Consider the following 144,179-nt stretch of genomic DNA (forward strand, 5'->3'; position numbering starts at 1 on the left):
TTACAGAAGACTAGAGAGCTCTAAATATAGGTTTTAAATGGAACACTGTTTATATCACAGCCCAGGATTTCCTGTCAGATTACTTGCTTTAGGGGCTTAACCCTAATCCCGTGGAACTGAAGAATTTGTGTGAAATCTGGAGTGAAAAGATTTTATTTTGGATTAAATATAGAATACTGAAATAGCCAAATCAAGATTCAGAAATCTGCTGTTTGGTCTAGCTATCCCAGCTTTACAAAGTGCTTCAGTTAATGGTGTAACTAAAGATTTTGTTTGTGTAATGCATGATTAATACAATAAAGTATTTTTTCTAGTCTTCCACAGAGCGATTTCTGATGAGTTTGCGAGTTCTGATGAGTTTTGTAAGGTTTTTGTTTTACAATACATGATTAAGTAAATTTTTAAGATTGTACCACATAGCTAAAATACAGCTGTTTAAAAGTAATGTATATAAAATGCATATAATAAATATTAAATGGTGTACCTGTAAATTAGTGTTTGTTACATTACTTGAGTTGTATAGCTTCAAAAATGCTTTCTTAGTATTTTGTGGAATCCAAAGCATCCTTAATTGTCCTAATTATGTAAAATAAGATTTATGTTGAAATTATGTCCCTTCTTTTATCATTTATCTATTTAGAAAGGGGATTTGGAAATAAAAATATATCTTCTGGGTGTAACTGCATTTTCTTTTATGACCTTTGGTAAATACTGCATTTTTCTATATAATTGTTGGAGGTAAAAGTATAGCTTTCATTTAACCTGAACATAAAATATGCACATAGTTTAAACCAAAGCATTTTGAAATAGTCATCTAAAACTCTTCTACAAATTTCCAAAACCCTTCTAGAAGGTGTTTATAAAAAAAAATCTATCAATAAGTATCTATCTTTTCAGTGTATGTAAATGATCTGGACTTGGGCATGAGGGCACTATCAAAATTTAAGGAGTGTGATTCACTGTGAAGAGAACTGTGAATAACTTCAGGAGGACCTAGACCGGTTAATAGACTTGGCAGGTAAATGTCAGATGAAATTTAATGCGGAGAAGTGAGAGATGATACATTTTGAGAGGAAGAATAAGGAGAGAACGTGTATACTAAATGATAAAACTTTAAAAAGAGCACAGAAATGTAAGGGTTCAGATACACAAGTCCTTAAAAATGGGAGGACAAGTTGATAAAGCTGTTCTTAAAAAAAAGTTTATGCAATTCTAGGCTTTATAAATAGGAGTACAAAAGTAAAGAGGAAACGCTAAGCCTGTGTAAATCATTGTTTCGGTTCCAGTTCAAATATTCATTCCAGTTTTGGGTGCCTTACTTTAGAAAGGATGTTAAGACTGTGGAGAGAGTGGAGAAGAGATTCACAAAGATTATACCAGGGAGGAGAGGCTAGAGACAGTGTGGCCACCTTAGATTAGAATTTAAAAGATGAGAGATGCTCAAAATTATATGGGGTTGTGATAAAGTAAATAGGAAAAACTATTTCAGTAGTTGACGAGTCAGTAAGTAGAGGGCATAAATAGGCAAAAGAAAAAAGAGGTTAGAAGAAATTATTTTATGCAGAGGAATGCCCTAACAGAAATAGTAGTGGAAACAGAATACTTAATATCTTTTGAAAGGAAATTGGATAATAATTTGAAAAAGAAAAAATTAAAAGGTACAAGGAAAAGGCAGGGAATGGAACTTTTCAGAGAGCTGGCACAGGGGTGATGGGCAGAATGGCCTACTTCAGTGCTCTAATATTCTGCGATTCAGTACTTAGCTATAAAAAAATTAATCTTTTATTAAATTAATTCAAGGGATGTAGGCGTCGCTGGCAATGCCAGCATTTGTTGGCAATCTCTAATTGCCCTTGATGATGTGTTGGTGAGCCGCTGATCAAGTGGGCTGCTTTCGCCTGGATGGTGTCGAGCTTCTTGAGTGTTGTTGGAGCTGCACTCATCCAGGCAAGTGGAGAGTATTTCATCACATGCCTAACTTGTGCCTTGTAGGTGGTGGAAAGGCTTTAGGATGTCAGGAGATGAGTCACTTACTGCAGAATAACCAACGTCTGACCTGCTGCTCTTGTCACAGTATTTATGTGGCTGGTCCAGTTAAGTTTCTGGTCAGTGCTGATCCCCCAGGATGTTGATGGGGGATTTGGCGATGGTAATGCCAATGAATGTCAAAGGGAGGTGGTTAGACTCTCTTGCTGGAGGTGGTTAGACTCTCTTGCTGGAGATGGTGTGGCACGAATGTTACTTACCACTTATCAGCCCAAGCCTGAATGTTGTCCAGGTCTTGCTGCATGCGGGCACGACTGTTTCAGTATCTGAGGAATTGTGAATGGAACTGAACACTGCAATCATCAGCGAACATCCCCACTTCTGACCTTATGATGGAGGGAAGTTCACTGATGAAGCAGCTGAAGACTTCAATTTTACTAGGACTCCTTGGTGTCACATTCGGTCAACTGCTGCTTTGATCTCAAGGGCAGTCACTCTCGCCTCACCTCTGGAATTTAGCTCTTGTCCATGTTTGGACCAAGGCTGTAATGAGGTCTAGAGCCAAATGGTCCTGGCGGAACCCAAACTGAACATCAGTGAGCAGGTTATTGGTAAGTGCCACTTGATAGCACTGTTGACGACACCTTCCATCACTTTGCTGATGATTGAGAGTAGGCTGATGGGGCAGTAATTGGCCAGATTAGATTTGTCCTGCTTTTTGTCAACAGGACATACTTAGGCAGTTTTCCACGTTGTCGGGTAGATGTCCGTGTTGTAGCTGTACTGGAACAGCTTGGCTAGAGGCGCAGCTAGTTCTGGAGCACAAGTCTTCAGCACTACAGCCGGAATGTTGTCGGGGCCCATAGCCTGTGTTGTATCCAGTGCGCTCGGCCGTTTCTTGATATCATGTGGAGTGAATCGAATTAGCTGAAGACTGGCTTCTGTAATGGTGGGAACCTCGGGAAGGCCGAGATGGATCATCCACTCGACCCTTCTGGCTGAAGATGTTTGCACTCGTGCTGGGCTCCGCCATCATTTAGGATGGGGATATTCATGGACCCACCTCCTCCTGTTAGTTGTTTAATTGTCCACTACCATTCACAACTGAATGCGGCAGGACTGTAAAACTTTGATCTGATCTGTTGGTTGTAGGATTGCTCAGCTCTGTCTATAGCATGCTGCTTCTGCTGTTTAGCATGGATGTGGTCCTGTGTTGTAGCTTCACCAGGTTGGTACCTCATTTTTAGGTACACTTGGTGCTGCTCCTTGCATGCTCTTTTGCACTCCTCATTGAACCAGGGTTGGTCCTTTGGCTTGATGGTAATGGTAGAGTGAGGGATATGCCAGGCCATGAGGTTACAGATTGTGGTGGAATACAATTCTGCTGCTGATGGCCCACAGTACCTGATGAATGCCCAGTTTTGAGCTGTTCTGAATCTATCCCATTTAGCACAGTAGCAGTGTCACACAACACGATGAAGGGTGTCCTCAGTGTGAAGGCGGGACTTCATCTCCACAAGGACCGTGCAGTGGTCACTCCTACCAATACTGTCATGGACAGATGCATCTGTGACAGGTAGATTAGCGAGGACAAGGTCAAGCAGGGTTTTCCCTTGTGTTGGTGTTCTCACCACCTGCTGCAAGCCTAGTCTGGCAGCTATGTTCTTCAGGACTCTGCCAGCTCGGTAGTGGTGCTACCGAGCCACTCTTGGTGATGGACATTGAAGTCCCCCACCCAGAGTACATTTGGTGCACTTGCACAGTACTACTTCCAAGTGGTGGGCAAAATGGAGGAGTACTGATTCATCAGCTGAGGGAGGGCGGTAGGTGATAATCAGCAGGAGGTTTCCTTGCCCATGTTTGACCTGAAGCCATGAGACTTCATGGGGTCCCGAGTCAATGTTGAGGACTCCCAGGGCCACTCCTTCCTGACTGTATACCACTGTGCCACCACCTCTTGTGGGTCTGTCCTGCCGGTGTGAAAGGCTTGACTAGTCCGTGGGACAGCTCTCCCAATTTTGGCACAACACAAGTTCCCAGATGTTAGTGAGGAGGACTTTGCAGGGTCGACTGGGCTGGATGACTTACCGGCATATCCGATGTGGGGTGATCCGTCCAGTTTTATTCTTTTTTGTAGCGGTTTGATGAAAATGAGTGGCTTGCTAGGTCATTTCCAAGGGCAGTTAAAAGTCAACCACATTGCTGTGGGTCTGGAGTCATGTATAGGCCACTTCCTTGCCCTTATCTTCCATCCGGGCACGACTTGGCTAGCGGAAGCAAGCATTCCCAGTGGATGTGGCTAATGGTGTCTCCCACTGCGTTCAGTTCTGGGCACCACACCTCAGGAAGGATATATTGGCCTTGAAGGGGGTGCAGTGCAGATTCACCAGAACGATATTAGAGTTAAAAGGGTTATATTATGAGGACAGGTGTATTCCCTTGAGTATTGAAGATTAAGGGGTGATTTAATTGAGGTGTTTAAGATGATTAAAGGATTTGATAAGGTAGGTAAATGATTTCCTCTAGTGGGGGAGTCCAGAACACGGGGGCATAACCTTAATATTAGAGTGAGGCCATTCGGGGGTGATGTCAAGAAGCATTTATTCACACAAGGAAATCTGGAACTCTTTGCCCTAAAAAGCTGTTGAGGCTAGGTCAATTGATAGATGAGCTACAGATCATCCATGATTTAATTGAATGGCGGAACAGGCTCAAGGGGCTGAATGGCCTACTCCTGTTTCTAGTATCACCTGTATGGTTTTAAAATATGTCAGCTAGCTACTGACGCACAAAATTAGACCAATGAAAACTCTGTTATCCCATAATAGGAAAGCTCAGTACCCCAGGTCAAAGAAAGATTAGTAATCTTTACAAACCCTTTCAGCAATAATGAAGGAGGACACATACATTTTTGGTAAATTCAAATTGTAACCACTTAGAACTAAGAATTGGTTACTTCCTCCTTATGTTAATTTTGAATCTTTCATCATGTGACAAAATAGTGATATATCTTTCTATAGTAAGTACCTCCATAATATGTGTACCACATTACCCCATATATTTATCTTTATTCATTACTCCTGCTCTTTGCAGTCTAGCTTGGGATCAAATTGGGTTGGTGTAGAATTTTAAAGTGAATGCATTTTAATTTATCATTTAACTGTGTTATGAACTGTGAACCATATCAATTTCTAAGTCAGCATTTCTGTATCGCACCCAAGGGCTTTGGTGCACTTATATCTGTAATGGGTGCACTAGAGTTATAGAGGGATGTGATCAATCCTTCTTAGTCACCAATCTGATTTATCACTGCTCTCTGCATTATTGTGTTGTGCAGCATTCTCTTGCCAGTTTTAATCATAAATTTGCCACAGAGGATTGTTTGGGAGGCTTTTAATTTGTCATTAGTGTATGTTCTATTAACAGACTGAACTGTGTTAGGGACCATCCATAATTTTCATTTTTTGTTTTACAAGGGTATAAGGTGTACTTTTTTGTATTCATCACATGAATCTCATGGTAGTAGCATCTGACTACCCAAGAAATAAATGTTGTGGAAATAAAATGAAAAACCATGAATGCTGGAAATCTGAAAATGCTGAAAATATACAGAAGATCATACAGCATCTGTGACCCTTCCATCAGAACCAGCCAATTCGGTTCACGCCCAAAATGTTAGTCTACCTTCTGTTTTATATGTTAATTGACCCGGTATGCATATCCAGCATTTATTTAGAAAAGTAATGAAAGGGTACAGCCAATCTACCTTTGGTCATCCCAGTTTTCGTGCCATGAATTTGGGACTTCAAGCTCCACTTGTTTAATCTTTGTGGGTAAATACAGTTCTCATATATAACTAGCTATTCTTTACTTTTATCTTCATTATGATTTACTCCGTTCTATAGTACAGGGTGTCTAGTCAAGTAAGGATTGGTATAAAATTAAATAATAGGTGGCCTGTGATATTTAGTACAGTACTTTACGAGCCGAGCCTCAAATTTGAACCAGATTAGGTCGCATCAGAGATCAATGCAGATCAAGTGTCAGCTTGGCTCATTGGTAGCACTCTTACCTCTGATTCAGATCATTGTGAGTTCAAGCCCCACTTCAGGGCCTTGAGCCTGATAGTGTGTTAATAGAGGTGTCATCTTTCGGATAAGTCGTCTTGTCTGACTTCAGGTGAACACAAAAGATCTGACGGCATTAATTGAGGGAAAGCAGGGGAGTTCTCCCGGTATAACGAGACAATGCTGGAAAACTCAGCAGGCCAGGCAACATCCGTGGAGAGAGAAATAGAGTCAACATTTCAGGTCGAAACCCTTCGTCGGTTCTCCCAGTGTGTTTGCAAATTGGCTAACATGTTTGTCTTTGTAACAGTTGACTACGCTTCAAAACAAAGTATTACAAAATGCTTTCGGATATCCTGAGTAAATGGAAGGTACTAAAGTAATATAGTTCTTCAATGAATCATGCAGGTTGATTTTATGGCAAATGTAGGTTGGAAGTTACTGTGAATATATGGTATATTATACCTGTATGAACAGATTTTATGCTTTGTACTACTACCACCACACGGCCAAAGTGTTTTGTTAACTAACTGTGATAATAGTTTAATAGTTATAGAGAGTAGCAATAGCAGAAGTTCCTGGAATAAGAGGTCTACCATTGTGAGATTGTCATACAAGGCCAAAAATGAAACCCTCCCCTCAATTGCAAATGGATCAGATTATCAAATAAATCCATCCCAAATTATTTTTAATCAAAAAAATCTTGCCTATGTCATGAAGGTGGCACTGCCTGGTGATTTGGCAATGATGCTTGTGTTATATTCAACAGCCTTTGGAAACTTTATTTTTGAAGACTATATTCTAATAACAGCACTAAGTACTCAATTAAATCACACTGTCAAGATTTTGGCTCAAATCTGACAATTTACACAATGAGAAATATGGGCAAATAACTTTCAGTTTTTGTGCTCTTTGCCTGGCTACACTAACATAGATACAAAAAGAAAATACTGCAGATGCTGGAAATCTGAAATAAAAACAGAAAATGCTAGAAATAGCAGGCCAGGCAGCACCTGTGAAGAGAGAAACAGAGTTAACGTTTCAGGTCGATGACCTTATTTCACTAACATAGAGTCTGATTTAGAGTTACTGAAAGCTCCTCTTTCTGGTTGGCCTCACTAAGTTTGTCAGCAGCCAGAAATATTACTTCTCAAAAAATTCTATGGAAACTCTTCCCTTCTGGAGGATTACCCAATAACACAGATTTTATCCCCTTTTAAACTACTGGTACAGGTCTATCAGTTATCTTGCCCTGCTTGAAAACATTGCCAAGTAGTCAAAGAGTTTGTGATAGTTAATGTTCTGAGCAGATACTGTCATTTTTCATAAATGTACTGGTTCATTTGTGTCGACGTTCAATGAAAGCAATTAAGCTGACTGCTTTTTAAATCAAGCTAATATATTTTGTGACTATGCATAAAAGTTATTACATTTGTGAGAAGAGTATTACTTGCTTGAGGTCTATTATTCTGAAATGTTTTATCTGATGCTTTAGACTAACTATTTTTACATGACTAATTTAAAAGGCAGAGCCTTTCTTTTATTATAGAAACATAATAGACTATTCATACTGACTGATTTGAGTTCCATTATTTTGCTCAATGTAGTTTGGAGGTAATTCATTTATATCCATATCTAATAATGATTTTCAGTTCCAATACTAAACCTTTGGAGATCAGGAAGTAGTTGGCCTTTGAACTTGTATTGTGTGCATTGATGTGGAACATGTAATATCTCTCTGGAGAATTCAGAATTCAACATACATTTGTCAGGCTCATATTCTTTCTAGATTTCTGAAATGCCAGCAAATGGCTTAATATCGTATAGTTCAATGTTCAACATTTGATTCATAGCTGTAGCAGGCCAAAAATGGAGACGTCAGACTGGGAGTTGGATGGGAAATTGAAATGGCACGTGACCGGGAGCTTGGGTTGCAAGTTCAATGCATGAGGAACAGCTCCTTATGTTTCCATTAGGCAATTTGCAGCCCTCTAGCCTGAATATTGACTTTCATAACATCAGACCATAACTTTAGTTCCCACTTTCTCTACAGCAGTAAATCCTGGCAACGTGGGATGGGAGTATTAGCCTTATGGGGGTAGTGATGGGTTAGCACCTCGGGTGGGGGGTCCCCATCAGAACACTGTGCTGGTGGGGTAGTCTACACCCTTGGTGTTGGCTTGCTTTTTACTTCTCCAAGGGCATTGGGCTGCAGGAGCCTGTTTCACACTGCCAGCTTTTCCTGTCTCCATTTCTATCTGCCATTTCTAGCTATTCCCATGTTCTTTGTGTCTCTTAAATATCTTTATTCTCTCTTTATGCTTCATGTTAATATCACTTCAACCATTTAACCATCTATTTTCTTTTTGAACACTTTATTCTATTTCCTCTCTTGGGTGTGTTTTGTTTTTTCCCTCCCCTTCCATTTTTAAATGCTGTTCAACTGCATTTTTTTCCATTTCTTACCAAGGGTCTAAACCTGAATTGTTATCTCGTCTTTCTCCCCACAAATGCTGCTGAACTGAATGTTTCCAGCGTGTTCTGTTTTAGTTTCAGATTTCCAACATTGCAGTTTTTGCTTTTTATCAAAATCAATATAATTGTGTTCACCATCTGTCATTCAGTCTACATTAACATTTTATTTGCAGGAACGAAGGTTTACAATTGCTTGTCCTTCTGCAGAGGTTTCCACCATCTTTATCTCAAAGATGTGTTTCCTGTACTAAGTTTTCAGAGATCCTCATCTGTTTATGTTTAATGGGTTTATCTCAAAATACAATGCTGAGTCAGAATTTTATGTTGCTATTGTTATTTGTACTAGTGATTTTATTTGTGTTGCCCGGATAGCCATAAATTTGATGTAAAATCGATACTGATAATTTCCTTTCCATCTGTACATTTTTTGTTCTCTCCTCTTGGACCAGCTAGAGCTAAAAAAAAAAGTCTAGTAGAGCACACTAACCACAATACCGAGCACAACCATTACTACTGCATGCATCACAAACAGGATTGTGTTACCTACAGTACACATGAACAAATAAGCAAGCTGACAGCGACGGAGGTGCCATGATCATGTTGATGCAAGAATTAAATCCTTGCTGGTGCATCATAGGGGCAGTACTGAAAATGAATCTGACTGAGGCAGTGTCTAACATGGGCGAGGGTGGGTCTCAGACAAGATGAGCTTGGCAAGAGTATGAGCCGAGATGGGAGAGAAACTAGAGAATGTCGAGGGCTAGGGCAGGGGAGAGCTTGAGGGGAGGTTTTCTTGGTGGGCAAGGGAAAGGGGGAAAGCAGTGATGGTAGCTGAACAGTTATCGCCCACCAGCATACTCCAATGTACTTTCACTCATTAGTGAAAATTTTGCCCGCCCTAAAGTTAGGTAGTAACATTAAATTATCAGCAGTATTGTGCCATTTAATCAACTGAAATCTAACAAAATAATATTATTGCCCTGATGCTTCCTCACATAGAGATCAGATATTGGCTCTAGGATACTACTAAATACATCTGGGAATTGTCCTTTCTGGCTCAAAAAAGGGCAGGATTGGGTACTAAATATTCCTGGTTATAAGGTGTTCAGGAAAGATAGGGAAGAGAAAGAAAGGAGGTGGTGGGGGCATTATTGATTAAGGAGAATATTACAGTGTTGGAGCGAGAGGATGTCTGGAGGGGTCAAGGATACAATCTATTTGGTTAGAGTTAAGCAACAATAGAGGTGTCATTACACTACTAGGTGTATTCTATAGGCCACCAACTAGTGGGAAGGATATAGAGGAGCAAATTTGCAGGGAAATTACAGAAAGGTGCAAGAACTATAGAGTACTGATAATGGGGGACTTCAATTATCCTAATATAGACTGAGATAGTAATAGTGTAAAGAGCAGGGGGGGGGAGAATTTCTGAGATAAAATCAAAATGCTGGAAATACTCAGCAGGTCAGGCAGCATCTGTCGAGAGAGAAACAAAGTTAACGTTTCAAGTCGACGACCCTTCGTCAGACTTTCTGAAGTGTGTTCAGGAGAACTTTCTTGATCAGTACGTTTCCAGCCTAATGAAGGAGGCATTGCTGCATCTGGTTCTGGGGAATGAGGTGGAACAAGTGTCATTAGGGTAACATTTAGGGAACAGTGATCATAGTATCAAGATTTAGATTAGCTATGGAAAAGGACAGTGAGCAATCTAAAGTAAAAATACTTAATTGGAAGAAGGCCAATTTCAGTGGGTTGAGAATGGATCTGGCGCAGGTAAATTGGAATCAAAAGATTGGCAGGCAAAACTGTAATCGAACAATGGGCTGCCTTTAAAGAGGAGATGGTTCGGGTAGTGTCGAGGTACATTCCCACGACAGGGAAAGGTAGGGCAACCACAGTCAGAGCTCCCTAGATGAGGTAAGAGATAGAAAGTAAGATGAAACAGAAAAGTATGACAGATGTAAGGTTGAGAATACAAGTGAAAACCAGGCTGAATATAGAAAGTTCAGAGGGAAAGTGAAAAAGCAAATAAGTGGGGCAGAGTATGAGAATAGATTGGCAGCTAACATAAAAGGGAATCCTAAAGTCTTCTATAGGCATATAAATAGTAAACAGGTAGTAATCCGATTAGGGACCAAAATGGAGACCTACGCATGGAGGCAGAGGGCATGGCTGAGGCACTAAATGAGTACTTTGCATCTGTCTTCACCAAGGAAGAAGATGCTGCCAAAGTCATAGTGAAGGAGGAGGTAGAGGAGATACTGGATGGGCTAAAAATTGATAAAGAGGAGGTACTAGAAAGACTGGCTGTACTTAAAGTAGATAAGTCACCAGGACCGGATGGGATGCATCCTAGGATGCTGAGGGAAGTAAAGGTGGAAATTGCGGAGGTACTGGCCATAATCTTCCAATTCGCCTTGGATACGGGGGCAGTGCCAGAGGACTGGAGAATTGCAAATGTTACACCCTTGTTCATAAAGGGGTGTAAGGATAAACCCAGCAAATACAGACAGTCAGTTTAACCTTGGTAGTGAGGAAGCTTTTAGAAATGATAATCCGGGACAAAATTAATAGTCACTTGGATAAGTGTGGATTAATAAAGGAAAACCAGCACAGATTTGTTAAAGGCAAATCGTGTTTAACTAACTTGATTGAGTTTTTTTGAAAAGGTAACTGATGAGGGCAATGCAGTTGATGTGGTGTACATGGCCTTTGACAAAGCGTTTGATAAAGTACCACATAATAGGCTTGCCAGCGAAGTTGAAATCCATGGAATAAAAGGGAGAGCGGCAGCATAGCTATGAAATTGGTTAAGTGACAGGAAACAGAGTAGTGCTGAACAGTTGTTTATCAGACTGGAGGAAGTTATACAATGGTGTTCCCCAGGGGTCAGTATTAGGACCACTGCTTTTCTTGATATATAGTAATGACTTGGACTTGAGTGTACAGGGCACAATTTCAAAATTTGCAAAAGACACAAAACTTGGAAGTATAGTGAACAGTGAGGGGGATAGTGATAGACTTCAGGAAGACATAGACAGGATGGCGGAATGGGCCGACACGTGGCAGATGAAATTTAATGCAGAAAAGTGCGAAGTGATACATTTTGGTAGGAAGAACGAGGAGAGGCAATAAAAACTAAAGGATTACAAGGGGGTGCATGTGCACATATCATTGAAGGTGGCAGGGCAGGTTGAGAAAGCAGTTAAAAAAGCATACGGGATCCTGGGCTTCATAAGCAGAGGCATAGAGTACAAAATCAAGGAAATTATGATGAACCTCTATAAAACACTGGTCCGACCTCAACTGGAGTAGTGTGTCCAATTCTGGGCACTGTACTTTAGGAAAGAAGGCCCAGGACACAGCGGACCTGAGCGGGAGCAGCGTCAGCAACATAAAGAGAAGGCCCAGGACACAGCGGACCTGAGCGGGAGCAGCGTCAGCAACATAAAGAGAAGGCTCAGGACACAGCGGACCTGAGCGGGAGCAGCGTCAGCAACAAAAAGAGCAGGCGAAGAGAAGGCCCAGGGCACAGTGGACCTGAGTGGTGATTTTAAAAATAAAACGAGTGATGTCACAGGACAGCAGGTAGGTGATTAGTTGGTGAGTATTACAGGTTTTTTCTTTAAACTAAGAGCTGGGAAACTATAACTATTACGTTATTAAATAGTAACAACTAGATAAACTAATTAATATAACTAAAAATAATCATTTGATTAAAAACTTTAAATAAATAAGCAAATACATTTTTTAAAAAGTCGAGATGGCAGGGCAGGCTATGTGTCGGGACTGTAGTATGTGGGAGTTTGTGGACAGTGAGACTGTCTGGATTCCCACATCTGCAGGAAATGTCTCTGCCTTCAGTCACTCCAGCTCAGAGTCATTGAGCTTGAGTGCAAGTTAGAGACACTCCAAAGCATAAGGAACGGAGAGGAATTTCTGGATAGTTTTATCCAGAATATAGTCACACCCTAGAGGAAAGCACAGGTTCAGGAAAGGGAGGGTGTGACTTGGGGGGCTGGGTAGCAGGGACTTAGGAGAGGTTGAGAAGGAGGTCCTGCAGACACTGGTCCTGTCCAATAAGTACGACGTACTCATTACCTGTGTGGACAAGGAGAAAGATTACGGGGAGGACAACCACAATGCAGACCAAGGCACCATGGCTCAGAAGGCTATCCAAGGGGGGAAGAGCAGAATAGAAATGTGGTAATGATGGGGGATTCTATAATTAGGGGGGATAGATAGCATCCTCTGCAGCCAAGAATGAGAATCCCGAAGGGTGTGTTGCCAGGGTAAGGGATATCTCGTGGCGGCTGGAAAGGAATTTGGAAAGGGAGGGGGTAAATCCAGTTGTCATGGTCCATGTCGGAACAAACGACTTATGTAGGAACAGAGAGGAAGTCCTGCTGAGTACCAGGAGTTAGGAGCTAAATTAAAAAGCAGGACCTTGAGGGTAATAATCTCTGAATTATTGCCTGAGCCACGTGCAAATTGGCACTGAAACAGTCAGATCAGGAGAATTAACACGTGGCTAAAGGGATGGTGTGGGAAAGCGGGGTTCCTTTTCATGGGACACTGGTACCAGTACTGGGACAGAAAGGAGCTGTACCGATGGGATGGGCTCCACCCGAACCCAGATGGGACCTGTGCCCTAGCGGAAAGGGTAAAAAGGGAGGTTGCAAAGGCTTTAAACTAGTAAGACGGCGAGAGGGATCTGCAAGAAATAAAACCAGCCTAAATATAAACAAAACTGGAAAGGAGAGCATAGGAAAGAGTAAAGTAAGGGAGGACATTGATGGCCAGGGCATAAATAGTTATAGAACAGGAGTTTAAAAAGATGGTTAAAAATAAAGTAGAGGAACTGCTATTAAAAATGTGTTAATCTGTCTGTACAGCAATGCACACAGTGTCCATAATAAAACAGGGGAGCTGAAGGCAATCATGCATTGTGAGGAACCAGACACAGTAGGGATTACTGAGACATGGCTACAGAAAAATCAGGACTGGGATTTAAACATTGCAGGGTATAACATATTTAGAAAAGATAGAGGGGGGGAAAAGGGGAGGTGGAGTAGCTGTACGTATTAGGGATAACATAATGGCAGTAGCAAAAAGTGATGCAGCTATCAGCAAGACAGAAATAGAATCCATGTGGATAGAGATAAAAGATAAAGGATCAATCACACTAATAGGGGTATTCTACAGACCACCTAATAGTGGGAGGTGGAGGAAGAAATATGCAAATTAGGGAAATAAGTAAAAAAACATAGAATAATAATCATGAGGGATTTCAACTACCTAGATATTAATTGGACAGAAGAAGTAGGTAAAGGGGATAAGGGAATGGACTTCCTACAATGTGTACAGGACTCCTTTTGAACCCAATATGTAAAAAGCCCAACAAGGGAGGATTCGCAATTGGATCTAGTAATGGGGAATGAACCAGAGCAGATAAGAGAAGTAAAAGTAGGGGAACATCTAGTCAATAGTGACAATATAATACACTTTAAAATAATAATTGAGAAAGACATAAGCATGACAAAGACCAGGGTAATAGATTGGAGAAAAGCTGATTTTGAGGGGCTGTGAATAGAACTTGGGAAAATAAAATGGACAACAATGTTGGCAAACAGTGACGTAGAACAGCAATGGGAAACATTTAAAATGGTGTTCAACAGACTCCAGGAAAAATATATTCCACTAAAAAACAAGAACAAGCTAAACACAAATGAGACACCACAAATGGATGAATAAAGCCATAAGGGAAAAATTGAAGATAAGGAAAGAGGCATACATTAAGTATATGGACAGCAGATTCAACACTGATAAATGTGAGGTATTACATCTTGGTAAGAAAAATAGGGAGGTCACTTATTACTTGGAAAATAAGAATCTAAATGTGCTAGAGGAACAAAGATATCGCGGAGTACAAATACACAAATCACTAAAAGTATCGACACAGGTTAACAAGGCCATAAAAAAAGCAAACCAAGCACTAGGATTTAATTCTAGAGGGATAGAATTGAAAAGTAGGGAAGTCATGCTAAACTTGTATCGAACCTTGGTTAGACCACACTTGGACTACTGTGTACAATTCTGATCGCCATATTATAAAAAGGATATAGAAGCACTGGAGAGGGTGCAGAGAAGATTTACAAGCATGATACCAGAAATGCGAATTCCTATCAGGAAAGGATGAACAGGCTGGGTCTCTTTTTTTCTCTTGAAAAGAGACGGCTGAGGGGTGACCTAATAGAAGTCTTTAAAATCATGAAAGGTTTTGATAGAGTAAATACAGAGAGAGTGTTTCTACTTGTGGGGAAGAGCAAAATTAGAGGCCATCAATATAAGATAGTCACCAAGACATCAAATAGGGAATTCAGAAGAAACTTCTTTACCCAGAGAGTGGTGAGAATGTGGGACTCGCTACCACAGGTAATGGTTGAAGCGAATATTATAGATGCATTTAAGGGGAGGCTAGACAAGCATATGAGGGAGAAGGGAATAGAGGGTTATGCTGATAGAGTTAGATGAGGAAAGATGGGAGGAGGCTCGAGTGGAGCATAAATGCCAGCATGGACTGGTTGGGCTGAATGACCTGTTTCTGTGCCATATATCCTATGTAATCCTAGGTAAGGATGTGAAGGCTTTAGAGAAGGTGCAGAAAAGATTTACAAGAATGGTTCCAGGGATGAGGGACTTCAGTTACGTGGATAGACTGGAGAAGCTGGGGTTGTTCTCCTTAGGGTTGAGAGGAGATTTGATAGAGGTGTTTAAAATCATGAGGGGTCTGGACAGAGTAGATAGAGAGAAACTGTACCCATTGGCAGAAGGGTCAAGAATCAAAGGACACAGATTTAAGGTGATTGGCAGAAGAACCAAAGGCGACATGAGGAAAAGCTTTTTTACGCAGCGAGTGATTATGATCTGGAATGCACTGCCTGAAAGATTCAATCGTGAGTTTCAAAAGGGAATTGGATAAATACCTGAAGGAAAAAAATTTGCAGGGCTTCGGGGAAAAGGCGGGGGATTGGGACTAGCTGAAGTGCTCTTGCAGAGAGCCGGTACAGGCTCGACGGGCCAAATGGCCTCCTTCTGTACTCTAACCATTCTATGATTTTATTCATCCTAATATGCTCAGTAAAGAAACAATCATTAACAGTGTCAGCAAAAAGAGTTCTGCATTACTCTACACTTGGCTGTACAACATTGGAATTTAATGGATGGATATCCCCATAACAGTAACACTGCACTGATCTGCTGCTTTTGTAATTTGTTCACTGAATTTCCTGTCTTACTATATCCGCTGTCCAAAAAGCCAATAACTTGACAAGGATCGACTTAAAACTCTATGCTCCAGCTGTGCCCAAATATTTTCAACTCCTTCCTGCTGAACAGTATCCTCCTTCACAAATAAAGCTCCCCCTCCTTCGTGACCTAAACTATCTTTAGGAATACTGTGTAACCTTTCAACTGCATTTCCGATCTATCACTATTATCATATTCCAGAGATATATGTTGCATCTAAATTCACTATGGAAGCATATGGACCTTTTAATTCCAGCATTTTATTTCTAATACTACTTCTAGCATTAGCATAAAAACATTTCAAGGAATTTCATGTATGCTTCACTTATTCACCCTAAGAACCCTTCAAGCACCATTGAAGATTTTAAGTTCACTGGGATCTCCTTTCTTGGGAAGAGAAATCATAACTATGCTATGAAACATCGAGGATCTGCATACCTCAAATAGAATCCTATTCCCCAGTCCCAGGAGAGCTGGTGGTTCCTGGCACTGCTCTCCAAAACTATTGCCATTCCTCCCCACCACCACCAATCTAGATTAGATTTTAGAAACTCGGTATGAATACCATCCACTCCTGCTGCCCTACCATTAGTTTGGCATATCCATTTTACCCTCATTGAACTAGTTGACTTAAGGCCTTTGATTATGCCATGCCTTGAAAGCACAATATTTTTGCTCTTTGTCCACTTGTATTTCTGCACTTTCAGAGAAATGAATGAAGCTGCTAGTCCTCCACAAGACTGCATCTGTTGCCTCCCGAATGCAAGCTGTCTTGACCAATATCACTTGATTCTCTCCTGGTACCTCGACAGGTGCTGTGGCAACTTTTACAACCATAGTCAGCGTGATTGTAGTCACTGGCACACCTTTCAAGTTAGGAGCCTGTATTTCTCACACCGCTGTTAATACTTCTAATTAGCGTCGGTCATGTATAAACTTTCATTTGGTTTTCATTTGCTCTTCTGTTTGAACCTCCTTGTTCTCAGAGTGCAGAACAGCTGCTGCAACAGCAAAGTAAGATATTTGGTGAAAGGAACACATTTTTCAGCCAATCAGATAGCACCAATAAGAAACTGGCTTGGATTTGACTATCAGTGTCTGTTCTGGCTTGGTTTCCTCTGGAAATTATTGTAAAAAAGACATAGATAATATATTTTTCCCTCTCCAATTTTCTTCCATCATCTCCCGAAGATGCCGGTTCTTGCGAGGTACAGTTGCATAGGTGCAGCTAACCTTCCTGCACTTCATCTAACTGGCCATTTTTAATATGTGAACGTTAACGGTGATCAAAGGCTATTCAACCACAAAAGGCATCACAAATGAACCCAATTCCATTCTTACCCATCATCCACACATGCACACTTTCCAGCAACAATCATTAGATTACAATCAAGAATGGGAACCCAGGCCCATTTTTTTGCTCCCTATTCCAGGGGAACTGAATCAGTTAGCACAATGCAGACTGGGAATTGAAACTTCTGCTCTCTATAGCCTGATGCTATAAACTTTACCAGAGTTCAAATAAAGTTTATATCTCGTGATTTCTCAGCCTTTGCTCTAAATATTTCTGTACTCTATGAAGTCAGTATCTAAGGAAGCTGCTTCACCTCAGCAATTCACTTTGCTACAGCCTGGCAGTAGAAGAAGTTTTAAGTACTAGGCAATAGTCAGTTAAAGTGCATGGGATTACCACCTCTTCCCCAAATAAATGGTATTCTTAATTCACTGGCAAGCATCAATAATTACTTTGTTAAATCCAAACTAAAAATGCAGAGTGGAAGTAACCCATACTGTCGAAAGTGCAATTTTCCAGTTTATGGTAATTTGGCAGCAAAGTTATCAACAGGCCAAATATAGTGTTAATGTTTTATATGCAATAAAGAAGTGAAGAACTGTACCTTAATCTACCAAAATTATTTTATTTGTGACCATATTTAGCAATCAATTCAGTTAGATAGATTATTGTGAATGGTTTGTTGCATATGCAGTTTGTAATTACTATTAAATACTATTAAAAAATACTTAGGAATAGTAGAAAGTTTCAGTGCTAAGAAATATAATGAACCATGCCACCTTAAATTTCTTTTCGAGGACATTTTGTTTTACACAGTAAGAATATAGTATGTTCTGAAAATGTAAAACAATGTCCAGTTTCAGGGAGACTTTCAGTGCTTGGGATTGGTTCCATTTTGAGGGTGATTGCTTTTTTTCTGCACTTGAATTTTTGCTGTTCAAGTTTATTTTCATGTTAATGAAAACCAACATTTAGGGAAAGTTGCTAAATTACCCAGGACTAGATCCATAATAAACGTAATACCCACTTGCTTACTCAATCAAATGTAATAATAGGCTGGGATTTATTTCAAACTGCAAATTAGCTTACACAACATTCAGACAAAAAGGACATGTTTAATACATTTTAAACCAGTCATTTTACATCTAGAGTCTTTAACTGATGTTACTTGTCACTGAAATCAAATGGCCAACACAATGATGTTTGTTTTTCAAACACTCTCTTACTGAACCAATAACTTTTCTCAAACATGCAATACATTGTCTCTTACACAATCCGGTTATAAAGGCATCTTCTTACATAATGTCATGTAAACTAAGCCTTCCCATTCCTGATTTCATTTTGGATAATTTGTAAAGTAGGAGAAATAGCACATGCAGTACTTTATGTTAATATTCAGGCCTAGATTTCTACAAAATATTGCACTAGCATGTATGTTAGTATTGTCCTAAGAGGTCTAATATGTTGTTGGCAAGAGGCAGTGAATTTCCTTTGAATATCAAGGTACATGGTTGCTGCTGGATCACTTTGCTACTGCCAAATAATCTTTGCAAATGCCTTTATGGATATCAGGCACAACCTTGTTGACAATCGGGAAATCTCTCACAAAGAAATTATGCGAATCTTTGGGTTCTGAAGCCATTGCTTTGAGTTCATCTTGCATTGCCCATGAAATTCCAACTGAATATACTATGGTACCTAAAAAAAAAATGTAAAAAATCATAAACTCTTAAAACAGACATTTCAGTGTTAAAAAACAACCCAATATTACATTAGATTGTGGGCATAAACTTCCGAGGGAGATAATGCTCATGTCCAAGTTGGTGTCACTTTCAATGACTTTCTCAATTTTTGATTCTAACATTTTACCTAAAGAAAATATGCTTTACTGTAGCTGACTGATTAGTTCGTGTATATCCTTTTAAAGTATAGCTTCTGAAAGCCACTCTTCTCAGCAGTTTTTATTTAATTTTATTTCATTCTGTTAACATTTAGCAATGACCAAGGCCACTGACGGTCATCACACTCTAAACAGAATTCTTTAAGACACTATATAAATGCAAGTTTTTCTTTTACTGTGCTTTTTTTTTCCAATGCCAACACCTGATCACTAGAAATGTTAATCTGTCTTATTTATTCAACACTAAATCATTAAAATGTCATTTTGGGGTGCATATTTCTGTTGTATAAGATAGCTGTTCTTATTTGTGGTATATTTTAGAATACACTGTCTTTTGTAAAATCAACTGTAGAGGTGCACCAGAGCAGTGATTTTTATCACTAATTGTTCAACTTAAATATTTTACAATATTTGGGAGTGCAAAGTAGTAATAGTAGTATGTATGATTGTGGTCATAATTGCATTCACAGGAAGTGCCCAAATTTATCCTTGCCATCAGAGGCATGAACAGAAGTCACTTCTAGTAACAAGGGACAGAAACTTGAAGATAATTAAACCAAGTGTCCCTTCCTACTGACTGGTTACAGACTAGCATGGGTAGACCTCTGGGAGTGGCTTGGCTGCCTAGTCCTTCAGCTGGAGAATGACATGTGGCACAAGGGGTCCAAAGAGTGTGATGTTTAAAGTGGAGAACATTTTTAAGGTTGTAACACTTTGATGAACATACGATAGCCCGATATTTATACTTATTGTAAGAAATGCACTATTTATTGCCATATTCTAGTTATCTTTGCTGTGATATGTTTTTATTAGCCAGACAGATTAGTTACCTGATTGATGTGCCACAGTTGCTGGAGCCTTAACATCATCATAAGATTGGCCATCAGTAATGACGATCAGCACGTTCATGTTGTTGTTGTTCAGTTTCCCAAACAGGTTCTTTGTGGCATAAGTAATTGCTTCCCCAGTGGCTGTGCCACCACTCCAGTAATAGATGTTACTGATGGCATTTAGCACTTCATCCTTCGTTAAATATTCATCAAAATCAAATTCAGTTCTCTGATCATATGTGAACTGTACAGCGCCAACTCTTGAACCGATCTGATAAATGTCAAAGGGTTTCACAATTTCAGCGATGAAGTCCAAAACGAGGCGGAAATTGACGTCACCAACACTGCTGGACCCATCGATGAGGAAGCCAAGGTTCACTGAATTGTAACATGTTCTACTGCATGTCATCTGGCTATAGGAGCACAACCTTTGTGCTAAAGGTTTTATAAACTTGTACATCCCAAACCAGTTTGGGATAGCGTAGGAAAATAATCCATTGTTTTTGCAAACAATCTGGGAATGGAGAAAAACGATCAGAAATCAAATATTGAGCGTTACTGTGGCGACAGTATGAAATTTCTGACACACTTGCTCTTGGTATTGGAAACGTTCACTGTTGAGTAATTAATGATGCTATTATATTGCATATTTGACACCAGTGACACTGGAGTTGGTGGTTCTGAATTACATGGCTAGCTCTCTGCTTACAAACGTCCAAACGGTAGTTAAGTTTTTAATAATAAAGAAACCAATGTTGGTTCTTGCTAATATTAAAATGCTTAAAAATGAAGTGTAAAATATTCCCATATGACTGAACCTTTTAAAGTTTGCAGTGATGGTGAAGCAGTGTGAGATTACCACCCTGAGATGCGCTCTCACAACACAGAATTCAGCCCAGCGACTTCACTCCCAAATTGTTCTGCACATTTTGCATCAATGTGAAGCTCAAACCTTATAAATTGGTAAATGTATCTGGCTTATAATGCAATCTCAGCTAAAGAAAAAAAAGTGGAACAGTTGTAATATAGAAGAGCTGAGCTGAACTTCACTTTAATGTGGTGGATCCATGACAATTTATGCAAATTATGAACTGATTGTATCCTGTCATAGAAACATAGAAGATGGGAGCAGGAGTAGGCCATTTGGCCCCTCGAGCCTGCTCCGCCATTCAATGCGATCATGGCTGATCATCCAAATTCAGTACCCGGTCCCTGCTTTCTCCCCATACCCCTTGATCCCTTTATCCTTAAGAAATATATCCAACTCCTTCTTGAATATATTTAATGTATTGGCCTCTACTGCCTTCTGTGGTAGAGAATTTCACAGGTTCACCACTCTCTGGGTGAAGAAATTCCTCCTCATTTCTGTCCTAAATGGCCTACCCCTTAGCCTTAGACTGTGACCCCTGGTTCTGGACTCCCTGACCATCGGGAACATCCTTCCTGCATCTAGTCTGTCCAGTCCTGTCAGAATTTTATAAGTTTTCAATAAGATCCCCTCTCATTCTTCTAAACTCCAGCGAGTACAAGCCCAATCGACCCAATCTCTCCTCATACGTCATTCCTGCCATCCCAGGTATCAGCCTGGTGAATCTTCGCTGAACTCCTTCCATGGCAAGAACATCCTTCCTCAGATAAGGCGACCAAAACTGCACACAATACTCAAGATGTGGTCTCACCAAGGCCCTGTACAACTGCAGCAAGACATCCTTGTTCCTGTACTCAAACCCTCTCGCTACGAAGGCCAACAAGCCATTTGCCTTCTGAACCGCCTGCTGCACCTGCATGCTTACCTTCAGCTACTGGTGCACAAGGACACCCAGGTCTCGTTGCACTTCCCCTTCTCCCAATCTATTGCCATTCAGATAATAATCTGCCTTCCTGTTTTTGCCACCAAAGTGGATAACCTCGCATTTATCCACGTTATATTGCATCTGCCATGCTTTTGCCCAATCACCCAACCTGTCCAAATCATCCTGGAGTTTTTCGGCATCCTCCTCACAGCACACACGCCCACCCAGCTTTGTGTCGTCTGCAAATTTGGAGATATTACATCTAGTTCCCTTGTCTAGATCATTAATATATATTGTGAATAGCTGGGGCCCAAGGACTGATCCCTGCGGTACCCCACTAGTCACTGCTTGCCACTCGGAAAAAAAACCATTTATTCCAACTCTTTGCTTTCTGTCTGCCAACCAGTTCTCTATACCTTGCCCCCAATCCCATGTGCCTTAACTTTACACGCTAATCTCTTATGCGGGACCTTATCAAAAGCCTTCTGAAAGTCCAGATACACCACATCCACTGGTTCTCCCTTATCTATTTTACCAGTTACATCCTCAAAAAATTCCAGTAGATTAGTCAAGCATGATTTACCTTTTGTGAATCCATGTTGACTTTGTCCAATCCTGTCATTGTTTTCCAAGTGCTCTGCTATTACATCTTTTATAATGGACTCTAGCATTTTCCCCACTACCGATGTCAGGCTTACCGGTCTGTAATACCCCGTTTTCTCTCTACCACCTTTTTTGAATAGTGGGGTAACATTAGCTACCCTCCAATCCATGGGTACTGTTCCAGATTCCATTGAATGCTGGAAGATGATCAGCAAAGCATCAACTATTTCTAGGGCCACTTCCTTAAGTACCCTAGGATGTAGATTATCAGGCCCTGGGGCTTTATCGGCCTTCAATCCCATCAATTTCCCTAACACCATTTCCCTACAAATACTGATTTCTTTCAGTTCCTCCCTTTCATCAGACCCTATGTTCCCCGACATCTCTGGGAGGTTATTTGTGTCCTCCTTTGTGAAGACAGAACCGAAATATGCATTTAATTGGTCTGCCATTTCTTTGTTCCCCATTATAAATTCCCCTGATTCTGACTGCAAGGGACCTACACTTGACTTCACCAATCTTTTTCTCTTGACATATCTATAAAAGCTTTTACAGTCAGTTTTTATGTTCCCTGAAAGCTTACTCTCATATTCTATTTTCCCTTTCTTAATTAATCCCTTTGTCCTCCTTTGTTGAATCCTAAACTGCTCCCAATCCTCAGGTTTACTACTTTTTCTGGCCAATTTATATGTCCTCTCCTTGGATCTTATGCTATCCCTAATTTCCCTTGTTAGCCACGGTTGAGTCACCTTTTTTCTGTCCTGAGTTTGGTTTTCTTGGAGTGTGCATCTAGTAGAGAAGTGTGTTTCAGTGAATCTGTGCCTTATTTATTCTCTAAAATGCCTAAAATTTAGCATATTTGTTAATTCTTAAAGATTTCTCAGCAGATGTTATTAACAAATGCATCAAATTAGATTGTACACTATTAGTTACAGAATTATTAAAAGGAGTAAAAAAACAAAAAATATAACAAGCTAATGAGGGCACAAGGAAAAACAATTTCACGGCTTACAGGCAACACATTCACAAGTAACAAAGTGCTGAGGGGAGCTGTCAAAACACCAGCAGGTGCAGTGGATTGGAAATGATCAAAATCTTTAATGTACTTGTTTACTGCTATAAATACAGAACACAAATGGTTGCATTATTTAACATGTCTCAATAGAAAAGCTGTAGGTTATAGTCAATTATAATAGTTTGTGCAGTGGTCTTACCTTTTCCATGTAATTGGGGTCTAGGACCATCTTTTGCTCTTCCGGAAGAGCTTTTGCAACTGAGACAATAAAAACATTAACGCCAAATTCTTTGGCCAGATTTGCAGCTCTCTCAATTTCATCTGAGGGCCATCCGTCCACCAGAACAACTACGACTTTTGGATACCCGGTCCGTGTACCCTTATCGGGAGTGAAAAAGTTTTCTGTTGTGTGGATTAGTGCTTTACCTGGTGTATAAAATTAACATTACGAATAAACTTGAGAGAAAGTTTACAGAAATTCTGTGCAATTTAAATTCAAGATGCTCAGGATGGCATCTGTGACAAAAATTGATTGTTGCATGACATTTTTAATCAGTGCTGGAACCTTTTTTGAAATTTATCCACATATCTTTTTGTGTCTTCCAGGACCGTGTGGATATCACAAGAAGATCGGTGGGCAGGAGGGAAAGGCTAACCTCTGTTCTTGGCCCCTTTGGTGTCTGCTAAGAGATATGAAGCACCATCCAGGCAGATCTCCAGCCCCCCTCCAAGCGAGATACTGCATCGCTCAATTTGAGAACAGAGTAGTTTGTTAGAATTAAACTTGTGATCAACTCATTTCAAGGCAGCATATGTGTGGGGCTCAATGTGCTGTGCCAACACATTGCCCTCAAATATTCTTGTTGTTCGGTGAGTAGATTCCTTTTAATTTCATCTACAAGAACTTTTACTTGAACATTAACCAGGAAACAAAATTAATTAGAATAGAGGAAAATATCCACCATTTAAGGAGTGAACCAGTGGGGTATGAGAGTTCCTGAACAGATCATAAAGGATCAGATTCATTAAAATAAAAGGTAGGAAAAAAAAACAATTAGGGGTTGGAGATGGAGAAGAAATACTGTTTTGTTTTTAGATCACTAGACCTGGAATTAAACTCACTCCAGCCCAACTGACAAGTAGAATTATCCAGACCTAGTTTTAATTATTGTAAAAACAATCACTGATTTCATAATTTGTAAAAGTGAAGAGAGTGAGGTGGTATTGTTTACTGAACTGCAAACTCTGCTTTATATCATGGGGATGTTGCCTGACTCCACCACAGGGAAATCCAGTCAGAAAAGGCAACTAGAAGAACAAAAGAGAAAGTTTGTGCAGTGTCGGCCAACATTACACGGGACATATAACACTAGCCCCAACTGTGAAGCTTTAGTTTTGAAAGGCTTATATTTCAAGAATAGAGAATGGAGATGCTATTGGATGCTAGCAAAAGCAGTCTATACTATTTTACATCAAATACTTCTAGTTCAGCTTTAGTTGATTGTTCATTCTCTAACTTTTTCGATCAGTGGTTCCCCAGAGCTCTCTTCTCTTTCTCACTATATTTCTTCCCACATCAATGCCCTTGTTGGCTCATTATCCAATCTTCCCATGCTTTTCTGATGAATCCACTCTGCATTCATCAACTTCCTTCAGAATGTACAGTTTCAGTACACATATCTTCATTCATTTCTCATTGCAATGGTTGAATCACTACAATCTAATCTTTGATGGGATAATCAAGATCTTTCACTTGTTTGAAGACAGTTTCTGTAATAGCGATCACTTCTTATCTAGGTGGTTAACTAGGTCTTAGCCTAATGGTTATGCTGCTGGACCAGCAACCCAGGGATTAAGAGTTCATAATCCCACCATAGCAAGATGTGAAATTGAATTCAATCAATATGGTCATTTAGCTAGCACCAGAAAATGGCCATGAAAGCTGCTGGATTGCTGAAGAAACCCCAGTGGTTCACTAATGTCCTTCAGGGAAGGAAACCTGCCACCCCTACATAGGACTCCAGTCCATGATCTCATTGAATGTCTGAACAGGCTCGAGGGGCTGAATGGCCTACTCCTGTTCCTATGTACACTACATGGTTGATTCTTAATGCCCTCAGGAGAACTAGGGATGCAAAATTATTGTGGGCTTCTCAGTGTGACCCACATCTTTGATGGCTTCACCCTTAGTTTGACATCTATGGGCTCAACATCTCCATTGATCTCAAACAGAATCTCCATATATCCTCCATTGTTAAAGATTCATTGCACCTCTTCCAGGTTCCCAGAACTTTGAAACTTTTTAAAACTCAAACTTGATTTAATTAATTTTCTCAAATTTCATGGTTAAGTTTCTCAATATAATTAATACAAAGATATATAAAAACTGTCAATCTATCACAAAAATATCATTGCATCAGTTACAAATGAAGTAAAATTACATGCAACTATTCATAGCCACCTCGCTTTCCAAAGTGTGATGCACCACTTTAAATAATCTTTGTGACAATTTCAAAACTGGAAGAATTGGTTAGTTTTGTAAAAAAAAAGTAAACCAGTTTTATATAGAAGTTTAACAGCACAGAAGGAGGCCATTCGACCCATCTGAACAGGTCCCAAGTTAGAGTAATCAAAAACTAATCCCACCCTCCTGTTCGCTCTCTATGGCCTTGTGTCTTCCTCTGCTTCAAATATCTAGCCAATTTTCCCTTGAAAGATACAATGATCTTTGCCTCAACATCTTCCTGTGGTAAGAACCCATGCTCCTCTGTAAATACATTTCTCCTAATCTCTCACTTCACTCTCTTAGTGAAAATGATAACCCCCCTCATCGCTGATTCCCCAACTAGAGGAAATAATCTTTCCCTATTCGCTAAAACCCTTCATATTAAATTCTATTAAATCTACCTTTTGCCTTCACTGCTCCAGTCCTAGTACCACAAGTCTGCTCAAAACTATAGTTTCCCATCCCTGGCATCATCCTGATGAGCCTATGCTATAAGGCTTAATGTCCTTTCCATAATGGGGTGCTCAAAACTGTACTTTTAACACTACGCTAACCAATGTTTTGTACATTGACACATTATAAAAATGTTTTTCTCGGAAACATTTGTAAAGGCTTGTGAGGTCGATAGAAATGGGCTGGCAACCAAATTTGAAATTTAGAGCACAGACAAAACACATTAAAACCACCATGTCAATCCTCTAGCCATTAAAGAATGGGTGACTTTGTTAACAATAAGAAGCAGTAATTTGAGACTTCTCTCTTGCTTTGATGCATTCCTTAATTCTACTTTATTATATTTACCTTGAAAAACGGTAGACTTGCAAAATATTTTTGCTGCAAATGTCCTATTATGAAATGTGTTACTCAGTCCCTCTTGAATAATAAAATCAGCATGCATAGTGTAAAAGGACATTTAATTTGTTAACTATAATGGACCAATAAAATATTACGGGTCTCTGTCAAAAATTGTTTTGCATTTGGGATTTTCATGGGGAATTCCTGTCTTGGTCACACTGTCAGAGAAAGTGTCGAGTGGAGACAAAGCACTTATTGAGAAAGCAGGGAGGAGAATTGGTTGATTTGCCCCCTTTCCCAGGCTGCTCTCACTCATCTCATAGTTCCCAACTCAAGACTGGAAACAGCGAACAAAAATCAGTAAAAAAATAATACGATGGATACATTTTAAACTGGTTGAAAATTAATTACAGACATACCATTAATTTTAGAACTGAACTTCAATATGAAATTAAAAAGAGGGCTCTTGAAAAGTTTAGTTCTGAGTCTGTTACATTTTATTTAGTGTATAAATTTCCTTGTTTGTAATGGAAGGGTTTCAGACCAACTCGTATAAAGTCCTTTGGAACAGCACCAACTGGTTCCCATTGGGATGAATCTGAAAGCAAACCTTTCTACTTTCCAATGAGGGAATTTTGGAGATTCTCCAGTTGCTCGTTACTGTGCTCTTCAGTAACGCCAGCAATGTCAATAGTCTAGAAATAGTGACTACGATTATGCCTATGACTAAATGCGTGTTATAATATCCAAAGGGGAGGACATCATTGCCTTGCACAAAGTCACTAAGGGTGGTCAATGGTTTACCACTATAGCCCTCAATTGCAGTCATTAATTACTAAAGAGAATGGTAATTGGTCACTGGAGAATCTTCCAGATTGCTGTCAATATTTGTCTTAAAGTGTTTTTTTAAATGCAGTGTTAAGGTTGCTTAGTGATAGAATAAGTTGGTGTTTCAATCCACCAAGACCCATAGACAGTGCATGTTCACACCTGCAATTGTCCACATCACATGACAATTCCAATATTCAGTTGAGCAACTGTGAGTGAAGGAAAGTTCACAGGACATCATCTGAAGGTGTTCTCTCTCCTGTCCCAGCAGCTAGTTTCAGAGCGGCAGAAGCTTAACTGCCTACTCTGACAGTAGGAATTATCTCAGCAGAACAGAACCCGACAAGGGCAGGGAGGCTCTTTATAAGTTACTAGCTGGGGGAGCCCGGCAGTGCCGAGGCTTTCTCGAGGGCATGTTGTTGTTGGAAGAGAGAGAGGGAGCGACTGGGGGGAAGACTGGGAAGGAGAGAGAGAGAGAGGGAAGGAGAGAGAGAGAGAGAGGGGGAAGGAGAGAGAGAGATGGAAGGAAAGAGAGAGAGACGGAAGGAGAGACAGAGAGAAGGAGAGAGAGAGAGGGAAGGAGAGAGAGAGAGAGAGATTGGGAGTGAGAGAGAGAGAGATTGGGAGTGAGAGAGTGATTGGGAGTGTGAGAGAGATTGGGAGTGTGAGAGAGAGAGAGAGACTGGGCGTGTGAGAGAGAGAGATTGGGAGTGAGATTGGGAGTGTGTGAGAGAGAGAGAGATTGGGAGTGTGAGAGAGAGAGATTGGGAGTGTGAGAGAGAGAGAGATTGGGAGTGTGTGAGAGAGAGAGATTGGGAGTGTGAGAGAGAGAGAGATTGGGAGTGTGAGAGAGAGAGAGATTGGGAGTGTGAGAGAGAGAGAGATTGGGAGTGTGAGAGAGAGAGATTGGGAGTGTGAGAGAGAGAGAGATTGGGAGTGTGAGAGAGAGAGAGATTGGGAGTGAGAGAGAGAGAGACTGGGGAGAGAGACTTTTTCGAGGGCATGTTGTTGTTGGAAGAGAGAGAGCGAGTGGGGGGGGGAAGAGAGAGAGAGCGAGTGGGGGGGGCGGTGCAGAGGCTTTTTTGAGGGCATGTTGTTGGAAGAGAGAGAGGGAGCGACTGGGGGGAGAAGAGAGAGAACGACGGGGGGGGGGAAGCGAGAGAGCGACTGGGGGGGAAGAGAGAGAGCGACTGGGGGGGAAGAGAGAGAGCGACGGGGGGGAAGAGAGAGAGCGACGGGGGGAAGAGAGAGAGCGCGACGGGGGGAAGAGAGAGAGAGCGCGACGGGGGGAAGAGAGAGCGCGACGGGGGGGAAGAGAAGAGCGCGACGGGGGGGAAGAGAGAGCGCGACGGGGGGGAAGAGAGAGCGCGACGGGGGGGAAGAGAGAGCGCGACGGGGGGGAAGAGAGAGAGCGCGCGACGGGGGGGAAGAGAGAGAGCGCGACGGGGGGAAGAGAGAGAGAGCGCGACGGGGGGGAAGAGGAGAGCGCGCGACGGGGGGGAAGAGGGAGAGCGCGACAGGGGGGGGGAAGGTGGCCCGATGGACCCCTGCGAAGGAAGAAGGTAAGCTCTCCCACCCCTTCACTCTTTCCCTCCCTGTCCCACCCCTTCCCTCCCTCACCCTCTCTCTCCCTCCCCCGTCTCTCCCTGCTTTACTCTCCTCACGCTCTCCCTCCCTCTCTCTCCCTCCCAGTCTCTCCCTGCTTTACTCTCTCTCCCTCCCTCCCCCCTCTCCCTGCCCTCCCCCCACCCTCCCTCGCTCCCCCACCCTCTCGCTCCCCCCACCCTCTCTCCCCTCCCCCCACCCTCCCTCGCCCCCCCACCCTCTCGCTCCCCTCCCTCTCTCTCTCCTCCCCCACCCTCTCTCTCTCTTCTCCCCCTCTCTCTCCTCCCCCTCCCCCGCGATTTCCCGAGGCACTCCCCCCACGCGATTTCCCGAGGCTCTTTCCACCCCCCCCCGCGATTTCCCGAGGCTCTTTCCACCCCGCCCCCCGCGATTTCCCGAGGCTCTCCCCCCGCGATTTCCCGAGGCACTCCCCCCCCGCGATTTCCCGAGGCTCTCTCCCCCCCGCGATTTCACGAGGCTCTCCCCCCCACGATTTCCCGAGGCTCTCCCCCCGCGATTTCCCGAGGCTGTGTGCTGGCGTCACGGGGGCCGTGCGCATGCGTGCCGGCGTCAAGGCAGCTGCGCAACGGCTGTGCGCATGCGTGGTTGCCGTTTAAAAAAAAAAGTCAGAGCGGGCTCTCGCGGGCGGGCGGCGCATGCGCGGGCGAGGCGGCCCGCGGGGAGTAGGCAGGGAAACCCCGCGGGCTGGCGGCCGTTAGAGCGGGGAGTAGGCAGGGAAACCCCGCGGGCTGGCGGCCGTTAGAGCGGCTCACTTCAGGCCCCGACACCGTCAAACCTGAGAGGGGGAAGTAGAGAGAGACAGAGAGGGAAGAGGAGAAGGAGAGAGAGGGAAGAGGAGAAGGAGAGAGAGATAGAGAAATTTTTGGAGCTTCAGGCCTGCCTGCAGCGGGCCTGGAGACCAGCACCGAGTCCCCCCTGCGCGAGGGTGAGGAGGGGGGGGTTGCTAAACACAATATAAAACTGAAATAAATTGTTAATTAATTCCCTAACACATAATTCAAATATTTACCTTAGTTCCCTAACACACAGAAAGTGTGGAAATCGTGAAAAATCAAGATGGCGGCCACTCACCTCGGTTCAGAAGGATAAGGCCCGCCCACACACGCACCGATTGGTCGACCGGTCAGGTCACGGAAGCGTAGGATTGGTCAATGGTCGAAGACCTCGACGTCAGACGGTCGCTAATGAGAGCGGAACGCTGAACGTTTTTGGGATACCGCGGGCGGGATTTTTGTCCGGCCGAAACGTAAATAGGCCTATAACCGGTCCGGAATCGCAAGCTTTCTTTTGAGGCGACGCGCGCGTCGGTACGCTCTGTAACTTCCAAACGCATAGAGACCAGGCGGACAGACAGACAGAAGAGCCGCTTTATATATATAGATAGTAGCACTTTCAAAATTATTGTACCCCACATTTTAAATGACAAGGTGATTCATAACTGGGAAAGCAGCTGAATAAATGAGCGTCCATGTGATCAGTATTAGCATTTCACAACATGTATTAAACACTATAGAGAAAAAGTACATCACAGTTAATTATTGATTTATATTTTCCTCAAACTCATCTTTGCACTTTTGCTTTCTGGTCTGTTTTTTTTACAATTTTTAAATATTTAAGTATCTACATTTATCTATCATTTATTAATTTGCTCCTACAGCACTTTTTATATTTCTTCCTCTACCTAATGAAACACTTTTCATTTACTACTATGGCACTTCTTACCCTACTTTTTCAATGAGCAAGTTAATATGTTTTTACTTTTGTGATGGGAGAAACAGTTTGTATTAGGTACAAGTGCAGGTTCTCTGTTAGGTGTAAATGGACTAATCCATTGAAAATAATGACACAGCAGATTAAAAGACGCAAAATTGAGAGAAAAGGAAAGATGGACATAGGCAGCATGTTAAAGGGTCATCAAGCGGTAAAAATAGTGAGCATGGAATAGGAGAGAGGGCACTGAAATGCAGGTTCAGCAGGTCCTGATTTCTCAGCAGTAATGCACCAGTGTGTGGCAGGGAACCACATTAATATACTTGGGGGACCCTTTCTACCTGTTTTATTCAGGTTATAGCCTGTGCTCTGTAATGTTAATTGCCAGAAGTTCTCTGTTCTTTTGCCCCTAGTGCCGAAGAGAAACAGAGGGAACTATTTTCTCACACATGGTAGTTTTTCAGTCGATTACAATGACCATTTCAGTCCAACAGTGTGCTAAAAATATAACTCACCATCCATCACCAATGCTTGTCTTACTGACAATTTTACGGAATGAATTTTCGATTAAAACTAAGTCCTTTTTTTTAACTACAGTGATTTACTGTTTCTAGATTTTGAAAATCGCTGCCAGCGAGTCTGTGTGTAAGTGTCTGGAAAAAGTGCAGATTTAATGACATTAGTGAAAACTTCTCACTCTGTATTGATGACCAGGAAATGAATTATTTGTGCTCTGGAACCAGCCACAGCACAGAATAACTATTTATCTACACCAGAAAATGTGAAAATCAGACAAACTAAGGCTTCCTTAAAAAAAAATCACTTTCCAAACCTCATCATAAATATAAACCAGTGTACAGGTCAAGAAGTGCAGTACAGTGGTTTATCAATGCACTGCATCAAGGAGCGATGGGTTGCGTTTTTTCCCTGGAATCATCCACACGGTGTGTTCCCTTTCAAAGTTGGATTATCCAGAGGAAATGGTGGAGATAAGACTTGCACTTTGTAACTGTTGGTTACAGAAATGGCACAATGAGAATTGTATGCTCTCTTGTTTAGGGAATAATGTGTACAACCTACAGTAAGGGAGAAAAATGGGTAGGGATAAGCAATATTATTTAGTTCCTAGTATTCTTCCCTGTGCTAATTGTTTTTTGGGGGGCACTATGTGGTTCCAAATTGTCAGCTTGATCAAGTGTTAGCAGAGTGAAAGAAGCAGACTTTATAACAGGAGAAGCACAAAATTCACAAAATGAAAAATGCATAAGAAGCGAGAATAACATTAATAAGGTCATTGTTAAGAGAGTGTGTCACTCACCAACATTGGTGCTGCCCCCTCTGTATGTCACATTTTTGATGGCAGTGGCAACATCCTTTGAAGTAGTGAAGTCTTTTAAGATGAACTCAGTTTTAGGATTCTCACTGTATAAATAACACACAAAGCAAAACTGAAAACACCATCATTGTAACTCTTCTTATACCAATGCAGGCACTTGTGTTTTCATTAACAGGGTGCAAATGTTGGTCAAGTCTAACTTACGCAAAGGTTTGGAAAGGAATTTTGCACAATTTTTTGCCACTTCATTTACCTGACTTGTACAATGCCAACAAGTGGTCCTTGTAGTCCGATACCAAGTAAATTGGTGACTCTAATGATAAAATTCTTCTGTAAGTTAAATCTGCGCTTTCCAAGATTCCAGCTTCCATCAAGCAAGAAGGCGATATCAGCTTTGCATTCTGTCGGTTGAAGAAAGAATTGCTTTTCAATCTGTTGGTTAAATACCACTCAAAAAAGCATTGGGTGTGGAGGGAGCCTTACCTTTGTTTACCTGTTTTGAATTCTTTCTCCCAATTTTTGCAGCTTTTTTCTTTATAGTTCGTGCTAAAATATTTCAATAATGGAAAATATTAGTTGAAATACACTTTTTATGCATTATATTTTGATGCATGCATGAGGAGTCAACTGCGGTATCTTGTTGAAATTGAGGGGGGAGAAATGGCCTTTTTAAATGAGATTTTTTTTCAGAAAACCTACTACAGTCTTGCAAAGCATTCACATTTAGTGCTCATTTGCCTGTTACAGTATTTGTCTGCCATATTGTTAAAAAAAATTTTTTACCAGTACTACACAATAAAGATGAGCCATCTGTATATTGCATTCATGTGTATTTTCTAAATCTTTTGCATTTTTATTATATTAAAATTATTCAGAAGTTCTCCACAAAATAACCCACTTCCAAAATCCCTTCCAATCCATTTTGTCTTTCTCTATCTCAGTAATTCAATTTTAACCAACAATTGTGGTATCATACATCCTCAGTTGAACAGAATTGGATGAAGATAATCAGACACTTCAGAATTAAATAAAGACAATTGTGGGACTGCAGTTTCACCATGACTGAAATTCCTTTTGAAAAGCTGTGTGCGCCAATACATTTTGTATGTTAGACACTTGGAAACAGGTTCCAGACTGAAACAATTGTAATAAATTCAGATATCTTGTGAGATTGTCCTGCATTGCTGGGACACAGAAAGCATTGTGTTGGGATAACAATGGGCAACTTATTTCCCATAGCACAATGCATGCTCCAACAACCTTGGCCCCGAAAGCTTTGGAAAAACTTTGTGTTCCACATATAAGGGACAACGTTTCAAATAATGACACTGTGTGGAAGAGAGTTCCAGAGCCAGAAGTGTGAAACTTCACTGCTGGAATGCAAAATAGACTTTTTGAATAGAGACGGAATGTCGAGATGCAGCTGCAACACCTATGGTGATCCTGGAATCAATTAAGAGCTGAAGTGCCAGGAACTGCTGCTCTGGTCACCACTCTTGTCTTTCATATGCCTCATTAAATAGGTTAATACCGAAACTGGTACAGAAATTTCAATTCTTCCTGTAAACTATTAAATTTGTTCCTGCATATGTTTGTTTTGCACTAATGTGAAGATAATAACGTTCTTTGTAAAATTAGCACAAGGTAAAGAGATAGAGAACTATATCAGTTAGTGATGCATTATGAAAATGCTAATCTATTCAGATTGATACAATTAGATTTTTCCCAATTTCTATAGGAATATTGAAAACTGATTTAATAAATTTAGAAACTGCAAACAAGCCCATAATTTCCAGCCATTATTGCATATTTGTGCTCGTGATAATTATTAATCATCTATTTCTGCTGAAGAAAGGCTCTTGCACTTCTGGACAAATACAGCACGATCACACAAGGACAACCATGTACTGTATTTCGCACAGTAATTATTTCTGAATGGCAGCTGACTAAAGCATATCACAGATAACAACAGAAGGGGGCACTCTTATCAATTGTGTCACTTTTCCTTGCATGGATGGCTTCCCTTATTAAATTAATGTGCAGTACAAATTAGCTATTAACTGAAAGGGAGAAGAACGTCTGAGGGAAGCACTTCCTCACGGTATCAGTTGTAAATTCCACAAACTGGCCCATCTGGCTTCAAAACACATCTTAAGTGCCTGCAGCCTATGGTTTTCTTTTTAAACCTGTGTGAATTTGCTTTGTTTTGAAGCACAGCACTTCAACATAACTGAATCCCAAAAACCTTTCCGTAAATAAAAATGGATCAAAAATCCCAAGATGTGACACTTACATACATATCACAAAAATTTGCCGAAAGAAGCTGTAAAAATGACAGATGTGTCCTCTGAAACAGTCAACCTTGCCTATGTCTTTTTGCTTCTTTGTGTATCATTTTTATCTGTAAATAAATCTAGGCAGTAGTTTTGGCCTACATTGTAGCAGTCTGACAGTGTGGTATTTTCCACTGTCTGAGGTGACAGGAGAACATTATAGGCATCCTAGACATTTTCCAATGAACAATTTTGTTTGGAGTTTAAGCAATTTTGATTTGGGGTTAATTGTTAGACCTAGAGTAAGCTATTGCCAAATATGGCAGAGAATAATGACGCAATATTCAGTTCATGGCATTTGCTTATGGAAATTGTTGTCTAAACCTTTACGTGAATAAAACTGTCGGGGAAAGCTCAAACTGTAGCAATCACCATTTAAGAATGTTTAAAACTGCAAAGACTTGGATAAATCATACTGCAGAAAATGTCTCTGGTTTTGTTTCTCTAAATGTTACCAATCATTTCAATGACTCCCTGCAGCCTGGCCTGCTGAGTTTTTCCAGCGTTTTCTGTTGTTATTTCAGATTTCCAGCATCCGCAGTATTTTGCTATCCTATAAAAATGAATATGGCTAGTGAAGTGATCGAGTATCAAAAGAAACCAGGATTTTAGGTGACTTGATATGAAATTTAAACATATATATTTTATGTACTGAAAATAGAAAAAGGAACCTCTGTCATTGCAATATTGGATGAGATCAATTTATATGTAGTAAAGTGGAACTGATATTGTCAGGTTCCGGTGTATTGATTTCTAATCTGATTAGACAACATACTGGGATTTCCAGTTAAACAATACCGACCAGGAGTTGGAACTACTGTTGCTCTTGGCTGTCCAGATACTTCAAGTGCTTTCCTCTCAACTTCTGCAGAAAAAAATTAAAGTTAACACTTCAGACAAGTTGCACAACTATGAGGAACAGTTTTCCATTTGTGGGGAATATGTTTGTCTTATGTATAAGTCTATCTTTATATTTTTGTATTTGAATGCAAGTGGGATTATAGGGCTATTTATTGCCTTTTGATTTTTCCTGCTAACCACATATGGTTATGTGGTAAACTAGAACCAAATAACACTAGTTAGTCATGTGGTTAGCAAGGACCAATCAGATTCTCTACAACCATAGAAAGCAGACATTACATTTTCACACCTACTCAAATTTTTAGTAAGTTGAAACAACTTCAACCATTTAAAAGTTATAACTGAATATTTAAGTAAACAGGCTGAAATAACATTGAAATATTTAAAATCTACACATTTAAAAATTCAACTTCTATCTGAAATGTTGATTCAGTTGCATGCAGGTCGAGGCAGGGTCGAGGCCTCGGCTCCTGGACAAGCCTAGACCTCAATTTATGAATAAGGCCAGTCAGCTGATGATGTCTGCTCAATTCCAATACTTTTTTTTTTCCAAATGGTTTCTGTGAGCATTGCCACAGAAGATCAGCTGGTGATTTATGAAAACAAAGTTCAGTAAAAAAACATTGTTCCAAATAGTTTACAAGCTAGCAAGCCTGACTTGGTGATTAATATCCTCCAGGCTGGTCTTTGTTACCCTGTAAATTAATTGGAACAGTTTTTTAATGCAACTTTTATAAACGCCTACATAAGGCAAACCTATTCCATGATACTTTAATCAAACCTATAGATAGGTATTGCTAAGTAATCAGATACCTTTCACAGGTGATAGCACATTGCTCAACGTGTTGTAAGTGTACCTCTGGAGTTTAAACTTTACCAGACTATATAGGCCCTGGGTAAAGCTCCGTGTTAAAGAAATAATGGCTGCTTTTCTCCACATTTAATGACTTGCTAACAAAATCGCATTCTCAGAAAACTCACATTCAAAAATGTGTGATTTCATTAGTAGGCCATTAATTATGGAGAAAGCAAGCATTCGCTCTTCTCATGTTGTTTTTACTTACAATGGGAATTTCACTCCTATTTGCTTATTTACTATTTGAAATTCTTGAGAAGAATAAAGCACCACTCACTGGAGACGGAAAAGGAGCTTATCCATCGGGGAAGTGGTAAGGATTTTATCCCATTTGCAGAGGAAGCCTGATAATTTTCCTGTCCTGGTAGTTTCTGAACACGAACCATTCCTCCCAAAGTGTTAATCACACCACTGGAATAAACCACAAAAAAAGACAATGTCAGTGGGAAAAATCTTTAGCACTTCAATTTGGAAAAGGGTGTTTCTAATGTGTAAATTGTCATGTTTCCACATTACAATAGTGACTACAAAGTCGTTCGATGACTGGGAAAGCCCTTTGGGACATCCTGAGGTCATTAAAACTGACCTTCCCTCCATCATAAGGTCAAAATTGGGGATGTTCCCGGATGATTGCAGTGTTCAGTTCTATTTGCAACTCCTCAGATATCGAAGCAGTCCATGCCCGCATGCAGCAAGACCTGGACAACATTCAGGCTTGGGCTGATAAGTGGCAAGTAACATTCGGGCCACACAACTGCCAGGCAATGACTAGCTCCAACAAGAGTCTAACCACTGCCCCTTGACATTCAATGGCATTACTATCGCTGAATCCCCCACCAGCAACATCCTGGGGGTCACCATTGACCAGAAGCTTAACTGGACCAGTCACATAAATACTGTAGCCACAAAAGCAGGTCAGAGACTGGGTATTCTGCGACGAGTGTCTCATCTCCTGACTCCCCAAAGCTTTTCCACCATCTACAAGGCACAAGTCATGAGTGTGATGGAATACTCTCCATTTGCCTGGATGAGTGCAGCTGCAACAACACTCAAGAAGCTCGACAACATTGAGGACAAAGCAGCCTGCTTGATTGGCACCCCATCCACCACCTTAACAATTCACTCCCCCCACCACTGGCACACTGTGGCTGCAGTGTGTACCATCAACAAGATGCACTGCAGCAACTCACCAAAGCTTCTTCGGCAACACCTCCCAAATCCGCGACCTCTACCACCCAGAAGGACAAGGGCAGCAGGTGCAAGGGAACACCACCACCTCCAAGTTCCCCTCCAAGGCACACACCATCCTGACTTGGAAATTTATCGCCATTCCTTCATTGTCGCTGGGTCAAAATTCTGGAACTCCCTACCTAACAGCACTGTGGGAGTACCTTCACCACACGGACTGCAGCGGTTCAAGAAGGTGGCTCACCACCACTTTCTCGAGGGCAATTCTGGATGGGCAATAAATGCTGGGCTTGCCAGCGATGCCCACGTCCTAGGACCGAATATATATATAAAAAAGAATGAGTGAAATTGTTCTTGCAAAATACAAGTTTTCACTATTAACCCCAATTATTTGCTGTCAATTATATAATGTTCCATGCCATATAGTCCATTGAACTATCATATTAGCAGTGGGTTTTATTATGCTTTTCTTTCCCCTGCCCAAGGTTAAGTTCCAATACTCAAACCTTAAAGAAACCTATAATGGGACTTATTAATACACTTGCAGGAAACAATGCATTAGAGCAACACCTGGAGGCTACTGCTGTGATAACAGGAACTTCAATACAGATCAAATTCAAATCTTCGGCATCAGTGCCTCATCGTAACATGGAGCCCGCAAGATGCTTTTCCAATAGAAATCCAAGGGCAACTAGACCTTTGTACACGCGCAATGTATTTTATTTTCTTGTCAATAACCATTTTACATTATAAGAAGAATACAAGGTCAATGAAAAGAGTAACAGAGGAACTGATAAACAGATGGGAAGACGCGAGAGGCACCCGGCACTGAGGCTGGCCGTTGCGGTCGAAGTCGCGGGAGCGGGAGAGGCACCCGGCACTGTGGCTGGCCGTTGCGACCGTCGAGGGAGCGGACGGCCGAACTAGGCCAGCGGCCGACGCGTTTAGGTGCGTCACGTGTGACGTCAGCGCGCTAGGGCGCGTCTTAAAGGGGCAACGGCCCAAACAGGTAAGTTAAAGGGGCAACGGCCCAAACAGGTAAGTAATATACAAACAGTTAGGTTAAAGTGAATTATGTACATTATATATGTAAGGGACACCCGGTGGAACCGCCACATGCGCCCCCCCAGAATTCGCTTTAACGAAAGTCCAAAGATGAGATGGTCTGACGAGCTAGTGGTCTCGGCGGGCGTGCTGTCTCGACTTGGCTGGCCAGGTCTTAAAATGCTGGTCGTAAGCGGATCCTTACGTACGTCGTGGCGAATAAAACGTATCCGTCAGGCAAAGGACCGTGGAGACATGCGAAACAGCAGGCCTTGTCAGAGTGACGGGCAGGTTGGGTGGACGCGGGCGATGTCTCCGTTGATGTTGAAACAAGTCCTTGTTCTGACGAACTCTGCAGGAACGCCAAATGAGCGATCCAGAAGGACTTGACAGGCGAGGTCGGTGAACTCGCCGACAGGTGAGCAAAGCCTTCGGGAGGCTGGAACGCACGGAACGGTGCGTGCCATAGTGCTACGATGATAACACAACGGAGGGTGAAAAGTTGCTGCGCTGATCAGTGATCAGTGAGGACAGCAACTTTCACGTGGCTGATCGCGGCCGCGAGATGCCTGTTGGACCCGTCCTTGATGTGTGCAGCGTCAGTAGATGTTTGCGTTTGTTAAGGAGAAAACTGGGGAAAGGGCGGCAACGGTCCGGGTTGTTGTTAATTTCGGTAGGGGTAAACTGTGCCTGGAGGGCGGCAACACTTGTAGTTGTTCTTGCTGTTGGAGAAAACAGCCGGGAGGGCAGCACGCTTCTTGTCTCGCCAAAAAGTGTGGTAGGTAACACAACCAGCAGGCTGACGGGCTGGTGCGTCGTTGGCGGGGCATGAGTCTTCGTGTTTCACGAGGGATGGGTCCTCGTGGTTCGCGAGGGATGGGTCCTCGTGGTTCGGGAGGAGCGAGTCCTCGTGTTTCGAGAGGAGCGAGTCCTTGTGTTTCGAGAGGAGCGGGTCCTCGTGGTTCGCGGGGGTGAGTCCTCGTGGTATCCCCGCAGGGCGCGCTCCGATCTTGTGGGCCCGAACATGCTGTACCCTGCGCTTGGAGAGATTTATACTTGCTGTTGCGTTGGATGTAGAGGCGGACGACCCGCGTGGCGGTAGAAAAGTCGAAAACGGAGACCGTAAGCAAGTGCGTGGTCTGCGCGCATCGGCGAACAGGGCTTCTACCTTTACAAAGCACGAGGGCGGTTGTTTCTCCCTGAATTGCGGTAGCGACAGCGAAACGGCTGGTGCTTCCATGGCGTGCTTCTTTTGTGAAAATTGTTCACAAAAAATCGGGGTCCGGCTGCGTTTTGTCCGTGAAAAATGGGATCACCTCCAGGCTGTGCTTCCTTTGCGAAAACGTTCGCAAAGGCAGTGTCGCCAATGTAGGAATTGGTGTTCGTCGGCTGTTGCTAGTTGGTTGCTGTTCGTCGGTCGTCTTCTGCGAAGACGAGGTTCAGGCTGCGCGTTGCTTCCGTGAAAATCGTTCACGGATACGGGGTCACCAATTGTAGTGTAGGAATTGATGAGCTCCCGTTCTCACGTCGTTGGGTCACCAATTGTAGGTGAGGTTCAGGCTGCGCTTCCTCCGTGAAAACCGTCCACGGAGTTGGGGGTCACCAATTGTAGCAGTTCGTGTTCACCTAGGTAGGTATCGGACGAATGACTACTAAATAATCGAGTTCGACTTCAGGAGAACAATCTAGAAGTTGTTTATTTACAAGAACAGATGAAATACAGCAGGTAAGGCAGCTGGATGCAGGAGCACTGTGAAGTAGGTCTTTCCCCAGCGGGGACGCCACGAGGACTGAGTCTGCAGTCCTGTGGATAGCGTGATGATGTCATCACACTCGGCTGTGTTTTCCCGCGCTTCGGGCGTCACGTGACCGCGTCGTGATGTCAGCGCGTTCGCCCGCGCTTGGGGCGGTCACGTGACCCGCGCTGATACGTTGACGCGTCTACCCGGCACTGAGGCTGGCCGTTGCGGCTGAAGTCGCAAGCGCTAGAGGCACCCGGCACTGAGGCTGGCCGTTGCGGCCGAAGTCGCGGGAGCGGGAGAGGCACCCGGCACTGTGGCTGGCCGTTGCGACCGTCAAGGGAGCGGACGGCCGAACTAGGCCGGCGGCCGATGCGTTTAGGTGCGTCACGTGATACGTGATGTGGCGTCAGCGCGCTAGGGCGCGTCTTAAAGAGGCAACGGCCCAAACAGGTAAGTTAAAGGGGCAACGGCCCAAACAGGTAAGTAATATACATACAGTTAGGTTAAAGTGAATTATGTACATTATATATGTAAGGGACACCCAGTGGAACCGCCACAGTAGCATGGTTTTCGCCTTTAGCTGCTTTATAAGTTCAATATTTAAAATGAAAGATGACACTGCAGCATTTGGGATTTCTATCAGTTCATTTATATAAAAGCAGAGAGCTAGCAATACTTCTGTGATGTTGGTTTTTAAAGGATAAGAACATAAGAAATAGGAGCAGGATTAGGCCATTCAGCCCTTCGAGCCTGCTCCGCCATTCAATAAGATCATGGCTGATCTTCTACCACTTTCCTGCACTATCCCCATATCCCTTGAATCCTTTCATATTCAAAAATCTATCTATCTCGGTCTTGAATATACTCAACGACTGACTCTCCACAGCCCTCTGGGGTAGAGAATTCCAAAGATCCACCACCCTCTGAGTGAAGAAATGTCTCCTCGTCTTAGTCCTAAATGGTCGACCCCTTATTCTGAGACTGTGGCCCCTGGTTCGAGACTCCCCAGCCAGGGGAAACATCCTCCCTGCATCTACCCTGTCAAGCCCTGTAAGAATTTTGTATGTTTCAATGAGATCACCTCTCATTCTTCTAAACTCTAGAGAATATAGGCAGTGTCTACTCAATCTCTCCTCATAGGACAACCCCCTCATCCCAGGAATCAGTCTGGTGAACCTTTGTTGCACTCCCTCTATGGCAAGTATATCCTTCCTTGGGTAAGGAGACCAAAACTGTACACAATACTCCAGGTGTGGTCTCACCAGGGCCCTATATAATTGCAGTAAGACGTTTTTACTCTTATACTCAAATCCTCTTGTAATAAAGGCCAACATACCACTTGCTTTTCTAATTGCTTGCTGTACCTGCATGTTAACTTTCAGTAATTCGTGTACAAGGGCACCCAGGTCCCTCTGAACACCAACATTCCCCAATCTCTCATCATTTAAAAAATACTCTGCTTTTCTATTTCTCCTACCAAAGTGGATAACTTCACATTTCTCCACATTATATTCCATTTGCCATGTTCTTGCCCACTCACTTAGCCTGTCTATATCCCCATGAAGCATCCTTGTATCCTCCTCACAACTTACATTCCCACCCAGCTTTGTATCATCAGCAAACTTGGATATATTACATTTGGTCCCCTCATCCAAATCATTGATGTAGATTGTGAATAGCTGAGGCCCAAGCACTGATCCTTGCACTGTTTCAATGTGGAAAACTGCCCAGGTGTGTCCTGTCCACAAAAAGCAGAACAAATCCAACTTGGTCAATTACCGCCACATCAGTCTACTCTCAATCATCAGCAAAGTGATGGAAGGTGTCATCGACAGTGTTATCAAGCGGCACTTACTCACCAATAACCTGCTCACTGATGATCAGTTTGGGTTCCGCCAAGACCACTCGGCTGCCGACCTCATTACAGCCTTGGTCCAAACATGGACAAAGGAGCTGAATTCCAGAGGTGAGGTGAGAGTGACTGCCCTTGACATCAAAGCAGCATTTGACCGAATGTGGCATGAAGGAGCCCTAGCAAAACTGAAGTCAATGGGAATCGAGGTGAAAACTCTCCATTGGCTGGAGTCATACCTAGCACAAAGGAAGATGGTTGTGGTGATTGAAGGTCAATCATCACAGCCCCAGGTCATCGATGCAGGAGTTCCTCAGGGCAGTGTCCTAGGCCCAGCCATCTTCAGCTGCTTCATCAATGACCTTCCCTCCAACATACGGTCAGAAATGGGGATGTTCGCTGATGACTGCACAGTGTTCAGTGCCATTCACAATTCCTTAGATAATGAAGCAGTCCATGCCCACATGCAACAAGACCTGGACGACGTTCAGGCTTGGGCTGATAAGTGGCAGGTAACATTCGCCCCACAGAAGTGCCAGGCAATGACTATTTCCAACAAGCGAGAGTCTAAACACTGCCCCTTGACATTCAATGGCATTACCATCACCGAAACCCCCACCATCAACATCCTGGGGGTCACCATTGGCCAGAAACTTAACTGCATCAGCCACATAAATACTGTGGCAACAAGAGCAGGTCAGATGCTAGGTATTCTGTGGCGAGTGTCTCACCTCCTGACTTCCCAAAGCCTTTCCACCATCTACAAGGCACATGTAAGGAATGTGATGGAATACTCTCCACTTGCCTGGATGAGTGCAGCTCCAACAACACTCACGAAGCTCGACACCATTCAGGACAAAGCAGCCCGCTTGATTAGTACCCCCTCTACCACCTTAAACATTCACTCCCTCCACCACCAGCCTACCGTAGCTGCAGTGTGTACCATCAACAAGATGCACTGCAGCAATTCGCGAAGGCTTCTTCGGCAGCACCTCCCAAACCCGCGATGCCTTCCACTTAGAAGGACAAGGGCAGCAGACACATGGGAATACCACCACCTCCGAGTCAAACATCATTCTGACTTAGAAGTATATCGCCGATCCTTCATTGTCGCTGGGTCAAAATCCTGGAACTCCCTACCTAACAGTACCTTCACCACATGGACTGCAGCGGTTCAAGAAGGTGCCAGCGACGCCCACATCCCATAAAAATTAATTAAAAAAAACCCCACTAGTTACAGCCTGCCAACCCGAAAATGGCCCATTTATTCTTTCTTTCTGTTTTCTGTCCATTAACCAATCCTTAATCCATGCTAGTATATTATCCCCAATCCCATGAGCCCTAATTTTGTTTAATAACCTCTTGTGTGGCACCTTATTGAATGCCTTCTGAAAATCCAAATACACCACATCCACTGGTTCCCCCTTATCTATTTTGCTGGTTACAACCTCAAAAAACTCCAACAGATTTGTCAAACATGATTTCCTTTTCATAAATCCGTGTTGACTCTGCCCAATCCTATTATTATTTTCTAAGTGCCCTGTTACCACATCCTTAATAATAGATACCAGCATTTTCCCTACTACTGATGTCAGGTGAACTGGTCTGTAGTTCCCCATTTTCTCTCTCCCTCCTTTCTTAAATAATGGGGTTACATTTGTGACCTTTCAATCCGCAGGAACCGTTCTAGAATCTATGGAATTTTGGAAAATGACAACCAATGCATCCACTATCTCTATAGCCAACTCTTTCAAACCTCTAGGATGTAGGCCATCAGGTCCAGGGGATTTATTGGCTTTCAGTCCCATTAATTTCTCTAGTACTACTTTTTTACTAATACTAATATCTTTCAGTTCTTCATTCTCGCTGGACCCTTGTTTGTCCACTATTTCAGGGAAGCTTTTTGCATCTTCTTCCATGAAGACAGACACAAAGGGCTGGATTTTCATTGAGGAGGCGGGTAGGAGGTGGGAATACAACTTTCGGGGTTGTAGTCCTGCCTCCATTGAGTTGTGGCTAACCCACGCGATTTTCACTTAATTGGCCTGCTGAGCCGGCTGGGTGGGCTCAACAAGGTCAATCAAGGGTCACCCGGCAACAGGTGACATCACAGATTGACATTTCATCTGTCAAAAGGCAGTTAATTGGCACTAATCCCCTTCCCGCCTCGGGGAGGCGGGTCCCAGCACAGGTCGGGTATCCACCTCCTTTGAAACTGGCATGGAGGCGGGTTGGGGGCGGGATGGGTTCGTGCCCCACGATTTCAAGATTTTAACCCCCCACCCGCCTCCAATCCTGCCTCCACGGCCCAATGAAAATCCTGCCAAAAGTATTTGCTTAATTTCTCTGCCATTTCCTTATTCCCCATTATAATTTCTCCTGTCTCAGCCTGTACGGGACCCACATTTATTTTTGCTAATCTTTTCCTTTTTACATACCGCTTGCTAGTTTACTCTCATATTCTATTTTCCCTTTCTTTATCAATTTCTTGGTCCTCCTTTGCTGAATTCTAAAATCCTCCCAATCCTCAGGCTTACTACTCTTTTTGGCAGCATTATAAGCCTCTTCCTTTGATCTAATACTATCTTTAACTTCTCTTGTTAGCCATGGTTGGATCACTTTTCCTGTGGGGTTTTTGTGCCTGAAAGGAATGTATATTTGTTGCAAATTAAGTATTAATTCTTTAAATGCTAGCCATTGCTCGTCTACTGTCATACCTTTTAATGTAGTTTCCCAATCTACCTTAGCCAACTCGCCCCTCATACCTTCGTAGATTGCTTTGTTTAGATTTAAGACGCTAGTTTCGGATTTAACTAAGTCAGTTTCAAACTCAATATAAAATTCTATCATATTGTTGTTTCCGTGTATCAATGGAGGCACGGAATGCAGGAGTTGGTTTAACAGGTGTTTACTGAACAAAGTCTGGAGGTGAACTAAAAGATACAAGACGCTATACAGGCTTATATACCCGAGTGGTCACTACCGGTATTACAGTACACAGGGGCTCTTAAAGGTACATACACTACAATTCCTCCCCTTTTAGATAATTAGTACATAACATTTTAAGTAATCATTAATTAACATGTTTACAAGAACAATAATCTACACATTTGCTGCAGTTAATCAATTATAAGTCAGTCTCTCTGGAGGCTTCCTGACTCGGTCCGGATAACGCCTCGGTGGTGCAGTAGTTTTCGGTGGTGTAGTAGGTTCTTTTGGCAAGGTCGATTCGGCTTGAATGCCAGTGTCGGGTTCATCTGGTTCCAGTATCACCGGATCGGAGGTAGATACTATGGGTATCTCTGCTTCATCATTAGGCGTATAGAGTTGTGGTGTAGGTTGTCCCTTTTCGGATGACTCTATGATCTGGTCAGCATGGCACCTTATTATGCTTTCACCAATGTCCACGGTATACATCAGCGGTCCTAGTCGTGTGCAAATAGTTCCAGGCTGCCATTTCTCGGTACGGTAGTCCCGGGCCAAAACTTGTTGACCTATCTGGAAGGTTCTAGTTGGCCTTTCATTCATGCCTTGAAATTGCCGGTTCTCTACGTCCCTTCTGATGTTTGGCTTGATCAAATCCAGCCGGTATCTTAGTCTTCTATTGAAAAACATCATGGCGGGAGTTTGGTTTGTAACCACGTGTTGCATTCCTGTACGCAAACAAGAAGTTATCTACCTTATGTTGTAGATTTATGTCTTCATTACCCATGGCCTTTATGGCCTTCTTGAAGGTCTGGACAAACCTTTCAGCTAATCCATTGGTGGCGGGATGGTATGGGGCGGACGTGTAGTGCTTAACCCCATTGTTTTTTAAGAACTTCCTGAATTCTTCGGACACAAATTGCGGTCCATTATCAGAACAGATCTGTTCAGGCAGCCCATTCCTGGCAAATATGGTCCTTAATACTGTGATGGTTTTTTCCGTGGTGGTGGAGGACATCTTTATTACCTCTGGCCACTTGGAGTGTGCATCAACCGCGATTAAGAACATTGAGTCCATAAATGGACCAGCAAAGTCGATATGTACCCTTTGCCATGGAGATGAGGGCCACTCCCATGGATGTAGAGGGGCTTGTGGTGGGGCGTTTTGGACCTTCTGGCATCCTAGACAGCTCTTGGTCATTTCTTCGATGTCTCCATCGATACCTGGCCACCACACAAACGCTCTGGCTAGGTTCTTCATTTTCACTCCACCCAGATGCCCCTCGTGAAGCTCCTTTAGCACTTTATCCTGGAGTTTGGGTGGATTCACCACTCTGGATCCACACATCAAGGTTCCTCGGCACACTGACAGCTGTTCTCTTCTTTGCGAGAATGCTGGCAACAGTGGTTCGCCATGTGCTGGCCATCCCTTCACCGTTAAATCGTAGACTCGTGAGAGAGTCGGGTCATTTCTCGTTTCCTTTTCAATGGTAGAATTTGTTACTGGTAGACATTCCACTATGGTTGAGTGGAACATCTCCACTGGGTCCACTGTAGGTGCCTCTTCTACCGTTGGCAACGGTAGGCGCGATAAACCATCAGCATTCCCATGCTGTTTTGATCCTTTGCATTCTATGTCATATTGGTGTGCCCCTAGGAAAAGGAACCACCTCTGTAGCCTTTGCGCTGTCATAATGGGAACGCCCTTTTTAGGGTTGAATATGGAGACGAGGGGATGGTCAGTCAACAAGGAAAATTTTTGTCCGTGTAGGTAATGGTTGAATTTCTTCACTCCCCACACCAGGCTGAGTGCTTCCCTGTCGATCTGGGCATAGTTACGCTCAGCTGAGTTCAATGAGCGTGACGCAAAAGCTATCAGCCGCTCCGAGTCATCAGGGAATCTATGCGATAATACCGCTCCTACGCCATAAGGGGATGCATCGCATGCCAGTCTGATTGGCAGTGATGGGTTGTAATGAGCCAACACTTCCTTGGACGTGATCAAGCCTTTGCATTTATGGAAGGCACGTTTACAGTCTTCGCTCCATTTCCAAATTACTCCTGTTTGTAGCAGTGCGTTAAGAGGGTGCAGAACAGTTGACAAGTTCGGTAAAAATTTATGATAGTAATTTATCAATCCCAGGAACGACCTTAATTGTGAGACATTTTCAGGTGCTGGGGCTTTTATGACTGCTTCAATTTTTTCAGGTGACTTATGCAACCCTTCTTCGTTAATCATATGGTCACAATATGATATTTGTTTCTGGAAAAATTCGCACTTGGGGCGATTTGCTCGTAGGCCCCGTTCTCTCAGCCTAGTGAGCACCTGCTCCAAATTGGCAAGGTGCTCGTTGTCGTTTTCTCCTGTTACAAGGATGTCGTCTAGGTAGCATTGAGTCCCCGGAATCCCTTGCAGGACTTGCTCCATAGCTCTTTGCCAGATAGCTGGAGCTGATGCTACTCTGAAAACCAGTCGATTGTACTGGTACAGGCCTTTGTGTGTGTTTATCGTGAGATACTTTTTAGAGGCCTCCTCAACCTCCATCTGTAGATATGCCTGTGCCAAGTCAATTTTGGTGAAACGTTTCCCTCCGGATAGTGAGGTGAAAATATCTTCTATCCTCGGAAGAGGATACTGTATCGTGTGAAGGACCGGGTTTACAGTCACCTTGAAGTCCCCACAGATGCGAATTTTTCTCTGTTCTTCAGATTTATCATTATTCAACGTTTTCTTCATGACCGGGACGATGGGTGTTGCCCACTCGCTCCAAACTACCTTGGATAACACGCCTGCTTTTTCCAAATTCTCCAGCTCTGCCTCGACTGCCGGACGAATTGCGTATGGCACCGGCCTTGCCTTAAAAAACTTGGGAATTGCCGCATCTTCCACTTTTATTGAGGCGGTGACGCCTTTCAAGGTTCCTAGTTCCTGTTGAAACACTTCTTTGGCGTTAGCCAAGATGTCTTTTAATCGTTCAGGTATGACGTCATCATCATTTTTTTTCTTACTGGTCACCGTCAGTGCCTGAATGGAGTGCCAGTCTAAACGTATCTTCCTGATCCATTCACGTCCCAACAACGGTGGACCACCATCTTGCAGAACGTATAAATACAACTTCTGTATTTCCTTTCCGTTGTATACAACAGGCACCCTTATTTTCCCTCTGGGGTATACTTTCTGCCCCGTATATGTCTTCAAGATAATGGATGTGTCTTTCAAAGGTATATGCGGAAATAGCCGCTCGTAATCCCATCGACTTATGACGGTCAGAGCTGATCCTGTATCTAGCTCCATTTTAACTGGGGACCCCGCTATCGTGAGGGTAACCCAAATGGTCTGGTAATCTTCTTTGGCAATTACATTATGTAATTTGAGACAGCTTAGTCTCTTGTTTCCAGAGTCGCTATCGCTCTTCTGGTCTTCGGAGCTACTGTCCGTCATCATTTGTACCTTTCTGTACTTTCCCTTATTGATTTTTTTTCTGTCAGTGGATTGTTTGTTTCCAGATCGGCATACACGTGCAATGTGTCCCATCTTTCCGCATTGCCTGCATGCTTTGTCCTTGAACCAGCAGTCCCTCTGGTCATGGGTGGATCTGCCGCAGCGATAACATCTCTCGAAACCCCGTGTCATTTCATGGGTGCCGAAGTCCTGTGGCTTTTGCTGTATCTCTGCAGCTCCTCTTGCTGCTGCTTTGTATGATACAGCCACACTGAAAGCCTTGTCTAGTGTCAAATCTTTCTCAGAAAGTAGCCTTTTCTGTGTTCCTTCACTTAGGAGACCGCAGACGAATTTGTCTCGTAGAGAATCTGCCAGTCCTGCCCCGAATTGGCAGTGCTTTGACAGCTTTTTTTTAATTCGGTGAGGTAATCAGCGTTACTTTCATTCTTGTGCTGATTCCTCCTGAAGAATTTGAATTGTTCCGCTATCAGCAGCGGAGTTGGGTTTAAGTGCTCCTGTAGGGTATCAACAATCTCCTTAAAATTCTTGTCCATCGGTTTGGCTGGAGTGATTAAGTTTCATAACAGCCCGTATGTCCTTGCGCCCATCAGATTTAGAAGTACCGATGCCTTTTTATCATCCTCTACTTCATTCGCTGTGCAATATACCTCCACTCTTTCCACATATGTGGTCCAATCCTCTATATCACTATCGAAAGCAGTAATATTGCCAGTCTTAGGCATCCTGAAAATCAAAAATGGCGCCTCCCGCGCTTTCCTTTCTTCCCTGCCGAGAAAAAAATGGCGTCTCCCGCGCTTTCCCGCCGCTGCCGACAACGTTGTTCTCCGTGGTTTTTATTTACACAGATATTTTTAATAGTTGGAGACTCGTTCCCGCTGGACTCTCTGGGACTTTTCCCTCCCTCTGCTTGGTCCGAACGCCGACCTGCTTTGCAGCGCCGGCCATCTCCCGAGTGCTCCACCCTCCGTCTCTGTTTGCCTCCGCCTTCTGACTCGCTGCTCGGCCCTGCTGCAGAGCCACCCGATCGAGCCCCAGCCCGCCGCCCAGGAAGGATTAGTGCAGTACCTGCCACCAGCCCGGCTAGCTGGTGAAACCACAGTTTTTTTTTCTCGTTTTTTTTCTTCGACCTTCGTCTGAGGAATCGATCTCCTTGAGGTGCTGCCGAATTGCAGGTAAGTCCGTTTCCAATTCGTCGCCACTGTTGTTTCCGTGTGTTAATGGAGACACGGAATGCAGGAGTTGGTTTAACAGGTGTTTACTGAACAAAGTCTGGAGGTGAACTAAAAGATACAAGACGCTATACAGGCTTATATACCCGAGTGGTCACTACCGGTATTACAGTACACAGGGGCTCTTAAAGGTACATACACTACACATATTATGGTCACTCTTCCCTAAAGGCCTGTTTATTACAAGGTTGTAAATTAAGGATAGGTTTGAACTAGATAATGGCCCGGAAATTCGGGTCTCCACGGGTGAGTACGCATGGGGTACTCACCCGTAAGCCCAATGGAAGTGCTGGTTTCCTGCATGCACTGCACATGCGCGGGAAACCGGCACTTCCGTTCCCCTGAAAGCAGGGGTTCAGAGGTTGAACGCGTGCGCGGGGGAGGCTGCGTGTACGCATCGAACTTCATTTTTTTTTTACAGGTTTTCCCGGGAAGGTAAGCCTGCAGAATTTAGGAATGTAAAAAGCAGGCGTAAGGCCTGCTTTTTACAAGGTAAGTGGTGAATTAATTAAAATTAAAACATTTTTTCCACAGGTTTATTATTTTTAAATACTTTAAAGCCAGGTAAGTTTATTTTTAGCCCTGTTAGAAAATAAAATTATTTTTTTCAAAAATTTAAATTATTGTTTAAAATAGTTATTTCATTTAATTTATAGTTTATTTAAAAAATGTGATGTTTTAAAAAATTTATTTGAAGATTTAGTGATGTTTTGCAAGAAGGGCCCGTAGTATTTCTAAGTTTGACAGCACTTCCTGTCAGACTTATGAATGGAGCATTCGCTGCTCCGATTGGCTCCCCATGGCCCACGTGATCCCAGGGGACGCTTCGAACTAACTGCGCCCCTGGGATACACAAGCACTGCGCGCCAGCAGCTGGACCAGGCCCTGGATCGGAATTCCACGGGGGCCCACAGCTCAACGGCCGGCGCGCTAGGTAAGTGCAGATCGGGGGTTTGCACCTGCGGGAAGCCCCCGACCCGAATTTCTGGGCCAATTACTCCTGAACTTCAAAAACTTGTTCAAATAAAACATCTAAATTAATCGCAGTTGCTGCAGTCATCAATTTTACAAAATCTTGCTAGGAGTTCAGATCAGCCAAACATTTTAAATCTACACGTTGATGTAATTAACACAAAAGCTTTACTCGTATTGTATTACTAACTTCAGTTTAAATTCATTGCAGTAACATCTATTTGAAAGGACCAGTATGCTCTGTTTATTTATTTACTTTTAAAATAATCCTCTGGTGAATACTATTAAACAAGCAAAAATGTTGTTAGAGTTGCTCTACTGACACAGGCACGAAGGACCGAATGGCCTTCTCTGTGCTGTATGAGTCTATGATTCTATAGGTGGCGGGACATATTAAGAGAGTGGTTAGCAAAGCATATGGGATCTTGGGCTTCATAAATAGAGGTATTGAGTACAAAAGTAGAGAAGTTATGCTGAACCTTTATAAAGTGCTGGTTAGGCCACAACTAGAGTATTGCATCCAGTTCTGGTCACCAAACTTTAGGAAGGGTGTGGAGGGTGCAGAGGAGATTTACCAGAATGTTTTCAGGGATGGGGGTTTTTAGCTACAAGGACAGGTTAGAGAAGCTGGATTTGTTTTCATTAGAGCAAAGGAGGTTGAGGGGTGATTTGATAGAGGTGTACAAGATTATGACGGGTTTGGATAGGCTAGATGGGGAAAGGCTGTTCCCACTAGTTGATGGTACAAGGACTAGGGGACACAGATTTAAGGTTTTGGGCAAGAGATACAGGGGGGATGTGAGGGAAAACTTTTTTATGCAGCGAGTGTTGAGGACCTGGAACTCGCTGCCGACGGAAGTGGTGGAAGCGGACACACTCAATGTTTTCAAGGTGAGACTGGATAGGCACTTGAGGGAAATAAACTTGCAGGGCTACGGGGATAGAGCGGGGGAATGGGACTAACTGGATTGCTCTACAGAGAGCTGGCATGGACTCGATGGGCTGAAAGGCCTCCTTCTGTGCTGTATGACTCTATGACTCTATAACTGTTCTTTTGCTTTCATTGATAAATTGTCGATGGCAAAATTGCAATATTGCTGATTTTGTTGAGAATGAATGAAAAAGGCACTTTTCAATTAAATACAATATAAATATTATGAATACACAAAAAAGTATGACCAATGCCTTCTTCACATTTGATTCCTGGATTTTAGATTTTTGTGGCATTTCATTTTTTTTCCTTGCCAATTTTCTGCCTCCCTTTCTCCCCAGGTACTCTCTGATACCTTGACTAAGTGACTATATTTCATGTGTGAGCCTAGAAAGTGAGTTCTGGCAGGCTATTTAATCATGGAAACCATACAGCTAGGCCTCATCCTGTCTTTATCATGTACTTCCTGCAAGGTTTCTGCAATAGTGAGTTGGGGAGCAGAAACCCTGCACAACATTCTCTTCTCTAAACTAGGAAATCTGAGCTAAATTGTAGCGCCACGGCTCTGTCCTGGCTGAGATCAGCCAACTCAGCACTGACTAGGGTTCAAGCCTGGAACCTATCTGGTGTGAATGGCCCAACTACTCGGTGAATCAATGCGCTGAGCCATCAGAGAGCAGGTATAATGCTCTACAATTTAAAGGTGGTACTGCCTTTTCAACAACAACCCTAACCCTAACCCTAATAGCGCCTTTAACGTAATAAAATGTCCCAAGGCACTTCACAGGAGTATTATAAGACAAAAAAAATTTGACACCGAGCCATACAAGGAGAAATTAGGGCAGATGACCAAAAGCTTGGTCAAAGAGGTAGGTTTTAAGGAGGTTTAGGCAGGGGATTCCAGAGCTTAGGGTCTAGGCAACAGAAGGCATGGCCACCAATGGTTGAGCGATTATAATCAGGGATGCTCAGGAGGGCAGAATTAGAGGAGCGCAGATATCTCGGGGGGTTGTGGGGCTGAAGGAGATTACAGAGGTAGGGAGGGGTGAGGCCATGGTGGGATTTGAAAACAAGGAAGATAATTTTGAAATCAAAGCATTGCTTAATCGGGAGGCAATGTAGGTCAACGAGCACAGGGGTGATGGGCGAACAGGACTTGGTGCAAGTTAGGACACGTGCAGCCGAGTTTTGGATGACCTCAAGTTTACATAGGGTAGAATGTGGGAGGCCAGCCAGGAGTGCATTGGAATAGTCAAGTCTAGAGGTAACAAAGGCATGGATGAGGGTTTCAGCAGCGGATGAGCTGAGGCAAGGGCAGAGACGGGCGATGTTACAGAGGTGGAAATAGGCGGTCTTAGTTATGCTGCGGATATGTGGTCGGAAGCTCATTTCACGGTCAAATATGACACCAAGGTTGCAAACAGTGTGGTTCAGCCTCAGACAGATGTTAGGGAGAGGGATGGAGTCAGTGGCTAGGGAACGGAGTTTGTGGCGGGGACTGAAAACAATGACTGGTTTTCCCAGAAGAGAAGCCATTGCAGGTGATTCTCTGGCTACGATTAGATAAATAAGAATGGAACCAGGTGAGTGCAGTTCCATCCAGCTGGACGACGGTGGAGAGGCATTGGAGAAGGATGGAGTGGTCGACCATGTCAAAGGCTGCAGTCAAGTCAAGAAGGACGAGGAGGGATAGTTTACCTTTGTCACAGTCACAAAGGATGTCATTTGTGAAGTTGATGAGAGCCATTTCGGTACTGGGGCGGGGGCGGAAACTTTCACCTGGGAAGAGGAGATGTTGCACAATAATGCAATGCCTTTAGTTAGATCGAGTCAATGGCAGCATCAACAACTACACTACTTGATATGGCAGTTGGCAATTGACTCTTTTGCAGCATAAATGAAATGTTTAAATAGCATACAGAGATTTCTGCGAGAATAGGATTATTTCAAAGATCACTACAAAGCTCTAGTTTGCTGCTGTACTGGGTAATGCTAAACAGGGAGTTTGTTACCATCATTGATGTAAGTTAGGGCTTTCTTATTCAGCAATCAATGTTATCTGCATCAGGTTTATACCTGATACAAAGATTTATTCACTCTTCGGATTAGGGTGGCCTGCAGTCAGCTGATAAAATGCAAGCATCTGCAAGACAGCACGAGCCCTGTATTTCATTATCCTATCTGAAGTGGAGCACTCTGTATCCTTACAGTGCTCCATTCAGTGGCCTGGTTGAGAACTGGCAAGTCTTTCTTGATGAAAGTGTTGAGTGTGAATGCTATTCAAAGGCAGGCACAAACAAACTGCTGGACTTATTTCACACCGAAATCAGGCAGCAACATAATTTGATCAAATTTAAACTGTTACTTTTGTATTAGTTTACTGCTCAATTTGATGATTGTCTCTAAGAAGATACTGCTGTGCATGTATATTTAAGATGATGGTCACTTGTCCAGTGTTTTCATATTTGCTGTGATTTGGAATTCAGTAGCGGGAGGGTGAGCTATGGAAAATCCTTCTTTACAATGACATTGTCAGAAATAATTAGACAATAGTGCTTTTCTGTTTTTTTTTCCTGTGTTTTCATTGTTTTCAAAATTATGCTGGGTTTTTTAGGATAGGATATTAGTTGGGATGTTGGATGCAAGATAGAAAATCTGCGTCACCTCAGTGTTAGAAAAGGTTCAGTGCTGCAACTTAACTAATTCCTACTTTGAATTAAACATTTCAGTTCTCTTCAAATTCAGCTAATCTGGGACATGCCTATTTACACAAAACTGACTCAATGGCAAAATGCACTTATGTCTGTATCAATATTTCAGTGAATTTAGTAGTTTGATGCAAGCATTCTGTGGTTACCAGCAAAAAATAAGCAGCAGCAGATTAGGCACAGATATTGCAGATGACACAAAACTTGAAAGTATAGTGTACAATGAGAAGGACAGTGGTAGACTTCAAGAGGACATAGACAGGCTGGTGGAATGGACGGACACGTGGCAGATGAAATTCAACACAGAAAAGTGCAAAGTGATACATTTTGGTAGGAAGAATGAGGAGAGGCAATATAAACTAAAGGGTACAATTCTAAAGGGGGTGCATGAACAGAGAGACCTGGGAGTGTATGTGTACAAATCGTTGAAGGTGGCAGGGCAGGTTGAGAAAGCGGTTAAAAAAGCATACGGGATCCTGAGCTTCATTAATAGAGGCACGGAGTACAAAAGCAAGGAAGTTATGATGAAACTTTATAAAACACAGGTTTGGCCTCAACTGGAGTATTGTGTCTAATTCTGGGCACTGCACTTTAGGAAGGATGTGAACGCTTTAGAGAGGGTGCAGAAAAGATTTACAAGAATGGTTCCAGGGATGAGAGACTTCAGTTATGTGGATAGACTGGAGAAGCTGGGGTTGTTCTCCTTAGAGCAGAGAAGGTTGAGGAGAGATTTGATAGAGGTGTTCAAAATCATGAGGGGTCTAGAGAGTAGATAAAGAGAAACTGTACCCATTGGCAGAAGGGTCGAGAACCAGAGGACACAGATTTAAGGTGACTGGCAAAAGAACCAAAGGTGACATGAGGAAAACCTTTTTTATGCAGCGAGTGGTTATGATCTGGAATGCACTGCCTGAGAGGATGGTGGAGGCAGATTCAATCGTGGCTTTCAAAAGGGGATTGGATAAGTACCTGAAGAAAGGGCTACGGGGAAAGGGCGGGGGAGTGGGACTAGTTGAAGTGCTCTTGCAGAGAGCCGGCACGGACTCAACGGGCTGAATGGCCTCCTTCTGTGCTGTAACCATTCTATGATTCTATGATTAGTAAATCCTACATTTTCTCTTTAACTCCTTTGTCTTTTAAAACGTATCAACAGAAATTGCTGGAACAGAATGAAGACTGTGATGTTCAGTCTCCTGATCGGCCTAAAAAGCCATGTCTGGAGTCAGTGGTAAGTCACGGTCTGAAGCACATATGGGCGACTCGCAATTCTTAAATGAGAGGATGCAAAAGGCAGATGAAAATAGGTATATAGGTTGCTAGAACTTAAACTAAATTACTCACAAAATGAAGGTTAGATTGGGTACTTTATTCTTAGACTGCTGACAGGCCAAGGGAAACGACTGTCTCACTGGCTATGAAAGTTTTGCAAGTTTTCGGCTGATGCACTGTCACTCTGAACTAAATACAGACGTCCCTTGACAAATTTATTCCACATACAATATTATTTTTGCTTAGCTCCTAAAGTTAAAATCTATTTCAATCTGTGATTGGTGAGGGGACAGCGTGAAGGGGAAATGTGAGCAGCCACAGATCATCTGGTACCTAATCCTATCCTGCAAAGGAAAGGGTAACCAAACCGAGCCGTGTAAACCACTTACAATTATTGAGATTTAATCTGCACAGTCTGCTTTTAAATACTCAGATATTCAGAATATACATCATTCTGTTTTTCTTTTAACTCAACTTTTTAATAAATTTTTTGGGAAGAGTCTGAGAAATGTTGGGACGTCTCTACAGTATGCGAATCATAAACTGGCTTCACACGCAATGCTCTACCCAATACAATGCTGTTTTCTCTTATACTGAGGGACAGTTGTTATAATATTACAGTAATAAAAATACTCCAATGTTAGTTGTTGTTTTATTATTTTAATTTTAACCTTATGGAACAAAAACAAACATTTAAACTTAATTTTAGTTTTTTTTTAAACCAATGAAACACTTTCATTCTGCTCATCATTCTCCCAGCCATTCCATTATTTGTATAACTTTAATTTACTTTGTTTTCTACCTAATCAACCTGCTCTATATTTTATTATCTTTTCCCTAAAAAATCTGGTTTAAAACAATTACTGACATTGCTTCTTTATCCTCCTGTTCCAACCATTCATTTTGGGGGGGACGGAGAGGCAGTTTCGAGAAGCTAGCTTTTATTGGTTAAAAATTAATTGTAAGGCCAGATTTTCAATCAATTGAAAAACCAAAATTAGATGATTGACAAGATTATATCACAGATTCAGCCCAGCCAATGATGTGACCATTCTACTATCAAGTACACTTGGCAGGCTGTGGGGAGCGACAGAACCCAGCTAAGTAAAGTCTTCATGTACAGCAATTAGTTAAATAATAAATACTGTAAGATTTAAAGTTAAATAATACTATAAGACTTAAAGTTATAATAGTAAATATAGAAGAAAGAGTAGAGAGAATGGTGGAGGGAGCAGTAGTTTTTAAAAGCAGTTAATTTAAAAAACATTTTAAAAAGATTTAGTAATGTTAGGTTACATCAGTAATATCTGACACCTAGGACGCGATCTTGCCAGCCTTGGGGAGGCGGTTGTGGAGGCGGGACTGCCGGGAAAATGGCAGAATCTGGGGGCAGGTGCCCATTCCACCCCCAACCCGCCTCCGTGCCACCTTGCCAGGAGGAGGGTAGTCGGCCCGCGCCAGGTCCTGTCTCCTTGGAGGCGGGAAGGGGATCGCAGCCATTTAACTGCCTGTTAACAGGTAGTTAACAGGCAGATAAGAGGATTATCCCCATTTTACCTACACAAGTGCGGGCTTCCCAAAGGCTGCGAACCCCGCCAGGGTCACCGAGGCCAGCAGTGGGTCTGCGGGGGTCTGCGGGGTGCAAAAGTGCGTTGTGAAGGTAAGTGATGGGTGCAAGTGTGGAGAGGTAAGGATGTGAGGTGAGTGGAAAGTGATAGAAAATGTTTACTTACCTTTGTTTCCTCCTGCAGGCTTCAATCGTTGGGGATGCGGAGAGTCTCGCATCTCCACGGCAGACATGACAGATGGCTGCTATATTCTCCAATGCAGCAACCATCTAATTTCTGCTAAAGAAGCTTGATGAGTCTTGAATTCAAGAACTCATCAAACTACAGAGAATGTCAGTGTTAGACAGCTTCACAGAGCTGTCAAACGATTACAATTCATCTGAAACGTCATACGCTGATGTTCTCTGTAACCGGCTTCCCCTTAATTGGCCTGCTAAGCCCGCTGGGCGGCCTTAACAAGGTCAATCAAGGGAAAATAACGTGGGTTGGCCAGAAGTCGATGGAGGTGGGACTAAAACCCGACAAGTGGGAGTCCCACCTCCAAAAGCTCCCCATTGGCAAAATCCAGCCCCTAATATCTAAGTCACACTATTACTTTAACATTAGGGTTTGTTTCAGAATCATATGTGAAAGCTTTACAAAAACATTGCTGTCTCAAAAGAGACTGGAATTTCCCTACCTGCTGGCTCTCTAAGGGGTAATTCTGCCTAAGATGGAGAAGAATCATTAATAAAAAGAATTTTTAAAAAATTTCCTAATTAACAAAATCTTGCATTTATATAGCATGTTTAATATAGAAAAATGGCCCAAGGTGCTTCACAGAGACAATAAGAAAAACGGACACTGACCGAAAGAAGTAGAGTTTGGGCCAGAATTTCCTGGAGCAGGGTATCACACAGCATACGCCGTTAGTTAGACTTTTTCCTGCACCCTTCAGCTCAAACACTTTTTGCACCCTGCCTTGCCGGAAATGCTAGCTAATAATGAGGGCAACAGGGCACCTAGGACATGAGTCAATGGTGGGACCAACACTGTCTCTCCTTGACCAATTTAAGGAAATAAACAGAGGAAGGACTGAGAGTGAAGGTTGAATTAGAGTGTATGAATTAAGAGTCCAATCAGGTAAAAAGAGAAATAAAGAGAGGGACGGAAAGATTGGATTAAGAGAGCCAGAAACGAGACAGAAAGGAAAAGTAAAACATTTTAAAATGTTTTTTTAATTTCACATTTTTAAAATCTCCAACTATAAATCACTACTTGAAGGAATGAGACTCCCACAGATTTAATTGTTCACTTTCTGGGCCAGAGAAGTTGATTGGCAGTCATTAACAATTATCACATTGTTAAAAGGGTACTTACGTTCTTAATTACCAGCCCTAACTTTCTGTGGCAAGTTTAAAGGGCAAGTAATGTGCAAATCCAGCAAGTTCTTAAAAATAACGGGGAAGCTAAGGGCAAGAAGCCATTTGTCCGAAGCAAAGGGCAGAGTGGCATAAATCGAATAGCAAGTTCTGGAGATTCACAACTCACAGCGTATTTCTTAATCCTCTGAACTTGCTGGCCGATTTGCATACTAATAACAGCGTGCGCCGTTCACACACCATTATTTTTACAGCAAATTGCGGCCCAATGAGGATTACAATGCTTGTTCAAAGAAGTATCTTTGAAGGAGAGCCTTAATGGAGGAGAAGGGAGTTGGAGAGGCAGAGGGATTTAGGGAGGGGATTTCAGAGATTTGGACCTAGGTGGCTGAAGATACAGTGGTGGGGGAAAGGAGGTTTACAATGGGCCAGACTCAGAAGAGTGGAGAGTTCAAAGAGGGGTGGGATTCTAGGGCTGGAGGTGGTTACAGTCATGGGGCGGGGGGAGGCCATGGAGGGATTTAAACACAAGGATGGGAATTTTAAATTTGAGGCTTTGTGGGCTTGGAAACCAATGTAAGTCAGCAAGGCTGGGGATGATGGGCATGTGGGAATTGGAAAGAAAAGCAATAAAATTGCTTTTTCTATGGCGATAAGGGAAGAGGGAAAGTGACACTGTGGTGTATGTAACTTGTTCCACCTTAAGAGAACTTAAACCTGTTCCACCTTAAGAGATGTACTACTTTCTCTGGCTGCTGTATACGGTAATACCGGTGGTGACCACACCGGTATATAAGTGCTGTGTAGTAATTTGCTGGGTAGTACAGCCCTAACCTCCGAATAGTAAAGACCTATTGAAAAGTTATTCTTGTAGTCTGTGTCAGTAATTGACCTTAAATATAACTGGAACACACAGACTTAACAGTGGCGACGAGTCCGATCTTACCCTGCGGCAGTTTACATCCACGGCAGCTTCGTCCTCAGAACGGGCGTCAGAAGAGGCATCCACCCTCATCATCCTGCTGAACAGCACGTCGCGCGGGAGGCATCGAGGACCCGGAGTGAAGAAGAGAAATTCTGAACTCGAAGCCCCCATCAGCGGCAGACAGCTATCTTCCTTCTACCACGGTGGTGGGTAAGCCAATCAGCGAAAGTCGGCCGCGTTGGCTGTAGCGAAGGGGAGGGAAGACGGAGGAAAGAGGGCGGTGAAATCGACCGCGGCTGGTGAAAAGGGCCGGGCCGCATTCGGGCCGAAAGGCGCAGCGACTGGGGCAGCTGAAGGCGCGAGAGCCGCAGTGAATTCGAACGCAGCGGGTGCACATAACTGGGCTGCAAGAAGGGCTGCGAGGCGTGACGGCAGGGAAGCGCGAATGCCCACGGGAACCGCGGTGGAGTAGAAGCAACGTCGGGGGAGTTGTTAACCACTGGGGAGGCGAGACCGGCAGCAGCACAGCAATCGCCATTGCAGCCAGCGGGTGAAGAAGACGAGCGCGGGAAAGACCGCCAAGCGCGGGAAGCCGCCATTTTGGAAAAAAAAATATTGCAAAGATGCCTAAACATGGGAACATTAATACTTTTGATAGCGACATCGAAGATTGGACCACGTATGTAGAACGCATAGAAGTTTATTGTAGAGCAAATAAGATACCAGATGGGGAGAAAGCACTAACCTTATTAAACTTAATGGGTGCGAAGACATACGGGCAATTGAAACACCTTCTATCACCAGAGAAACCGGCGGATAAGACTTTCGCGGATATTGTTACCGTCCTGAAAAATCATTTAAGCCCCACGCCGCTGATGCTAGCGGAACAATTTAAATTTTACAGCAGAAAGCGGCTGAAAGATGAAAGCAATGCTGAATTTTTAATTGAATTGCGTAAGCTAGCAAAGTACTGTCAGTTTGGAACAGGACTAACAGATGCGCTAAGAGATAAATTTGTGTGTGGATTGTTAAAAGAGACACAAAAGCGACTGCTTGAGGAGAATGAGCTGACGCTTGATAAAGCTGTTGCTATGGCAGCATCGCACGAAGCCGCAGCGAGAGGCACGGCGGTAATGCAGCTATGGTCACCGGAACTCAGCACAAATCAAATGGTCTTGGGTACAGTAAAATGTTATCGTTGTGGAAAGACAACGCACGATCAGAACCAGTGCTGGTTCAAAAATAAGGAATGCAGAAAATGTGGCAGGCTTGGTCACATAGCTAAAGTATGCCGGTCAGGAGGGAAGACCAGCAACAAAAAGTCACCACAGGGAAAGTACAGAAAGGTACACAAGGTGACAGAGAACAGTTCGAACGAACAGAAGTCAGATTCAGACGCCAGCAGTAATGAACTGGGTAGCTTAAGAGTACACAACGTTGGTAAGGAAGCAGACCTCCAGACAATTTGGGTCACACTTCAGATAGCAGGAGTCCAAGTGAAGATGGAATTGGACACTGGATCGGCATTGACGGTCATGAATAAGAAAGATTACAAAAGGTTATTCCAACATATTCCCCTATGGGATACGGAGATTGTATTGAAAACATACACGGGGCAAAGAGTATACCCCATCAGAAAGATAGAGGTAAAGGTGGTCCACAAGGGCAAAGAAAGCCGAGGAATGGACTTATATGTGCTACCTGAAGGAGGTCCACCACTACTGGGACGGGAGTGGATTAGAAAAATGAATATGGACTGGCATGCCTTAAAAGCACTAACGGTAGATGCCAGGGAAACAGATGTCAAACCTAAACGATTGTCCAGAATATTGGACGATGCTAAAGAGGTGTTCCAGCAGGGACTGGGAACACTGAGAGGAATTACGGCAAACATCAAGATTGAAGAACATGCACAACCAAAATTTTTCAAAGCCAGACCGGTACCCTATGTGATACGACCTGCTGTGGAAGCGGAGCTGGAAGCGCTAGAACGTTCAGGAGTACTGTCTAAGGTAGACTGGAGTGAGTGGGCTACACCCATTGTTCCCGTGATGAAACGTCCTTCGAGCAACAAGCCGGGAGAACCAGGGAAGGTTCGCATCTGTGGAGATTTCAAGATCACTGTTAATCCGGTGCTTCACACGGTGCAGTATCCGCTTCCGCAGATTGAGGATATCTTTGCTTCATTGTCGGGCGGGAAACACTTCACCAAGATAGGCCTGGCGCAGGCGTACTTACAGATGGAAGTTGAGGAAGAGTCACGCCAGTACCTCACGATCAACACGCATAGAGGCTTGTACCGGTATAATAGACTGGTTTTTGGAGTGGCATCGGCTCCAGCAATTTGGCAGAGGGCCATGGAGCAGGTATTACAGGGAATTCCAGGCACACAATGTTACCTGGACGATATTCTGATTACAGGAGATGGTGACGAGGAACACCTCGCAAATTTGGAACTGGTGCTCATCAGATTGAAAGAATATGGACTTCGAGTTAATCGGCAGAAATGTGAGTTCTTTCAGAAGCGGATCTAGTACTGTGGCCATGTCATTGACCAGGAGGTACTTCATAAGTCTCCTGACAAGATCGAAGCGGTTGTGAAGGCTCCCGCTCCGGTTAATGTATCTCAGTTGAGGTCGTTCCTAGGATTAACTATTACCATAAGTTTCTGCCAAATTTATCCACGGTACTGCACCCGCTGAATGCTCTTTTGCAGAAGGGAGTACCATGGGAGTGGAGCGAGGACTGTAAGAAGGCCTTTCGCAAAAGCAAGGAATTGATAACCTCAGAGGAAGTGTTGGCTCACTTCAACCCAACACTGCCTATTCGTTTGGCTTGTGATGCTTCTCCATATGGTATTGGGGCAGTACTCTCACACAAGTTGCCAAATGGCATGGAGAGGCCAGTCGCGTTCGCATCCAGATCATTGACCTCCGCTGAGCGCAACTATGCTCAGATAGATAGGGAGGCTCTCAGCCTTGTGTGGGGAGTAAAGAAGTTTAATCATTACCTGCAGGGCCAAAAGTTTACGCTTCTGACAGACCATCAGCCGTTGGTACCCATTTTTAACCCTAAGAAGGGTGTGTCGGTGATGACAGCACAGAGACTCCAGAGATGGTCCCTTTTCCTAGGGGCACATCAATATCAGATAGAATTCAAAGGTACAAAGCAGCATGGTAATGCTGATGGGCTGTCGCGCCTGCCACTACCTGAAGAAGAGACAACGAAGGTTGACCCTGTTGAGTTATTTCACTCGACCATCATCGAGTGTTTACCAGTCACCAATGCAAGTATTGAAAGAGAAACCAGGACCGACCCGACACTGTCCCAAGTCTATGAGGTGACAGTGAAGGGATGGCCAGCACATGGTGATTCTCTGTTACCGGCATTCTCGGCAAGACGAGACCAGCTGTCCGTCTGTCAAGGAACATTGATGTATGGAACAAGAGTGATTATTCCTCCTAAGTTAAGGGAAAGAGTTCTAAAGGAACTGCATGAAGGTCATCTGGGGGGAGTCAAGATGAAAAGCCTTGCTAGGGCTTATGTGTGGTGGCCGGGTATCGACCAACAGATAGAGGAGCTGACGAAAAGCTGCTCAGGGTGCCAAAAAGTGCAAAATGCACCTCCGATTGCACCGCTGCATCCATGGGAATGGCCTTCAGCCCCATGGCAACGCGTACATATTGACTTTGCTGGTCCATTCATGGACTCCATGTTTCTAATTGCAGTGGACGCACATTCTAAATGGCCAGAAGTGATCAAGATGACTACCACTACTTCAGAAAAGACAATTGCGGTGTTAAGAGCGATATTTGCAAGGAACGGATTGCCAGAACAAATATGTTCCGACAACGGACCACAGTTCGTGTCAGAAGAATTCCAAAAATTCTTAAAGAAGAATGGGGTGAAACATTATACCTCTGCCCCATATCATCCGGCTACAAATGGGTTGGCTGAGAGATTTGTACAAACATTCAAAAAGGCAATAAAGGCCATGAGCGAAGATCAGATTCCACTACAACATAAGGTGGACAAGTTTCTACTGACATATCGAAACGCTGCTCATGCAGTGACAAACCAAAGTCCTGCCATGATGTTTTATAACAGGAGGTTGCGGTCCAGGTTGGACTTGTTAAAACCGAATGTGCGGAGGGAAGTTGAAAACAAACAGTTCCAGCATATAAATAACAAGACCACTCGGAGTTTTGAGGTAGGACAACCAGTGTTGGCCAGGGACTATGGAAACGAGAAATGGCAATCCGGAACAATTCGGGCCAGACAAGGACCCCTGATGTACACGGTAGATGTTGGTAAAAATGTAATACGGCATCATGCTGACCAACTGGTAGAATCGAGAACAAGGGTCGAACCCATGGTTACGACAGAGACAACCGTGGAAGAAGTTAGTGAACCTGAAGCATCTACCTCGGCAGTGAATGTACCTGATGATGATGTCCAAGACATAAGAGACCAACTAGAGGAGTCACCTCAGCAACAAGAATCAGAGACCCCTGAAAGGCGTTATCCAATTCCAATCAGGAGGCCTCCTGAGAGACTGAACCTTTGAACTGTTTCTACATGAAGTTGTATATGTATATATGTTATTATGTTATGTTAAATGGGGATATAACTGTTAAGCTAAAAAGGGAGGATTGTGGTGTATGTAACTTGTTCCACCTTAAGAGAACTTAAACCTGTTCCACCTTAAGAGATGTACTACTTTCTCTGGCTGCTGTATACGGTAATACCGGTGGTGACCACACCGGTATATAAGTGCTGTGTAGTAATTTGCTGGGTAGTACAGCCCTAACCTCCGAATAGTAAAGAACTATTGAAAAGTTATTCTTGTAGTCTGTGTCAGTAATTGACCTTAAATATAACTGGAACACACAGACTTAACAGACACCATCTGAATTTTCCCCACTGAAATCATACTTCCCTGCTGGTTGTTCACAGGGTTGTATTGGCAGTGGCCATGCAGTAGTCTACACCCCTCACTGTCACACTTGCACAGCTTGAGTTTGTTGCATGGAGTCAAGGGCCTGCAATGGGATATGAATCACAAGATCACAGGATACTTGCTGATAAGGAAGGCCATTCGGCCCATTATATTCATTCGTCCAGAACAACCCTACACTCCCCCTGTTGATGAATCTATTTGCTTCTTAAATGATTCCAAGGTTTTCATCTCCACCACTCTGGCTGGAAGTCCACTCCAAGTGTTGACTGCTCTCTACATAAAGAGGAACCTTCTAATATAAAATCTGAATTTACCTTTTAGTAATTTAAATCTGTCTTTCCTTGTCCTACACCCATGTTTAATTAAAAGTAGTATTCTAGATTAACCTTTTCCATACCATTTACTATCTTATATATATCTCCATAAGGCCGCCTCTCAGATGTCTCCCTTCCAGGTTGAAAAGCCCAAGTCTCTCCAGTCATTCCTCATAACTCAGACCCATAACACTAGGGATAAACCTTGTAGCTCTATTTTGCACTTGCTCCAGCACTTGAATGTTTCCCTTTGTTTCCTGGTGACCAGATGTTGATGCAGTGCTCAATGTATGGACTGACCAGAGCACTGTACAATTTGATCACAATTTCTTCTATCTTGTATTCTACTGGTTTGGCTATGCAGTTCTATTTGCTTTGCATTGGTTGCACATGCTGAGTGTTGAATCTACTAATATTCCTGGGTCCCTTTCACCTTCATCCTTAAGCCGAGGTGGATGAGCCCAGACCAGCAGCAGCCCGCTGTATTTTTGTGGAGCCAGGCTGAGCACCTTCTGGCTCCAAAAAATATAACTTTGGAAAGGTTTTGTGACTGTTTTGTGAGCTGCCACCAGCAGTCCCTTTAAGGACTGCCAGTCCAGCCTTCAAGACCTGGTACAACTAGGCGGAGTTTGTGCCACACAAGCTCTGCCCATTTGCACCTGAATCTCAGACACGGAGTTGCATACTTAAGCAGCCTTACACCTGTTTCAGGTGGGTGGGCTGCTCATCCATTTGCAGGCCTGCCTGAATACAGCATCAGGTGGACTTTGGACATCAATAGGGTGGCCAAAGTGCCCAGCCCACGATTTTCAACTCCTGGTTACCCGTTTTTAAAGGTGCAACCGTGAGTTGAATTTCTCCTCCGTCGTCTGCAAATGGTAGGACTTCTTTGGAAAATTAGCTGCTCACATACATGGATTTTTAAGATCGTGTTTCTATAGATGATCAAAAGCATAACAAAAATGAAAAGACAGTCAAGTTCATTATTTCTGTGATACCATCTACACTCTGCCCTATCACGTGTCTTCTTGAGATTTCATATGTATCTGTCAGCCTGCCAAGATGCCAATACCCATAGGTGTCTCCTAACACAATGCTTGTGAATATTCATTTCTGATTTAGATCTCACTCGCGGGGATTAGTTTTGCGATCGCCTTCATGTTTCTTTAAGGTTAAGTTCTGTTTGAAGATCTCACCTGTGAACAGCAGCTGCACAGACACTGGAGACTGAGGCATACACTCCAGATCCCCAGACTGATAGCTGGGAGTGATCACAACGTGGTGGGCACAGCACTTCCACCAGGTCCTCCTTGTAGCGAGCACCTCTGGTGCTACAGTCAATTGAAACCGGCACTTGAAGAATAAAGCATATTCTGTAATATAACTCACAATAAATGTCAAAGGAGCAGAACGATCAAAGATGTCCCTTCAGTTTATCATTAAAAAAAATTCAAATCCAAACATATTGACATAAAAATAATAACAACCTTACAATATAGCAGAAGTTGTCCCTTTTACATTGAATAGGCAATACACAATAAACTTACATTAACATTGTATGACTTCATAGAGGAAAGTACACGGGATCGGTATAAGAACACATTATTGTGCCACAATAAATACATTGATTGCTTGTACAGAATTTTAAAAGTCCTTTAAATGGAGCATATCCAATAAAACAAAGCAAGCATGCAGAGTCCTTACTTTTTACAAAACGTACCTGCTCCGTGGTCTCCCTTTGCTGGTGAGGTAAATGTTAAGACGCCTACAAACATCAAATGAACAACATCAAACGTAAGTGCAAGAATCAGTCACACCAGATAGAGAAACCAGAAATGATAGCTTGTGTAAAACATGATACAAAGTACAGTCCACTCCCAATAAGTCAAAGTCACTTTCCACGGAAAAATGTGAACCAAGCAATCTAAATATGTGAGCAAATTGGGAATTCAGTGCTAAGAACGAATGATAAAGTAATTTGAAATAAGCAACTTTGAATTTAAAGTATATTGTACACAGCCCTAGAACACCGCAGCATTTTATGAAAATCCTGTAAAGTCTAGATTCAAGAGTCAGTGCAGGTGGATTGTTCCTCTGGAGATATTTACACCTCCTGGGTTTCTGGTCCTGTGATGCTGTGTAGGTTCACTTTACCTGCGGATTCACCCCTTCCATATCCCAGTTCTAAATCTGCCCGATATACACAAAGCAGAGCGGCTGGGGCAGGGGATAAGCCGGCGGCTCTCCCTCCTGGGCTGGATTGCACTGTAGTGAAGCAGGAACCCGGGACCGCACACAGCCTAATCTATCCCCTGTCTTATTCTGTGTCGCTCTGGTCTATCAGGTGAGTTCAGCGGCTCCCCTTCTCTGAACTTGTTTGAAGCTCCAACTCCTGGACTGATGGAGTTCACCGTCACAATAATTTGCCGAATTGTTGATGGAAATGAAGCACTTACCGAGAGAGAGGATCGCCGTGGTGAGAATCGACATGGTAACAGCATCCAGAGTCTCCCAGTCCGAGAGCTACAGTAAATTACAAACCGCACAACATGAATAGCAGACAGCCAGGTCAAAACAGCGAACGAGGTGCTCCAGAATCAAGGCAACAAAAGTACAGGATAATGTCTGAACCAGAACACCTCGAAAAAGAAAGTTTATCCTATCATTTTCAAACGGAGTTTGCAATTCTTTGCAAAACGAGTGTCGCAATTGAACGGGGTGAAGTCCCCTCCAACTGTCCCAGCAACAGTCCACACCCAGAATGCAATCTAACGCTTTATTTTGCTCTCTGGCGGCTTCTCTCTGGTTATCGACTGGCATTGTTGTAGCCAATACATCAAATGAAAATCTCAGTCCCCTTGCCGTTTGTTTATTCTTGTGATCTCATTGACAAAACTTCACAGCAACTGTTACAGATTTTCTATTATAATCGACAACATTTGGTGTTGGATCTGTATTATCAATTCTAACTTCCATGCTCCGATATCCTGCAGTTTATTTACGGTCCATTCAGATTAATAAAAAGGATTGAAGTTCACTGTGCAAATCCTGGACTTTGTTAACAATAACATAGATCTACCCTTCCCATTATTCTCCAGTAAAGTCCCCTGTGCAGAAGATTCCTACTCACAGGTGTAAATCACTTTCACCGTCTGCTGCTGCTACGAATCGATCTTTTCCTTCACTCCGTGGATTTTCTGAGCTGCCGGAATCAGCAAGCCTCCAAACTCAGGGCTCTGCCCAAACTTCTCAAATTCACCTAAATACGCCTGGTTGCGTCACGCCGAGGCGTTCCAGATGTGCAATTTTGCGAATGACTGGATTTTTCATATTAAGCTCTGGCACTCTGGCGGAAATTGGATTTTTCAAATACGAAGGATTCCCACCGAGTGGCGATAATTTGTGAGCGGGTGTGTAAGGATGGTAGAACATCTGCGCTGATACTTTACCAACGCTTGGCTTCTTAGTGGACGGGCCAGACTCAGATCACGAATGGGGGATGTGGGAAGCATTTAGGCACAAACCACTGAAAATCGTCAAAACCGAAATCCCGCAAACCGATAATCACCAAAACTAAAAATCACCAAAACTAAACATCACCAAAACTAAAAATCACCAAAACTGAAAATCACCAAAACTAAAAATCACCAAAACTAAAAATCCCCAAAACTGAAAATCACCAAAACTAAAAAACCCCAAAACTAAAAATCACCAAAACTGAAATCCCCAAAACTGAAAATCCCCAAAACTGAAATCACCACAACTGAAAATCACCAAAACTGAAATCACCAAAACTGAAATCCCCAGAACTGAAAATCACCAAAACTGAAATCACCAAAACTGAAATCCCCAGAACTGAAATCAAAGATGAAACAAACCAAATCACAACAGCATTGCCCAATCTTCTAGAAGCAGAGCCTGACCCTCTGGTCTGAAAGCACTGTCAGATTTATTACATTCCAGCATCCTGGCGAGCAAGAGTTTAGAAATCTTACAGAAAATTGCTGACAAACCAAATTCTAGTGATGGGCAAATCACTTTCCCCATTACATTTATGTTTCTAATGATTGATAATGATAAAGTCTGAATTTTCATTCTGCCCAATAATATACAGTGTGTTCCCCAGTTAGGATGACCTAACAACCTGCATTTATATAGCACCTTTAACACTGAACAATAGCCTAAGGCTCTTCACAGAAACAAAATTAGACAAAAAAAGACCTGATTGTGAGAAACAATGAAAGGACTCAATATCATCATCTGAACTTTATTTCTGGAATTGTTTCAATTAGTAACAATACTTTATTGAGACAACACAATACTATCAGCATCTGATCAGAGCTGTGAGCAGGGTGGAAAGCTCCAAGCTTAATGCCACTCTTAATAAGTTCATTTTCAATCTAGTTGGTGGGGAGGGAGTTGCTGTAGACAACATAAGTCATATTGGAATAAAAACAGAAAATGCTGGAAACACTCAGCAGGTCAGGCAGCATCTGTGGAGCGAGAAACAGAGTTAACGTTTCAGGTCGATGACCTTTCATCAGAACTGGGGTCATATTTGGTCTGGTTTGCTCAAGGGGACCTCCTTTTACAGTGCCCCCCTCAAACAGAAAGGTTTCCATTCTGTTTTGCAAACCAAAAACGGACTGGAACATGGAGTGTACAAATCCCGTTATATATACAGGATCCTGCTCAAACAGGGAGCATTCCCCGGGTCCTCTCAGGTGATCCTTTTGGAAATGTTGAGATTGTTCTGGTCGAGATTATGGCCCGCTCATATTTATTGAAACATTAATTTCTCCATAATCTGTTTCATTATCTTCAACGATTGATTGCATTTCTTAAATACAAAATGGTGTCATATACAGGAAACTCTCGTTTAAACGGCTCCTAAATATCCAGAATTCTTTATTAATTGGCAAAATTCATACTCCGAAAACAACACCTCAATAGCCGGAAATGTTGCCGAGTCCGAGTCTCCTGCGGTGGCCGAGTTAGTCAGTGGGGGTAGTTCTCCAAACCGACATTACGCAGCTTCTTGGTGCTGTCGGAAGTCCGAACACCTCAATAACAGGAGTCTGACTCTCCTGCGCTGTATACAGTCATTTACTGTATAAGTTTTGTTTTACTGTTGAGTAATTAAAGAGTTATGGATTACCCTCAACTGGCAGTACTGTACTTAATCAAGCATCTTCGGCCATCCATTTAACTCAACATTCTGTAGGTGAGTACCCAATTACTGTATACTGCACATTTCTTGATTTTTAAAATTTTTGTTTGTTAAAAATAGCCTCGGTAGATAACCCTCTCCGTCATCCGGAATTTTTAATCAACTGGCACCATCCCGGTCACGTTGGTGCCAGATACCAAAGAGTTTCCTCTAGTTAGGTTTCTTCTCTACCTCCAGTTCTTCACTGTCAAAGTATAAACAACAACTGGCATGTATTTTTACACAGCCAGCTTACAGAATGAAAAAACTAAAATATTGTATTTCAATTCTTTAAAAAAATCAGTGTGAGCACATAGTTGGAATCAAGCAAACAGTAAACATTGCAATCCAATTGAAGCCATTACTAACACCAACTTTCCAAATATTTGTTTTTCCATAAAAATATTAAGGACATAACTATAAAAGGGTTTAAACAGGCTTGTTCTTTGGTGTAAAAAAATGCAACATCAAATGTACTGTTTAATAGAAATTTGCTTCTCAAAAAGCTTATATTTTTAATAAATTACAAAAACAAAACTCTGCTGTCTTTCCACAGCACACTTTTTCTTTCTGAAAACCAAAGCGATAAAGTGAGATATAAAATCCAGTCAACTACATCTAAAATAGTTAACTGTTTCGAACTGGAAAATTTCATTCACATAGCTTCCAATTTCCACCCTTCCCTCACCTTCATACGGTCCATTTCTGATTCTTCCCTTCTCTTCCTCGACTTCTCTGTCTCCACTTCTGGGGCTAGGCTATCGACCAATATTTACTATAAGCCCACTGACTCCCACAGCTACCTTGACTACACTTCTTTCCACCCTGCTTACTGTAAAGACTCTATTCCATTCTTCCAGTTTCTCCATCTCCGTCGCATCTGTTCTGATGATGCCACCTTCCATACTGGTGCTTCCGATATGTCTTGCATTTTCCTCAACCAAGGATTCCCTTCCACCATGGTTGACAGGGCCCATGACTGTGTCTGTTCCATTTCCCGCACTTCTGTCCTCACCCCTTCTCCTCCCTCCCAGAACCACGATAGGATTCCCCTTGTCCTCCCCTCCCACCCCACCAGCCCGCACATTCAATGAATCATCCTCCGCCATTTCCGCCACTTCCAGCATGATCCCACCACCAAACACACCTTCCCCTCCCCTTTCAGCTTTCCGAAAGGGCCGTTCCCTCCGCGCCACCCTGGTCCACTCCTCAATCACCCCAACACCCACTCCTCTTCCTACGGCATCTTCCCGTGCAAGTGCAGGAGATCCAACACCTGCCTTTCTTCTTCCTTTCCCACCGTCCAGAGCCCCAAACGCTCCTTCTAAGTGAAACAGCGATTTACTTGTACTTCTTGTAATTTAGTATACTGTATTCGCTGCTTACGATGCGGTCTCCTCTACATTGGGGAGACCAAACGCAGATTGGGTGAACACTTTGCGGAACACCTCCATTCAATCCGCAAGCGTGACCTGGAGCTTCTGGTCGCCTGTCATTTTAATTCTCCAACACCCTGGCCCACTCCCATTCTGACCTCAGCTTCCTACACTGTTCTAATGAAGCTCAACATAAGCTCAAGAAACAGCACCTCATCTTCTAGTTAGGCACTTCTGGACTCAACATTGAGTTCAAAAATTTCAGTCCATAACCTCTGCCTCTGTTTTTTCGGATGGCGGCTGTTGATGATTCTGCTATTTCCATTTACACCTCTTCTAGACTCATCTTTTTTTCCTTTACTTGTCCCATTACCATCTCATTTTGCCTCACACCATCATCCCTTTTGTCTTTTAATTTCTCCTGCCTTCCATCCTATCACAGAACTTCCCTTTTGTTCTTTCCTCCCCTCCCCTCTTTCTCTGCCTCTGCACTTGCTTAAAACCTGTTATATCTCTAACTTTTTCCAGTTCTGACAGAAGGTCATCAACCTGAATCATTAACTGTGTTTCTCTCTCCACAGATGCTGCCTGACCTGCTCAGTATAGCCAGAATGTTCTGTTTTTATAACAGTTTTGCTGCCTTCTGTTAACTATGAAATGGCCTGGGCCTCGGAAAACAGACTTCTGGCTGCAGTGCCACTTTTACTGTAGAACTGGCTTTGATGAGTAAAAAGGTCTGATTTCAACTATTACTGATAATTAGTCACATTAACCCAAAATGAAATGATTAAGAATACATAGAATTGTATTCAAAACAGATATCTATATTAAACATATACAATATTTTAAAATAAATCCTGAAGTACCATAGAAATATACAATTATAAAATCTCCTCCCCCAGTTTTAAAGTCAAATTGGGAATGAAACTTGAATTGTCCACAATTAAAGGTGTTCTGACTCATTTTCCAGCCCTGGAGTCTGTTTCTTTAACATGTTTGAGGCCACAGTTGTGTTGGGTGTAGTGTTGTCTAAAACAGGTTCTAACTCTGCACCCCAGTCTGAGATCTTGGCTGTAGGGACCTGAGGTACCTGATACTTGTCAGCCTGCTTTGCGGGCTTTGGTTTCCTCCTCTCATTGAACTGGCTTACAGGTTTCACAAAGCCTGCATCATTCTTTTCTTTCAAGCAGTGGAAGAGAGCCCGCACCTCCTTGCGGGAGTTGGGGCTCATGCCAAAGTAGGTGATGGGGTTGTAGAAGCTGGCAGATTTAGCGATGAGACAGGCGAGTACACTGATGGCTGGTGCACTGTAACCACATGCTGACCACATGGAGATGACTGCATAGGGGGACCAAGCCAGAATGAAGGCTGTACAGATTACAAAGGACAGCTGTAACACAGGGCACAGCAACTGTTATAACAGTGACCAAAACAGAGGATCATATTCCTATCTCAGTTTCTAAATCCTGTTGCTATTGCATACACCACTTAATTCATTTGGATTAACAGAGAGATGTTATCTAAATTGAATGGTGATCCGCAGTGTAGGGTTTGTTATACTTTATATTTGACAGATAAATAAAATTGATAGTATTAATGATTTATCTTCAAACTTTTCATTTGTATTTCCAGTTATCTGGCTCTTGGTTGACTTCACTGTCAGGGGTTGTTGAAATTGAAAGATTATCAATGTAAGACCTTATTTCATATAAAGCTCCTTCCCCTGCCTTCTGTCAAACCACATTATTGATCAAAATATCAGAGTAACATGAAAGCTTTTGGACAGGTCAGACATTTTTTAAATATGCTTTTAAAAAAAATATATAATTTGCATTGTTTCACATCTTTCCTGAATTGTTTGTAATCTTTTATCTCAAGATGCTCATCATCAATGTATTGTAAGAAAACAAGTGGTTCCCATCACTATCTCTAAAGATATTGGTCATGGTAGTGTCTACAGATCAGATTATCCAAATTAAAGTTAACGTGGTTCTGATGGGAGGGAGATCTTAACCTGGGAGAGAGCATAGTGATAACAGTCAGAAAAAAATAATTATAAATTGCAAGTGGCCTATATCCTTGCATAAAATTGAGTTTTTAATGCTGTACTAAGTCACAATTACTGCTGAACAACCTCTCTGGCCCTGAAAAACGAATTTTACAAGTGGGGAGAGTCATTCCCTCACAATAAAAAATTGGATGATTTTTTAAAATAATAAAAAATATATTTTTAAAAGTTTGTTTATGATATTTCAGCTTCTACCTTAATCCCTAATCTTTATATGCTTTCTGTAAAATGATTAAAAAGTGAATTATAATCTGTGCTTTTTATTTCCTGACTTGTTTGTGAGAATTTTTAATCTGATTGGCTGATCAGCCTGCTTGATGACTTCACTGTTGCTGGATGCCACACGTCCCCTATAGATGGCGCCAGATTCAAAGTCATGTTGGAATAGGGGAAATCAATTCTCTGGAGTCCGCTAAATCTTTGTGGGCAGCTTTTTTCGAGGTCAGCATCAAGCGCCGTTCCTTCGCCGCTGACCGCAAAATCCGGGCCATTGTGATTTCCAAATTTTATTTATGTTATATATATGGCTGTATATCAACTTCCACCTCATGGCCAGGCAACGTCCTGATCTTCTCCCATTCAGTTCTTATCCAGGTCATTTTAATACTAATATTCCATTATCAAGCTCTTCTCTGTTTGATCCGCCCAGCTCTTACCCCAGTTACATATACATCTCTATTCACTTGTCTTCATGACAGATGACCCAGTTCTTACCCGTGTTATTTCTCATTCCATATGGCGTTGGTGTTTACTGATCTCTCCTCTTCTGGCACACTTGTGACTGGATCTAACCATTTTTATTATGGACACATATGAGAAAATCGTGACTGAAATAGGGAGGAAGAAACAAGAAACAGCAGAGAAATACGCCAATAACATAGGCTTTGTAGGCAATAGAGAATGTTGCCTGGATCCAGTCAATCTCACAAGTGCCGTACATGCGATCTGTAACAGTTCAAATGTACATAAGCAATACAGATAGAGAGTAGAGCATTCTTACTGCATAAATAGAAATCTGCAATATTAATAATTCCTTCTCATTCGCAAGTCTCATAAACAACACCATGGGAAATCCATGAATATAAATGACTAAAAATCTTGTATAGGATGTGCATTTCCAGTCCAAAAACGTACTTTGTGTTTTCACAATTTGTCAGTCTTTTGCCTCAACCTTTTCATTCTAAAATCCTAAGTACCTATTTGTAATGGAAACTGTCTCTGTAAACACGTCAAACTGGTAGTTACACCCACTCTCCACTGGTAGTGCTATAACACCTCAGTTTTGTATCTCCTAGCTCCTTAACCTGTAATGCAGAGAAACCCCAACAACTCTACTCCTCTGTTTCCCAAACTGGCATTAGTTTTGCTATTTAGCTATAAATAATAATATAAAATCAAAGTATTACATAAACATAATGACAGAATGTATGACTTTAAAATGGGGACTGAATTACATCTCTTCACCATGGTCCAATTGGTCCCTGCCCTTTATCCGCACTATACCTCAATATATTTATATATATTTATATAAAATACATACATACATATAAAACCTCCCATGGCATTGCTCATTGGAGGTGTCAGGAGCAAGTGAAGAGCAAGACAGATGGTGGCAGTGGCGGGCAGGACAGGTTGAAAAAACAGGCTAGGATAGGTTACATCGCTGCCTTTGGAGGAAGTACAATCAGCACGCACTACTGTTAGACTCTTATCCAATAAATTCAATGTATTGGGAGCTGTAGGTTGTTGCCAATTCAAGGATTTTAATATATATATATAACAGACACGATGGGTCGATTGGCCTCCTTCTGTGCCATACATTTCTATGATTCTATAAAAAATATAGTTAATATAAGAAAAAGTAAAGATCAAATCAGCAACAGTTATATTGTTTGGAGGTGAAGTTTACTAACCCAATTGATCTCCCCTGTAGTTGTCAAGCTGTGTGTTCATCATAATTTATAACTCACCAACTCCATAGACATTGCTTGTAATATTCTTACTGTTTTCAATCTTGGACTAAGAAAACAATGACGTCCTGTCTACTTCTTTCGCTTACTTCGTAATAAGAGACGGTTGGACTGAATAAGATACAGGTGCTGTTACTAATATCAGTCACTCAGTTCACAAGGCTAATCCGGAATTGACAGCAGAGAGCTTAGGGGAAACACACTACAGGAAATTTCAGGCATGCAGCCCTCGAGGTTCTGACCATTTGCATAGAAAGTCTCAGGCTGCATGCCAGTGATTTCCTGCCATATGCTTTCTGACGAGGCATGGGATCATAGAATTGGATCGTACACTTAAATGTGTTGGAGTTTTTTTTTGATGCTGGATGTATTATAAAAATTGCAAAGAATTAACAAACATTAATTCTTACTACATTACAACAGTGACTACACTTCAAAAGTGCTTTGGGGAGTCCTGAGGTCATGAAAGGCGCTATATAAATGCAAGTCTTTCTTTTGTTTTCCTATTATGCTAATCTGTCTTATATACATTACAGATCGAGGATTGGTGTGCTATAGTAAAATAATAGCTGGCCCCAGATGATGGACAAGGTGCAGACTTTTAATATTTTATTTTGGAATCTACAGTAAACTGAAAGCAGAAACCAGGAGTAACATGCTAGTCTAGAGTTTAAGGCAGTTTAGTACCGACAAGCAAAACTGTTATGTGTGACTGTAGTGGATTTAGAACATCAGTTACACAGCAGTTATTTCATCATTAGTGTTTCATCCTCTGTGATCCTGGGCTTGTGTTCGATTTCCATTTTCTTTCGATCCCAACATTTCCTACTGTGCAACGCAGTGTAAACCAGGCAGCACAGTAGTGTTTATCAGGCAACATCAACCAATCCCCCCTGCGTGCTTGCTGCAGCTGCTGATGTAGAATCAGATGACGGTTTTGCATTGGCAACAAGCTCATTGGACAATGCCGGTTTGTAGTGCAGGATAACCTCATAACGGGAAAGAAAGGAAGAGTAAAGGGAATCGAAATTGAGATATAAGGGGTAATTCTGGACTGGAACTCCCAATGGGAAGCTGTACTTAAAGGGGAGTGGAGGTCAAAGGCAGCACTACAACAGTGTAAACCTGTTTCTACTGAAGGGATAATTACTAGTCCTAGCCCTTTCGGGCTACCCCAGATCAGGCGTATTCCCCAGATGTTCACCTTCAACTAAAGTTAGAGATAGCCAAATTCTATAAGATGCTTAATTGGGTCTAAAGGTTCAGACTATCTCTCCCTAAAGGAAAGAAATGACGTGAAGATGTTACTGTCCTCCGGATAGCACTTTTAATAAGTTTAACTAGACTGTAACCACCTGGATATTATGAGGGTCTGGAATACCCCCCAGAATTCTGCAACTCCTTACAAAAGAGAAATTGAGTTCACGAGATTGATACAAAAATACTACTTGAGACAATTCTAAAAATATATAGATTTATTTAAGAGCTGACATACCGTTAACAGTTGTTGAGTCAGTCGCAACATTAACAGTTCAAAAACAAATAGCTTACATTTCTTATCCTCAGAGATTCTTATTCTCAAATCTTAACTTCGTACATTTTTACATTTCTTATTATTCTAATCCAGGATATCCACCAAAATCAAATACCTTGATTATCTGAGGCTCAGAGTTGTAGGCTTACAGAGTGGTTCTGAAGCCGAGAATCGCTTGCCCGTTTCCAGTGACTTCTGACTGTCTATCTGAAAAACCTCTATTTTATACCTTTGTTTTAGTGGTTTATCCTTTGAAGTTGTCTGCTAATGTAAGCTAATTATCTCTAGTCATCTCTCTGTTGACTTTTTTCTATTCTTACTGCCAATTCAACTGTTAGCTTGCAGACTTCTGTCTGTTGTTTAGGTGTTTCAAAACTTATCATAAAAAACAATAGGACAGTAGTATTTATTTGATGTCATTCTTATCGAAGGTCTTCCATTCAATTCTTAATATTGGCTTAACTGGTTATTAGCAGACTCCTGTCTCCATGGTGTTCCAAGTTCAATGCAAACACAATGTAATTGCTTGGTGCATCTATTGAAGTCATATCTTCAAAGTGTTCTGTTGGTATCATATTTACAACATGTAAATTAAAGACACTTCAACTAGGGTGTTTACTTGTTTTCTAGCTATCTCAATGGGGTTGTATTAAGAATTATGTCTCCTGTCTTCCAAGTTTAACATAAAAACTATTTGACCAGCAGTTGTTTCTTTTGCTTGATGTCATCTTTTCAAAGGCACATGCCTTTTTTAATGTTTCAGTGTTTCTGTTCAATGTGTTACTTTATAACACTTTACTTGGGACATTCCATTGTGTTTCTCCCAAACTCCAGACCTTCTGGAAGCACCAAACTGCTATTTCAATAGGGCTGTAGGAGTCTACGTACTCCTAGCAAAAAATACTGAACTCGGAGAGGTTCAACAGAAAAGGTTTAATTGTTGAGGCTGCATGCTGAACACAAAATGGAGTCAGAGACTACACCAAGTACAACTCTCCTTCCTCAGTCCACAGCTTCGACTGCTCCTCCCCCGCTCTGGGCTTAACTATGTTGCAGATCGAGTTTCTTAAAGGTGTGATCCTTCTTAAAGGCATGACGCCTGATTTATAGTCTACAGACCGGAAAGCGGATTGTGTCCATTCTGTGATCGGTACGCCACACAGCTCCCCCCAGAATCCGCTAGTAGGGAGTGTATGAACCGGCGTGGCGGCTTGATGGCACGGCCGGAACGGCTCTTGGCGGTTGGTGTTGGGAGCGGGGCGGTCGGACGCGTCGGGCTCTTAGGCGGTCTGCCCCGTGGTGGGGGTTGGCCCACTTGAACGGGTTCGTCGGGCTCTAGGTGCGCCAGCTTGAGCCGGTCGACCGACACCTTGTCAGTTCTGCCGCCCACTTCGAGGAGGAAGAACTTGTTCCCCGTCTGGAGTACCTTGTAGGGTCCGTCGTATGGGGACCGTAGAGGTCCTCGGTGGGCGTCATGGCACATGAAAACAAATTTGGCCATGTGCAGGCTAGGTGGTACACGGGTTGCTGGTTCGCCGTGCCGGCCGGTGGGTACCGGAGCGAACTGTTGTGCTCGGTTGGCGAAAACGCGGCGTTGCTGGTCAGCCGACCAGTGGGTCGTGGCGGTGGGCAGGAACTCTCCGGGTATGCGCAGCGGCTGGCCGTACACGAGTTCCGCCGCTGAGGCTTGCAGGTCTTCCTTGACCGCGGAGTGTAGGCCGAGTAGCACCCACGGGAGGCGGTCGATCCAAGCCTCGTCCTCGAGGCTGGTGTGGAGGGACGCCTTCATGGACCTGTGGAATCACTCGCACAGTCCGTTGGCTTGGGGATGGTAAGCCGTGGTGTGGTGAACGGCCACCCCGAGGTTTCGGGTGATGGCGGCCCACAGATCAGAGGTGAACTGCGGGCCTTTATCCGACGTCATGTCGGAGGGGACGCCGAACCGAGCGACCCAGGTACCGATTGTTAAGTATGTGTATTGTATTGAACAATTAACACAAAGACTTAAACGTATAACTCAAACAGGTCTTTACTGGTTGGAGGTAGGGACTGCACGTAGGTCTTTACTTCATGCCCACAGGCGGGAACTGAGGGGAGATCAGTACCCACAGTACTATTTATACCCCTATGGCCAGGAGTGGTACTGCGTATCACTACGCCCTACAAGTAGTGCAGTCCTGTCCATAGGTTCAAAGTAGCACACATATTACATACACAACATTCCTCCCTTCTTAGCTTTACAGTCATCTCCCCATTTAACATAACGTAATAACATATATACATATATAACTTCAGGTTTACATAACAGAATAACATAGATACATAGATAACTTCATGTCAAAACAGATCACAGATTCAGTCTCTGCGGAAAACAGTTCACAGATTCAATCTCTGTGGTGTAGTCGGTTCACGTTGCTGGAGTGACTCATTCAATAGTCCTTCCATGGATTTAACAGTTTGAACTTCCGAACTGAATTGGCTCCGTTCGGAGGGACCACGTGTGTGATCTGGTAGAGGTAATAATGGTTCAGATGGGTCATCTTCTGTTTCGACTTTTCCTTTTCTGCTTCTTGGAGACTCTCTGGGCTCCACTGTCAGCTGCCAGCTGCATGCAAAGTTTCTCCTTCTCTTCCTCCTTTTTCAGTAGTAGCGCCACCATCTCCCGGTGTTTCTTAGACTTTTTGTGATTCATCATGGTTTCTGCACTTTGGGAGTTTTCATCACAAGCTGGGCAGACCAGGTCACTATAATATTCAGTGTCACTCAATAGGTCATGGTAATATTCGGTGTCGTCCTGATCTAGGCCAGCGAGAGGGTCTTCTATTTCCTCCATACCCAGCTGGGCGTTAGCCAGCTTTTGTTCCAAGTCCAGACATCTTTCCTGAAGAGACTTCTTCATGCGTACCTCTTCATCCAGCTTTTTCTGGGCTTTCAGCAAGTCGTTTACTAATGACCTCATTTGAGATTTTACTACTTCAACTTCTTTTGGAGATTGATTGATCGGACTATTCAATCCCTCTACCGGAGCAGCTGTTTCAGTGGTCTGTTGTTCTACGTTGACGTGAGTCAGCGTACTTTTGGCATCCAAGGGCTGCTCTGTTGCAGTCATCTCAGTCTGTGTTGCCACCTCAGCTCTTCCAATAACCTTTGAGAGCTCCGAACCCCTTTCGTTTGAATATTGAAGTTCGTGTTCAAGTTTTTCCCATTTCAGAGTCCTGTCCTTCAGCATATGCAGGAGTTGGCTGACCGTTAACTCCTCTGACATCAGACGTTTTGTGTGCTCCTGCTCCATTTTCTCCATCAGCTGCTTCTGTTGTCTTTCCAGATTCTCCAACTCTATATCAAAGAACTCTTTCGTTGCATTCAACTCTTGCTCAAAACGGCAAAGCATTTGTTCTAATTGCTGTTGTAGTTTGAAATGGAGTTGAGTTCGAGCCCGGTGTCCCTCAGAAATGGGCACATCAGTAGACTTGCCAGACTCAGAATCCACAGTTAAACTATGTTGTTGTTGCTCAGTGGAATTCTGTGCTGAAACTTTGTCTTTTGCACCTGAGTTGGGCTTACCATCATCCGTTCCAGAGTCTGGGCCGACTATCTTCACCGAGTTCTCACTCGTTATTGTTTGTAGGAAATGCCAGTCCATATTCATTTTCCTAATCCACTCCCGTCCTAGTAGTGGAGGACCTCCTTCAGATATCACATATAAGTCCATTATTTGACTGTCTTCGCCCTTGTGGACCACTGCAACCTCTATTTTCCCGATGGGGTACACTCTTTGCCCCGTGTATGTTTTCAATATAATCCCCGTATCCTGTAGGGGAATATGTTGGAATAACTTTCTGTAATCTTTCTTATTTATGACCGTCAATGCCGATCCAGTGTCCAATTCCAGTTTTACTTGGACTCCTTCTATCTGAAGAGTGACCCAAATTGTCTGGAGGTCTGCACCCTTACCAGCGTTGAGTACTCTTAAGCTAGCCAGTTCATTACAGCTTAAGCTAGCCAGTTCATTACTGCTAGCGTCTGAATCGGAATCCTGTTCGGTCACCTTGTGTACCTTTGCGTATTTTCCTTGCGGTGACTTCTTGTTGCTGGTCTTCTTCCCTGACCTGCATACTCTAGCTATATGTCCAAGCCTACCACAAGTTCTACATTCTTGGTTTTTAAACCAGCACTGGTTCTGATCATGCGTTGTCTTTCCACAACGATAACATTTGCCAGAACTCACACCCAATTTGTTTGCACTGAGCTCCGGTGACCGTAGCTGCATTACTGCCGTGCCTCTCGCTGCGGCTTCGTGTGCTGCTGCCATAGTGACCGTCTTCTCAAGCGTCAGCTCATTCTCCTCGAGCAGTCGCTTTTGTGTATCCTGTTTAAATAAACCACACACAAATTTGTCTCGTAGTGCATCTGTCAGTCCCGTTCCAAACTGGCAATATTTCGCTAATTTACGCAATTCCAGCAAATATTCAGCATTGCTTTCATGCTGTAGCTGCCTTCTGTCGTAAAATTTAAATCGTTCCGCTAGCATCAGCGGCGTGGGGTTTAGATGATCTTTCAGGACAGTAACAATCTCATCGGACGTCTTATCCGCCGGTTCATCTGGTGATAACAGGTGTTTCAATTGCCCGTATGTCTTCGCACCCATTAAATTTAATAATGTTAGAGCTTTATCTTGGTCACGAATTTTATTGGCCTTACAATAATTTTTTACTCTTTCAACATATATGGCCCGATCTTCAAGGTCACTATCAAAGGTGCTAATATTCCCGTGTTTAGGCATTGTAGATTTGCAATTTCTCAGATTTTCTTTTCTTTACTTGTTATCAAAGATGGCGGCTTCCCGCTCTTGCCGTCGTCCTCCGCCCACAAAATGGCGGTTTTCCCGCGCTTGGCGGTCTTCACCCGTCCCCCGACGCCGTCTCCCTTCAGCCCCCGAGTGCGGCCCTTATCTTCGCCACGATCGATAGCCCGCGCTGTGCACCGCGGCTCTCGCACCTTGAGCTTCTGCAGCCGCCGCGCCTTTCAGTCTGAGTGCAGCCCTTATCTTTGGTCCCGATCGCTGGCCCGCGCTGCGCCTCGCACTTGAAGCGGCTCCCGGCCTCTGGCTCACCCGCTCGCGCGGCTCTTGCTCGCTCCCTCCCGGGCTCTGGCTTACCCACGAGGTTATGGAGGCTTCAGGGTCCTAATGCCTGTCGCTTCCAGTCGCTGGAAGCTGTCAGGATTTCTGCTGCCCTTCAGTTTTGAGTGGGGTGTTGAGGATTGAAACCTCTCTTCAACGTCCTGTCTTTGGACGAAGCCGCCGTGGAATAACTGCCGCAGGGTTCGAACCGACTCATCGCCAGTGTTAAGTATGTGTATTGTATTGAACAATTAACACAAAGACTTAAACGTATAACTCAAACAGGTCTTTACTGGTTGGAGGTAGGGACTGCACGTAGGTCTTTACTTCATGTCCACAGGCGGGAACTGAGGGGAGATCAGTACCCACAGTACTATTTATACCCCTATGGCCAGGAGTGGTACTGCGTATCACTACGCCCTACAAGTAGTGCAGTCCTGTCCATAGGTTCAAAGTAGCACACATATTACATACACAACACCGATGAACGCCCTCGTGATGTCGGCAGTGGTGGTGGACGTCAGTGGAATGGCCTTGGGCCAGCGGGTGGTACGGTCCACGATTGTCAGCAGGTGCGTGTGACCTTGTGATGGCGGCAGGGGGCCGACGAGGTCGATGTGGACGTGGTCGAACCTTCTTTCTGGCACGGTGAACTCCTCGAGTGGGGCTTTGACGTGTTGGTGGATTTTGGCACGCTGGCAAGCTATGCAGGATCTGGCCCAGACAGGCACATCTTTGCGCAGGCCGCGCCAGACAAATCAGTTGGCCACCAGTCTAATGGACGCGCGGGTGCCGGGGTGTGAGAGGCCGCAGACGATGTCGAACACCCGTTTTCGCCAGGACGCCGGGACTACGGGGCGGGATTGCGCCAAGGAGGTGTCGCATTTGACTGTGACGGGGGACGGGCCGCAGGTGACGTCGGTCAGTCGCAGCCTTGGGAGGGTTGTGGGCGTGGAGAGCAGATCGGGGTCAGTGCGTTGCTCCGCTGCCAGTTGAGCATAGTCCACTGCCAGGTGGGCGCCATAGACGGCGGGGCGGGATAGGCAGTCGGCCACCACGTTGTCTCGACCGGAGACGTGCCAGATGTCCATGGTGAATTTGGACACCGCGGCGAGCTGGCGTTGTTGCCTGGCTGACCACGGGTCCGCAGATTTCGCCATCGCGAATGTCAGGGGTTTGTGGTCGACAAACGCGGTGAAGGGGCGGCCCTCCAGAAGAAATCTAAAATGGCGGACTGCCAGGTACAGTGCGAGGAGCTCGCGGTCAAAGGCGCTGTATTTGGCCTCCGGGGGGCGCAGTTGGCGGCTGAAAAAGGCCAGCGGTTGCCAGGCCCCGTCGACCCACTGTTCGTACACGGCGCCGACTGCGTGGTCGGAGGCGTCCGTGGTGAGGGCCACCCTGGCGTTGGGCTGTGGGTGAGCGAGCATGGTGGCGTCGGCGAGCGCCTTTTTGGTCGAGTCGAAAGCGGTCAACATGTCCGCTGACCACTCGATCGCCATTCTGTCTTTCTTACCCCGGAGGGCTTCGTATAGGGGCCGCATGAGGGAGGCCGCTCCGGGAATGAAGCGGTTGTAAAAGTTGATCATCCCCAAGAACTCCTGGAGGCCTTTGATGGTGGTAGGCCGGCGGAACTGCTGGATGGCTTGCACCTTGGCGGGCAGGGGAATGGCTCCGTCCTGCGTGATGTGGTGGCCGAGGAATTCGATCCTGCTGAGGACGAATTGGCACTTGGCTGGGCTGATGATGAGCCCGTGCTCACTGAGCCGCTGGAACAGGGTGCTCGATGTGTTCCTGCTTGGAGGAACTAGCTACTAGGATGTCATCCAGGTAGACAAAGAGGAACTTCAGGTCCCAGAGGACCGAGTCCATGAGCCGCTGGAAGGCCTGGGCCGCATTTTTGAGGCCGAAGGGCATTCGGAGGAACTTGAATAGCCCAAAAGGGGTGATTATGGCTGTCTTGGGAACGTCCGTGGGGTGGACTGGCACCTGATGGTAACCGCGCACCAGGTCGACTTTGGAGAAGACTGAGCGGCCGGCCAGTCTAGCCGAGAAGTCTTGAATGTGCGGTATGGGGTACCGATCCGGCCTGGTGGCGTTGTTTAGGCGCCAGTAGTCCCCGCAGGGGCGCCATCCCCCGTCGGGTTTGGTGACGATGTGGAGTGGGGAGGCCCAGGGGCTGTTGGAGCGGCGGATGATGCCAAGCTGTTCCATTGTGGCGAACTTGGCCCGCGCGATCTCCAGCTTGGCCGGGTCCAGCCTGCGAGCGTGGGCATACACCGGTGGGCCTGTGGTGGGGATGAAGTGTTCTACCCCGTGCTTAGCAACCTTCGTGGAGAAGGTCGGGTTGGTGAGGGCTGGGAACTCAGCCAGGAGTGCTGAGTAGTCATCCGTTGAGCGGGCGCGGCACTGCCACGCCATTTCGGCGGGTTGGGGGGGTGCCATGGCGCCCGGGACAGGTGACATGGTGTTCATGTCCACGAGGCGGCGCCGAGGCATGTCGACCAACAGGCCGTGAGCACACAGGAAATCCGCACCGAGGAGCAGGGAGAGCACCTTGGCGGTGATAAACTCCCAGTGGTAGCGGCGGCCTGCGAGGTCGATGGTGATGGTGCGGGTGCCGTACGTCCGGATGTCGGTGCCGTTGGCGGCAGCAGCGCAGGGCTGCGGCCGCCTCGCTGGATCTCGAGGGCGGACGCGGGGATGATGCTGTGCTGCGCGCCCGTGTCGCATAGGAAACGGCGTCCAGAGGCGCTGTCCGTAACGTACAGCAGCGCGCCTGCTTGCCCCATGGCCATCGTGTAGGCCGGTGTGGGGGCGGTTGGAAACGTGCAGGGATGGCTGCAGCGGCGTGCCCGTGCGCCGAACCGGGTATGGAAGTAGCAGTAGCCCTGGGTCGGAGGGCTTGGGGGCCTGGGGGGCCTCGTGGCCGAGCTGTGTGGCCGCGCGATAGAGGGTGGAGCGTGCGCCGACGCTGCGGAGGCCAGGTCGGGGGTGACGGCGTGGTTGGAGCTGGCGGACAGGAGTTTATTGGCTTCGTCGGCCAGGGCCTCGAGGTCCGTGAGGCTGGACGCCACGATCGCCGGGCGGATGCTGGAAGGTAGTTGGCGGATAAAGAGCGTGTGGAAGAGGGAGCCGGGCGGTTTCTCGTCGGTCAGAGCAAGCATGTGTGAGAGCAAGTCTGACGGCGTGGAGTCACCGAGGCCCGGGAGGTCGAGGAGGTGGCAGTTGCGCACGAATTGGGAGGCTGTGAATTTTTTAATGAGCGCGGCCTTGAGATGTGCGTACTTGCCTTCCTCCGGAGGGTTTTGTAGTGTTGTCCAGACTTTCGGGATTGTGGAGCTGCCCAGGGAGGCGAGGAGGTAGTCATACATCGTTGCGTCGGCGGTGATGCCGCGGAGTCGGAATTGCGATTCGGCTTGAAGGAACCAGGCGGTGGCCAGGTTCTCCCAGAACTCCGGCAGCTTCACAGAAACTGCGTTTGTGTCAGCCATGGTTATGCTTAGGCGTCGTCCTGAGCGTCGGGGTCACCAATGTAGGAGTCTACGTACTCCTAGCAAAAAATACTGAACTCGGAGAGGTTCAACAGAAAAGGTTTAATTGTTGAGGCTGCATGCTGAACACAAAATGGAGTCAGAGACTACACCAAGTACAACTCTCCTTCCTCAGTCCACAGCTTCGACTGCTCCTCCCCCGCTCTGGGCTTAACTATGTTGCAGATCGAGTTTCTTAAAGGTGTGATCCTTCTTAAAGGCATGACGCCTGATTTATAGTCTACGGACCGGAAAGCCGATTGTGTCCGTTCTGTGATCAGTACGCCACAGGGCCATTGTTTTAGTATTTTTAACCAATTCCCATTTCAAAACTTGTATAGTGTTTTACAACTTTTGTTTTATCAAACCACCCCATCTCAGAAGCCTGTATTGACACAGCTTGTGTCGCCGAGGCTTTCCAGACTTTTAAACCCAGTATATCATGTATTAATAAAATCAGAATTCTGTTCATATGATGGTGTATTTTTCTGAAATATGGCTTATTCCTTCACACTACAAGCCAGCTCCCTGCAAGTGTGGCTCCCTCTGGGAGCAGGGGATCATGACATTTTTGTCATAGAAAAAACAGGAGAAATGTAAGAGAATTTAAAGGTTACAATTTAAATTGAGCTTAGTGTTCCACAGAGTAGAAAACAGAAGAAGAAACATAGCAAAATGGGACAAGATAAAAGAAAATGTGTAAAAACTGTCAGTCTCAGCACCTCTTAATATGGATTCTATATTTGTGGAAGAAGGCAATCAGTACTAATGTTATTTTGAGATTTGTTGTCATGAACAATTAAAATATTATTCTTCATTTTTAATTATTGAATATTGCAATAAGAAGCTGCACACCAGTACAGATTCCTCTTTTTGTTGTAAAATCTGAATCTCACTATATTTAAATTTAGTATCAAAACATTACTTCAGTTTACAACAGTTTAGTTTATCAAATTTATTATAATGAAAGAGTACGGACCACCTGAGAGTTGTAAGGACAGGTGAGTATATTCAAGACTGAGATTGATAGATTTTTGTATACTAAGGGAATCAAGGGATATGGGGATAGTGCAGGAAGGTGGAGTTGAGGTTGAAGATCAGCCATGATCTTATTGAATGGTGGAGGAGGCTCGAGGGGCTGAATGACCTACTCCTGCTCCTATTTCTTATGTTCTTATGTGAAGTGGAAAATCATTTTGCTTTATTCTTCAATTCTTTGTGAGCCAGTATTTTATAGCTGTCATTCTGTGAGGTTTTACTAAAAATCTTTTTGGTGAAGAATACCAGTGCTGGGAAATGGGACAATTTTTCTTTTCTGCACCAAATAGCTCCCTAAATCAGTGCCAGGTCATAGCATGGCTTAGATATGGTTCAAGGGGCTCACTAAACCAGCCAGACTATGTGTCAGATTTTATAATGCAGCTAAGTCATGCTGAGAGTTCTATTTGAGTGCCTCATGCTGCGGCAGATTGTTGCACTGTGCAAATGCTTAGATGAAGCATTAATCTATTTTCCAGAACACATTGGTGAGGTGGCCATATCCTACAGTAGCAGAGTAATGAATTAGCAGAACACTGGGGTCATTCCAATAACAACAACTTGCATTTAATATAGCGCCTTTAAAATAGAAAAACATCCTAAAGCACTTCACAGAAGAGTAATCAAAATAAAGAGAGAAGAATATCGAATAACCTTTTTCATAATTGATTTACAGTGCTTTTTTTTAAATAAACTGGCCATTTAGAACTTGTGCCATTAATTGTGTCCAACATATTCCTTTCTCGAATCCTTTGAGGCAGGTTTGTTCCTTTGGCAGTAAACATGATTTTAAAATTTAAGTTTTGAGTATGTGATTGCTGCAAAGAGACTGAGACAAAACACTGAGATGTTGCAAAATTCAGTGCAATTTGACACAAATATCAGCAAAACCACTCCCTGCTGTGACAATACAAAGTATTACAAAATATTTACAGCACAGAAACAGGCCATTTGGCCCAAAAGGTCCATGCCAGTGTTTATGCTCCACACGAGTGTCCTCCCACCCCTCTTCATCGAACCCCATCAACATATCCTTCTATTCCTTTCTCCCGCATGTTCTCTTCTAGCTTCCCCTTGAATGCATCTATGCCATTTGCCTCAACTAATCCCTATGGTAGCGAGTTCCACATTCTACCCACTCTCTGGGTAAAGATTACCATTGGTAAAATTACCATTCAATGCTAGAAACGTGGCCATTCTTAGAGCTTCCTTGGAGAAAACCTCTCAATTAATGCTGAATTATGAGAAGTTTGGTGCAATTGACACATCAAACAGGCACTATATTCAGGCTAACTTCATTGAATTCAATCCTTATAGCAGGGAGCGAGAGGGGCAGGCAGAGAAAGAGGGAGTAATGCTTTTGACCCCTATTGGACTGGATTCTAACTGAAGTGTAAGAAGTAAAAAATACTTTTCAAGGGCTACACTTAGTCCCATGTAGCTGTATAATTTTCTGCAGCTTCCTTTATTTATGTAAACAGCTGTCTACTAACTTGTTCAACATGAGCAGTGGTTGATACAGTTTCCGATATTATTTTGTTGCCCACATTGTTTCTGTTATTTCCCCGTATGCTCTTATATTATCTGCCTATCTCAACAGGTGAGATGTCTGTCTTTGCAAAAAAAACTGTAGCATCTTAGCTCCATCTCTTTCCTATCTTGTGCTTGCAACTAGACTTTCAAAGTCAATGGGTTAGAAATTTGTCTTGGTAGCGCAAAACAACCAGTATCGCTTCAGCCAACCGTTCTACGCTCCACCCGATGTTCGGTTCTATTGAAGTCAATGGATCTGAATATGGGGCGGGGAGCATAACAGGCGGCCGAGGCAATACTGCCCGTTCTGTGCTGCCGCCCGAGATGAATTTCTACCCCAATATTTTGCCCAGCTGATGTACATTTCTGATTCAAAAATGTATTCCTAATACTCCTTGTTATTGTAAAATATATATTCACGCTTCTCAACGCTGACTATAAAATCATGGCCACAATCCTAGCTTCTAAGCTAGATGTAGTCATTGATGGGCTGGTCCCAAAGATCAAACTGACTTTATTTGGGACTGCCCCACAAGTAATTTAATATGGTGCACCATGGCAATGCCAACAAGCCTGCTCTGGTATCCTTTTGGATACAGAAATCATATTTGACCAGATGGAGTGCAAATTCCTCCTTGCAACACTCGAGAGAATGGCCTTTGGTGACACATTTGGAAAAAGGGTTAAAATCCTGTACTCACGCCACAGACCCATGGTGTTGACCATTTAGTCTTAGTTCCCCTGCATTCCACTGCATCATCAGACCAGCAGCCAGGTATGTCCTCTACCTGCCCTTCTCTTGGTCCTGTCCATAGAACTTTTGGCGACACTCATCAGAGTGAACCCAGGCATCGGTAGAGTTTTGACTGGGGGGACTGAAGACAAAATATCCCTGTATGCCGACAACATACTGCTCTACGTAACCAACCTAATCACCTCAGTCCCCAGAGTCTTTCAAACCACCAGAAAATTCAGGTGATTCTCCAGTTATAAACTCAACTGCTCTAAAACAGAGAGTATGCACAGGGCATCCCATACAAATATGGACGTCCTACCCCTTCATGTGATCACGGCCCAGCTTGGTGTGCATGGCACAGCAGAACAAGCTATCCTGTGCCAAAGGAACCACAGTGCTGTTCAGGATTTTGACCCAGCAACAGTATAACTGGATTTTCAGAATAAGAAAGAAAAACACCATCAAAACTAATTACTTATATCCCTGGGTGTTATTCTTTCAAGATTGGGTTCAAATGGGATACAACCCCACATCTTTGTCCTGTGGACTGGTATCAAGTTATCTTAACATATCACACCACTGCTCTCACCTGTGTAACTGCCCCATCCTAGAAGAGGTGCTGCAGACCAGAAAAGAGCTGTCAGCCACATGACAGACAAGGCCAGTATAATATTGGCCCAGAAATTCGGGTCTCCACGGGTGAGTACGCACGGGGTACTCACCTGTAGGCCCAATGGAAGTGCCGGTTTCCTGCATGAAAGGGCATGCATGGGAAACCGGCACTTCCGTTCCCCTGAAAGCAGGGGTTCAGAGGTCGAACGCGTGCGCGGGAGAGGCTGCGCGTGCGCATCGAACTTCGTTTTTTTTTTTTTTTTTTTTTTTTTTTTTTTACAGGTTTTCCCGGGAAGGTAAGTCTGCAGAATTTAGAAATGTAAAAACCAGGCGTAAGGCCTGCTTTTTACAAGGTAAGTGGTGAATTAATTAAAATTAAAAAATTTTTTCCACAGGTTTATTATTTTTAAATACTTTAAAGCAAGGTAAGTTTATTTTTAGCCCCATTAGAAAATAAAATTATTTTTTTCAAAAATTTAAATTATTGTTTAAAATAGTTATTTCATGTAATTTATAGTTTATTTTAAAAATGTGATTTAAAAAAAAGTTTATTTGAAGATTTAGTGATGTTTTGTAAGAAGAAGGGGCCCGTAGTATTTCTAAGTTTGACAGCACTTCCTGTCAGACTTATGAATGGAGCACGTGATCCCAGGGGACGCATCGAACTAACTGCGCCCCTGGGATACGCAAGCTCTGCACGCCGACAGCTGGACCAGGCCCCGGATCGGAATTCCACGGGGGCCCACAGCTCAACAGCCGGCGCGCAAGGTAAGTGCAGGTCGGCGGCTTACACCCGCGGGAAGCTCCCGACCCGAATTTCTGGGCTGTTAACTCTGTGAGCTGCAGAGAGACAGGAAAACAATATCCTATCAGATAAGTCTGCAATAGCGATACTGTGGCAAGCAGTTCAATGTTCTGGGACAAGAAATTCCATTTCTATGTAATAAATAATACTTTAAATTCACAGAAGTTAACATGTCACTGAATGTTCTTGTTCTTACAACAAGATTTCCTTGCAATGCTTTGTTTCAATCCTGTGTGATATTCCAATTACTTCAATGTACTACCAACTAGAATTTACTCGTTACTTTTACTAAGTAAAGGTTATAGGAGTTTGCTCTCAAGCAGTGTTTCAATCCAGATGCTACTGTGGACATTTAGCTATTAAGAGGAGTAACTGTTTAGCAGAGGTGCTGGGGCTTTACCTTGGTGCAGCTTGCAGCCTCTGATGTATCTGATGATGCAGATGGCTATCAAAGTGTTAATGCTGCCCAGGCCAAACAGCAGAGTCAAAAACCCATCCACCTGAAAGACACAGAAACTTGTCAGTACACAACACACAATCTAAACACTTTCAGGAAATTTTGCAGCCACTAAATCCCAAAGTAGCAGTTTGACAAATGCCAAAACTCTAACTCAATTTCACAAATGAATACTTCATTCAAAGTTGCTTTCCATGATGAAAGATCTATGGCTGTATAAACCATTTAAAATGGCCATGTAAAGTTACATTAGTACTTTTTCCAATATGACTACAGGCCATATTTAACAAATCAAACAATTCCTGTAGAAGTGTGCCAATGCATAAACAAGTTTGCCACGAAAGAAACTATAACTTTTATTTCTTTTAGTTTTCATTTCAATGTAGGGCTGTAAAATTCCCCGCTCTAACAGCACTGCTATTGTTCTGTGTTTCCCAACCAAATGTGCATAAGCTATTTATTGGGGTGGTTACATAGACCTACAGTGTTTCTAAACAAACTGTAGCAGTGACATACACACGATCAGCAAATCACAATTAGTAACGTTTTATTACAAAATCAAAAAGATGCACAGATTTTAGCTCTTGTCAAAGCAATCCTCTTTCTGCTATCACAAGGATCCTTCTATTCTTCCTTGATAGTAGTGTCATCTCTAGCTGTCAATTAGGATAGACTTTAAACTCTCAATTCATGCAACATGCAAACCAGGGACCTCTTGGCCTTTTCATAATTGGAAGCAAATGGGGGCGATTTTCAACATTTTTGCCCTGGAAAAATGGATACAAGGCCTTTGAGTTTTGGATGGGGATCTTGCTCGCCCAATGTCTGCCGTAAGTCTGCCCAAAACCATTTTCAGTCGAGTACGCTTCAGTCGTCCAGGGCGCCGCCCAAAACTGGCAGATGTCTAATACATAAATGTAAATTAGGGTCTTGTGACTGCTTCAAGACTCCGCTACAATTTTCAACTTCCTCAGTGCTGGAGTCGCCCATTCTAAAACCTGCCCGCAAATCCTGGGTGGGAACAGCTGGGAGGAGTGTTGTTTCAGTGTTATTTAAAGGGATTTTCAGCTGTAGTTAGGTAAGTACCTGGCTAATTGTTTTAAACTGTTGGTGGGCCTTTGTGCCTGTTTCTTGCTGTGCTGCATATACAGGAAACTCTCATTTAAACGGCACCTAAAATATCCGAAATTCTCTATTAACCGGCAAAATTCAAACTCCAAAAACAACACCTCAATAACCGGAAATGTTGCCGAGTCCGAGTCCAAGTCTTCCGCAGTGGCCGAGTTAGTCAGTGGGGGGTAGTTCTCCAAACTGCCACTACTTAGCGCTGTCGGAACTCCGAACACCTCAATAACAGGTATCTGACTCTCCTGCGCTGCCGGTAGTCTCTTCCAATCCGCCATTTTTCTGTGTGTCTCTCCATCTTTATCGTGAATTATCTCCCCCATCTTGCATTATGGAATTCCCCAAAGTTGGTCCAAGCAAAAGGAAGAGAGTGGTGTTAACTTTAAAACAGAAAATCGAGTTATGCCAACGACTAGAAAGGGGAGAGAAGCGTATCAACATTATGAAATAATTCAAAATCGGTTCGTCAAAGCTTCCAAAAGAGTTGAAGCAGTGGAAGTGCCTGAAGAATCTGTTGAAGTGCATGATCCTGATGACCCAGCTGGCATGGATATTCCTGATGAACCAGCTGACTTGGAATAAGTGTACAGTCAACCACAGTACTGTATGCAGTCATTTACTGTATAAGTTTTGTTTTACTGTTAAGTAATTAAAGAGTTATGGATTACCCTCAACTGGCAGTACTGTACTTAATCAAGCATCTTCCACCATCCATTTAACACAACATTCTGTAGATGAGTACCCAATTACTGTATACTGCACATTTCTTGATTTAAAATTTTTTTTTTTGTTAAAAATAGCCTCGGTAGATAACCCTCTCAGTCATCCTGAATTTTTAATCAACCGGCACCATCCCAGTCCTGGATACCAAAGAGTTTCCTGTATTGTGGCAAGTTACATTTTAGAGCTGGGTAAAATTTCTGCCCAGGGATTTCTGCACAAACTTCCTTTTGGCAACATTGGCAGATCGAGTAGCACACCCATTGTGGCTGGAGCATCAGGAGGTGGAAGAGCAGCAAGCAAGAGTGGAGAGTCCTCCAGCTGTAGGAAGAAGAGGGCAAAGGAGGGTAGTCGCAGGAGGCCTTACGCTACATGGATTTACAGGTCAAGGACATTGCACCTCCAGTTCAGTGAGGAGCAGTGTATCTGGTGGCTCTGTTTCACCAGGAAGCCTGTTACAGAGCTGTGTCACCTGCGGCAGCAGGGACTGGAGCCCAGCACCAGCTCACGTACTTCATTGCCTGTGGATCTGAAGGTGACTGTGGCCCTGAATTTCTACACCTCAGGGTCATTCCAGGCTGCAGCAGGTTATATAAAATACAGTAGTTAATTTGCGGTGCATGCATGTACCAAGCAGGTCATGGATACTCTGTTCATGAAAGCAAACAACTTCATCTCCTTCCCAATGGAGGCAGCAAAGAAGAATTACATGCTTTCCCAGGGTGCAGGGCATTATTGACTGTTCTCACGTAGCCTTGTGTGCTCCATATCAAGACCCTGGAGTATACATGGACAAGAAGGGCTTCCATTTGTTGAATGTGCGTCATTCAGGTCTGTGTCCAATTTCCTGGCAGTTGTCATGATGCCTTCCTCTTGCGCTAGTCCTCAATTCCCCCTCTCATCCACCCAGACCATTCCGTGACAGGTTGGCTGCTTGGAGACACGGGGTATTCTCTGAACATGTGGCTTATGACATGTTAGGAGCACATTCACAGACGCAGAGGAGAGATACAGTAAGAGTCATACCTCTACCAGAGCTCTGACTGAACAAACCATCGGTGTCCTGAAACAAAGATTCCGCTGCTTGCATCGGCCTAGAGGCATCCTGCATTATAGCCCAGAGCGTGTCTCCAGATTTGCTGTAGTCTGTTGAATGCTCCATAACTTTTCTCTGCAAAGGGGGAAATCTTTGGAGGCACCTGTGGAGAAAGATGTGGAGGCACAGCTGCAGGAAGAACAGGAGGAGCAAGGGCCACCAATCCTACCAGCTGCCAGGGCCGTACACTGGCAGAACATCAAGGAACACTTTAGGTGAATCATCCCTTCCCCCAAACCAACAGTCCCTCCTATCATCAGACCCATGCCTTCCACCCTTCAGACGAATCCATTAACTTAAACTCCAGAATGGGTATTTTTATCACATCACATGGCATGGCCAACAAACACCAAGCCAAAGAAAATCTGCACCAGAATTTGGTCAAAAACTGTGATTTTAAATTGTCAGCAGATACTAAAACTAAAGGTCACCCTGGTGCAAATCACTAGTCCCTGTCTTAGGTGCTCTTTTACCTAGCCTCATGCTCCTACAAGACACTAGCTACCCTGGGGACTACAACATGGGAGGTGGAAGGATGCTGTGCATCCAATGAGGGCACTTGAGTTGGCCGTTGTCGGTAATCTCAAAGAGCTCAAGCCTGAGAGAGCCCGGCTGTAGACTGAAGTATCTAGTCTACTGATAGCGCAGTCTGGCTCAGGTGAATTTCTGGCAACTGCATGGGCACTTGTTGAGGGGGTGGCAGAGGAGCAGGCGCGCTGTAATCCTGAGAGAGGAGAGAATGTGCCTCTGCTATGACACCACTGCCGCCCAGATGGGGCTACCCAGAGCCTGAATGACAGTGGCCTGAGCTTCCAACGAAGCTGTCAGAGCTATCCTAACAGGTTCAATAACGGAGGGCCCTGCTGCATTGTGCCTAGAGCTGACCGCACACTTCATGGTTGACTGCAGTGCTTCATGTGCGAGGACCCCACACAATTTGGAGGTGGACTCCTCCACACTATCTGACATTATATGCATGCTCGCTGGTAGGCAGCCCACTGCATTGAACAGCTGTTAGAACAAAGTCATCAGCCTTCTTTTATAGACTGGTCTCTGGAATTTTTTATCTATGCCCTCTACTAATTCAATGACAGGTCTGTCCATTGATATCAGCACTTGGATTGATGGTGGCCCGCCTTCGGTTCTCAAATGCTCCCTTTTATTGTGTGCCAGCTTGCCCTGCAAAAAGGGGTGTGTTAGTGTGTGGCCTGTTGAAGGGTTGTGAGGATATACATGTCAGGGTAGAATAGTGTGGATGGGTAGTAATTGTGAGGACAGCAGCAGGTGTACAGTGTCAGCAGAAAGAGGTATAGTGAAGTCCGCTGCTGTGATTGGAGGAGAGCGAGGAAGGAAGCGGAGGAGAGATGCCTGTGAATGCTGGGGCTACAGGTGATGCAGGGCTGAGCAGCGAGCAAGAGAGATGTGAGTAGGAGTATTACCTTAACAGCTCTGGTCAACTCATTGAATTTTTTTTCCAGCATTGCTGCCAGGTCCTTGGCGTGATGCTATGCATGTCACGCGCCCATCTCATTGGGCAGGCACTGCAGATGCCCTGCCCACTTCGCGCCCGCTTTGGGCGTAAGTTGAAAATCACCTCCATGGAGTTTGCAGTGGGAGCTCTCGAGTTATTCTACATTGTAGAGTTCAGTTGGCTAATGGATTCTTTCTGTACCCTTTATTAGTTTAATGTCCCTGTTCTTTTTAGGCTAAAAAAATTTACAGCCTGGAGCTCCAAGGTGCTTAAATATTTTCAGTTATTTATGCCTTCTGTCATCTCAAGTATGTCCCCATTCTTGTGGTGGGATGGAGTCTTTGCTGTATTGTCACAACAAGATAATGTTTCAATACACTACAGCACAATAGCATTGAAGAGTTAGCCAGAGGGTGCACTTATGACTTGTTGAGCAGACAACAGTGAGAATAGTGTTCCTCTGTAGCCATTGAGCTACCAAAACGATGGCAGAAAAACATGCTGCAAATACACCACAGATCAACCAGCAACTTTAACAGAAAAGCTAGGTTAATGTTTGGGTATCGTTCCTTCAACATAAAACTTTAGTCTGATTTTTCTCTTTAGAGATGCTAATTGGCCTGCTGTGTACTTTTAGCATTTTGGGGTTTTTATTTCAGGTTTCTATCACTTGCAGTTATTTCCTTTTATCTTTACCAAAGCAATAGAGTTCAGGTTTCCAAATGTTCTCATGTTCCGCAGGTTACATTTGGAAATACCCAACTACCCTTTCAAGGTTCTTAAATATTTAAAAGTTTTCTTGACTTATCCAATCCATCATTCTCCCTTTAAGATTCTGTGTCCCCGCAAATATAGTTTCCAAGTCACTTTCCATCTCATCGTACCACATGCAGTTTGCAGAAATATCATTTTCCATATATTAAATATATTTTCTCCTCCCCCACTGCCCCCCCCCACGCACCCTCAGTCTGCTATAATCAGCTAAGTAGTTCTATTCTATTCACTTTCCACCTTTTAAACTAAAGCAAAACCTATACATTTAGAATTTGTGTACTTTTTCCAGATTTCTCTAAAAGCCTCTATATATCTCCTGAACATGGGAAAATTACAATTTCTAACCATTTTTACCAGATTTCAAGACAGATCCTTCACATTTGATGCCTAAAATGTGCTCGTCCTTATGTGAAGGCATTTCCCTGGCAATTCACTTGTTGCTTAATTATCTTGTAAAACATTTATTTTCACTCCATAGTCAAAAAAGGCCCATCAACAATTGATGGGAATTGTTAGGATAAGACAGATGCTTTAAAAACCATTCCTCTATTTTGATTAAATATCTAGAACTGCATATAAATATCATGATTTTAATGAAATGAAAGACAGCAAACTATGTTTTTCTCTTTCCCTGTATATTGAAGTACATTAAATGTAGCTGTACTATGGATGGGCTGAACTATACACCAAATCCCAAGTTCGCCCAACATCTTTGCAAGTGGACGACTGACTTAATCTGGGACTTGAGCTACAATAGTTTATAAAAAAATACAAATGATATCTATTGACTGGTGGGAAGCATCCAAGTTCTGCTCTCACTGAGGCAGTAAGTGTCCGGCTGAACTCCGCTAGTCCATTTGGGGAGTATGTATGGTGTTCAATGTGCACACAAGTGTACCAGGTGTGCACATACTGCCACAGTTTTTAATCATTTAATTATATAACAAACGGTATGAGATGGGATAGCAGCAATAGGAACAGGCTAAAGGAATGCTTAGCACACGAGGAGTTTATTTTTCAGTAAACAACAACAACAACTTGCATTTATATAGTGCCTTTAACTTAGTAAAATGTCCCAAGGGGCTGCACAGGAGTATTATAAGACAAAAAATTTGACACCGAGCCACATAAGGATAAACTAGGGCAGGTGACCAAAAGCTTGGTCAAAGAGGTAGGTTTTAAGGAGCGTCTTAAAGGAGGAAAGAGAGGTAGCGAGGCGGAGAGGTTTAGGCAGGGAATTCCAAAGCTTAGGGCCTAGGTAACAGAAGGCACGGCCACCAAAGGTTGAGCGATTATAAACAGGGATGATCAAGAGGGCAGAATTAGAGGAGTGCAGATATCTCGGGGGGGTGGGGGGGGTGTTGTGGGGCTGAAGGAAATTACAGAGATAGGAAGGGACGAGGTCATGGTGGGATTTGAAAACAGGGATGAGAATTTTGAAATCGAGGCGCTGCTTAACTGGGAGCCAATGTAGGTCAGCGAGCACAGGGGTGATGGGCGAACGGGGCTTGGTGCGAGTTCTTCTTCTTCTTAGGCAGTCCCTTGGAACCAAGGATGACTTGCTTCCACACTAAAAATTAGTTCTCAGGTGACTGATGAGTCCAATGTGGGACCTACAGTCTCTGTCGCTTTTGGGGTTGTCCATGAGGGTCCTGACGTTCCAGGTCCCAAACTTCATTTTAAAGGGTGGAAGATGCCTGTGCGTGAATTCTTTTAACGTGGGGTGGCCGTTGCACACCAGCTACCACACGGGTTTGACAGAGCAAGGTCTTGGTCCAATGGCAAGGGGATCCAAGACGATTGGAGACCAGGCTCTGCTACATCGACCTAGCACACACACACAAACATACTCCTACTGTCCTCCTCCCTCCTTCCCGCAGGACCTCTCTGCCTGGGTTTCATAGGATGCAGTGTGGTCCTCCCTACCCCACTGCTGGTCCACGCTGCTCCACTCCTGGGCCTCGGCTTATCAACTTACATAGTAACAGAGTAACAGTGTAACAGTTTTAGACAGGAGAAAACCATCCATCTAGCCCTCCTAACCACAGTATTCCTTCGGTAGATATCTAAAAGCCCTGTATCACATTTATTGACAAGGTTCTGACTAGTTCCTCTTGAACCCATTAAGGTTTCTTGTTCCACCATTCGTGCCGATAATTTGCTCCGCATTCTTACCACACCTTTGGTTTAAAAAAAATTACTCCTGCATTTCCTATTTTCAGTTTTCTTTAATTTGTTAATATGACTCCTTGTGCTTAAATTCTGGACATGGCAGAAAAGATTACTTCAATCCAATTTGTCCAAACATGTCATAGTTTGAAACACTTCTATCATATCCCCTCGTAGTCTTCACTTTTTAAGGGAGAAAAGACCCAGGGTAGTCAATTTTTCCTCATTAGTCATTCCCTTACATTCTGGGATTAACCGCGTTGCTCTCCTCTGTACCCCCTCCACTTGTCATCCCACTTTTAAAGATTTGTATTTCTGAAGCTCTAAGATCCTTCGTTCTTCTAAACCTTTTAAAGTTTTACCAAATTTTCCCATTTTGTGCATATTTCTCCCTATTTTTCTTTCTAAAGCATGAGCAGCCGGGTTTTGGATGGCCTCAAGTTTACGTAGGGTGGAATGTGGGAGGCCAGCCAGGAGTGCGTTGGAATAGTCCAGTCCAGAGGTAACAAAGGCATGGGTGAGGGTTTCAGCAGCGGATGAGCTGAGGCAAGGGCGGAGACGGGCAATGTTACAGAGATGGAAGTAGGCAATCTTAGTTATGCTGCGGATATGTGGTCAGAAGCTCATTTCAGGGTCAAATATGACACCAAGGTTGCAAACAGTGTGGTTCAGCCTCAAACAGATGTTAGGGAGAGGGATGGAGTCAGTGGCTAAGGAACAGAGTTTGTGGCGGGGACCGAAAACAATGACTTCTGCTCACCCAGAACTGTATGTTGGACAAGCAGTCTGACAATTTAGAGACCGTGGAGGGGTTGAGAGAAGAGGTAGTGAGGTAAAGCTGGGTGTCGTCAGCGTACATGTGGAAACTGATGCTGTGTTTTCGGATGTTGTTGCCGAGGGGCAGCATGTAGATGAGAAATAGGAGGGGGTCAAAGATAGATCCTTGGGGGACTCCAGATACAACGATGCCCAGTAAAGTTGCCCAGCAGAACAAAAAGGACATCTTCATTAATATTAACTGTAGTGCATGTGAAAAACAAACCTTTATTATGGTAACAGGTTGCAGCGTTAACAAGGTGTAAGTTACTAGAATCCTTTAAGCCTCATTATAATATGGTTTAATGAGTTCTTCCACCTATTGTGCTACTTTTTTGATTTAATGTATTTGATTTCCTGTATCTGTGTAAGCACAAAATGATCTTTGCATATGCATTGAGGGTTTAAAGAAACAAGTTTACAGCATCACTCTATAATTAACTCCAAAAATTTAAATGATTAACTTACTTCACAAGTCCATGTGGACGTGATTAGAAACCCATCATCTTGGAAAACATTGAAAATTTCAATTATGCCCCACGAGTAAACAAAACTTGAAGTGCTGGCGTCCGATATAGCAAAATTAAATGTAAGATAATCTTGGGGCTCGAGGGCTAGTCTTTGTTTGTACATGATGAAGATGACAATCCCATTCCCAATCCAGGACAGCCAGCCTGAAACAAAACCAGGGAATGATTAAAAGCAATTTATTTAAATCTATGATCTAATACTTTGCTTTTCTAAAAGGAAAAGAGGCTAAGATCTCAAAATACATTTGTGTGTCAGATATAATTACTTTCCTCACCAGGTTGTCATTTTTCATTTATAAAAGGAATTTGCAATTTTACAGTAGACAGTTCACTCCATAAACAGCGCATTGTCTTTGTGCCAAAACTACTAGAATGACAGCAGCAATTGGATTCAGAATTCTGCAGCTCTCGATGTGTCCCAAATAAATTGTTCTAGGGAGTTATTAAATAATACACATACTTCCAACTTTATAGTTTATTTTTTTAAGAATGTGTACAATTTTACATTTGCAGATGATCCACTGGAGAAAAATGAAAAATGGTGTCTTAATATTGAAGTATAAGCTGCTTGTTTACATTAGTATTACTAACATACCCAGCTTTGTCTGAATCTTTTCCTGATCAAGGTCTTTTCTCAAATTTTGCAGCAAAAGTGATGGAAAATTGACAAAATTAAGATGGAACCAAGCATATAAAATAAACAGCAGCAATCTACAAATTCACTCATGTAGGTCTAAAAAACTCTAACAATCATTTCTAAATAACACCAGTGGTCCTCAATGAATTTAGTTGTTCGGTTTTATTAATGTAGCATTTTAGGAACCTCTTCTATATTAAACATATACTTGTACAGCATGCCCCAGTTAAACTTGAAATCTTGTTTACAACCAATTCCCAACCAAAAGGAAGCTAGCAGACACTGGACCTTACAATATAGTAAAGGAGACACAATAGATACAACACGGATCAACATAGTACAATAGTTAACAGTTCACATTTTTTAGATATCATTGATAAATGACAGCAGTATGATTTTTTAAAAAGAATATGATGGATCACCCTTGGTATTGACCACATATTGACAAAGAGCAAACTGTATGACATCTGGCCCCTATACATGAAAAAACCTTGGCCATGGTTGCTTCAGTTAAAGAGCGACCATATACACCAAATCTATGTTACCTCTTGTATAAATTGCTCTTACTGACTATAATGCTGCTCTTTTATCATGCTTATCTTTGCCCTACATTGCTTAATTCTGTAATACAAATGCAAGATCTTTTCAAGTATCCACCTTTTAATACAGGGGGTTTCAAATACCTTATGGTCAGATTCATAATTATACTTTAATAATTAATTGAGAGTTGAACAGTAGTCAGCTTGAATTGCACCATATCATTTCAATGTATTTTTGCTTCAGTAACGTTTCTATAAGCTGGTGCTTAATTGCTAAAATTAAAAGTATAACTATCAATCTAATAATGATGAAAAAGCTTTGATTCACAAAACAAAATGAGAACAATCAATATTACAATGTTATTCAAAATAACAAATCGAAAACAACCAAGTTTCCTTTAACAAAGACACTACCAAAATATACCATGTGGTGGCACTCTAAGTGATCTCATTTTGCTTTACAAAAAAATGGATTTGGTTGCATAGGATTACATAGGAAATACATTACAGAAACAGACCATTCGGCCCAACCAGTCTATTCCGACGTTTATGCTCCACACGAGCCTCTTCCCGTCTTTCCTCATCTAAATCTATCAGCATAACCCTCTCTTCCCTTTTCCCTCATATGCTTGTCTAGCCTCCCCTTAAATGCATCTATACTATTCGCTTCAACCACTCCCTGTGGTAGAGAGTTCCACATTCTCACCACTCTCTGGGTAAAGAAGTTTCTTCTGAATTCCCTATTGGATTTCTTGGTGACTATCTTCTATTGATGGCCTCTAGTTATGTTCTTCCCCACACGTGGAAACATTCTCTCTCTATCCACTCTATCAAAATTTTTCATAATTTTAAAGACCTCTGTTAGGTCACCCCTCAGCCATCTTTTTTCAAGAGAAAAGAGACCCAGCCTATTCATCCTTTCCTGATATGTATACCCTTGCATTTCTGGTGTCATCCTTGTAAATCTTCTCTGCACCCTCTCCAGTGCTTCTGTATCCTTTTTATAATATGGCGACCAGAACTGTACGCAGTACTCCAAGTGTAGTCTAACCAAGGTTCGATACAAGTTAGCAAAACTTCCCTACTTTTCAATTCTATCCCTCTAGAAATAAACCCTAGTGCTTGGTTTGCTCTTTTTATGGCCTTGCTAACCTGCGTTGCAACTTTTAGTGATTTGTGTATTTGTGCTCCTAGATCCCTTTGTTCCTCTACCCCACCTAGACTCGCACCCTCCAAGCGATAAGTGGCCTCCCTTTTCTTCCTACCAAAATGTAATACCTCACATTTATCTGTGTTGAACTTCATTTGCCAATTAAATGCCCAATCTGCAAGTTTATTAAGGTCCTCCTGTAACTTTTTGCAGTCCTCCTCAGTATTGACTATCCCCCCCAATTTGGTGTCATCCACAAATTTAGAAATTGTGTTTTTGATTCCCAAGTCTAAATCGTAAATGTAAATTGTGAACAGCAGTGGTCCCAGCACTGATCCTTGTGGAACACCAATACCCACCTTCTACCACTGTGAATAGCTACCCTTTAGAATCATAGGGCAGGATTTTCATTGGGCCGTGGAGGCGGGATTGGAGGCGTGTGGGGGGTTAAAAATCCTGAAATCGGGGGGGCACGAACCCATCCCGCCCCAAATCTGCCTCCATGCCAGTTTCAAAGGAGGCGGGTACCCGCCGCGCACTGGGACTCGCCTCCCTGAGGCAGGAAGGGGATTAGTGCCAATTAACTGCCTGTTAACAGGCAGTTTTTAGCCTAATCCCTATTTTTAATGTTGAAGTGTGGGATTCCCGACGACTCCAAACCACGCCAAGTTAGAGGAGGCGGACCATCGGGATGAAGGCTTGGAGGGGTCGAGATGTCCGGTGTTCAGGTGAGTGATGGGTGCATGAGTGCAAAGGTAAGTGTGTTTGGTGTGTGTAAAGTGTTTAAAGAAGATTTATTACCTTTACTTACCTTTACAGCCTTCCTTCCTTCAGGTCTCGGGAGTCCCTCATCTCACCGGCACAGAAAGCAGAATGGCTGCGAGCTGTCAAAAATTGCAGCATTCAGCTTTCTGTTCCGGGGAGATCTCTAAATCATCCTGAGAGTTCAGCATAACTTCTCTACTTTTCTACTCAATACCTTTATTTATGAAGCCCAAAATCTCATATGCTTTGTTAACCACTCTCTCACTATGTCCTGCCACCTTCAGGGACCTATGCACATTAACTCCCAGGTCCCTCTGTCCCTGCACACTCTTTAAAACTGTGCCATTAAGTGTATATTGCCTCTCCCTGTTCCTTCTGCCAAAATGCATCATCTCACACTTCTCTGTATTAAATTTCATCTGCCACTTGTCTGCCCATTCTGCTAGCCTTTCTATGTCCTGTTGCAGTCGATTGGTATCATCCTCACTGTTTGCCACGTTTGGTGTCATCCAGGTCATTTATATATATCAAAAAAAGCAGTGTCCCCAGCACTGACCCTTGGGGAACACCACTGTCTACCATCCTCCAGTGTGAAAAACAGCCATTTAACACAACTCGCTGTTTTCTGTCCTTAAGCCAATTCCTTATCCAAGCTGCCACTGACCCATCTATTCCATGAGCCTCAATTTTGTTAACCAACCTTCTATGTGGTACTTTGTCAAACGCCTTCCTAAAATCCATGTAGACAACATCCATTGCATTCCCTTCATCAATCCTCCTTGTTACTTCATCAAAAAAATTCAATTAGATTAGTCAAACACGATCTGCCTTTTACAAATCCATGTTGGCTCTCCTTAATTAGCTTAAACTTCTCCAAGTGCCCGTTAATCTTTTCCTTGATTATTGTTTCTAAAACTTTACCCACCACTGATGTTAAACTGACCGGCCTGTAGTTACTAGGATTGTCCTTACACCCCTTCTTGAACAATGGTGTCACACTTGCCACTTTCCAATCCTCAGGCACCTCCCCCACATCTAGGGAAGATTGGAAAATTATGGCAAGCCCTTCTGCTATCTCCTCCCCCGACTCCCTTATCAACCTGGATGTAAGCCATCTGGGCCAGGCAAATTTTCCACTCTAAGCATACCTAGCCTTTCTAGTACATCCTGTTGATCAATTTTCACCCCTTCCATTGCTTCTATCTTTTCCACTTCTACCGATATTTTGTCAGCATCCACCTCCTTAGTAAACACCGATACAAAGTACTCATTGAGTATTCTAGCCTTGCCCTGCGCCTCTAAGCATATATCACCTTCTTTGTCCCTAATAGGCCCCACCCCGCCTCTTACTACCCGCTTACTGTTTACATGCCGGTAGAAGATTTTTGGGTTCCCTTTTATGTTAACCGCCATTCTACTCCCATATTCTCTCTTTGCCAATCTTACTTTCATCTTCACTTCTCCTCTCAACTTATTGTATTCGGTCTAGTTCTCCCTTGACCAGAGCATCGGACCTGTGAGGGAGCAGTGACTGGCGGCAGTTTAAAAGCGGCGGCTGATTCAGCGAGGCGAGGCCCGACCAGAGCATCGGACCTGTGAGGGAGCAGTGACCGGCGGCAGTTTAAAAGCGGTGGCTGATTCAGCGAGGCGAGGCCCGACCAGAGCATCAGACCTGTGAGGGAGCAGTGACTGGCGGCAGTTTAAAAGCGGCGGCTGATTCAGCGAGGCGAGGCCCGACCAGAGCATCGGACCTGTGAGGGAGCAGTGACCGGCGGCAGTTTAAAAGCGGCGGCTGATTCAGCGAGGTGTGGCCCGACCAGAGCATCGGACCTGTGAGGGAGCAGTGACCGGCGGCAGTTTAAAAGCGGCGGCTGATTCAGCGAGGCGAGGCGTACCAATTCAACAGCAGGGGAGAGAGGTAAAAAGTAATCCAAGTGTGACATCACCAGGAAGCAGGTAAGTGATTGGTTGGTGAGTATTTCTTTCTCCTTTTCATTACAAGCTTAAATTCTGCGGTTTATATTTTCTTGGGTCTCTGTGGTGTAGTGGGGACAGTTGGTAAATGAGTGCCCTAGAGTATATCTTTAACTGGTGGTGTTGAATTAATTTAAATTAATAAAAGGGGTAAGTCATGCCAGGAGAGCCCAGCCCCGTGTTATGCTCCTCTTGCTCTAGGTGGGAATTCAGGGACGCTGCCAGTGTCCCTGACGACCACGTGTGCCAGAAATGCATCCAGCTGCAGCTACTAACGGGCCATATTGAGGCGCTGGAGCTGCGGATGGATGGGTTGTGGAGCATTCACGATGCTGAGAGGGTCGTGGATTACACGTTTGATGAGTTGGTCACGCCGCAGGGTAGGGCTACACAGGCAGAAGGGAAATGGGTGACCACCAGGCGGAGCAATAGAAGCAGGCAGGTAGTGCAGGGGACCCCTGTGGCCATCCCCCTTTCAAACAGGTATACCAATTTGGATACTGTTGAGGGGGAAGACTCACCAGGGGCCAACTTCCTGGCACCAGGGGTGCTTCTGCTGCTCAGGAAGGGAGGAAAAAGAGTGGGAGAGCAATAGTGGTAGGGGATTCTATTGTAAGGGGAACAGATAGGCATTTCTGTGGCCATAGACATGACTCCAGGATGGCTTGTTGCCTCCCTGGTGCCAGGGTCAAGGATGTCACTGAATGGCTGCAGGGCATTCTGAAGGGGGAGGCTGAACAGGCAGAGGTCGTGGTTCACATTGGGACCAACGACATAGGTAGGAAGAGGGATGAAGTCCTGCAGCAAGAATTTAGGGAGCTAGGTAGCAGATTAAAGAGTAGGACCTCAAAGGTTGTAATCTCTGGATTACTCCCGGTGCCATGTGCTAGTGAGTATAGGAATAGGAGGATAGAGCAGATGAATGCGTGGCTAAAGAGTTGGTGCAGGAGGGAGGGCTTTAGTTTCTTGGATCACTGGGCCTGCTTCTGGGGAAGGTGGGACTTGCACAAGTCGGACGGGCTGCACCTGAACCAGAGCGGGACAAATATCCTTGCGGGGAGGTTTGCTAGCACTGTTCGGGGGGGTTTAAACTAAAATGGCAGGGGGTTGGGAACCTGAGCAGGGAGACAGAGGAAAGGAAAACAGGGATAAAAGCAAAAGATAGGAAGGAGAAAAACAAAAGTGGCAGTCAGAGAACTCAACGGTTTAAATCAAACGTGGCCACAGTAAATAATAATTCTAATAGGTCTAAGAGCGTTAAAAAAACAAGCCTGAAGGCTTTGTGTCTTAATGCGAGGAGCATTTGTAATAAGGTGGATGAATTGGCTGCGCAAATAGAGGTAAACGATTATGATTTGGTTGGGATTACGGAAACGTGGCTCAAGGATGGCCAAGACTGGGAACTCAACATCCAGGGGTATTCGATATTCAGGAAAGATAGGCAAAAAGGAAAGGGAGGTGGAGTAGCATTACTGGTTAAAGAAGGGATTAATACAATTGTAATGAAGGGTATTAGCTCTGATGATGTGGAATCTGTATGGGTAGAATTGAGAAATACTAAGGGGAAAAAAAACATTAGTGGGAGTGGTATATAGACCTCCAAACAGTAAGGCGGAGGTTGGGGATGGCATTAAAAGGGAAATTAAAGAAGCGTGCAATAAGGGCACAGCAGTCATCATGGGTGACTTTAATCTACATATAGATTGGGCCAACCAAATTAGTAACAATACTGTGGAGAAGGAATTCCTGGAGTGTTTACGGGATGGTTTCCTGGACCAATATGTCGAGGAACCAACCAGAGATCAGGCCATCTTAGACTGGGTATTATGTAACGAGAAAGGATTAATTAGCAATCTTGTTGTACAAGGCCCCTTGGGTCGGAGCGATCATAATATGATCGAATTCTTCATTAAGATGGAGAATGAAGTAGTTGACTCAGAGACAAGGGTCCTCAATTTAAATAAAAGAAACTATGATGGTCTGAGGAGCGAGTTGGGTAGGATTGATTGGGGAATGGCACTCAAAGGGTTGGCGGTGGATAGGCAATGGCAAACATTCAAAGATTGAATGGATGAGCTACAGAAATTGTTCATCCCAGTTTGGCATGAAAATAAAACAAAAAAGGTGACTCAACCGTGGCTAACAAGGGAAATTAGGGATAGCATAAGATCCAAGGAGAGGACATATAAATTGGCTAGAAAAAGCAATAATCCTGAGGATTGGGAGCAGTTTAGGAGTCAACAAAGGAGGACAAAGGGATTAATTAAGAAAGGGAAAATAGAATATGAGAGTAAGCTTGCAGGGAACATAAAAACTGACTGTAAAAGCTTTTATAGATATGTGAAGAGAAAAAGATTGGTGAAGTCAAGCGTAGGTCCCTTAAAGTCAGAATCAGGGGAATTTATAATGGGAAACAAGGAAATGGCAGACCAACTAAATACATACTTTGGTTCTGTCTTCACAAAGGAGGACACAAATAACCTCCCAGAGATGCCGGGGAACATAGGGTCTGATGAAAGGGAGGAACTGAAAGAAATCAGTATTTGTAGGGAAATGGTGTTAGGAAAATTGATGGGACTGAAGGCCGATAAATCCCCAGGGCCTGATGGTCTACATCCCAGGGTACTTAAGGAAGTGGCCCTAGAGATAGTAGATGCATTGCAGGTCATCTTCCAGAACTCGATAGACTCTGGAATGGTACCCATGGATTGGAGTGTAGCTAATGCTACCCCACTATTCAAAAAAGGTGGTAGAGAAAAAGCAGGGAATTATAGCCTGACATCGATAGTGGGGAAAATGCTAGAGTCTATTATAAAAGATGTAATAGCAGAGCACTTGGAAAGCAGTGACAGGATCAGACAAAGTCAACATGGATTTACAAAAGGTAAATCATGCTTGACTAATCTACTGGAATTTTTTGAGGATGTAACTGGTAAAATAGATAAGGGAGAACCAGTGGATGTGGTGTATTTGGACTTTCAGAAGGCTTTCGATAAGGTCCCACATAAGAGATTAGCATGCAAAATTAAGGCACATGGGATTGGGGGCAAGGTATTGACTTGGATAGAGAACTGGTTGGCAGACAGAAAGCAAAGAGTTGGAATAAACAGGTCGTTTTCCGAGTGGCAGGCAGTGACTAGTGGGGTACCACAAGGATTGGTCCTAGGACCCCAGCTGTTCACAATATATATTAATGATCTGGACGAGGGAATTGGATGTAATATCTCCAAATTTGCAAGACGACACAAAGCTGGGTGGGAGGGTAAGCTGTGAGGAGGATGTCGTGAAACTCCAGTACGATTTGGACAGGTTGGGTGATTGGGCAGAAACATGGCAAATGCAGTATAATGTGGATAAATGTGAGGTTATCCACTTTGGTGGCAAAAACAGGAAGGCAGATTATTATTTGAATGGCAATAGATTGGGAGAAGGGGAAGTGCAAAGAGACCTGGGTGTTATTGTGCACCAGTCGCTGAAGGTAAGCATGCAGGTGCAGCAGGCGGTTAAGAAGGCAAATGGTATGTTGGCCTTCGTAGCAAGAGGGTTTGAGTACAGGAACAAGGATGTCTTGCTACAGTTGTACAGGGCCTTGGTGAGACCGCACCTTGAGTATTGTGTGCAGTTTTGGTCACCTTACCTGAGGAAGGACGTTCTTGCCATGGAGGGAGTGCAGCGAAGATTCACCAGGCTGATACCTGGGATGGCAGGAATGACATATGAGGAGAGATTGTGTCGATTGGGCTTATACTCACTTAGTTTAGAAGATTGAGAGGGGATCTCATCGAAACCTATAAAATTCTGTCAGGTCTGGACAGACTAGATGCAGGAAGGGTGTTTCAGATGGCCGGGGAGTCCAGAACCAGGGGTCATAGTCTAAGGATAAGAGGTAAGCCATTTAGGACTGAAATGAGGAGGAATTTCTTCACCCAGAAAGTGGTGAACCTGTGGAATTCTCTGCCACAGAGGGCGGTGGAGGCCAGTTCATTAAATATATTCAAAAAAGAGTTGGATATATTTCTTGAGGCTAAAGGGATCAAGCGATATGGGGAGAAGGCAGGGACAGGGTACTGAATTTGGATGATCAGCCATGATCTCATTGAATGGCGGAGCAGGCTCGAAGGGCCGAATGGGCTACTCCTGCTCCTATCTTCTATGTTTCTATGACATGCATCATGCAACCTCTTTTTTTGTTTCATCATCTTCTCTTTCTCCCTCTTCATCCAAGGAGCCCTTGCTTTTGTTCCCTTACCCTTCCCCCTTGTTAGAATGTATCTAGCCTGTACTTGGAACACCTCCTCCTTAAAGATCATCCATTGTTCCATTACAGTTTTTCCCTTCAGTCTTTGGTTCCATTTTACCCTGGCTAGATCCTTTTGCATCCCATTGAAGTTAGCCCTATTCCAGTTTCGAAGTTCCACTCTGGATTGTTCCTTGCTCCTCTCCATTGCTAATCTAAATCTTATGATACGATGATCACTCATAGAAACGTAGAATAATCGGAGCAGGAGTAGGCCATTCGGCCCTTCGAGCCTGCTCCGCCATTCAATATGATCATGGTGATCCTCTATCTCAATATCATATTCCTGGTGTCTCCCCATACCCCTTGACGCCTTTTGCGTCTAGAAATCTATCTATCTCCTTCTTAAATATATTCACTGACTTGGCCGCCACAGACTTCTGTGGCAGAGAATTCCACAGGTTCACCACCCTCTGAGTGAAGAAATTTCTCCTCATCTCAGTCCTAAATGTCCTACCCCATATCCGGAGACTGTGACCCCTCGTTCTAGAGCCCCCAGCCAGGGAAAACATCCTCCCTGCATCCAGTCTGTCTAGCCCTGTCAGAATTTTATACGTTTCAATTAGGTCCCCCCTCATTCTGCTAAACTCTAGTGAATACAGGCCTAGTCGACCCAATCTCTGCCATCCCAGGAATCAGTCTGGTGAACCTTCGCTGCACTCCCTCTATGGCAAGTATATCCTTTCATAGGTAAGGGGACCAAAACTGCACACAGTACTCCAGGTGTGGTCTCACCAAGGCCCTGTATAACTGTAGTAAGACATCCTTGCTCCTGTACTGAAATCCTCTTGCAATGAAGGCCAACATACCATTTGCCTTCTTAATTGCTTGCTGCACCTGCATGTTTGCTTTCAGTGACTGGTATACAAGGACACCCAGGTCCCTTTGTACATCAACATTTCCCAATCTATCACTATTTAAATAATACTCTGCCTTTCTGTTTTTGCTACCGAAGTGGATAACTTCACATTTATCCACGTTATACTGCATCTGCCAAGTATTTGCCCACTCCCACAGACACTTGGTCAACCTGGCTCACCTCATTCCCCAGCACCAGATCCAGCAATGACTCCTTCTTAGTTGGACCAAGAACATATTGGTCAAGGAATATCTCCTGAACACATTTAAGAAATTCCCCCCCTACTTTCCCTTTACCCCAGCATTATCCCAATCGATATTTGGGTAAAGTCCCCCAATATCACCACTCTATAGCTCTTGCATACCCCTGTGATTTCCCTGCAGATTTGCTTCTCTACCTCCCTCTCACTATTTGGAGGCCTGTAGAATACCCCCAATAGCATGATTAAACCCTTTTTGCTCCTCAACTCTAACCAAATGGATTCTGCCCTTGTCCCTTCAAGAACATCCTCCCTTTCCAACACTACAATGTCTTCCTTAATCAGCACTGCCACCCCACCTCCCTTTTTTCCTTCCCTATCTTCTCTGAACACCTTGTAACCTTGAATATGAAGTGCCCAGTCCTCACCGTTTTTAAGCCACGTATCCGTTATTGCCACAACATCATATTTCCACATGGCTAATTGTGCTTGTAGCTCACCAACCTTATTCACCACACTTTGGCATTTACGTGCATGCATTCTAAACCCATTTTTGAATTTTTCATAGTCTTTCTTAGTCTGCTCCTATCTACAGTAATATGGTACTACTTCCACCTCTAGTACTACTTTCTTCTCTAGCACTATCCAACACACTCATTCTTTTATGCACCTTATTTCTCTTTTATTCTTACTCTCTACTTTCTGTCCTGAGGCCAGCCAGGAATCCATTCTGCTATTTGTCCCCTGACTCCGCATTCTCTGACCTTGTTCATCAATCTATTATGGGGTACCTAATTGAAGGCCTTTTGAAAATCCAGATAAATTACATCTACTGCATTACCATTGTCTACTCTCTCTGTTACCTCTTCAAAAAATTGAATAAGGTTGGTCAAGCAAGACTTTCCCTTTTGAAATCCATGTTGACTAGCCATTTCTTGATATCACGTGGAGTGATTCAAATTGGCTGAAGACTGGCTTCTATGATGGGGGGGGGACTTCAGGAGTAGGCCAATATGGATCATCCGCTCGGCACTTCTGGCTGAAGATGGTTCAGCCTTGTCTTTTGCACTCACATGCTGGGCTCCGCCATCATTGAGGATGGGGATATTCATGGAGCCTCCTCCTCCTGTTAGTTGTTTAATGTTCCACCACCATTCACGACTGGATGTGGCAGGACTGCAGAGCTTTGATCTGATCCATTGATTGTGGGATCCCTTAGCTTTGTCTATAGCATGCTGCTTCCGCTTTTTAGCATGCACATAATCCTGAGTTGCAGCTTCCCCAGGTTGGCACCTCATTTTTAGGTACACCTGGTGCTGCTCCTGGCATGCTCTTCTACACTCCTTATTGAACCAGGGTTGGTCCCCTGGCTTGATGGTAATGGTAGAGTGAGGGATATACCGGGCCATGAGGTTACAGATTGTGGTGGAATACAATTCTGTTGCTGATGGCCCACAGCGCCTCATGGATGCCCAGTTTTGAGCTGCTAGATCTGTTCTGAATCTATCCCATTTAGCACGGTGGTTTTGCCACACAACATGATGGAGGGTGTCCTCAGTGTAAAGTCGGGACTTCGTCTCCACAATGACTGTGCGGTGGTCACTGTTACCCATACTGTCATGGGTAGAAGCACCTGCGATAAGTAAATTGGTGAGGACGAGGTCAAGTAGGTTTTTCCCTCGTGTTGGTTTTCTCACCACCTGTCGCAAGCCCAGTCTGGCAGTTATGTCCTTCAGGAGTTGGCCAGCTCGGTCAGTAGTGGTGCTACCGAGCCACTCTTGGTGATGGACATTGAAGTTCCCCACCCAGAGTACATTCTGTGCCCTTGCTACTCTCAGTGCTTCTTCCAAGTGGTGTTCAATGTGGAGGAGTACTGATTCATGAGGGCAGTAGGTTTCCTTGCCTCTGCTTGACCTCCTGACCTGAAGCCATGAGACTTCATGGGGTGCGGAGTCAATGTTGAGGACTCCCAGGGCCACTCCTTCCCAACTGTATATCACTGTGCCACCACCCCTGGTGGGTCTGTCCTGCCGGTGGGACAGGACATACCCAGGGATTGTGATGGAGGAGTTTGGGACATTGGCTGAAAGGTATGATTCTATGAGTATGACTATGATATATGTTTCCTGCACTCTGTTGAACACCATTTTAAATGTTTCCCATTGTTTTTCTACATCGTTGTTTGCCAATATTGTTGCCCATTTTTGTTTCCCAAGTTCTATTCTCAGCCCCATAAAATCAGCTTTTCTCCAATCTATTAACCTGGTTTTTGACATACTTATGTCCTTCTCATCTTAAAGCGTATTATATTATGGTCACTATTGCCTATATGTTCCCCTACCTTTACTTCTCTTATCTGCTCTGGTTCATTCCCCATTACCAGATCCAATATCGAATCCTCCCTTGTTGGGATTTTTACATATTGGGTTTGAAAGGCGTCCTGTACACATTGTAGGAAGTCCATTCCCTTATCCCCTTTACCTACCTCTTCTGTCCAATTTATATCTGGGTAGTTGAAATCGCCCATGATTATTATTCTATGTTTTTTTACTAATTTCCCTAATTTGTCTGCATATTTCGGCCTCCACTATTAGGTGGTCTGTAGACTATGGCCTAGAAATTGGGTATAGCCCCGCTTGAGGCGTTAGAACTGGTGCTGCGCAAAGTTTATAGCCAGACGAAACTTATCGCTGCCTGGCGAGATGTTGGGTTGCATCGCCCCCAAAGGGGATTGAGGCGCTAACTCAGACATTGCACGGGGCTCCTAAGGCGCAAAAGTTCAGGCGCTACCCAATATCGTCGCGGATGGGTGCAGCGCAGGTGATCTCAATTACCGGAAACCACGAGATTTCCATGCGCCGGCCAGCTCTTAAAGGGGTGGGTCAGTCAGCCTGAGCTGCTACACTCAACGCCCTGTAGGCCTCAGAATTGGCGCTCGCCCTTCTCTGGCGCAACAAGCTTGGTGAAGATGGAGAAGGTGAGACAGAGAGCAGAGCGCTTCAGCACTGAGGCCCTGGACCACTTGGTGTCTGCAGTTGAGCGCCGTCGAGATGTTCTGTATCCTGACAATGGCAAGAGGCCGAATCAAAAGGCTTACCGGCGATCTTGGAGGGAGGTTTCTCAGAGGGTCAACTCCAACAGCTTGGCAACCAGGACCCCTGTTCAGTGCAGGAAGAAATTCAACGACCTCACTCGGGTCGTTAGGGTGAGTGTTGGTTATGCAAACTTCTGATTCCCTCCATCTGCACCTAACTTCGAGGACCCTGTTGCCATGATGCCCCAGTGGCCATCTGTCAGCAAGCACCCATGGCCCTTTCTGGGCACACACATGGACATTTCTCTCAAGGCATCATGTAAGGGCCCTTGCACCATGGGGGGCATGAGATGATCTCTCAAGGCATCATGTAAGGGCTGTTGCACCATGGGGGGCATGAGATGATCTCTCAAGGCATCATGTAAGGGCTGTTGCACCATGGGGGGCATGAGATCATCTCTCAAGGCATCATGTAACGGCTGTTGCACCATGGGGGGCATGAGATCATCTCTCAAGGCATCATGTTACAGAACTTCCCCTTCTTTCCCCTGCAGTCCAAGCTGGTGACGATGCGGAGGGAGCAGCATCGAACCGGTGGCGGACCTCCTCAAGTCGTCACTCTGACGGATCTCGAGGAGAGAGTGCACCAGATTCTTGGAGGACGTCTGTCTGGTCCTGTTACCAGTGCAGCTGCCGACCCCATTTCCGACAGCGAGGGTAAGGCTCTCTCCTTTTGCAGCTGTTTCCTTCCACTTGGTCCCCCCGCCAGCATGCTTCCTCAGTGTGCAGCCATGTCAGAGCCTTGCCGCAATCTGCCATGCCTTTCCGCCAACCTGTCCTTTTGCTAAAGCCACTCTTCCACCTCCCTGCTTTCAGATGATGCATCACCAACTGGGGATCCACGCCCTGAAGCTGCCAGTGCCAGTGCCTCCGGAGTTGAGGATCAGGAGGAAGCCGGCCCATCCGCTCCAATCTCAGAGGAGCATACACATGTACAGACTGGGGATAGTAGTTCCCTGGAGGGGAGGGGGGGGTGCTCTGATGATCAGGCAGTTGCCGGACCAAGCGGCATGCAGCAACGCAAGGGGGGTAGGCAAGTTCGGCCACCGTCTCCCCGGAGGGCAAGGCAGGTAGTGATGACTGCTGCACAGAGTGCAGAGGAGGTGCGTCGCCTGGCTGAAATGAGCACCCAGGCCCGGCTCAGGCACACTGAGCTGACGGCTGCAGTGGGGAGGATGCCTCAGTCAATAGATTCACTGGCAAAGAGTGTGTTGGACTTCGGGGCAACAATGGAGAGGACTCTCCAGGGCTTTGGGGCAACAATGGACAGGACTCTCCAGGGCTTCGGGGCAACAATGGAGAGGTCTGTCGAGGGCTTTGCACCAACAATGGAGAGGACTGTCCAGGGCTTCGAGGCCGCTATGGAAAGGAATGTTCAGGGCTTCGGACAATCCCTGGAAAGGTCTGTCCAGGGCTTGTCCGAGGCAGTGGAGCAGTTAGCACCGGCCTTGTCCGAAGCAATGGAAAGAACTGTCCAGGGCTTCTCCGAAGCACTGGCACCTGGCTCACAGGTCCTCACTGCTGCCATGCAGTCACTTGCCGGCCTCGTCCACACCCAGATTGAGGCAACGCGAACTCTCACTGCAGCCACCCTATCTGCCTCAGCTAGGATCACCCCGGGCCCTTCCAGTACCACACGAGGCCAGGAATCAGTGGAGCAGTCGCTTGTGGCGGTGGAGCCGAGCCGGTCCCCTCCGACAGCCAGTGTGTCGTCCGACCATGGTGCAGGTGTCCTCTCTCAGCAGGTGACCATTGCTCATGCCACCGCTGGAACATCTGCAGTCCAGCTGCCACCACCTGCAGTTCACACTGCTTCCAGCCATGGCCAGATCAAGCAGCCAGCCTCCGCACCCTCCAAGCCCAGAGGTCGTCCAGGCCGTCCATCAGGGGCTTCTCCGCTTCCAGACAGTCAATAGGCGTCCCCCAGCCTTCACCCTGCCACTGGGGTTCAATTACGTAGGAGCAGCAGGGAGGGAAGGGGCCGAGTGCGAAAGAGAAGTCGTTCTCCATCAAGGGGCCAGCAGTAGAGGGAGGTCCTGAGACGTTTCTTTGGCCAAACTCAAGGAGACCCTCACCTGTTGGAATTGTTGGAAAAAGTTTGTTCAGTTTGGCGGCTTCGCCGAAGAGTTTAGTGTTATTTTGTTTGTTATGGTTTCTGTTGACATGATGTTGTTTTGCTGTAATGAAAGACTTTTGTGACAATAAAGAGAAGTTTAAATGTGCTAAGGTGTACGTGAATAATTACAGTGATGCTGGCCTTCAGATGCTTTCAAACATCCAAAATGCGCAGCAGTTAAGACACTCATCATTCCGCCAGAGGGGCCTTGATACGAGTCCTCATGAGCCAGTGACGGATGTCCCTTCCACTTTCAGGGGCCCTTCCATCTTCCTCCTCCTGCTCCTCCTCCTCCTGCTTCTCCAGGGTCAGAGGGAAGGTGATGAATTGACGCCTTCTCCTATAAAGGGCAGCTGTAACTTGCCGGATGCAGCAGTGGACTGCAGCCTGAGAGATATTCGCGATGTCCCCAATGGCTCACTGAAAGGATCCGTTGCCATAAAAATTGAGGCCAACAGTCAGTTTAGCGGCCACCGACAGAGAGGTCATGCACCGTTGACGCGGCTGCAGATCCTCAGTAAGCAGGTGGCACAGCTCAGTAACAACGTCCATCCCGATTCAGAGCCTTCGCACACACTGCTCCTCCGACATGTCAAGGTATGACACCTGCTGCCTAAAGACCCTCGCAGCATGCCCTCGGATTGGGCAACCTCCATTGCCCCTCCTCCTTCTGGCCAATCCCGGCCCTCTCTCCCGCCTTTCTGCCCCTTCATAGTGTTCTGCCAGGAGCCCGTCGCCCTCCAAAGCATCTCCCATTCCGATGCCAGTTGGTCAGAAGGCTGTTAGGTCTAGTGCTCCAACTGCTCCGGACAGGTTTGAGGGTTCCAATTACTCTAATGTTAAAATCCAAAAACTCTGCTCCACAGTAGCTCCCCAAATCTCTCCACCAACGATCGCAATGAACAGGCCAAGTGGCTGGAGCTTCTATACTAGAGTTGTCCCCTTTAAATAATGCCCCCTGACTCCGAGAAGGGCCTGCTAACGCTCCCTCGAACTGTCACTAATAGCGCTAGGCGTTAAGGCTCCGGGCGCCACCCAATATCCGCTCAGGCGCCCCTAAAAGGCTCGCGGGCGCGCGCAAACACTTAGCGCAGGCGTTAAATGTATAGTCAATATGGGAGTTGTCGCTATCTTCATTGCGCCCGCCCCAACATTAGGCAATGCCCCAATTCTCGGTCTCTTAAGGCGCTAACCGCTGGCGCAAACAACCCAATTTCTAGGCCTATGTCTATTAGTGTGATTGATCCTTTATTATCTTTTATCTCTATCCATATGGATTCTATTTTTGTCTTGCTGATATCTGTGTCACTTTTTTCTACTGCCAATGGGCCAGAAATTCGGGTCCCCATGGGCGAGTACGCGCTGGGTACTCACGCCTAGGGCCAACGAAAGTACCGGTTTCATGCATGCACTGCGCATGCGCTGGAAACCGGAACTTCCGTTCCCTTGAAGGAAGGGGTTCACAGGTCAAACGCATGTGCCGGAGAGGCAGCACGTATGCCTGGAACTTCCGTTTTTTTTTTTTTTTTTAGAGGTTTCTCCGGGAGGGTAAGTCTCTAGCAGCTGCACGTTTAAAAAGCAGTCGCAAGGCCTGCTTTTAACAAGGTAAGTGGTGAATTAAGTACAATTAAAACTTTTTTTCCCACAGGTTTATTATTTTTACATACTTTAAAGAAAGGTAAGTTTATTTTTAGCCCCGTTAGAAACTGTAATTAATTTTTCAGAAATTTAAATTATTGTTTAAAATAGTTATTTTATGTAATTTATTGTTATTTTAAAAATGTGATTTAAAAAAATATATATATTTGAAGTTTTAGTTAGGTTTTGGGGCCGATCTCTATTCATAGATTTGACAGGTCTTCCTGTCAAATCTATGAATAGCGATTCCCTGCTACGATTGGCTTTCCATGGCCCACGTGATCCCAGGGGACGCTTCAAACTAACTGCGCCCCTGGGATATGCAAGCACTGCGCGCCAGCAGCTGGAGGAGGCCCAGGATCGGAATCCCACGTGGGCCCACAGCACAACGGCAGGCGCGCTAGGTAAGTGCAGGTCGGGGGCTTGCGCCTGCGGGAAGCCTCCGACCTGAATTTCTGGCCCATTATGTTATCCCTAGTAAGTACAGCTACTCCACCTCCCCTTTTTCCCTCCCTATCTTTTCTAAATATGTTATACCCTGCAATGTTTAATTCCCAGTCCTGATTTTTCTGTAGCCATGTCTCAGTAATCCCTACTATGTCTGGTTCCTCACAATGTATGATTGCCTGCAGCTCCCCTGTTTTATTAGGGGCACTATTAGCATTGCTGTACAGTCAGTTTATCTCATTTTAAATATGATGTCATCTCACTTTATGTTTAGCCATCTTTTTAGATTTCTGTTCTATAACTCTATTTATTCCCTTGCCATGAATGTCCTCAGTTATTTATTCTTTCCTGTGCTCTCTTTTCCTGTTTTGTTTATATTTAGGCTGGTTACATTTCTTGTAGATCCCTCCCCCCACCTTACTAGTTTAAAGCCTTTGCCACTTCCCTACTTACCCTTTCCGCTGGGACACTGGTTCCATCCCGGTTCAGGTGGAGCCCATCCCATCGGTACAGCTCATTCCTGTCCCAGAACTATTTTATTCTGTTTCTACCCCTATAAGATTGTTGTTGTTAACTGTTGCCACTCTTTGGATAGCAACAAGTTCTGAGCTCCAGACTTCGACAACCACTGTTGCTGGAAGAAGGTACCCCTTTTAAAGGGGCTTCTGGGACCTTTACCCTCCTCTAGCAACATGGCCTTAGCTATCAAAACTCGTCAAACGAGTATAATGGAGTTCAAATGACAGCTGACATTGGAGTTTGAACTTGGGCCCAGATGACCAGTGTGCTACTACTTCAGTTACAAGGCCCCCGTATAAATTTCCGATGAATAAATTAAAATATCATAATACATATATACGCTGAAAGGAGAATATTCTCTGGTAACTTACCATAGAACACATGATTATGTCGCGTGAGAATTTATTTTGTCACTTTATAACTATATGCTTCTCAACTTTAGTCAGTAATTGTTCAACTATCAACAGAAGAATTAAATGGCTAATAAACTCAGAAGCTCTTTTCCACAGTTCTTCAGAACAGCAGCAAGGCAGTTGGTTAAAAACTGACCATATATATCGCACAAATAACAAATGCTTGGGGTGAGGGTTAAGGAGGTAAAGGCTATAGTTTAATTCTGGGTTATGTTGACATTATGCTAAACCTTTATAAAACACTGGTTAGGCCTCAGCTAGAGTATTGTGTTCAATTCTGGGCACCACACTTTAGGAAGGATGTCAAGGCCTTAGAGAGGGTGCAGAGGAGATTCTCTAGAATGGTACCAGGGATGAAAGACTTCAGTTGCATGGAGTGACTAGAGAAACTGGGGTTGTTCTCCTTAGAGCAGAGAAAGTTAAGGGGAGATTTGATGGAGGTGTTCAAAATCATGAAAGGTTTTGATAGAATAAATAAGGAGAAACTGTTTCCAGTGGCAGAAGGGTTAGTAACCAGAGGACACAGGTTTAAAGTAATTGGTAAAAGAGCTAGAGGCGACATGAGGAAAAAAAATTACGCAGCTAGTTATGATCGAGAATGCACTTCCTGAAAGGGTGGTGGAAGCAGATTCAATAGTAACTTTCAAAAGGGAATTGGATAAATACTTGAAGGAGAAAAATTTGCAGGGCTATGGGGAAAGAGCCGGGAAGTGGGATTAATTGGATAGCTCTTTCAAAGAGCCGGCACAGGCTTAATGGGCCGAATGGTCTCCTTTTGTGCTGTATCATTCTATGATAATGGATCATTCAAACTTTTCTTCTGCATTTTATATATTAATATAAGAGCCTCATCAGTGAATCACAGGCTTGGAAATTTCTTCCAAGCATTGACCATTCTATATGTATGATTTCTAGTAACTCAAAATGAATATGTATTTGGCACGTGGAATGAAGAACTATGCAGTCAAAGCTAACCAGTGAACCAAAAAAAGACTACACCTGTGAATGAAGCATTGGTATATAACAGAATTGAGAGGAAAGATTAAGCCGGCTGGGGCTCTTTTCCTCGGTAAAGAGAAGACTGAGTGGAGACCTGATACAGGTGTTTAAAATAATGAAAGTGTTCGATAGGGTGGATGTGGAGAAATTGTTTTCACTTGTGGGCGAGTCCAGAACAAGGGGGAATAAATATAAGATAGACACTAACACAATACAGAATGTATAAAAATATTAAAAATTGATGTTTCCATGGCCGTGGCATGTTTCCGTGCTGTAATTTCCATGTAATTCTACCGCCTGAAACAGGCAGGAGATTTGGATGCCGAGCAGCAGACCCCTTTCAAAATAGCACCAGTGGCATCACCAGTGTTAATGGGGCGGTAAGGTTTCAAATCCGATTTTGAGGCCTTCACTGCCACATGTGAAATCATCTTCAGCCACATACTATGTCAATTAACTCTCAATGTACGGTTATGAAAGATTATAGTGATAAGTAAAGACCGAGGTGATTGAGCAAGGTTCCTGTACCTCTGGGGCTGGGAAGAGGGAGAGACTTTGTGAAGAACAGCAGTCAAAGTGAAATAATGAAGATCCTGGAATTTTGCTTATTTACCATTTGTAACTGAGAAGCATTTGTGCAGAACTTAGCATCAAGAGATGAAATGGTGTGGAGGAGAGTTTACGAGAGTGTAGGTTGAACATGGTTATGGAAGAAGAGGCTTGATAGCATAAATAGTCTTTCTCATTCATGCTTTCTTATATTCTTATGTTTTTGGGATTCCATTCTTTAGTCTAATTTACTTCATAACTTTGGAAATAGTCCACAATATTTGCATTACTATAAAGACTGTAGCGTCTGTCAAAGTGCAGTGGGAAAACCTTTGGATCCTGGTTGTACACTTATGGATACAACTGACACAATTCACCAAAACGGAAGCACATGAGGGAGAGTAAACTTTCTCAGGATTATGTATGAATGTTTTGAGAATGCTGCAGGGCCGAGAGAGGGGACTAATCTTGATCTTGTTGTCAGTGTCTAGAGACAGGTACTCAATTATGATACACTGAATGACACAAAGACGTTTTGGTACAGCCTCCTACCACTGAAAATGACATTTTTATGAGAGCTCTCCCAAACAATTACTGACATTGCTATTGTCTCTAGCTGGACTCATACCCAGAAGACATTTACCAGATCAATGTGACAGGCAGAAAGGGCTCACAGAGTTTACTGAGAAGAGCCATTCTTTCAACGTGTCCATCATGCAACCTTCTTCCTGTTACGGAAGTGTGCCTTACAAGGCTTTGCTACCTCAGTATCTCATGGGCAGCAATCATCTAAAACAACTATAAGTATTCTATCAGTAGTGCATAAATACCATGTGATGTTTGTTCCTTCATTACAGACTTACCATGGAAACATCGGCTTTTAATATTTTTATACATTTGGTGTTGTGGCTTGGACGAATGAATACTCCTTTTTTTGGGCACGGTTCTATGGCTGCCCACTGCCCTTTGGTACCTCATCCAAATGGTTGCTCCTTCATGTGTCTAGACAGAGAGTGGGAATGCTATTTAACTGGGAGCAGGCATCACAGCCAAGCCAGATCCTGTCCTCATCTGATATATACGTATGTATACTTTTTAGCAGGAGTGACTGATGATCTGGAAGAGGAACTCTAACTGACTTGCCCCCCTCCCTAATCCAGTGGTATTAAGGCCAATTGTAGCCATCCTAGTTGAGATCAAGTAATTCAGACCAGGGGTTGAATCCATAGCCTTCTTTGTCTATATCAGTTCCATATTGGATGGTTAACATACTAACAGCCATTGGGGAGCCATAAATACTTTTCAAATGGAATTTTCTCTATGCCAATTTTAGAGATATACCAAGTTGAAATTGTAAGGAGCATAATTGTCATAAGGCTGAATAGAAACCCTACCATAGAATGTTAGTTTTATTCTATATAAAAATCGTAAAGGAAATATCTAACAAGATACCTGTTTGAACTATAGACTAGAGATCGAAGAAAGACGCTGCCTTTCAATAAAATGGAAATGGAGTGAAATTGTTTTCGGCCCATCTTAAACACAACCTACGCTATGCAGCTACATTGCTTTGTGGATGAAGCTATCCAACCACTGCCAGCAATAGGTGTATTCTTTTGTGTGGAAAAACCACAAGATCAAATAAAACAAATTCAAACAGTATATATACGCTGAATGAATGCTTCTTCTGTATTTGCACTTTCTTTCAGTAGACTTTTTACTTGTTTGAATATCTGGGAGTTTGAAATGCTGGAGTACAAGAAGCTCTTTTTCATATATTCCCCTCAGCCCACCAAGAGTGGAAGAATGCCAGGTGTATGATAAGGTTGGATTTGAAATTTACTTGGGATGCCAACAATACAGCCCAAATCCTAGTGGACATTATTCTTAGGTAAACATGGGCACCACAAAAATAAATACCTTTCAAAAATGTGTTTTGTATCTGCTTTTCAAGGAAAGCAGCTACTGCAGACTATGAACCCTCTATGAAATCAGCTACCTAAAGCTTCCTACTCATGATGAATTGTTTTTTTTTACATATTTATTGCCTCTGTGTAAACTGTTTAGCAGTTAAAACCTTCCGAGGGTTGGAGTGACACCTTGGGTTATATCAATATTAATCTAATATCTAAGTGCTGCTACTCTTAAATGTTTTTGTACTTTCTTCCCCCCAATTTCTCCCTTCCTCTCTTGAAGGTGCTGCTGGCTCATGCTGCAATACATCTCCATGCATGCTGGAATCCTTCCAAAGTGATCACTTTTCAAGTGAGACTTCAGAGAAAGTGTAGGCAGACTATTTGACTCTGGAAGGCCAGTCTTGTCCTCATCTCAAATGTATGAGTTCACTTTTCTAGCACTGGTCTCTGGATAATGATTAGGATCAGGCCAATTGTAGCTCCACTGTAGCCCCTACGAAGGTCAGCTAAATCAACAAAGATTAGGGATTAAACTATTTAATCCTTTTTTTGCATTTGAATAGTTTAAAACTATTTCCTCATTAAAACTAAGGATCTTAGAAGATTTTAGCTGATTTTGAAATAAATAATACATCATCCAGCCATAATTGGCTGTGGCAGGGCATCTAACGCCGTCTCCATGTATAGGTTTTCACATTTTTTGTGTGGCAAGTTGCTGAAAGTGCGAGCTGATAACGTTGCAGCGAGGGAAACAGGGACTCTGGGACCTGAGTGAACAGGGCCAGCAACTGTGTATCTCCTTAATCAATCAGATTGAAGGATTGTGAAATTAACAGCGCAGGGACTGAGAAGGAAGTGTAAATTAGAGTGGCTGAATTCAATGTCAAATCAGGAACAGAAAGAGAAATAATGAGAGGGAAAGAAATATTGGATCGAGAGAGAGAAAAGAGACAGAAAGGAAAAGTAAAAAACAATGTTTTCATTTAAAATCTCCAACAACAATTAAAGGAATGAGACTCCAAACTTATAATAGTTAATTTTCAGTGCCAGAGAGATTAATGACATTAATCATGTTATTAAAAGGGCACTTAGACTGAAATGGACAAGACTTTCTGTGGAGAGTCTAATTCATATCTACTACGCAAATACTGCAACTTCACACCATTCAATGAATTTCAATGATGAGACAGACGGCGAGATGCCATTTTTGTGATGCCAACGACGGAGCGGCGCAACTCGGACAGCAACTTTTGGACATCCGCATTTAACCGCGCATCTGCCCCTTGCCTGAAGTTGCTGTGCCATTTGCACATAAATAACGGCGAATGCCATTAACCTCACTGTTATTTTGACAGCAAATTCTGGCTCGATATTTTTCAAACTAATGGCTCATTGCTCCTCCTGATTTTTTTTTTAACAGATACGTTAATTCTTAACAAGACACTAAGATGCAACACTGCTGAAAAAGATCAGAATGATATGCTGGTGGTTGAATCACTAATAATACAATTCTTGTGCTAATAATTTCCAAAATGCTATACAAAAGCAAAATACTGCAGATGCTGGAAATCTGAAATAAAAACAGAAATGCTGGAAATACTCAGCAGGCCAGGCAGCATCTGTGGAGAGAGAAACAGAGTTAACGTTTCAGGTCAATGACCTTTCGTCAGAACAATCTTCATCTGACGAAAGGTCATCGACCTGAAACATTAACTCTGTTTCTCTCTCCACAGATGCTGCCTGACCTGCTGAGTATTTCCAGCATTTTCTGTTTTTATTTCCAAAATGCTATATATGCTTTTATACAGTAGTCTTCTCCATATCCTGGACATGTCCTCTGATGACATAGGAAAAGCTCACTATTCTGTCTGTCGCTCCACCTCACCATGAAGAGTAAGCCAGTATATGGAAAAGGTTAATCCAGAATACAACTTTAAATTAAACCATGGAAGTAGGACATGGGGTCACAGGTTCAAACTAGTAAAAGGAAACTTTAAAGACTAATATCACAAGATTCTTCTTCATGCAGAGACAGATCGACATTTGGAATGGACTTCCAGGCAGTGTTGGAAGTGAAAACCCTGGAATAGTTTAAGAAACAACTAGATGCAGCAATGAGGGAGAGAAGTGTTGTTCTTGATGGATGAATTAAGATGGGCTAAATGGCCTTCCTCATCCATAATTATCTTGTAAGTGTTGAAGCCAGCAGATTTGAGGACGGATTATTTTCTTCCCTGGTTTTCTCCACTCCTCTCTCAAAGCTGTCTTTCAAATGAGACATTAAACCGAGGCCCCGTCTGCCCTCTCAGGTGCACATAAAAGATCCCATAGCACTATTTCGCAGAAGAGCACGGGAGTTCTCCCCAGTGTCCTGGCCAATATTTACCTCTCAGCCAACATCATTAAAACAGATTGTTTGGTCATTATCATGTTGCTGTTTGTGGGAGCTTGCTGTGCGCAAATTGGCTGCTGCGTTTCCTACATTACAACAGTGACTACACTTCAAAAAGTACTTCGTTGGCTGTAAAGCACTTTGAGATGTCCTGAGGTCGTGAAAGGCGCTCTATAAATGCAAGTCTTTCTTTCTTCTTTCTGGTACCAATACTTTTCTTTGCTCATCTTTACGCAATCTTATTTTTTTATTTTTTATTCATCCAACAGTTTTCTTGTTACAATTTTTTTCCGTTCTCCATCAATATTCCTATTTTGATGAGCTTCTCAATATTTATTTGTTAACTATACAGCACTAACAGGGGGCCAGTAACTATGGCTCTTAGAAACATTTTATATTCATATGGAAGTAGACTTCAAAAATTTGGCTTGGGACTGTTCGAACATACACAGCCACATACATAGGTTGGTACCTCATGATTATTGAAGATTAGTAACACTAACTTTCTTAACTTTCTTTTAAAAACATCAAAATAGTTCCATAAAATTGTGGTTTCTTCTATAGGAGTAATAAGACTAATGTTTTAAAAGTGTATTTAAAAAAAAATCAAACACTGATGACATTATCAGGAACTGCCTTGAAGGACATATTCAGCCTAATTGTGTGAGATCTGAAATAAAAGCCATAGAGAAGCAGTAATTCGCTCTGGATATTTCAGCTTCAATTATACCAATTAGTTAAGCTTTCTTATACCGTCTGGCTCAGTGATTCCACCAAGGCTGTTCTCCTGGTGATGTCTATTTTAAAAAAAGACAGATTAAGTACAGTACAAAGGCTATTAAGGCTAAATTTTGATTTTTTTTCCAGCTTGTTCCCCGAAACCTCATCCAATTCAGCATTCTTCATTATACGCGAGCTTTCACAGTGAGTATTAGCAGGCTGTGCAACTGGGGAAGGTTTCCCAGCTCAGTCTGACTTGATCAGACATTCACACATGAGCTTTTTGTATGAACCTGACTGACTCCTTAGCCCGTGGACACTGAAACCAACTGTATTGTTCCCAGTAGAGACCAGCTAACTCAGCACAGGGATCTTACTGGTTTGAATGGTTCCACACTGCATGGTCCAGTAACCAAGTCAACCATCAAGGGACATAACTATATTCTTAAGAATATTTACCAAAGGTGACACTGCACATTGATGCATTTTACTTCAGTCAGGTGCCTGCCTCGGTAGCTGGGACTCTAAATCATATATTTTCACCATCTGGCTTCTCCATCCAGTATAGTTTCAGAACCAAACCTACACACAGAAAACTCAACATATCCCAGGTATAAATACAATCTTGCTACTATTTTTCTTACAAAAACACTTTCAGAAATCTCCTTATAAAGTAAGTCCAATATATCCTCAGCACCTGTTGGGTAAATTGTTGCCAACAGCCATTAGTCATCTGAAAATTAATTAGTTCTCAAAGAATCAAAAGACCAAGATTTCGAGAAAGGAATGTTTTGGGGGACCAATATTCAGTTGTAAAATTAATGCACTACAACTCAGTCTTTGCAAGTTTCACTTCAGAAAGACATCAACCGTAAAAATAGATAAAAGGACACAGCCTGATAATGGACGTTTTGATGTTAGATTTTGTCTGCTATTTGTTTGCATTACATGTGACTAACATTCTGATTATTGCCTCCTCACTGGAATATCTAGCTCATCCGGTCAATTCCTCTGTATTTCATTGCGCCTCTGAATGAGAGAAAACAACCATCCTGTGTTTATTATTTTCTTGTTCTGGAAAGTGTATTCTGATTATTGCTCCACACTTACTAAAACAGTCATTATTGACCAAGGGATCTCTCAATGGATACTTTGTTTTGTAATTGAAATAAATCTGAATTTGATTTTACTGTTATACATCTATTTTGCATCATATATCGACCAATACAATGCTTTGGCTGTAGAAAAGTTTACACCCACCTAGAGTCAGTAGGTAGATCCCAATGGTGGTTTTCCCATGTTCAGACACGGCTCTGTCTCTTAGCACCGAGCTGTTAGACCACAGCAGATTACTGTTCTGGATCACATTCGCTTCCATTTCACGCCTCACTGATCCTACACAACAGCGCAGCCAGAAACACACGGTGCTAATTGCTGAGGTTATTACACAGCCCCTAGATCTGCCTGTCACTCAGCGAGGGAGGGAGGGAGGTGACTTCTCACAATATACCAATTTAAATAGTGTGACCCAGCTCCTCGATTGTTTGTGAGACCATAAATACACCATAAATACGCAGGGATACACTGCCCAGCGCACCCCAAATTGGCATCAAAAAAAGGTCACTTGCAAAAGAAGGGATGGACAAAAAGCCAGCCAGATCCAACCTTGCACATCTGCCATCCAATAAAGTCACCTCTTGCAAGTACAGAAACGTTAAATTCTGAATTTTACTCTTAATCTAACTCTAAGAAAGTGTGAGGAGACGAATCAAAGTTTAGACTGGCTCTAGTACTGGAGTAGGTACACAAGAGTTAACTTCACCTCTTCATTTAGATTTCGCTCTTACAGAATCCTCGCCACCCGCCGTGTTTCCGTGGACCGCTCTACAAGAAGCCCACGGGACTAAGATTGGGTAGAACAGTCTGGGACTCGGCTGCCAGTTTTTAATATTCTTTATTTATTATAACTGGTTGTAACAGTCTTTTCAGAAATCGGCTGACCTCAAACATTGCTCAGAAACCTCATATTACATCTGGCAGCATGGCACGTTTATGACGCTCTCTTCCACAACAGGGACTTGAAGTTTAGTTGGCCATTGCATTACGTGGGCAAGACACAAAATTATGCAACGTTGCTACATTTCCAATGGAGACTGTACCCAGGAATTTGACAAGCTTACAAAGACTGACATCCTCCTTTAAACAGGACACGATTTGACCCAACTGAGGTTTAGAGGTAGCCACCACATTACTGAGCATCTATGAATTCTACACAGACTATAACACCCAGGTCTTTCTTCTGCTCAACAGCTTTGAGCATACAACCCTGCATGGTGTACACATGCTTGGTGTTGGCCCCACCCAGGAACATAACATTACATTATCAATATTAAACGGCATCTGCCAGATAAGTGCCCATTACCCGCACCGCATCTGGGTCAGCCTGTAAACTATTTTTCCTCATCTAAGGTCCTAACACCTGCATACACCTTTGTATTATCCACAAACTTGCCGCGATGCCTTAATCCAGACCATTGATAAAAATGGTGAAGAGCAACAGTCCTAGCACGGATCCCTGTGGGACTCCATGAGTAACCATAACCTGTCCCACACAGAGCTACTAACATTACAACTATCTCCTGTCTACAAAAATACAACCAATTCCTTATCCAACCCAAAATCGGCCTGCTAATCCCACAGGATTCGCCCTTAGTCAGTAGCCTATTGTGTGGCACTTTGTCAAAGGCTTTTTGAAAATCAAGATATACAATGTTGACCGGTGACTTTCTTTTCCAGAAGCCATGTTGAAACGCTTTAATAACCTCATCCCTGTTAAGGTGGTCATGGAGTGCATCTTTAATGATTCCTTCTAGCAACTTGCCTATAACCGAATTCCAGCTTATAGGTCTGTAATTTCCTGATTTTGAATTAATGCTCTTTTTAAATATCAGCACCACATGGGCCTCTCTCCAGTTCAAGGGAACAATCACAGATCTCATCGAGCAGTTAAAAAATGAGCCGGGGGGCACACAGAACACAGCCTCTAATTCTTTGAGCACCCTCAGGTGAATGCTGTCAGGGCCAGGAGCTCGAATTGTTTTGAGATCTAATTTCTAACCAAGATTAAATCTGCATCTACTTTGAAAGTTTCAAGTTTAGCATCAGCCTTATGATGTATTATTGGTAACTCAGCTTAATCTTCTGTAGTGAAGACTGATGCAAAGTAGCCATTTAAAACTCTACCATATCCTGGGAATCCACCTGGATCAGCCCTGAGGAATCCAATAATGGTTCAATACAGTCCTTAATGGCCCTCTGGCTCCTCACATAGCTGAAAAAAGACCTTGCTATTGCTACCACAGCTATCAATTATCATCTCCAATGTTCTTTTGGCTGTTGTGATAGCAGCTTCTGTTGCCTTTAACTGAGATCGATGCTTATTGCTATTCTCTTACAAGCCATTTTTTTAAGAATGAAAAAATATTTTTGTTTAAGTCTGATTTGTCTTTGAATATGACTTGCTAGTGAATTTGGCTTTGTTTTATCATGTGCCCTAACTCTAGGCACATACATAGCTCCCTTTTACATAAGGATGATCTTGAAGGCATTCCATTTTTCTTCTGTGTTCCATCTAGTAAGGCTGCTCTCATTCAATCTGCTTCAAGTGATTTACCATCTTTGAAAATCTCAACCTCTTACAATCTGGTACAGCTACTAGCATTATATTTCAGCAGCTTTGGTTTGGCTCATCAAGTTAAATCTAGTAATATTGTGATCACTGTTGCCCAGGTGTTCTCCCCACATGGGGGTTTGTTACCACATCAGGATCACCACTAAAAGCTAGGTCCAGTATCCGATTACTCCTAGTTTCCTCACTAACATGTGTATGGAAACAATCATTTGTTATACCTGCAAATCTTTCAGCTGTCCTACTCTCGAGATTGCCCTACTCTGTGGGTCGAATGATGGAATCCCAGATTTGGAGAGCATGCTGACTTACCTCCTTGCTTGCCCTTGCCCTTGGTAGTTGTGGCTTCTTCGTAATTCTTGCTTTCTTTTGGACTGTCTTTCATTTCTGGCTGGCAGGATGAGACCTCTTCACTTCTGATTTTCTGCTGTTTTACTTTGAGCCAATCAACAAAGAGTTACAGGGAAATTATGATGGAAAAATTGTAATGTTACAGGAAGTAAGTGTCACAAACTGGAAGTGTGATCTGATGCATGACTTTTAATGTGTTTTTCCTCAGAATGACTGAAACATAAAGGCCTAGAAATTGGGTATAGCCCCGCTTGAGGCGTTAGAACTGGCGCTGCGCAAAGTTTATAGCCAGACGAAACTTATCGCTGCCTGGTGAGATATTGGGTTGCATCGCCCCCAAAGGGGATTGAGGCGCGAACTCAGACGTTGCACGGGGCTCCCAAGGCGCAAAAGTTCAGGCGCTACCCAATATCGGCGCGGACGGGCGCAGCGCAGGTGATCTCAATTACCGGAAACCACGAGACTTCCAGGCGCCGGCTGGCTCTTAAAGGGGTGGGTCAGTCAGCCTGAGCTGCCACACTCAACGCCCTGCAGGCCTCAGAATCGGCGCTCGCCCTTCTCTGGCGCAAGAAACTTGGTCAGGATGGAGAAGGTGAGACAGAGAGCAGAGCGCTTCAGCACTGAGGCTCTGGACCAGTTGGTGTCTGCAGTTGAGCGCCGTCGAGATGTTCTGTATCCTGACAATGGCAAGAGGCCAAATCAAAAGGTTTACCGGCGATCTTGGAGGGAGGTTTCTCAGAGGGTCAACTCCAACAGCATGGCGACCAGGACCCCTGTTCAGTGCAGGAAGAAATTCAACGACCTCACTCGGGTCGTTAGGGTGAGTGCTGGTTATGCAAACTTCTGATTCCCTCCATCTGCACCTGACTTCGAGCACCCTGTTGCCATGATGCCCCAATGGCCATCTGTCAGCAAGCACCCATGGCCCTTTCTGGGCACACACATGGACATTTCACTCAAGGCCACGTGTAAGGGCTCTTGCACCATGGTGGCATGCGATGATCTCTCAAGGCCTCATGTAAGGGCTCTTGCACCATGGGGGGCATGCGATGATCTCTCAAGGCCTCATGTAAGGGCTCTTGCACCATGGGGGGCATGCGATGATCTCTCAAGGCCTCATATAAGGGCTCTTGTACCATGGGGGGCATGAGATGATCTCTCAAGGCATCATGTTACAGAACTTCCCTGATGTGCCTCAATGAATCCGAGACCGAACGTTAACGGAGCAAAGCAAGGCTTTTATTAACTCAGAAAGTAATACACAGTGGAGAAGTGTCTCTCATCCAGAGATCTGCTGTACTGCCTGTGAGACACGCTGGGGCCTGCTTAAGTAGGGTCCAGGTATGGGCGGAGCCCTACACACAATACAATACAGGTAAGGAAATGAAACTGAAACTAAACTCCCCTGCTTGTCACAGTCACAGGCACAATCAAACACAGAGAATACAGAGTGCCTGATGAATGGCATATTTCATCACATTCACCCCTTCTACAGATTTAGTCTGTTCGGGGGTTTGATAGTCCTCTGTGACCAACGTAGCTGTTGTGGTGCCGCGGGTGTCGGCTGGGTGTCCCCGGTGGCCTCCTGGGTCTCTGCCGGGGGCGCCGCCAGGATTGTTGAAGGGGTAGTTGGTGGGGGCACCGTTGGTCGATGTTCTTCCGGGGGTGATGAAAGGATAGTGGGTGGGTAAGAGTTGCTGTGATCGTTGTTGCTGTTGTTGTCATGGTTGTTATCGTTACCGGCTGGGGCGACGTCTTTTATGGACACGGTGTCCTCCCTTCCGTCGGCGTGCCGGACATACGCGTATTGGGGGTTGGCGTGGAGTAGGTGCACTGACTCCACGAGAGGGTCCGTCTTGTGGCCCCTCACATGCCTTCGTACAAATACCGGACCTGGGGTGGAGAGCCATGACAGCATGGATACGCCTGAGGTGGATTTCCGGGGAAAGACAAACATTCGTTCATGAGGCGTGGCATTAGTGGCAGTACACAATAGCGACCGTATCGAATGGAGCACATCTGGGAGGACTTCCTGCCAGCGGGAGATAGGGAGGCCCTTGGTCCTTAGAGCCAGAGTGACTGCTTTCCATACTGTCCCGTTCTCTCGCTCCACCAGGCCGTTACCCTGGGGGTTGTAGCTGGTGGTACGGCTCGTGGCGATCCCCCTGGACAGCATGTACTGGCGTAGCTCTTCACTCATGAAGGACGCCCCCCTATCCGTATGGATGTAGCTCGGCATACCGAACAGGCAGAACAGGCTGTTGAGGCATTTAATGACCGTGGCGCTGGTCATGTCTGGGCAGGGGAAGGCGAATGGGAAACGGGAGTATTCGTCCACAATGTTCAGGAAGTAAACATTGTGGTCGACTGACGGGAGGGGGCCCTTGAAATCTAAGCTGAGCCGCTCAAAGGGCCGTGTAGCTTTGATTAAGTGGGCTCTATCTGGGCGGTAGAACCGAGGCTTGCACTCAGCGCAAGTGCGGCAGTTCCTGGTCAGAGACCGAACTTCCTCAATCGAGTAGGGTAAGTTGCGGGACTTTATGAAGTGGAACAGCCGTGTGACCCCTGGGTGGCAGAGGTCGTTGTGGAGGGTCTGTAGCCGATCCCCGGTGGTGCTGGCACACATCCCTCGTGAGAGGGCGTCGGGGGATTCGTTAAGGGCCCCTGGCCGGTAAATGATGTCATACTCGAAGGTGGAGAGCTCGATCCGCCACCTGAGAATCTTATCATTTTTAATCTTCCCCTTCTGTTCATTATTAAACATGAACGCTACCGACCGCTGGTCGGTAAGTAGGGTGAAGCGTTTGCCGGCTAGGTAGTGGCGCCAGTGGCGCACTGCCTCCATGATGGCTTGGGCCTCCTTTTCCACAGAGGAGTGTCTGATCTCGGGCCCTTGGAGGGTCCTCGAGAAGAAAGCTACGGGCCGCCCCGCCTGGTTGAGGGTGGCCGCCAAGGCAAAGTCAGACGCATCGCTTTCCACTTGAAAGGGAGTGTTCTCGTCCACTGCCTGTAGCGTGGCCCGTTCAATATCCCGCTTAATGCTTTTGAAGGCGGCGTGGGCCTCAGCAGAGAGCGGAAAAGAGGATGCTTTCAAGAGGGGGCGGGCTTTGTCGGAGTAGTTGGGGACCCATTGGGCATAATAAGAAAATAACCCAGGCACCTTTTCAGGGCTTTGGGAGTGTTGGGCAGGGGCAGCTCCCGTAGGGGGGCGCAATCGGTCGGGGTCTGGTCCGATTTCCCCATTCTCCACCACGCTGCCTAGTATGCAGAGGCGCGTGGTGTTGAAAACGCACTTGTCCTCGTTGTAAGTGAGGTTGAGTTTTTGTGCGGTTTTCAGGAACCTCTCGAGGTTCGAGTCGTGATCCTGCTGGTTGTGACCGCAGATGGTGACGTTGTCGAGGTAGGGGAAGGTTGCCTGCAAGTGGTGGTCATCGACCATGCGGTCCATCTCCCTCTGGAAGACCGAGACCCCATTCGTCACCCCAAAGGGGACTCTGAGGAATTGGTAGAGGCGTCCGTTCGCCTCGAAGGCGGTGTACGGGCGGTCCTCTGGTCTGATAGGGAGCTGGTGGTACGCTGACTTGAGGTCGATGGTGGAGAACACCCGGTATTGGGCAATTTGGTTCACCATTTCTGATATGCGGGGTAGCGGGTAGGCGTCTAGTTGGGTGTACATGTTGATCGTTTGGCTATAGTCGATCACCATCCGTTTCTTCTCGCTACCCCTCACCACCACCACTTGGGTGCGCCACGGGCTGTTGCTGCATTCAATAATGCGCTCCCTCAGCAGCCTGTCCACCTCGGGCGCGATAAACCGCCTGTCCTCCCAGCTGTACCTCCTGCTTTTGTCGCTATTGGCCGGCAGTTGGGAGTAAGGCTCGCGAATAGCGAAGGCGGCTTTACCTTCAGGGTAGCCAGACCGCACACTGTGAGGGGCGGCTGGGACCCACCGTAATTGAGCGTGATGCTTTGGTGGTGGCACTGGAAATCCAGGCCCAAGATCACGCTCGCACATAGACTCTTCATGATTAGTAATTTAAAATTATCGTATACAGTTCCGTTAACGGACAATTGTACCGCGCAGTAACCCATAATGGTCGATGTCTGGGTTTTATCAGCCATAGAGATGGTGCCCCGAGCAGGGACCACCGTTAGAGAGAGTTGTTGTGCTAGTTCAGGGTGGATAAAACTCTCCGTGCTTCCACTGTCAATTAAACATTTAACCCCGCACCCGTTTACCTCGATGTCCACCATTGATTTGGATAGCGGGTGCGGTCTGGTCTGGTCCACTGTGACCGATGCCACTGTAGGGCCCTGATCGAGACAAGATGGCGTCCACGCTGTCTGCTCACAAGATGGCGGACCCCACGAGGTCAGGCAAGATGGCATCCAAGATGGCCGCTCCCACGGCGGTGGCGGGTTTTCCAGCGGGGTTCCCTCTGCACACCTTCCCGAAGTGCCCCTTCTTACCGCACTTAAAGCAGGTGGTGCCTTTCGCCAGGCACAGGTTTCTGGTGTGCTTCAGCTGCCCGCAGAAGTAGCAGTTGGGGCCCCGACGCGTCGTGGCTGTCGTAGAGCTTCTGGGGGGAGAGCGGGGCCCCAACGGTGTCGGGCTGCCGGGTGGGGAAGATGCCTTCCAAGATGGCGGCGCCCTTGGTGCACACGTGGCGGCGTGGGTGGCGCGGGCTGAAGAGTAGGCGTCTGAGTTTCTCTGGGCCACATCCAGGGATCGCGCTGTGTCCACAGCCTGTTTCAGGTCCAATCCCGTTTTTTCCAGTAGTCTCTGCCGGATGTAAGTGGAGCTGAGGCCTGTGATAAAGGCATCACGAACAAGCTCGTCAGTGTACACTGCGGCTTTTACATCTTGGCACTTGCAGTCTTTGCCAAGCGTTTTCAGGGTGACTAGGAACTCATCCAGTGATTCCCCAGGTCGCTGTGTGCGAGTAGCGAGCAGATGCCTAGCGTACACCTCGTTCGTAGGCTGCTGGTAATGCGCCTTTAGGATGTCGCAGGCGGCCGGGTACGTGTCGGCGTCTTGGATGAGGGGGTAAACCCGGTGGCTTACCCAATTCCGCAGGATTCCGAGTTTCATACTTTCAGCGTCCGTAGCGTCTGTGATGGCTGCGGAATTGTCCAGGAAGAATTCCATACACTTAAACCAGTGTCCGAATCGTGCCGATGCGTCCGAAGCATGCGGGTCCAAATCAAAACGTTTGGGTTTCAAGAGTTGATCCATTGCGTTGAAAATTGAGTTAATAAAATTGATGTGCCTCAACGAATCTGAGACCCAACGTTAACGGAGCAAAGCAAGGCTTTTATTAACTCAGAAAGTAATACACAGTGGAGAAGTGTCTCTCATCCAGAGATCTGCTGTACTGCCTGTGAGACACGCTGGGGCCTGCTTAAGTAGGGGCCAGGTATGGGCGGAGCCCTACACACAACACAATACAGGTAAGGAAATGAAACTGAAACTAAACTTCCCTGCTTGTCACAGTCACAGGCACAATCAAACACAGAGAATACAGAGTGCCTGATGAATGGCGACCTCACTCAGGTCGTTAGGGTGAGTGCTGGTTATGCAAACTTCTGATTCCCTCCATCTGCACCTGACTTCAAGCACCCTGTTGCCATGATGCCCCAATGGCCATCTGTCAGCAAGCACCCATGGCCCTTTCTGGGCACACACATGGACATTTCACTCAAGGCCACATGTAAGGGCTCTTGCACCATGGTGGCATGCGATGATCTCTCAAGGCCTCATGTAAGGGCTCTTGCACCATGGGGGGCATGCGATGATCTCTCAAGGCCTCATGTAAGGGCTCTTGCACCTTGGGGGGCATGTGATGATCTCTCAAGGCCTCATATAAGGGCTCTTGTACCATGGGGGGCATGAGATGATCTCTCAAGGCATCATGTTACAGAACTTCCCCTTCTTTCCCCTGCAGTCCAAGCTGGCGGCGAGGTGAAAGGACCAGACTCGAACCGGTGGCGGGCCTCCACAAGTCGTCACTCTGACGGATCTCGAGGAGAGAGTGCACCAGATTCTTGGAGGACGTCTGTCTGGTCCTGTTACCACTGCAGTTGCCGACCCCATTTCCGACAGCGAGGGTAAGGCTCTCTCCTTTTTCAGCTGTTTCCTTCCACTTGGTCCCCCCGCCAGCATGCTTCCTCAGTGTGCAGCCATGTCAGAGCCTTGCCGCAATCTGGCATGCCTTTCCACCAACCTGTCCTTTTGCTAAAGCCACTCTTCCACCTCCCTGCTTTCAGATGATGCATCACCAACTCGGGCTCAACGCCCTGAAGCTGCCAGTGCCAGTGCATCCGGAGGCGAGGATCAGGAGGAAGCCGGACCATCCGTTCCAATCTCAGGGGAGCATACATATCTACAGACTGGGGATAGTAGTTCCCTGGAGGGGAGGGGGGGCTGCTCTGAGGATCAGCCAGTTGCTGGAACAAGCGGCATGCAGCAACGCAAGGGGGGTAGGCAAGTTCGGCCACCGTCTCCCCGGAGGGCAAGGCAGGTAGTGATGACTGCTGCACAGAGTGCAGAGGAGGTGCGTCGCCTGGCTGAAATGAGCACCCAGGCCCGGCTCAGGCACACTGAGCTGATGGCTGCAGTGGGGAGGATGCCTCAGTCAATAGATACACTGGCAAAGAGTGTGTTGGACTTCGGGGCAACAATGGAGAGGACTCTCCAGGGCTTCGGGGCAACAATGGACAGGACTCTCCAGGGCTTCGGGGCAACAATGGAGAGGACTGTCCAGGGCTTCGAGCCAACAATGGAGAGGACTGTCCAGGGCTTCGAGGCCGCTATGGAAAGGGCTGTTCAGGGCTTCGGGCAATCCCTGGAAAGGTCTGTCCAGGGCTTGTCCGAGGCAGTGGAGCAGTCGGCACCGGCCTTGTCCGAAGCAATGGAAAGAACTGTCCAGGGCTTCTCCGAAGCACTGGCACCTGGCTCACAGGTCCTCACTGCTGCCACGCAGTCACTTGCCGGCCTCGTCCACACCCAGATTGAGGCAACGCGAACTCTCACTGCAGCCACCCTATCTGCATCAGGAAGGATCATCCCGGGCCCTTCCAGTCCCATACAAGGCTAGGAATCAGTGGAGCATGCGATTGTGGCAGATGAGCCGAGCCGGTCCCCTCAGAGAGCCAGTGTGCCGTCCGACCATGGTGCAGGTGTCCTCTCTCGGCAGGTGACCATTCCACATGCCAGCTCTGGTACGTCTGCAGTGCAGCTGCCACCACCTGCAGGGCACACTGCTTCCAGCCATGCTCAGATCAAGCATCCTGCGTCCGCACCCTCCAAGCCCAGAGGTCGGCCAGGCCATCCCTCAGGGGCTTCTGCGCTTCCACACAGTCAGCAGGCGTCCCCCAGCCTTGAGCCCGCCACTGGGGTTCAATTGCGTAGGAGCAGCAGGGAGGGAAGGGGCCGTCCGCGAAAGAGAAGTCATTCTCCATCAAGGGGCCAACAGTAGAGGGAGGTGCTGAGACATTTCCTTGGCCAAATTTAAGGACACCCTCACCTGTTGTAATTGTTGGAAATGGTTTGTTTAGTTTTGCGGCTTTGCCGAAGAGTTAACTGTTATTTTGTTAGTTATGGTTTCTGTTGACATGACGTTGTTTTGCTGTAATGAAAGACTTTTGTGACAATAAAGAGAAGTTTTAATGTGCTATGGTGCACGTGACTATTTACAGTGATGCTGGCCTTCAGGGGCTTTCAAACATCCAAAGTGCGCAGGAGTAAAGACACTCATCATTCCGCCAGAGGGGCCTCGAAACGAGTCCTCATGAGCCTCTGACGGATGGCCCTTCCACTTTCAGGAGCCCTTCCATCTTCCTCCTCCTCCTCCTCCTCCGCCTGCTCCGCCTGCTCTTCCTCCTCCTCCTCGACCGCCTGCTCTGCTGGTCATTGAGGGACAGCTGGAATTGGCTGGGTGCGTCGAATCGCCAAGTTGTGGAGCATGCAGCAGACGACGAAGATGTGACCCACTTGCTCCGGCGAGTACTGCAGGGCTCCCCCCGAATGGTCAAGACATCGGAAACGCTTTTTGAGCACACCAATAGTGTGCTCTACAATGTTCCTGGTCGCCTGATGGCTGCTGTTGAACAGCTCTTCTGCTGGGGTGGCGGACACACGGAGTGGTGTCATCAGCCATGGGCAGAGAGGATAGCCCTTGTCCCCAATAAGCCAGCCTCGTGGTCGAGCCAGCCCCTCAAAAAGGTCACAAACTGAGGTCTACCGCAGGATAAAGGCATCGTGGCTGCACCCTGGGAATTGGGCGTTGACTGCCATGATGATTGGGCGGTGGAACCCCTTGCGGCTGCAGAAGTCCTCAGGATTCTGGAATGGCGCCCTCAAAGCCACGTGTGTACAGTCAATCGTCCCCTGCACCATGGGGAAGTCCGCAATAGCAGCGAAGCCCTGCGCGCGCTCCGTCTGCTTCTCCAGGGTCAGAGGGAAGGTGATGAGTTGACGCCTTCGCCTATAAAGGGCAGCTGTAACTTGTCGGATGCAACAGTGGACTGCAACCTGAGAGATTTTGCAATGTCCCCAATGGCTGACTGAAAGGATCCGTTGCCATAAAAATTGAGGGCAACAGTCAGTTTAACGGCCACCGACAGAGAGGTCCTGCACCGTAGACGCGGCTGCAGAACCTCAGCAAGCAGGCGGCACAGCTCAGTAACAACATCCCTCCCGATTCGGAGCCTTCGCACACACTGCTCCTCCGACATGTCAAGGTATGACACCTGCTGCCTAAAGACCCTCGCAGCATACCCTCGGATTGGCCAACCTCCATTGCTCCTCCTCCTTCTGGCCAATCCCGGCCCTCTCTCCCGCCGTCTCTCTGCCCCTTCATAGTGTTCGGCCATGAGGCAGTCGCCCTCCAAAGCATCTCCCATTCCGATGCCAGTTGGTCAAAAGGCTGTTAGGTCTAGTGCTCCAACTGCTCTGGACAGGTTTGAAGGTCCCAAGTACTCTAATGCTAAATTCCCAAAACTCTGCTCCACAGTAGCTCACCAACTCTCTCCACCAACGATCGCAATGAACAGGCCAAGTGGCTGAAGCTTCTATACTAGAGCTGTCCCCTTTAAATAGTGCCCCCCGACTCCGAGAAGGGCCTGCTAACGCTCCTTTGAACTGTCACTAATAGCGCTAGGCGTAAAGGCTCTGGGCGCCACCCAATATCCGCTCAGGCGCCCCTAAAAGGCGTTGCACACTGAAATGACGTCATGATCTGCTTGCGCTCGCGGGCGCGCGCAAACACTTAGCGCAGGCGTTAAATGTATAGTCAAGATGGGAGTTGTCGCTATCCTCATTGCGCCCACCCCAACATTGGGTAGTGCCCCAATTCTCGGTCTCTTTAGGCGCTAACCACTGGCGCAAACAACCGAATTTCTAGGCCAAAATCTTCTATTTGAAAGGGAATAATTCTCAATCAACACACAGGCACATACAAACCCAATGTGCTGGGCCTCCCAGAGAGAAAAGACCAGCTTGGATGGCATATTTAGCTAATCTGTGTCCAGATGAGTTTCATTAAGCTGAATGGGGATTGGCAATCATCCTTGTCTCAGAAGCTGATTCTGGCATTCAAAACAAAACAAAGGCTCAGCACAGGTCAAAGTTTGAGCCCTACCAGGATTTGCATATATTGGTATCAATGTATGCAAATGAGCTGCTTCACTAGCACACTGAAAACTATTACAGGTTACGTATATATATCGCTGAAACTGGTCATTTTATCTGTTGGCTTCTTCCTCGCAACCTCCATTTGATAATCTTGCATGGTAATTATTTGAACGTATGTAGAGCAGCACTCCCTCAATTACAAATTGCAATATAGCCCATAGAAACTGGTAAGCTATTGACCTCTGTGACTCACAGATCTCCTAACGCTTAAACATTTGGGAAGTTTACAAATGTAGTTTTCAAAAGCTGTATAAACATCAATACATAAATGTCAAACTATTTGAAATCTTACACACAAACAGTATTGCTATAGTTCTAAGGCACTGCATTATAGGAACACCAGACTCATCATTAAGTGGAACATTTGACTTCGGTACTGGAGAATGTTATCATTATCAAAGATATAAGATTTAATTTCTCATCACTACTATTGAAAAATACTATCAAGAGTTAGCCAATACTTAGCTAGGTACTGTAGAACATGAAACCCCAGGGCACGGGTAAAATTCTGATCGTCCTAAATCCATGTATTCACTTTTTGTGATCCACATATGTAGGTGTTTTTGTAAATTATATTTTTTGTGCTTTTCAAGATGAGGAATGGCATACTTTCCATTTCGAGCACCCGTGTCAGCAACTCGAACCCTCCAGGTCAGGTACAGCACAGTTGAATGCAAGGTAAAACTTCCTCTACTCTCTCCCCAACAATGTGCCTGAGCACCATTTCAGAAGGGCATCCTTTAGTATGAGTGTGAGAATTTATTGCATCCATACCATCCACCCTCTTGCTTCTAATAAATCAGATTGTCAATTTAATGTCAAATATTATGAATTAAGACTTTCTGGGCCAGTGCCCACTAGGCCAGGTGTGCTAACTGAAGTAAAGCTCTTTGAATGCTTAGATGGAAAAAATTGGAAGACCCCATGCACAAAACAATCAAATCTCCCCCTTAAAAATTGGCAGTCTGCCTATACCTCACCGCTTTGTTTTTCACTTTCCAGCCGGGTTTTGTTTGGTCCACTGCCATTTGCTGTCTTCTTCTGCCTGGTTTGGTCTGGCCCACTGCTGTCTTCTACTGTTCTTTTCTTCAAACTGTCTTATCCTCAGTCACCATGGTCTCCATGTTTGAAAACTTAAGCGATTTCAGCCTCAACTCTTTAAACTTCCTGGATCTGGAGGACTGATTTGATGCAAAAAGGCTTTTCCCTCATTGGTCTAAATCCATCAATCAAATCCAATTGTCCAGGACCAGGAATTTTAAAGTGCTTGATTCTGAAAGTCAGCGTTGTGCCCAAGAGGAACTGCAGTGGGAGTTTGAGGCCTGAATTTTGAACTCCCTGGATCTACAGCACCTTTAGCTCCGAGTCACCTGGACTCAACGGTTACATTTTAAAAAATGAATGATTTGGCAGATCTAAGTTGTTGGTTTCAACTTGTGAATAAATCAACTCTATCCTAGATTTTTGATAGCAATGATGGACAGCACAATAGAAGAACAATATCAACTGAAAATAGAAGGTTTGGAAATATAACAGATGCTAACATGAAGAATTGTTTCTGAGCAGTGAAAATAAAAATATACATAAAACCCGAAATGCAATGTGACTATTTATTGTGCATCATAAACACATATTAAATAAACCAAGACCACATAATTGCAAACCAAGACCACATAATTGCAAACCAAGACCACATAATTGCACACCAATTGAAATGCGGAAAATGTGGAATACTTTATGCAAATTCCTAATGATGTTTCAAAAAGATTAGAAAGGGTAACTACTGTGCTTAATGACCGTAACTAGTGTATCTTCCTGAGAAGATGTGATGTTTTATGAAGATAGCAGCATTCTAGTTGTGTTATCTGATGAAACTGAAAAATGCAAAACAAATTCTTAGTTTTAACTTTTTTTCTCTCCAAAGGTCGTGCGGAGGAGGGAGGGGAAAGAGAGAAGAGTTCCCAAATATTAAGTTCTGCATAGCCCCCTGTTTTCTATAAAGATCAGCACTTTCTATAATGTGAAACAGGGCCTTTCACCTGAACCCCTCAGATTACTAACAATTCCCTAAACTCCCTTGGAAAAAAAACTATTAAAAAACAGCAAGATATTGAAAGTGGAGCTCCTGAACAGTGCCTGACTCACTAGCAAGTGCCCGATAATGTTTAGTTTATTGCACAGTAGCCTACTCTTGTTCCTATGTTCATTCCTAGTCCTGGCCTACAAACCATGTCCTTCAGGCGATAGTGAAGTGGCTCATGCACTTTCCTCTTTTTCTAGACCATGGAACATGTCTAGTCCTGCTGTGCAATAATAGAAGATTCACAAGTACCAGGCGATCACCACAGCGGTGGAACAAATTAGCTTTGTGACTCAGATATGCATTTCCAGCAGTACGTTATGTGGCGATTTAAGCCAGCCCCCGAAAACAGCTGATTTCCCAGCCCGAGCAAAACAGTGCAAACGGGGCTTGATAGTATGTAGAAGAAACTATGAGATCCATGACACCAACATCTTTAACTTTGATAAGCAAAACAAGGTACAAAATTAAGGTTTGACAGTTTTTTTATCCATGAAATTGACTGACCGAAACCAGATTAACTGAACTTTGGAAGGATGGGTAATGAACACTCAGGTTGTCTAAAAGGCCAACACATTAGCTAGTTATGCTTTTGTTTGGGAATCCTACGTCTTGTGTACCATTGTCAAGGAAGTTCTCCCACATTGTGGATATGATCAATTGCAAAGCTGTCTTCTAATTAGATTGCCTTCTGGTGGTTATCTCTGCATACAAGTTGGAATTTTGCATTCAAATATTTAAATGTTTTGTCTCATTGTCACCTTTCTTTCCAATTTGTTGGGAAATGAATGAATGAAATAATTAACTTTTTACGTTCAAAACTAGTACTACATTTAAGAACCACCTGCAGTTTTGTTGAAAACTGTCACGGAAGCTAAGTCTTTGGGAAGCTCCCGAGATTGATACTTCAGGTGGGCTCAAAACCCAACAAGAGTGAATGTCGGAGCAAGGAAAACTTATATAGATTCTGGAACAGTTCCTGCAGATTGGAGGATAGCAAATGTAACCCCGCTATTTAAGAAAGGAGGGAGAGAGAAAACGGGGAACTACAGACCTGTTAGCCTCACATCAGTAGTTGGGAAAATGCTGGAATCTATTATAAAGGATGCAATAACTGGGCACTTAGAAACTAATAGTAAGATTGGGCAGAGTCAACATGGATTTATGAAAGGGAAATCCTGTTTGACAAACCTATTGGAGTTCTTTGAGGATGTAACTAGTGGAGTAGACAAAGGGGAACAGGTAGATGTGGTGTATCTGGATTTTCAGAAGGCCTTCGATAAGGTCCCACACAAGAGGTTGGTGAACAAAATTAGAGCACATGGAATTGGGGGTAATATACTAGCATGGATTGAGAATTGGTTAACAGACAGAAAACAAAGAGTAGGGATAAATGGGTCTTTTTCAGGATGGCAGGCTGTGACTAGTGGGGTACCGCAAGGATCGGTGCTTGGACCCCAGCTATTCACAATCTATATCAATGATTTGGATGAGGGGACTAAATGTAACATTTCCAAATTTGCTGATGATACAAAGCTAGGTGGCAGTGTCAGTTGTGAAGAGGCTTCAAGGGGATCTTGACAGGCTCAGTGAGTGGGCGAGAACATGGCAGATAGAATATAATGTGGATAAATGTGAAGTTATCCACTTTGGTAGAAAAAAACAGAAAGGCAGAGTATTTCCTAAATGGTGAAAGGTTGGGGAATGCAGATGCTCAAAGGGACCTGGATGTCCTTATACATGAGTCACTGAAAGTGAATGTGCAGGTGCAGCAAGCCATTAGGAAGGCAAATGGTATGCTGGGCTTCATTACAAGAGGATTTGAGTACAGGAGTAAAGAAGTCTTACTCCAATTATATAGGGCCTTGGTGAGACCACACCTGGAGTACTGTGTACAATTTTGGCCTCCTTACCAAAGGAAGGATATACTTGCCATAGAGGGAGTGCAACGAAGGTTCACGAGATTGATTTCTGGGATGGCGGGACTGTCGTATGAGAAGAGATTGAGTAAACTAGGCCTGTATTCTCTTGAATTCAGAAGAATGAGAGGGGATCTCATTGAAGCATACAAAATTATTACAGGGCTTGATAGGATGGATGCTGGGAGAATGTTTCCCTTGGCTGGGGAGTCTAGAACCAGGGGCCACAGCCTCAAGATAAAGGGTAGGCCACTCAGGTCTGAGATGAGAAGAAATTTCTTCACACAGTGGCTGGTGAATCTTTGGAATTCTCTACCCCAAAGGGCTGTGGAGGCTGTCATTGGGTATATTCAAAACAGAAGTCAATAGATTTGACTAGTAAGGGCATCAAGGGATATGGCAATAGGGCCGGTGAATGGAGTTGAGGCAGATGATCAGCCGTGATCTCATTGAATGGTGGAGCAGGCTCGAAGGGCCTACTCCTGCTCCTATTTCTTATGTTCTTAACTTGGAAATAAAAACAAGATGTGGATATTGCAATCAACTAATAATTGCAGAATATTTATTCATATTTCAGCCCACAGCAATGAGCAGTTCTGTTGTTCCAACAATAATTGAATTAAAGTTTGCATATATTTGATTCAAAGCAGTAGCTAGATTGAGCAAAAGCGACACAGTTTAGATTATGAATTGCATCAATAAAACATGTAAAAGTTTGGACTCCAGTTGAACTTTTCTGAAATATGAGCTAACAAGCTGTACCATTGCCAGTCAGTGTGGATACGGGTACAAATTCAATCAGGATAGCTGCAACAGTAGGAGTTTTAATCATTTCCAAGTTTGTGGGTTGTCTCGTTTTTCACAATCCATCTGCCGAAAAGCTATGTAGAAAATATATTTTACATTATATGTTATGTTTAATCGTGTGACCTGGAAACTGTATAGAATGTGATTGAGGAACAAAGTTGGTTTGGGACAAACAGATAATTGAGTCAGAAAAAAAGTATGCTGAGTTCAAAAAGCTTGATTGTTCAACATCGAGCTGTTCAACTTGGTGTTCACAGAATCACAGAAACCCCACAGTGCAGATAGAGGCCATTTCGGCCCATCGAGCCTGCACCGACACATATCCCACCCGATCCCCGTAACCCCTACCCCAACACATATCCCACCCTATCCCCGTATTTAATCCCCCTAACACTAAGGGTCAATTTATCATAGCCAATCAACCTAACCCGCACATAATTCTTCAAGCAACTTTATCCTCGTGTTCATTCTAGCTGTAGCTAATATTGCTCGAGGTCTCTGCTGGCACTTCACTAAGTCTTCTGTGTCTGTATCCTTTATGTTCTCTGGGTTCGACTGACCATCTTGTGGAATCTCCGATATTGGAGTATATGATATAGTTTGGTGGTATCCCACACTAGGCTGTCTTAAAGAGCTGAATGGAACAAGTGTTATTAAATAGCCTAACTGGGGTATGTTGCTACTTATAGATCTGGATGAGGCTCCCGCTACATAATAGCCCAGAATTTATTGGGAAAATAACTGAGTTTAATGGGCACGCCCTTAGTAAATTGTCCAGCAATTTGTGGCGAGGAAGATATAACCTGTGAATTGTGAATCACCTGCGGATAGTAAGTTGTTCCTAGAGGTATTCAAAGTTTAAAATTTGTTTTCTTACTTTTCTTTTCTGTCTCTGTTTTCTCTCTCTCTGGCCGGAAGTTTCTGTCCCTGGGTGGGTCGGGTGCATGCTGTCGCCGTGGCAGGTCGCGAACCCGCTCCTCATTGCATTCCGCTCCCGAGATCGACTTTCCCTTAATGGCACCTATTAAGGCAGCTCTGCGCATTACCCGGCCCGATTAAATGGTGCGGGTCTGATGATGTCATCGATGACACATTTTCAGCCAGGATATTTAAAGGAGCCATGATCACATTGCATTTGAAGGTTCATCTAGGA

General features: G+C 44.2%; 2 protein-coding genes across 7 annotated transcripts in view; one reads left to right on the forward strand and one right to left on the reverse strand.

Moving 5' to 3' along the window:
• Nucleotides 1–680, forward strand: part of strn3 (striatin, calmodulin binding protein 3) — a 254,149-nt gene extending 253,469 nt beyond the window's left edge. For all 6 annotated transcript variants that reach the window (XM_086003414.1, XM_086003408.1, XM_086003412.1 and 3 more), the window contains one exon: nt 1–680. This exon is cut by the window's left edge and continues 1,209 nt beyond it. The gene's annotated coding sequence lies outside the window, so the exon portion shown is untranslated.
• Nucleotides 681–18,174: 17,494 nt separating this feature from the next.
• On the reverse strand, nt 18,175–68,514 carry coch (coagulation factor C homolog, cochlin (Limulus polyphemus)). Its single transcript, XM_086003418.1, has 12 exons — nt 67,704–68,514; nt 67,030–67,096; nt 66,294–66,338; nt 65,770–65,926; nt 36,400–36,533; nt 35,208–35,270; nt 32,556–32,618; nt 32,326–32,473; nt 32,055–32,158; nt 23,471–23,697; nt 19,861–20,374; nt 18,175–18,828 (listed from the first exon to the last, which is right to left on the reverse strand). The coding sequence occupies exons 2-12, from the start codon at nt 67,061–67,063 to the stop codon at nt 18,653–18,655; spliced, it is 1,665 nt and encodes a 554-aa protein (XP_085859544.1). The 5' UTR covers nt 67,064–67,096; nt 67,704–68,514; the 3' UTR covers nt 18,175–18,652.
• Between the last annotated feature and the right edge of the window lie 75,665 nt (nt 68,515–144,179).

Source organism: Somniosus microcephalus, chromosome 12 (genome assembly GCF_052327205.1).
Source record: "Somniosus microcephalus isolate GS21.2 chromosome 12, FLI_Smic_1.0, whole genome shotgun sequence".
Lineage (NCBI taxonomy): Eukaryota > Metazoa > Chordata > Chondrichthyes > Squaliformes > Somniosidae > Somniosus > Somniosus microcephalus.

Bases quoted from the DNA above. Each gene is read 5' to 3' on its own strand.
- coch (XM_086003418.1), bottom strand. From the start codon at position 67,063: ATGTCGATTCTCACCACGGCGATCCTCTCTCTCG. The intron at 36,534-65,769 runs GTGAGATCTTCA...GGTTTATTCCAG, and splicing joins TGTGCAGCTGCTGTTCACAG to TGGTGTGATTAACACTTTGG. The intron at 18,829-19,860 runs GTAACTAATCTG...TTTTTTTTTTAG, and splicing joins AACTGTGGCACATCAATCAG to GTACCATAGTATATTCAGTT.